At 29.4% G+C, this 142,822-nt stretch overlaps 8 protein-coding genes and 1 non-coding gene across 16 annotated transcripts in view; 3 read left to right on the top strand and 6 right to left on the bottom strand.

Annotated features, from left to right (window-relative positions):
* Positions 1 to 21,345: 21,345 nt before the first annotated feature.
* LOC119605500 lies at positions 21,346 to 66,221 on the top strand. The gene is made up of 6 exons (XM_037958654.1): positions 21,346 to 21,885; positions 61,591 to 61,890; positions 62,296 to 62,533; positions 63,387 to 63,815; positions 64,986 to 65,370; positions 65,442 to 66,221. The coding sequence occupies exons 2-6, from the start codon at positions 61,622 to 61,624 to the stop codon at positions 65,444 to 65,446; spliced, it is 1,326 nt and encodes a 441-aa protein (XP_037814582.1). The 5' UTR covers positions 21,346 to 21,885; positions 61,591 to 61,621; the 3' UTR covers positions 65,447 to 66,221.
* A 1,452-nt stretch (positions 66,222 to 67,673) lies between these two features.
* On the top strand, positions 67,674 to 92,302 carry LOC119605498 (microcephalin). 2 transcript variants are annotated; one of them, XM_037958651.1, is made up of 9 exons: positions 67,674 to 68,161; positions 68,563 to 68,833; positions 68,896 to 69,099; positions 69,185 to 69,377; positions 82,187 to 84,265; positions 87,686 to 87,904; positions 87,976 to 88,140; positions 91,626 to 91,844; positions 91,916 to 92,302. In XM_037958651.1, the coding sequence occupies exons 1-9, from the start codon at positions 67,807 to 67,809 to the stop codon at positions 92,258 to 92,260; spliced, it is 4,050 nt and encodes a 1,349-aa protein (XP_037814579.1). In that variant the 5' UTR covers positions 67,674 to 67,806; the 3' UTR covers positions 92,261 to 92,302. The 2 variants fall into 2 exon arrangements, with proteins under 2 accessions (XP_037814579.1, XP_037814580.1); XM_037958652.1 differs by lacking the exon at positions 67,674 to 68,161 and adding an exon at positions 68,168 to 68,562 and having other exon boundaries at positions 68,629 to 68,833.
* On the bottom strand, positions 75,003 to 79,439 carry LOC119605499 (zinc transporter ZIP11). The gene is made up of 2 exons (XM_037958653.1): positions 78,589 to 79,439; positions 75,003 to 76,418 (listed from the first exon to the last, which is right to left on the bottom strand). The coding sequence occupies exon 2, from the start codon at positions 76,271 to 76,273 to the stop codon at positions 75,236 to 75,238; it is 1,038 nt and encodes a 345-aa protein (XP_037814581.1). The 5' UTR covers positions 76,274 to 76,418; positions 78,589 to 79,439; the 3' UTR covers positions 75,003 to 75,235.
* Positions 92,303 to 94,665: 2,363 nt separating the features above from the next.
* On the bottom strand, positions 94,666 to 98,727 carry LOC119605497 (elongation factor 1-alpha 1). Its single transcript, XM_037958650.1, has 2 exons — positions 98,570 to 98,727; positions 94,666 to 96,619 (listed from the first exon to the last, which is right to left on the bottom strand). Exon 2 carries the CDS (start codon positions 96,598 to 96,600, stop codon positions 95,209 to 95,211), a length of 1,392 nt encoding a protein of 463 aa, XP_037814578.1. The 5' UTR covers positions 96,601 to 96,619; positions 98,570 to 98,727; the 3' UTR covers positions 94,666 to 95,208.
* Positions 97,193 to 97,273, bottom strand: LOC119605501. The gene has a single exon (XR_005231600.1). It is a non-coding gene; the product is annotated as a small nucleolar RNA snR61/Z1/Z11 (small nucleolar RNA).
* A 2,451-nt stretch (positions 98,728 to 101,178) lies between the features above and the next one.
* On the top strand, positions 101,179 to 103,827 carry LOC119605496 (probable lysine-specific demethylase 4A). The gene is made up of 3 exons (XM_037958649.1): positions 101,179 to 101,537; positions 101,795 to 102,655; positions 102,729 to 103,827. The coding sequence occupies exons 1-3, from the start codon at positions 101,299 to 101,301 to the stop codon at positions 103,174 to 103,176; spliced, it is 1,548 nt and encodes a 515-aa protein (XP_037814577.1). The 5' UTR covers positions 101,179 to 101,298; the 3' UTR covers positions 103,177 to 103,827.
* Positions 103,828 to 106,806: 2,979 nt separating this feature from the next.
* LOC119605495 (cullin homolog 1) lies at positions 106,807 to 111,851 on the bottom strand. 4 transcript variants are annotated; one of them, XM_037958644.1, is made up of 4 exons: positions 111,661 to 111,851; positions 108,683 to 109,817; positions 107,578 to 108,615; positions 106,807 to 107,474 (listed from the first exon to the last, which is right to left on the bottom strand). In XM_037958644.1, exons 2-4 carry the CDS (start codon positions 109,577 to 109,579, stop codon positions 107,073 to 107,075), a joined length of 2,337 nt encoding a protein of 778 aa, XP_037814572.1. In that variant the 5' UTR covers positions 109,580 to 109,817; positions 111,661 to 111,851; the 3' UTR covers positions 106,807 to 107,072. The 4 variants fall into 4 exon arrangements, with proteins under 4 accessions (XP_037814572.1, XP_037814575.1, XP_037814574.1 ...); XM_037958647.1 differs by having other exon boundaries at positions 111,653 to 111,818; XM_037958646.1 differs by lacking the exon at positions 111,661 to 111,851 and adding an exon at positions 111,290 to 111,439.
* A 2,593-nt stretch (positions 111,852 to 114,444) lies between these two features.
* LOC119605494 lies at positions 114,445 to 115,756 on the bottom strand. The gene is made up of 2 exons (XM_037958643.1): positions 115,063 to 115,756; positions 114,445 to 114,990 (listed from the first exon to the last, which is right to left on the bottom strand). The coding sequence occupies exons 1-2, from the start codon at positions 115,506 to 115,508 to the stop codon at positions 114,834 to 114,836; spliced, it is 603 nt and encodes a 200-aa protein (XP_037814571.1). The 5' UTR covers positions 115,509 to 115,756; the 3' UTR covers positions 114,445 to 114,833.
* Positions 115,757 to 119,022: 3,266 nt separating this feature from the next.
* Positions 119,023 to 142,822, bottom strand: part of LOC119605493 — a 135,531-nt gene continuing 111,731 nt past the window's right edge. For all 4 annotated transcript variants that reach the window (XM_037958639.1, XM_037958641.1, XM_037958640.1 and 1 more), the window contains one exon: positions 119,023 to 119,834. In XM_037958639.1, the coding sequence (XP_037814567.1) occupies positions 119,631 to 119,834 (204 nt within the window). In that variant the 3' untranslated portion in view covers positions 119,023 to 119,630. The remainder of the gene's footprint in view (positions 119,835 to 142,822) is intronic.

Here is a 142,822-nt window from a genome sequence, read left to right as displayed (position 1 = left end):
TATCTTTGTTTTTTGCTCTATCTCTATAGTTTTTCGAGAAAAACGCACTTTATGTGTCTTCAAAATCGTAGATTTTTGAATAGGGATCTTAGTAAGAGGGAGCACAGATTATCTTTGTTTTGCTCGATCTCTTATAGTTGTTCGAGAAAACGAACTTGATGTTTGCACTTAAAAAATTCGATTTCTATGGGGCTTAGAAGTGATCACAGATTATCTTTGTTTTGCTCCTATCTCTTATAGTTTTCGAGAAAACACGCACTTTTGTTTTCATCAAAATATCGATTTTTGATAGGATTTAGAAGTGATCACAGATTATCTTTGTTTTGTGCTCTATCTCTTATAGTTTTCGAGAAAAAACGCACTTTTATGTTTTCATCAAAAGTATAGATTTTAATGGGTCTTAGAATTGATCACAGATTATCTTTGTTTTTGCTCTATCTCTTATAGTTTTCGAGAAAACGCACTTTTATGTTTTCATTCAAAATATCGATTTTTGATGGGATTTAGAAGTGATCACAGATTATCTTTGTTTTTGCTCTATCTCTTATAGTTTTCGAGAAAAACGCACTTTTATGTTTTCATTCAAAATATAGATTTTTAATAGGATCTTAGAAGTGATCACAGATTATCTTTGTTTTTGCTCTATCTCTTATAGTTTTCGAGAAAAACGCACTTTTATGTTTTCATTCAAAATATCGATTTTTAATGGGTCTTAGAAGTGATCACAGATTATCTTTGTTTTTGCTCTATCTCTTATAGTTTTCGAGAAAACGCAGCTTTTATGTTTTCACTAAAAATATCGATTTTTAATGGGTCTTAGAAGTGATCACAAGATTATCTTTGTTTTTGCTCTATCTCTTATAGTTTTCGAGAAAAACGCACTTTTATGTTTTCATTCAAAATATCGATTTTTAATGGGTCTTAGAAGTGATCACAGATTATCTTTGTTTTTGCTCTATCTCTTATAGTTTTCGAGAAAAACGCACTTTTATGTTTTCATTCAAAATATCGATTTTTAATGGGTCTTAGAAGTGATCACAGATTATCTTTGTTTTTGCTCTATCTCTTATAGTTTTCGAGAAAAACGCACTTTTATGTTTTCATTCAAAATATCGATTTTTAATGGGTCTTAGAAGTGATCACAGATTATCTTTGTTTTTGCTCTATCTCTTATAGTTTTCGAGAAAAACGCACTTTTATGTTTTCATTCAAAATATAGATTTTTAATGGGTCTTAGAAGTGATCACAGATTATCTTTGTTTTTGCTCTATCTCTTATAGTTTTCGAGAAAAACGCACTTTTATGTTTTCATTCAAAATATCGATTTTTAATGGGTCTTAGAAGTGATCACAGATTATCTTTGTTTTTGCTCTATCTCTTATAGTTTTCGAGAAAAACGCACTTTATGTTTTCATTCAAAATATCGATTTTGATAGGATTTAGAAGTGATCACAGATTATCTTTGTTTTTGCTCTATCTCTTATAGTTTTCGAGAAAAACGAACTTTTATGTTTTCACTAAAAAATACGATTTTTAATGGGTCTTAGAAGTGATCACAGATTATCTTTGTTTTTGCTCTATCTCTTATAGTTTTCGAGAAAAACGCACTTTTATGTTTTCATTCAAAATATCGATTTTTAATGGGTCTTAGAAGTGATCACAGATTATCTTTGTTTTTGCTCTATCTCTTATAGTTTTTCGAGAAAAAACGCACTTTTATGTTTTCACTTCAAAAATATCGATTTTTGATAGGGTCTTAGAAGTGATCACAGATTATCTTTGTTTTTGCTCTATCTCTTATAGTTTTCGAGAAAAACGCACTTTTATGTTTTCATTCAAAATATCGATTTTTAATGGGTCTTAGAAGTGATCACAGATTATCTTTGTTTTTGCTCTATCTCTTATAGTTTTCGAGAAAAACGCACTTTTATGTTTTCATTCAAAATATCGATTTTAATGGGTCTTAGAAGTGATCACAGATTATCTTTGTTTTTGCTCTATCTCTTATAGTTTTCGAAGAAAAACGCACTTTATGTTTTCACTAAAAATATCGATTTTTAATGGGTTTAGAAGTGATCACAGATTATCTTTGTTTTTGCTCTATCTCTTATATTTTTCGAGAAAAACGCACTTTTATGTTTTCATTCAAAATATCGATTTTTGATAGGATTTAGAAGTGATCACAGATTATCTTTGTTTTTGCTCTATCTCTTATAGTTTTCGAAAAAAACGCACTTTTATGTTTTCATTCAAAATATCGATTTTTAATGGGTCTTAGAAGTGATCACAGATTATCTTTGTTTTTGCTCTATCTCTTATAGTTTTCGAGAAAAACGCACTTTTATGTTTTCACTAAAAAAATCGATTTTTAATGGGTCTTAGAAGTGATCACAGATTATCTTTGTTTTTGCTCTATCTCTTATAGTTTTCGAGAAAAACGCACTTTTATGTTTTCATTCAAAATATAGATTTTTAATGGGTCTTAGAAGTGATCACAGATTATCTTTGTTTTTGCTCTATCTCTTATAGTTTTCGAGAAAAACGCACTTTTATGTTTTCATTCAAAATATCGATTTTTAATGGGTCTTAGAAGTGATCACAGATTATCTTTGTTTTTGCTCTATCTCTTATAGTTTTCGAGAAAAACGCACTTTTATGTTTTCATTCAAAATATCGATTTTTGATAGGATTTAGAAGTGATCACAGATTATCTTTGTTTTTGCTCTATCTCTTATAGTTTTCGAGAAAAACGAACTTTTATGTTTTCACTAAAAAAATCGATTTTTAATGGGTCTTAGAAGTGATCACAGATTATCTTTGTTTTTGCTCTATCTCTTATAGTTTTCGAGAAAAACGCACTTTTATGTTTTCATTCAAAATATCGATTTTTGATAGGATTTAGAAGTGATCACAGATTATCTTGTTTTTGCTCTATCTCTTATAGTTTTCGAGGAAAAACGCACTTTTATGTTTTCATTCAAATATAGATTTTTAATGGGTCTTAGAATTGATCACAGATTATCTTTGTTTTTGCCCTATCTCTTATAGTTTTCGAGAAAAACGCACTTTTATGTTTTCATTCAAAATATTGATTTTTGATGGGATTTAGAAGTGATCACAGATTATCTTTGTTTTTGCTCTATCTCTTATAGTTTTCGAGAAAACGCACTTTTATGTTTTCATTCAAATATTGATTTTTGATAGGATTTAGAAGTGATCACAGATTATCTTTGTTTTTGCTCTATCTCTTATAGTTTTCGAGAAAAACGCACTTTTATGTTTTCATTCAAAATATCGATTTTTAATGGGTCTTAGAAGTGATCACAGATTATCTTTGTTTTTGCTCTATCTCTTATAGTTTTCGAGAAAAACGCACTTTTATGTTTTCACTAAAAAAATCGATTTTTAATGGGTCTTAGAAGTGATCACAGATTATCTTTGTTTTTGCTCTATCTCTTATAGTTTTCGAGAAAAACGCACTTTTATGTTTTCATTCAAAATATAGATTTTTAATGGGTCTTAGAAGTGATCACAGATATCTTTGTTTTTGCTCTATCTCTTATAGTTTTCGAGAAAAACGCACTTTTATGTTTTCATTCAAAATATCGATTTTTAATGGGTCTTAGAAGTGATCACAGATTATCTTTGTTTTTGCTCTATCTCTTATAGTTTTCGAGAAAAACGCACTTTTATGTTTTCATTCAAAATATCGATTTTTGATAGGATTTAGAAGTGATCACAGATTATCTTTGTTTTTGCTCTATCTCTTATAGTTTTCGAGAAAAACGAACTTTTATGTTTTCACTAAAAAAATCGATTTTTAATGGGTCTTAGAAGTGATCACAGATTATCTTTGTTTTTGCTCTATCTCTTATAGTTTTCGAGAAAAACGCACTTTTATGTTTTCATTCAAATATCGATTTTTGATAGGATTTAGAAGTGATCACAGATTATCTTTGTTTTTGCTCTATCTCTTATAGTTTTCGAGAAAAACGCACTTTTATGTTTTCATTCAAAATATAGATTTTTAATGGGTCTTAGAATTGATCACAGATTATCTTTGTTTTTGCCCTATCTCTTATAGTTTTCGAGAAAAACGCACTTTTATGTTTTCATTCAAAATATTGATTTTTGATGGGATTTAGAAGTGATCACAGATTATCTTTGTTTTTGCTCTATCTCTTATAGTTTTCGAGAAAAACGCACTTTTATGTTTTCATTCAAAATATTGATTTTTGATAGGATTTAGAAGTGATCACAGATTATCTTTGTTTTTGCTCTATCTCTTATAGTTTTCGAGAAAAACGCACTTTTATGTTTTCACTAAAAAAATCGATTTTTGATGGGATTTAGAAGTGATCACAGATTATCTTTGTTTTTGCTCTATCTCTTATAGTTTTCGAGAAAAACGCACTTTTATGTGTTTACTCAAAAAATGGATTTTTGATGGGATTTAGAAGTGATCACAGATTCTCATTGCTTTTGCTTTAAAATTCTCATTAAAAACCACTTTAGAGTAGAATATTTAAACATAAATCTGTCGCCAGTTGGCAATTACTGGAGTCTATTTAAAAAACATTTTTTAAATAGTTTCATGTTTTTTTTTTTTCTTTTTAATTTACATAATTATATGCAAATAATATGAAATAAAATGCACAAACTGTGCAAGTGTTACAACTAGAGCAAATAGTTAAAAAATAACAAGTTAACGAGTAAATTTTTTAAAACTGCAATCATTTAACAAAAAGAATCTTAAGAATTTATTGAAATTTATTAAAAGATAAAAGTATATTTGGCAAATTATAAGTTTACCCCCCATTTTGCACTTATTTAAACTGTTTTTGTTAAATGACTCATTGTCTAAAAATAAATATAATCTTTTCTCTGCTGTTGCCAACTATAAAATTTCTTTTTAAAATTATTAATTTCTTTGTCAAAAACAAAAAATAAGAAACTTTGGTGCCAAAGATTTTTTCAATTAAAAAAATAATCTTGTGGTCTTTTTAAATCTCCTAAGAATTAACACATTTAAAGTAAAGAACAAATTTTTATCAGACACATGGATCGCATTACAATAAAATAATAGAAAAATATATTATAGAATAAAAAAAGTACCAATCTAAAACTAAAACTCTATAAAACTCTTAATTTATTAGCAATGATTTGTTAATTTCACACAAAAATAGTTTTAAATAAAATTAAAAAAAATCAATTTATTTTTAACAATGTTATTTTTAAAAGCTGTTCAAAAAATGTATATTTAAATTAATAAAAATAAAGGTGGGTGTCATTTATATGGTCATAAACTAATTAATCAATTGATCTATAATAATTAATAAAATAACAAATCAAACACTCCACGTATGCATTCAGTCATTATTAAATAATACATTTTTTTGCTTAAAACTAAAATAGAAAAATTTCCTTATAAACAAATTTGCTTAACACTCCCGTTAAATTTGTATTTAATTGTTTAATTTTTGAAATGTTTAAACAAGTATTAAATTAATTTGTATTGGGGCTCGTTTAGACAGACAGACAGACAGACCGACACCCATGCAGTATTCTTTATAATTATTTGGAAATAAAATATAAAGTAAAAGAATAATCCAACCAATAAACCGTTCTTTTTTATTGGTTTGTTTGTCTATTGTTTATTAAAAAGTTATTAATTTTTTGAGATAATTATAATTACTTCCGTACATGTATAAAAAGTAACACTGATCATCATCAAATACTTTTTTCAGATATTATGTAATGCAGACGGTAAGATCAATTCTAGTTCAGTTCTAGTTCTGTTCTAGTTCAGTTCTAGTTCAGTTCTAGTTCAGTTCTAGTTCAGTTCTAGTTCAGTTCTAGTTCAGTTCTAGTTCAGTTCTAGTTCAGTTCTAGTTCAGTTCTAGTTCAGTTCTAGTTCAGTTCTAGTTCAGTTCTAGTTCAGTTCTAGTTCAGTTCTAGTTCTAGTTCAGTTCTAGTTCAGTTCAAGTTCAGTCTAGTTCTAGTTCAGTTCTAGTTCTAGTTCAGTTCTAGTTCAGTTCTAGTTCAGTCTAGTTCAGTTCTAGTTCAGTTCTAGTTCAGTTCTAGTTCAGTTCTAGTTCAGTTCTAGTTCAGTTCTAGTTCAGTTCTAGTTCAGTTCTAGTTCAGTTCTAGTTCAGTTCTAGTTCAGTTCTAGTTCAGTTCTAGTTCAGTTCTAGTTCAGTTCTAGTTCAGTTCTAGTTCAGTTCTAGTTCAGTTCTAGTTCAGTTCTAGTTCAGTTCTAGTTCAGTTCTAGTTCAGTTCTAGTTCAGTTCTAGTTCAGTTCTAGTTCAGTTCTAGTTCAGTTCTAGTTCAGTTCTAGTTCAGTTCTAGTTCAGTTCTAGTTCAGTTCTAGTTCAGTTCTAGTTCAGTTCTAGTTCAGTTCTAGTTCAGTTCTAGTTCAGTTCTAGTTCAGTTCTAGTTCAGTTCTAGTTCAGTTCTAGTTCAGTTCTAGTTCAGTTCTAGTTCAGTTCTAGTTCAGTTCTAGTTCAGTTCTAGTTCAGTTCTAGTTCAGTTCTAGTTCAGTTCTAGTTCAGTTCTAGTTCAGTTCTAGTTCAGTTCTAGTTCAGTTCTAGTTCAGTTCTAGTTCAGTTCTAGTTCAGTTCTAGTTCAGTTCTAGTTCAGTTCTAGTTCAGTTCTAGTTCAGTTCTAGTTCAGTTCTAGTTCAGTTCTAGTTCAGTTCTAGTTCAGTTCTAGTTCAGTTCTAGTTCAGTTCTAGTTCAGTTCTAGTTCAGTTCTAGTTCAGTTCTAGTTCAGTTCTAGTTCAGTTCTAGTTCAGTTCTAGTTCAGTTCTAGTTCAGTTCTAGTTCAGTTCTAGTTCAGTTCAGTTCAGTTCTAGTTCAGTTCTAGTTCAGTTCTAGTTCAGTTCTAGTTCAGTTCTAGTTCAGTTCTAGTTCAGTTCCTTAACAAAATATTTTTGTTAACCAGTGTAATCAACGATTAAACCCAACACTAAACACACACGCAAAATCTAAACCTATTAAAATTAAGCGTAGAAAAAAACAACATAAATTCATTCACAAAATCTAAAATTCCAAACAAATTAAAAACAAATCAATTCATATTGAAGTGTAAGTCATTTAACAAGTTAGAAATCATTAATAAATTACAAAAACTCATCAATCGATCATCATAGAAAAAGTTAAGCTTCCGATTCACGGCATTAGAAAAACTACTCCAAATAACTAAGAGATTTAACAATGAAAATAATACATTTTAATTGTGTTTAACTATTAAAAAAAATGATGATGATGATGAACTTTTAATAACATTTGTCTGACCATTGAACTCAGCTGCTAAATGTCTGGTTTGTTAGCGGTAGCTAAGGCCGGCGATCGAAAACAGTAGGCCTATTTAAGAAGTCTGTAATATATAAACAATATAAGAAAAGTGAAACTGTTTGAAGTGTTATATAAAGGGTGTATTCAAATGTATGCTAAATTTTCTTTGTTTCTGGTTTTACAAATAAAAATACTTGTTTTTATTTTAAAATTGCGTGAATTTTGCTGTACCCTTTGTGGTTTTTTTCTTAAGAGTATTTATTTACAATAATTATTTTGATTACTAATTTTAAGTACGTACTTGAAATGGATTAGATTCGGTTTTGAGTATTTTTTGTTTATTTTTAATTATTTTTTTTTATATAAAAAATCACGACGGATATTTTAATATAATCAAAGTGAAATAGACGATTGTCTCTAGCAGGAGAACATTCGCATTATAACATGTTGGTGTTTAATTCATTGCTTCTTTTTCAGCACTTCCAGGCTAATGATGTTACGTTAAAAACATTATGTTTAAGAACTTTTAATGAAACAAAAAATAGCAATAATTAAAATTAAATTGAAAATCTTTTTGCTAAATAATGAACTAAATCCTACAGCAGTTTAAAAAATCATTTCCAAACACACAAATTCAAACAGCAGTTTCATTAACATGTTACAGACATGTGAGAATTGTCTACCCGATTTTTAAATGTAAAACTAAAATTCAAATACTATCAAGAAATACCAAAACATAAAATAACTATTATTTATAATTTGAACAACAAAAAAACAACAAAAAATTATTGCAATATTTTTGTCAGTGAACGAACTAACGAACGTACAACTAAGAAAATGACCTTGTTTTTCACAAAACCAGCAAAAAAGTACTAAAAATAACACAAAATTAATTTGTAGCCACCCGAAAAACAACAACAAACAAACACAATGTATAACAAACAAATTTTTAAAGTTATACTTTAAAAAACAAAAACAAAATATTTAGCCAAAAAATCCAAAACAATTGCATTTATAATTACCACAAAGCAAAACAAAAAATTATAAACAAAAACAAATAAATAAGTGTATATTTTAGTCTATAAGAGTAATTTGTTTAAAATAAACAACAAACAACAACACGAATAAAACGTAATATTTCAAAAGTTCACCAAAATTAAAATTTAGATTCATATACAAAAAAAAAACAAAAACAACAACACACAGCAATTAAAATTAAAAAAACAACCTTTAAGTAAAAAACCCCAACAGCAAGTGAAGTGGTTGTTTTTGTGGACACTCACACACCCATACTCTGTGGAGTATATTGTTTGAAAATATGGGAGACTATGTAGTCTGGGGGTTACACTAGGTGTATACCTTACCCAGCAGTTCTGCAAGAAGTCAATTGCATTACACAAGTAATTTAGAATGTAGTCATGGAGTATAAGATAACTAGAACAGAACTAGAACAGAACTAGAACCGAACTAGAACAGAACTAGAACAGAACTAGAACAGAACTAGAACAGAACTAGAACAGAACTAGAACAGAACTAGAACAGAACTAGAACAGAACTAGAACAGAAACTAGAACAGAACTAGAACAGAACTAGAACAGAACTAGAACAGAACTAGAACTAGAACAGAACTAGAAACCCAGAACTAGAACAGAACTAAACAGAACTAGAACAGAAACTAGAACAGAACTAGGACGACTAGAACAGACTAGACAGAACTAGAACAGAACTAGAACAGAACTAGGACAAGAACTAGAACAGAACTAGAAACAGAACTAGAAAACGGAACTAGAACAGAACTAGAACAGAACTAGAACCGTAACTAGAACAGAACTAGAACAGAACTAGAACAGAACTAGAACAGAACTAGAACAGAACTAGACAGAACTAGACAGAAATAGAACAGAACTAGAAACGAACTAACACTGACAGACCTAGAAACAGAACTAGAACAGAACTAGGAACAGAACTAGAACAGAACTAGACATACTAGAACAAACTAGAAACAGACACTAGACACAGAACTAGAACAGAACTAGAACAGAACTAGAACAGAACTAGAACAGAACTAGAACAGAACTAGAACAGAACTAGAACAGAACTAGAACAGAACTAGAACAGAACTAGAAAGAACTAGAAACTAGAACAGAACTAGACAGAACTAACAGAACTAGAACAGAACTAGAACAGAACTAGAACAGAACTAGACAGAACTAGAACAGAACTAGAACAGAACTAGACAGACTAGAACAGAACTAGAACAGAACTAGAACAGAACTAGAAACAGAACTAGAACAGAACTAGAACAGAACTAGAACAGAACTAGAACAGAACAGAACTAGAACAGAACTAGAACAGAACTAGAACAGAACTAGAACAGAACTAGAACTAGAACTAGAACTAGAACAGAACTAGAACAGAACTAGAACAGAACTAGAACAGAACTAGAACAGAACTAGAACAGAACTAGAACAGAACTAGAACAGAACTAGAACAGAACTAGAACAGAACTAGAACAGAACTAGAACTAGAACAGAACTAGAACAGAACTAGAACAGAACTAGAACTAGAACAGAACTAGAACAGAACTAGAACAGAACTAGAACAGAACTAGAACAGAACTAGAACAGAACTAGAACAGAACTAGAACAGAACTAGAACAGAACTAGAACAGAACTAGAACAGACAGAACTAGAACAGAACTAGAACAGAACTAGAACAACTAGAACTAGAACAGAACTAGAACAGAACTAGAACAGAACAAGAACAGAACTAGAACAGAACTAGAACAGAACTAGAACAGAACTAGAACAGAACTAGAAAAGAACTAGAACTATTACAAAAACCTAAGTCTTTATCTAAATAAGGGAGTTCGTTGCCATTACCCAGTACTACAGGGTTTTGAAACTGTAAATTATTAATCACAACTTTACTCATACGTAAGTATTCATGTTTTTATAACAAACCGTTTTTGATGAGAAGAATCAAATTAATATTTAACTTTTAATAAATTTAAACAGAAATAAAATACAAACTCAACAAGTTCGTTCGTTATTTATGCATCAAGGGTCACGTTTATTTGTATGTCAGTCTAGCAGACAGACAAACAACAATAACAAGTGTCAAATTATGAACGAATTGACATTTACCGTTGTAATTGTAATAATGTCAATGCAAAATGAAAAAAAAAAGAAGGGAAACAAAAGAAACTGCATATAGCTTTGATGGATAAAGAAACATTTGGATGAGTCTTTAAGATAAACATTTTGCTGAAAGACAATATCGGTGTAAACGAAAAAGGGATTTGAAAAAAATATGTATCTAAAACAAATTAAAATGTAAATGGTTAATTTCAAAGAGTAACCTCCAAAGAATTTAACCATGTAAAATCTTTTTGACATAAAACCTGTTCTTTTACACGTATCAACTTTTATAATCAAATTTTATCTAGTAATTAAAACTAAAATTAGAACTAATTTAAAATTTTCACACCTTTTATACACTTTATTACAAAATTTTAAATTTTAAATTTAACGCTTACAATGTATGAAAAAAATACCATTAATTAATGTTTATATAATAAGTTTCTTATACAGAAGCTATCTGTAAATATGTATGTGCTAAAATAAAAATTCAAAACTAATCAAAAATCGAAAAAAAACTTTGGTAATAAAATAACATTATTACGCATAAATTTTGGACAATCAATAACAGACAACCGCAGCAGCAGCAATAGTAATAGCAGCAAACGTAAGCGGAAACTCTTAAAGGTCGTTCGAATAAAGGTTCATATTTATGATGTTGTTGCTGCTTTTAAAAAACGATTTACTAAAATGTTTAAAATACAACAGTGCATTTACTAAGATTTACATGAATGTACACAAGTCAGTAGCTGCGAAGCGAAGTAGTTTTATATGCCGGGAATTTTTAAGTAGATTTTGAAAAGAGTACCCTATATTAAGTAATTTGTATAATAATAAAATTTAGATATATAAAAGTACAGTTAAGGAGTACTCGTTAAGAAACCCCACCAAAAGGGGAATCTTCACAAATTTTAATTTTCTCTCGACTCAAGGGTATTTGAGATATTACAGTCAATTTAAAGTTCTTTCGTTGTTTTTTCGACATAAAAATGTGATTTCAGATTTTCAGACTTTAGTCCAGACTACAGTTAGTTCAGAATATATATTCTACGATTGTCCACAATATAGACTCGACGATAGTCCAAAATATAGCATAGACTAAAATAAGTATTAGACTTTAATCTACTTTAATCCAGACTATACTATAGTCCAGACTACAAACATAGAACTAGAATTGAACTAGAACTGAACTAGAACTGAACTAGAACTGAACTAGAACTGAACTAGAACTGAACTAGAACTGAACTAGAACTAACGAACTGAACTAGAACTGAACTAGAACTGAACTAGAACTGAACTAGAACTGAACTAGAACTGAACTAGAACTGAACTAGAACTGAACTAGAACTGAACTAGAACTGAACTAGAACTGAACTAGAACTGAACTAGAACTGAACTAGAACTGAACTAGAACTGAACTAGAACTGAACTAGAACTGAACTAGAACTGAACTAGAACTGAACTAGAACTGAACTAGAACTGAACTAGAACTGAACTAGAACTGAACTAGAACTGAACTAGAACTGAACTAGAACTGAACTAGAACTGAACTAGAAGAACTGAACTGAACTAGAACTGAACTAGAACTGAACTAGAACTGAACTAGAACTGAACTAGAACTGAACTAGAACTGAACTAGAACTGAACTAGAACTGAACTAGAACTGAACTAGAACTGAACTAGAACTGAACTAGAACTGAACTAGAACTGAACTAGAACTGAACTAGAACTGAACTAGAACTGAACTAGAACTGAACTAGAACTGAACTAGAACTGAACTAGAACTGAACTAGACTAGAACTGAACTAGAACTGAACTAGAACTGAACTAGAACTGAACTAGAACTGAACTAGAACTGAACTAGAACTGAACTAGAACTGACTAGACTGAACGAACTGAACTAGAACTGAACTAGAACTGAACTAGAACTGAACTAGAACTGACTAGAACTGAACTAGAACTGAACTAGAACTGAACTAGAACTGAACTAGAACTGAACTAGAACTGAACTAGAACTGAACTAGAACTGAACTAGAACTGAACTAGAACTGAACTAGAACTGAACTAGAACTGAACTAGAACTGAACTAGAACTGAACTAGAACTGAACTAGAACTGAACTAGAACTGAACTAGAACTGAACTAGAACTGAACTAGAACTGAACTAGAACTGAACTAGAACTGAACTAGAACTGAACTAGAAGAACTGAACTAGAACTGAACTAGAACTGAACTAGAACTGAACTAGAACTGACTAGAACTGAACTAGAACTGAACTAGAACTGAACTAGAACTGAACTAGAACTGAACTAGAACTGAACTAGAACTGAAGCTAGAACTGAACTAGAACTGAACTAGAACTGAACTAGAACTGAAGTAGAACTGAACTAGAACTGAACTGAACTGAACTAGAACTGAAGTAGAACTGAACTAGAACTGAACTAGAACTGAACTAGAACTGAACTAGAACTGAACTAGAACTGAACTAGAACTGAACTAGAACTGAACTAGAATGGAACTAGAACATTGAACTATAAACTGAACTAGAACTGAACTAGAACTGAACTAGAACGAACTAGAACTGAACTAGAACTGAACTAGAACTGAACTAGGAACTGAACTAGAACTGAACTAGAACTGAACTAGAACTGAAACTAGAACTGAACTAGAACTGAACTAGAACTGAACTAGAACTGAACTAGAACTGAACTAGAACTGAACTAGAATTGAACTAGAATTGAACTAGAACTGAACTAGAACTGAACTAGAATTGAAACTAGAACTGAACTAGAACTGAACTAGAACTGAACTAGAACTGAACTAGAACTGAACTAGAACTGAACTAGAACTGAACTAGAACTGAACTAGAACTGAACTAGAACTGAACTAGAACTGAACTAGAACTGAACTAGAACTGAACTAGAATTGAACTAGAACTGAACTAGAACTAATTAGAACTGAACTATTACAGCGTTATTGAAGGATCTACAGTTAATTGTAGCAGTTTGATAGTTTTATTTATTTTCTCGATTTGAGACTTATTTAGAACACTACAGCCAATGTTAGGATTTTCACTTTAAATTTCTCTTAAAGGGAAATATGAGTGATAGGTTTTCAAAAATTACAAAATTAAATTCTCTTTCAAAATACCCAAAACTTAAACAAAATTACTGTTATTCCCCTAGTCGTTATAAACTCAACAATTATATATTAATTTATAATTTACAAAACATAATGAAATTAACGTATGTATTTTTTTAGTACCAAATAAACCACACATATCAATATTAATGAGTATTTTTTTTAGTTTTTCTGTGGTCGCTGATTGTTATAAATATAAAAGACACATAAACAGACAAATTAAAATTATAACTTTATAAAAATGCTTAAAAATGTTTCATTGACAAGGTTCTTGTATTTAGTTGTTTATACTGTTTATAATACATTTATAAAACAAACGTTCATTGACTTTTTTGGCCACTGTTTTGTTTACGTTGAAAACACCCTCCAAAATCGAGAAAAAAACTTTGAATTGTTTCTTCTTAATTTCAACTAAACTTTTAATTTAAAATGAATGTTTATTTTTTCCCCAATTTATGACAAGTCATAGGGTATTTATTATGAAATTATTCTGAATCATTACCAAGCCGGTCTTAAGGGTCATTTTGATATCAAATAGTTTATTTGGTATTCAAAAGTTGACAAAAGCTTTAATAAACATTTAAAAATTCTTTAATTCAGGTTTTATTTACTGAATATCGAATGAAAATACCTCAACGTAATAAGAAATAATTAGGCATACAACCTATAAAGTTATTTGTTTAATGAATACAATTAGTCTAATTAAATCTGTTTGAAATTGATTTTTTATTATTTGAAAATATTTGTAGCCACTTCCGTAAGTTATTCTTATTATTATTACACAACAATAAAAATTAAGTAAATATGTTAAAAAAGAATTCAAAAAGAAGTAATTGACCCACCTATATAAAGAGACCTTAATAACGTTGTTTGTTTATTTAAAGGACAAAAGTAAAAGTTTAAAATATTTGATCTAAATAACCTTGTTTAATTTTTGTGTTATTTTTATAAAAGTATTACATCATGATTTTAAAATTTAATAATATTATAGTTTTGAGGTCAATATTAACATTAGTGGCAAAAAAAACTTTTCAAATATGTCAGATTGTGAAATAAAAGGAAGCCTAAAGGCTCGAGGAGCCTTAAATAAACTAGAAACTGAACTAAAAACTGAACGAGAAATGAACTAGAACTGAACCAGAAACTGAACTAGAACTGAACTAGAACTGACAAGGAACTGAACTCAGAACTGAACTAGAACTGGAACTTAAGAACTGAAGCTAGAACTTAGACTAACTAAGAACTGAACTAGAACTGAAACGAGAACTGAACGTAGAACTGAACTAGAACTGACTAGAACTGACGAGACTGGAACTAGAACTGTAACTAGAAACTGAACTAGAACATGAAACTAGGAACTGAACTAACTAGAACTGAACTAGAACTGACGAGAACTGAACTAGACTGAACAGAACTGAACTAGAACTGAACTAGAACTGAACTAAACTGAACTAGACTGAACTAGAACTGAACTAGAACTGAACTAGACTGACTAGAACTGAACTAGAACTGAACTAGAACTGAACTAGAAATGAACTAGAACTGACTAGAACTGAACTAGAACTGAACTAGAACTGAACTAGAACTGAACTAGACTGAACTAGAACTGAACTAGAACTGAACTAGAAACTGAACTAAGAACTGAACTAGAACTGAACTAGAACTGAACTAGAACTGAACTAGAACTGAACTAGAACGAACAGAACTGAACTAGAACTGAACTAGAACTGAACTAAGAACGGAACTGAACTGAACTAGAACTGAACTAGAACTGAACTAGAACTGAACTAGAACTGAACTAGAACTGAACTGAACTGAACTAGAACTGAACTAGAACTGAACTAACGGAACTAGAACTGAACTAAACTGAACTAGAACCTGGAACTAGAACTGAACTAGAACGAACTAGAACTGAACTAGAACTGAACTAAGAACTGAACTAGAAATGAACCTAGAACGAACTAGAACTGAACAGAACTGAACTAGAACTGAACTAGAACTGACTAGAACTGAACTAGAACTGAACTGACTAGAACTGACTAGAACTGATCGAACTGAACTAGAACTGAACTAGAACTGACTAGAACTGAACGAACTGAACTAGAAACTGAACTAGAACTGACTGAACTGACTAGAACTGAACTAGAACTGAACTAAAACTGAACTAGAACGGAACTAGAACTGAACTAGAACTGAACTAGAACGAACTAGAACGCACTATAACTGAACTAGAAATGAACTATAACTGAACTAGAACGACTAGAACTGAACTAAACTGACTAAAACTGAATTAAACGAACTAGAACTGACTAGAACTGAACTATAACCGACTAGAACTGACTAGAACTGAAGCTAAAACGAACTAAAACGACAAACTGAACTAAAACTGAACTAAAACTGACTACAACTGAACTAGACTGCACTATAACTGCGGTCAATCGTATCTTTGATCAAGAGTAGCGAATATATGTGACTTACCCTTAAACCGGGTGCAGATCTTTAAATGAAGCTAAGATCGCTTACATCACTACTAACATTCCACTAAGAATCGTCTATACTTAGATGAATCTGTTATTTAAAGCAAAAAACTCAATCTATTTTATATTTCTAAATTTAATTTCTTGAAACGTAAAGACACAATGGGGCGGCGTTTTACATAAAAGCATTATCTCTCTTTAGAGCACTTATATTAGAATATATTCAATTTGTCTATAAAAAGCGATACTAATTAAACATAACGGAATTTAATTTAAAAAAATATTTGGGTTTTTTCTAAAAACAACATTTGAAGATTTGAAACCCACTTTCCTTACACAATACACACCTACATCGACGAGTAGAAAACATGCAAAACTACTCTCGTCTACATAAAAAAATTAATTAAATTATGATTCATATTTAAACATTTAACATTATATTTGTTCATCTGCTTTCAATTAACTATTGTTAAGAATCATAAGTATGTGTTCTTCTCTAACAGTTTGTACCCGGCTTTCCCCGGGTAGCTTTCCTCGGTAGGTACTTTTAGTGCGAAAGAGTAAAAACAAAAAAACAAACAAACATACAATATCATTTATATAATTACAAGATTTTTAACATAATAAACATTTAAAGCTCGCTGTACTTAATGTTTAACCATTTAAATCTCTGTTAAGCCCTTTTAAACCATAATTTATGACTTTTGTTTTTATTTTGCTTTTCTTTCTTGTTTCTAAATTTATTTCCTACTTGTTTTACATGCTTAATTTACATAATATTATTATGATTTTTGCTCTAAGTTTTATCTTTAAAATGATAACATTTACAAACCGTAACAAAGTTTTAGCAATAATTGTGGGAAAATAATGAAATTTGTATAGACAACAAAACATAGACAACATGTGAACACACATTTTCATACAAAATGATTTGATTCTAATGAGATCCGCTTTAAAACACGGCCCATAAATGTTTGTTCTTTTAAGTTTGTTTTCGGTTTAGTTCTTGAATTCATTTAAATGAATTTTACGCATACAAAATTTATAATTATCTAAATGAAATCAGCAAAGAAGACTGTTTGTTATTCTTTTATTTAAATAACTACAATTTGGAATAATTCTCACACTTCTGTTTATATCAGACATTATAGTAATTTTGTTTGAAAAAAATTATCATTATAAGTTTGTCATTTTACTTATAATTTCTATTTTAACCAATTCTAAGATCACTTGAACTATAGTAAAGACTATAGAGTGATCTATTGCCCAGACTATAGATTTATCTACATATAGGCCAGATAGTTCTATAGTCCAGACTATAGATTGTTCTATAGTCCAGACTATAGATTGTTCTATAGTCCAGGCTATAGACAGTTCTATAGTCCAGGCTATAGACAGTTCTATCGTCCAGGCTATAGACAGTTCTATCATCCAGACTATAGACAGTTCTATCGTCCAGACTATAGACAGTTCTATCGTCCAGACTATAGACAGTTCTATCGTCCAGACTATAGACAGTTCTATCGTCCAGACTATAGACAGTTCTATCGTCCAGACTATAGACAGTTCTATCGTCCAGACTATAGACAGTTCTATCGTCCAGACTATAGACAGTTCTATCGTCCAGACTATAGACAGTTCTATCGTCCAGACTATAGACAGTTCTATCGTCCAGACTATAGACAGTTCTATCGTCCAGACTATAGACAGTTCTATAGTCCACACTATAGACAGTTCTATAGTCCACACTATAGACAGTTCTATAGTCCACACTATAGACATTTTTATAGTCCAGACTATAGACAGTTCTACAGTCCAGACTATAGACAGTTCTATCGTCCAGACTATAGACAGTTCTATCGTCCAGACAGTTCTATCGTCCAGACTATAGACAGTTCTATCGTCCAGACTATAGACAGTTCTATCGTCCAGACTATAGACGGTTCTATAGTCCACACTATAGACAGTTCTATCGTCCAGACTATAGACGGTTCTATAGTCCACACTATAGACAGTTCTGTCGTCAGACTATAGACAGTTCTATCGTCCAGACTATAGACAGTTCTATAGTCCACAGACTATAGACAGTTGTATAGTCCACACTGTAGACAGTTCCATAGTCCAGACTGTAGACAGTTCTATAGTCCAGACGATAGAAAGTTCTATAGTCCAGACTATAGACAGTTCTATAGTCCATACTGTGGACTGTTCCATAGCCCAGACTGTAGACAGTTCCATAGTCCAGAATATAGACAGTTCTATAGCCAAGTCTATAGACAGTTTTATAGTGCAGCCTATAGATTGTTCTATAGTTTTTTCTCGATTGAAACATAAATTTTGCATAAAACAAAATTCACACCCCCAATTAAATGAAGCTAAAAGAATACATGTATAAAGGCCAAATACTTTTAAACTAAATCATCCATTTAAAACAAAATAAAATAAACGTTTTTTTCATTAATTAATATCCCAACTGGAAAATCCACAACGGAGACCAACAACAAAATCGCTATAAAACTCTAGAAACTCTTAAAAAACTAAAACAAAGAAGTTTAAACAGAAAAGAGACACACAGTTTCATTTTAATGCCACAATTAGAATAGATCACAAAAAAAAAAGTTAACACTAAAACTTAGACAAAATGATGTAAGATCACAAATTTTCGGAGAGAATTTTAGAAATAGAAACACAAAAGAACTAGAAATGCGTCATCTTAAAATATGAATAAAACATGTTTAAATCTCAATAAATTTTGGACAAGTTTTAAAAGTGAATATTAAATATTAAATTTAAATAAAAACAACAACAAAAACATATATAAGAGCACATAAACAGATGACAAGCTAAAATGGTTTAAACTTTAAACCAAATAAGCTAAATTGTTATTTTGGCTAACAACTGAAAAAAAAGTTCTTTTTTGTTAGCACGTGAGCAAAAACACACACTCTAAAAATTAAATATCTATGCAAAATAAATGAGCAAATGAAAAAAGCTTTGCTCTCAATTGCATTTTAAATAAAAGTTTTATTTACTAAAGTCTTGTTTAAAATTTTAAACGGGGTTTTTGTTTAAAGAGATAGAGAGAAAGAGTTTAATTTTGACAAAAAATGTGAACAATTTAGCTGTTTTTACTAAGGGAAAGTTTTAAGGGAAACACATTTGATACATAATTCTAGGAAATAATCTAGTCTAGTGGGCTGAACAATGGACTAGTCTAGGTACCATTTCATGAAACAGTCTAGCAATCAGTCTAGGGATTAGTCTAGCGAATGCTCTATGGATCAGACTATTAACTAGCCTCTCGAATAATCTATGGCTTAATCCTTTTCTAGTCTATGGGATAGTCTATCGCTTTGTCTAAGTCTAGTTTAGTTCTAGTTCAGTTCTAGTTCAGTTCTAGTTCAGTTCTAGTTCAGTTCTAGTTCAGTTCTAGTTCAGTTCTAGTTCAGTTCTAGTTCAGTTCTAGTTCTAGTTCAGTTCTAGTTCAGTTCTAGTTCAGTTCTAGTTCAGTTCTAGTTCAGTTCTAGTTCTAGTTCAGTTCTAGTTCAGTTCTAGTCAGTTCTAGTTCAGTTCTAGTTCAGTTCTAGTTCATTTCTAGTTCATTCTAGTTCAGTTCTAGTTCAGTTCTAGTTCAGTTCTAGTTCAGTTCTAGTTCAGTTCTAGTTCAGTTCTAGTTCAGTTCTAGTTCAGTTCTAGTTCAGTTCCAGTTCAGTTCTAGTTCAGTTTCTAGTTCAGTTCTAGTTCAGTTCTAGTTCAGTTCTAGTTCAGTTCTAGTTCAGTTCTAGTTCAGTTCTAGTTCAGTTCTAGTTCAGTTCTAGTTCAGTTCTAGTTCAGTTCTAGTTCAGTTCTAGTTCAGTTCTAGTTCAGTTCTAGTCAGTTCTAGTTCAGTTCTAGTTCAGTTCTAGTTCAGTTCTAGTTCAGTTCTAGTTCAGTTCCAGTTCAGTTCAGTTCAGTTCTAGTTCAGTTCTAGTTCAGTTCTAGTTCAGTTCTAGTTCAGTTCTAGTTCAGTTCTAGTCAGTTCTAGTTCAGTTCTAGTTCAGTCCTAGTTCGTTCTAGTTCAGTTCTAGTTCAGTTCTAGTTCAGTTCTAGTTCAGTTCTGAGCTCACTTCTAGTTCAGCTTCTAGTTCAGTTCCAGTTCAGTCCTAGTCAGTTCTAGTTCAGTTCTAGTTCAGTTCTAGTTAAGTTCTAGCTCAGTTCTAGTTCAGTTCTAGTTCTAGTTCAGTTCTAGTTCAGTTCTAGTTCTAGTTCAGTTCTAGTTCTAGTTCAGTTCTAGCTCTAGTTCAGATTCTAGTTCTAGTTCAGTTCTAGTTCAGTTCTAGTTCAGTTCTAGTTCAGTTCTATGTTCTAGTTCCAGTTCTAGCTTCAGTTCAGTTCTAGTTCGGTTCTAGTTCAGTTCTAGTTCAGTTCTAGTTCAGTTAGTTCAGTTCTAGTTCAGTTCTAGTTCAGTTCTATTCAGTTCTAGTTCAGTTCTAGTTCAGTTCTAGTTCTAGTTCAGTTCTAGTTCAGTTCTAGTTCAGTTCTAGTTCAGTTCTAGTTCAGTTCTAGTTCAGTTCTAGTTCAGTCTATGGATTATACTATTGACTTGTCTAGGGACTAAAATATGGATTAGTCTAGCAACTATGGATTAATATAGGAACTACTTTAGGCACTAGCCTATGGAAAAGTTTATGGTCTAATTTATGGACTGGTATAGGGACTAGTTTATGAACATGATTATGAACTAGTCTAGGGCCTAGTAAATGGACAAATCTTTGAACTAGTATAGGGATTAGTACATGAACTAGTCTAGGGACAAATCTAAGGATTAGTGTATGGATTAGTCAAATAATTTCCAAACACTTTAAGACTCCAATCAATAAATAGTCTATCTACTAATCTAGTATTGACTCTCCTTTAGTTTCTCATTGATTTAATTTAGCTTACTCTCTGCAAAGTTTTATAATTTAATTGGTATATGTGAGCGTATGAGTATTTGTTATGCTTTGACTTAATAAACCGAAAAAATAAAGAAGAAGAAGAAAAATGCCATGGTCGTTTGTTAAAGTCTTGTTTTTTACTCCCTAATATTGTTATTGTTGTTGTTGAATTAAAGCTTAAAGTTCGGAAATTTTACAAACAAAAACACTTCGTTTTCAACGTTCGTTTATTCTTAGTAAAGTGCAAAAGTTTTGTTTGTTTTTGTAGCTGTCATTGTAGTTTGAAATATTTTGTTTTTATTGTTAGTGTTGGTGCAAGTGAGTGAGTGAGTGAATTTTTGGTGGTAACTTGTGGTGATCAACACCGTTACATGTTTAGTTTACTTTAGCACCTTAAGGCGAGCGGTTAACAAAGCACGCCAGACAGAGCACTGCCAAACAAATAAAAAAATTAATTTAGAAAAAAATTTAAAAAAGAAACGGTTTTAAAGTTTTAAAAGTAAAAAATATTAAATAAGTAAAAGAAAGCTTTTTCTAATAAGTGCAACGAAAAATAGTTAAATATATGAAAAACAAAGAAAATCTATAATGAAAAACAAAAGAAAAGTGTTCTCCATGTGATAAGAAAATTTTAAGTAATACAACTACAACAAACCCACAATAAAATTATCACAAGAAAATTTGATTAAATTATTAACACTAATTGATTGTGTGTTTGTTTATAACTAAAACTTATAATAATAAAAAAACTAACATTAAACAAATTAAGAAAATTTTATATTTTTCATAAAAAAAATCAAATTTTTTTTCTTAAACTACCAAAAAAGTGATTTTTTTCCAAGAAAAGAAAACTTCACTAACCCAGCAATTCAAATAAAAGGGATTTATTATTAAAATACTATTTTATACAAAAAAAGGTACGTTTTTTAATTATTTCGATTTAAAAAAAAATGTTTTATTTATAATTATGGCAACAACCTTGACTTTTAAATTTAACTGAGTTTTTCTTTTTCATTTTTGTATAATTAAATACAATTAATGTTTTTAAATTTGTCTTGAGTTTTGTTGTCTGTTTATAGCAATTAGCTGTTTTTTTTTTTTTTTTTTTGTTCTTCAATAACTGTTTAGAGTAAAAATATTTTAAAAATAAAAAGAATTAGTAATTTAATGCATATTTTTAAATGTTCAGTCTTTATGAATTTTAAATAGTTTTAGAAAAAATATAATTGTTTACAAAAAGTCATTAATTCAAAATTGACATTCTAAACTTTGAATGTAACTTCATAAAAATAAATTAAACAAATGTTTACATCACATGGGAAAAATGTTAATTAATTTATTTAATTAAATGTTTTTTTTAATTAAAAAAAATCTATTTTTTTTTAAATATGCTTCAAACAGAAATTATTTTGTAAAAGAACATAATTTTTAGAAAATTTAAAAAAATTAACGATATTTTTTTCTTTTCGAAATAGAAAATTTTTCTTTAAAAAGAAATTTCATTGAATTTTTATAAAAAAAAATCATTTTTTTAAATTAAATTAAATCTATCGAAATTTTACTATAAACCAAAAAAAAAATTTCTAAAAATATACAATTAATCGAACATTTCTATAAAAACAAAAAAAACTATCAAAATATAAAATTTATAAAAAATTTATTATTTTGTAAAAAATTATTTATGGAAAATTTCAAAAAAAGTATCGAAAATTTTTCTTCAAAAAGGAAAATTTTTCTTTAAAAATACATTTTATTGAATTTTTATATAAAAAACATTGAACATTTTTTACAAAAAAAAAAAATATTAATCGATTTTTTTATAAAAAGAAAATTTATTGAAAATTAATCGAACTACAACTGAACTAGAACTGAACTAGAACTGAACTAGAACTGAACTAGAACTGAACTAGAACTGAACTAGAACTGAACTAGAACTGAACTAGAACTGAACTAGAACTGAACTAGAACTGAACTAGAACTGAACTAGAACTGAAACTAGAACTGAACTAGAACTGAACTAGAACTGAACTAGAACTGAACTAGAACTGAACTAGAACTGAACTAGAACTGAACTAGAACTGAACTAGAACTGAACTAGAACTGAACTAGAACTGAACTAGAACTGAACTAGAACTGAACTAGAACTGAACTAGAACTGAACTAGAACTAGAACTGAACTAGAACTAGAACTGAACTAGAACTGAACTAAAATTAAAATTTCTACAAAAACCAAAATTTTTTCAAAAAATTATATATTTTTGAGAAAAAAATGTGTCAAAATTCAACATTTTAATAGCTCGTGTTAGGCCGTTTAATAAAATCAAAAAAGTTGAAAACATTTCTATAATAATTTTTTTATAAAAATCTCTTATTCTGTAACCTATTTTTAATTTTTTGAAATTTTTATAAATACAGTTATTAATGTTGTCTATATTTTATATAACAGGGTCAAGTGTCGGGAATTTTGTGTTATTCTGTCTTGTTTTTAATTGATTACTAACATGTTAATAAATTAGCTTAAGAACTTTTAAATTCTAATATGTTTTTATTTACGCTCTTTTGAAAAAATATTTTGTAAATTAAGAAAATCTTGTATACTTACAACTTTCTTTAAGGTTGCTGAAACCTAAAACGAAAAAAAAGAAAAAGTCAAAATTTTAAAAATATGCAAATTTAAAACAAACAAATAAAACTTAAAACTGAATATTTAATTTAGTTAAAAAAGTAAATTCAAAACTTAAGAATTAACTCCTGTAAATTGGTCGCCTTACAGAGAATTTTTTAAGTTATACAGAAAATACCTACTTAAGTGGTAAACTTTTGCAAAACAAATCTTTTCAAGACAGTATAAACAAAAGACTTAAAACACAAACTTTTCTAAACAAATCGCCATATTGAGCAAAAAGTGTAAATGAAGGATTAACTTTAAATAAATACTAAAACTATTTAAAAGACTCCATGTTAAATTTCATAAAATTTAAAAGAGCAAAAGTTTTTGGATTTTAATTTAAAACTAAAATTTTTATTGATCTTTTTTAATTTCCTACTTTATATTTTAAACGAAAATGTTAAAGTTCAAAGCAGCTTTTTTCTCAAACCAGTTTTTTTTTTCATAAATTTGAAATTTTAATAAAAATTGCTTTTTCAAATTAAAATTTATACAAAAATAATATCTAAATGGTTTAAACAAGTAATATATGATTCTTAATTAAAATTCGCAAAAACTTTCGTTTATGATTAAATCTAAATTTCCTATTTTAGAATGACCTAGAAATAAGATCAGGAAATACGTAGGTAAATATATAAAACATAAAACTCTCACTTTCTGTTTCTAAAATAAAATTTTAAAATAATTTTAAATTGTCACCAAAACAAATTTATCGAAAAATTTTCTATAAAAACTGAAAATTTATCGAAAATTTTAAATACCAGATTTTAATTTATAGAAAATTTTCTAAATTGTAACAAAAACTGAACTGGAACTGAACTAGATCTGAAGTAGAACTGAACTGAACCAGAACTGAAATAGAACTGAACTAGAACTGAAATAGAACTGAACTAGAACTGAACTAGAACTGAACTAGAACTGAACTAGAACTGAACTAGAACTGAACTAGAACTGAACTAGAACTGAACTAGAACTGAACTAGAACTGAACTAGAACTGAACTAGAACTGAACTAGAACTGAACTAGAACTGAACTAGAACTGAACTAGAACTGAACTAGAACTGAACTAGAACTGAACTAGAACTGAACTAGAACTGAACTAGAACTGAACTAGAACTGAACTAGAACTGAACTAGAACTGAAACTAGAACTGAACTAGAACTGAACTAGAACTGAACTAGAACTGACTAGAACTGAACTAGAACTGAACTAGAACTGAACTAGAACTGAACTAGAACTGAACTAGAACTGAACTAGAACTGAACTAGAACTGAACTAGAACTGAACTAGAACTGAACTAGAACTGAACTAGAACTGAACTAGAACTGAAACTAGAACTGAACTAGAACTAAACTAGAACTGAAACTAGAACTGAACTTGAACTGAAACTAGAATTGAACTAGAACTGAACTAGAACTGAAATAGAACTGAACTAGAACTGAACTAGAACTGAACTAGAACTGAACTAGAAGAACTAGAACTGAACTAGAACTGAACTAGAACTGAACTAGAACTGAACTAGAACTGAACTAGAACTGAACTAGAACTGAACTAGAACTGAACTAGAACTGAACTAGAACTGAACTAGAACTGAACTAGAACTGAACTAGAACTGAACTAGAACTGAACTAGAACTGAACTAGAACTGAACTAGAACTGAACTAGAACTGAAGAACTAGAACTGAACTAGAACTGAACTAGAACTGAACTAGAACTGAACTAGAACTGAACTAGAACTGAACTAGAACTGAACTAGAACTGAACTAGAACTGAACTAGAACTGAACTAGAACTGAACTACTGAACTAGAACTGAACTAGAACTGAACTAGAACTGAACTAGAACTGAACTAGAACTGAACTAGAACTGAACTAGAACTGAACTAGAACTGAACTAGAACTGAACTAGAACTGAACTAGAACTGAACTAGAACTGAACTAGAACTGAACTAGAACTGAACTAGAACTGAACTAGAACTGAACTAGAACTGAACTAGAACTGAACTAGAACTGAACTAGAACTGAACTAAACTGAGAACTGTAGAACTGAACTAGAACTGAACTAGAACTGAACTAGAACTGAACTAGAACTGAACTAGAACTGAACTAGAACTGAACTAGAACTGAACTAGAACTGAACTAGAACTGAACTAGAACTGAACTGGAACTGAACTAGATCTGAAGTAGAACTGAACTGAACTAGAACTGAAATAGAACTGAACTAGAACTGAAATAGAACTGAAATAGAACTGAACTAGAACTGAACTAGAACTGAACTAGAACTGAACTAGAACTGAACTAGAACTGAACTAGAACTAAACTAGAACTGCTAACTAGAACTGAACTAGAACTAAACTAGAACTGAACTAGAACTGAACTAGAACTGAACTAGAACTGAACTAGAACTGAACTAGAACTGAACTAGAACTGAACTAGAACTGAACTAGAACTGAACTAGAACTGAACTAGAACTGAACTAGAACTGAACTAGAACTGAACTAGAACTGAACTAGAACTGAACTAGAACTGAACTAGAACTGAACTAGAACTGAACTAGAACTGAACTAGAACTGAACTAGAACTGAACTAGAACTGAACTAGAACTGAACTAGAACTGAACTAGAACTGAACTAGAACTGAACTAGAACTGAACTAGAACTGAACTAGAACTGAACTAGAACTGAACTAGAACTGAACTAGAACTGAACTAGAACTGAACTAGAACTGAACTAGAACTGAACTAGAACTGAACTAGAACTGAACTAGAACTGAACTAGAACTGAACTAGAACTGAACCTAGAACTGAACTAGAACTGAACTAGAACTGAACTAGAACTGAACTAGAACTGAACTAGAACTGAACTAGAACTGAACTAGAACTGAACTAGAACTGAACTAGAACTGAACTAGAACTAGAACTGAACTAGAACTAGAACTAGAACTGAACTAGAACTAGAACTAGAACTGAACTAGAACTGAACTGAACTAGAACTGAACTAGAACTGAACTAGACTACTGAACTAGAACTGAACTAGAACTGAACTAGAACTGAACTAGAACTGAACTAGAACTGAACTAGAACTGAACTAGAACTGAACTAGAACTGAACTAGAACTGAACTAGAACTGAACTAGAACTGAACTAGAACTGAACTAGAACTGAACTAGAACTGAACTAGAACTGAACTAGATCTGAACTAGAACTGAACTAAAACTGAACTAGAACTGAACTAGAACTGAACTAGAACTGAACTAGAACTAAAAACTTTTTTTGAAAATTTTTTAAAAATAAAATTATGTAGAATTTTCTTTAAAAATATTAAATTCTATTAAAAATTATTTATAAAAAATTTGAATTTATTGAAAATTTTCTTAAAAAATAGAAAAATTTTGTAATTTTATAGAATTTTTTATTTAATTTTTGAAAATGTTAAGCAAAATCTTCTTTAAATAAAGACAGACTTCAACAAAGTCTCTCTCTTTATCTTAAATTTTCGATAAATTATTTAATACATAGATGTTTTTTTGACCTCATCATATATTGTTCAAAAAAAAAGTTAACTAACAAACAAACAAAAAAAGCAACCCTGAACTTTAGAAAAAAATATTTCCTCTTTTCATTAAATCATAACTTACAAACAAAAAGAAGTGAAGAATCGATCCAAAAAAAAACCTCATCAATACTCAATGAATTACAAATTTAACGAAAAAACCATTAATCTAAATAAAAATAACACACAAAATAGTTTAATCATTAAACAAAAATAAATATAACAATAGAATTGATTGATACAAATACAAATTTTTATTCTTTAAACATTTATTCCAGTTAAATCATTAATTTCTTTTAGAAAATTTGCAAATGATATGCGCTTTTTTGTTCAACGATTTAAACTTCAATTTATTTATTTAACGTAATCAAGCAGATGAAAAAGAAAATGTGTCATTCACTTGAAATTGGGTCAAAACTCAGTTTTGTTATTATTTAAATAACAAAATACTGTAAGAGAACAAATAAAAAACTTAAAAACCCCATAATGAAAAGAACTTAAATAAACAATTTTGTTTATGCTTTTTTAAATAGGACTATTGAAGTTATTAAAAAGAAATTTTAACAAAAAAAAAATATCAGAGGGGGCGTTTTAAAACGCTTGATTTTATACATTTTAAATTAATATTTATAGTTTAAAAGAAATGTTAAGAAATTTCTTTTTTTTTAATTTATGTTTCACGTTTGTCAATTAAGGTTCGATGTTGCTGATTTTGTAGAGAAATAAAAAACATTGGCTACCGTTTTAGTTTATTAGTTATTTATTTAACAAAATTTTTATGCTAGAAAATCCTATAGAGCAGAACTTTTTTTTTTTTGTGGTTTTAAAACTGAACAAATTACAAATTTCTGCCATGTCTTGCTTCAAAACATGTCTAATATCATTAATTTAATTATGTTTTTTTTTTGTTTTATTTTAGTTATTTAGTCATGTTTAAAATATCTGATAAATGTTTAAGAGTTAGAAACAAAAAAAAATCATGGGAATTTTTTTTTGGCCAACAAAATATGTTTAAGGAAATTGTTTTAGAAGTTTGTAACGACTAGAAACACGCTATACCAAGTTTGGGGAATTGACTTAGTAGAGTGACTAGTCTAATAACTAGTCCAGAGATTAGTGTATTGAATTGCACCCGACTAGTATAGTGTATAGACTTTAGTCAATACACTAGTCCACAAATTAGTCAATAGACTAGTCCATAGATTAATAAACTAGTCCATAAACTAAGCAATAGTATAGTCAAATAACTTATCCATAGACTAGTCATTAGTGTAGCCCATTAAGCATTTAATGGACTGAGCCATGGAGTAGTCATAGACTTAACCACAGACTATTTTCATAGACTAGTTCATGGACTAATCAATAGATAGGCTAATAGATTAGTCAACAGATTAGTTAATAGACTAGTCCATAAATTTGGCTATGGGCTAGTCCATGAACTTGTCTATGGATTAGTTTATTGACAAGAGTATTAAATAATCTTTTAACTAGTCTATTAGCTAGTTAAAAGATTATGACGTCTGTAGACTAGTCTATTGTCTAATCCATTGCCTAATTTACTTAATAGTCTATTGACTAGTTTTTGGACTTGTCTATAGACTAAGTCTAGCGACTAGTCTGGGATCTAACCTATTGGACTAGTTTTTTCTTTTTTCCTTTTATTTCTTCTTACTGACTTTTTGAATAGTTCGTGGATCAGTCTATAGATAGTCTTGTGTCTGTAGACTATTCTATGGACTAGTCCCTGGACTATTCTGTGGACTAGTCTGTATACTAGTCTTTGGGCTAATCTGTGGACTAGTTAAAAGGTGTAGATTTTTCTTTTAATTTCTTCTTACTGACTTATTGAATAGTGTTTGAATCAGTCTATTGGCTAGTCTTGTTATTAGTTTGTGGACTAGTCAATTGAATAGTATGTAAACTACTTTAATGACTAATCCGTCGACTAGTCTGTATACTATTCTGTGGACTATGGACTAGTCCGTGGGCTGGTTTAAAGGTTTTGATTTTGTCTTTTTATTTCTTCTTACAGACTAGTCCGTAGACTAGTAACTAGTCCTTATACTAGCCAATTGACTAGTATGTGAACTAGTTTATTGACTAGTCCGTGGACTATTCTATGGACTAGTCTGAACACTATTCCGTAGACTAGGTTCAATGTTTTGGTTTTTTCTTATTATTTCTTCTTATTGACCAGTCTGCAGACCGGTCTATTAGCTAGTCCAGTGACAATTTTGTGGACAAGTCAATTAACTAGTATGTGAAGTAGCTAATTGACTAGTCTGTGGACTATGGACTAGTCTGTGGACAATGGACTAGTCTGTGGACTGGTTTAAAGGTTTCAGCTTTTTCATTTTATTTGTTCTTACAGACTACTCTGTAGACTGGTCTATTGGATAATCTAGTAACTAGTCCTTATACTAGCCGATTGAATAGAATGTGAACTTGTTTATGGACTAGTCCGTCTGGACTACGTTCAATGTTTTGATTTTTTCTTTTTATTTCTTCTTACTGATCTGTCTGTAGACCGCTCTATTGGCTAGTCTAGTGACAAGTCTGAGGACTGGTTTAAAGGTTTCGTTTTTTTTTCATTTTATTTCTTCTTACTGACTAGTCTATTCACTGGAACAGTCAAGTCTAGTAACTAGTCCTTATACTAGCCAATTGACTGGTATGTGAACTAGTTTATCGACTATTCCGAGGACGAGTTTATTAAGTAGTCCTTGGACAATTCTATGGGCTAGTCTGTACATTATTCTGTGGACTAGGTTCGATGTTTCGATTTTTTCTTTTTATTTCATCTTACTGACCAGTCTGTAGACCGGTCTATTGGCTAGTCTGGTGCATGCTTGTGGACTAGACAATTAACTAGTATGTGCAGTAGTTTATTGACAAGTCTGAGGACTAGTCTATTTCCTATGGACTAGTCTGTCGACTTCGGATTATTCTGTGGACTAGTTAAAAGGTGTCGATTTTTTATTTTTATTTCTTCTTACTGACCAGTCTGTAGACCGGTCTATTGGCTAGTCTGGTAACAAGTTTGTAGACTAGTCAATTAACTAGTATGTGAAATAGTTTATTGAATAGTCTGAAGACTTTCCATTCTTTTTTCTTAAACCTTTTTAAATATTATTTTAAAAAATAACGTTATATTTCAAAACAAATTCAAAATTTCAAATGTATGACGTCTCTCAGAAATCTGGCGAACTCTTAGCTATAACATATTAACAACTTACTTTCACCAAATTAAAAAAATATATATAAAATGCATAAATTTCAACAGAATGTATTAGCATTCTTAAAAACCAAACTTGTAAACAAATGCTTGTTAACACCTCTTGTAGGGTATAGCAGTATTGTTTTAACATTTAAATTTTTTGTACGTTTTATTTCTTCTTATTTCAATTCTTAAATTTTCTGCTCAAACTAAGGCAAAGACCTCGTTAAACAGATATACAACACTTTGCCGCTTTTTCAACAGGTATTGTAAGCAAAAAAAAAAGAAAAAAAACGTGTGTGTTATTTAAATGTTAAACTTTAGCTCATATGTAAAAACCGTTTTGTTAACGCTTTAAATGAAAAATATAAATAAAGTGAGTGTGTCAGTGGTGTTATGGCTTTTATTTTGCCTTTCAATCTTTCTTTAGCATTATAGAGGTAATGTGTTAATCTGCTTAAATATCTGTTATGATTATGTTCTTCATATAAAAAGAAAAGGTTTTAGAACGGTTAAAAGAAAAAGGTTGGTTAAAATAAATAAATATTAATTATGATAAACATTTTCAACAAAAATTTTAATTAGTAGTTACTTATAAATGTTAATGTTATATTAAACAAATATTTAATAATTTAATTAATTTTTATATTTTTAATTATTTGTTTTAATTTCAAAAAAAAAAAAAAACTGGTCTGATTCTTGTTTTATTATAGATATTGTTTCATTTGTATACTTGTTAACCCTGAAACCATTTTAAGTTGTAATTTAATTAACAACTTTTTAATAAGAGTATTAAGTTTAAGTAAAAAGCTTAAATTACAAAACTAACAAAAGTGATGATTTTAAAAGAATAAAATTTTAAAATATATAATTAAAATTATATTAAAAAAACCTGAACTAATACCAAGCAGAAATCTTTTAACAAAAATTTTAATAAAAAAAATTCTCACAGTTCTAAACAAATTATAAAACAGAAATGATTTCATAATTTAAGAAAAACAAGAAGACCTTGTGGAGGTCTTTAAACTTTTTTCAAGCCATACATTTTAACGAAACTAATTAGTTTTTATAACACAAAATTTCTTTTATTTTTATTTTATAAAACTGCACATTATTACCTAATATTTTTTTATTATATAAACAAATTAAAATTAACTAAAAATAATAAAAATAGCCAAAACAACACCTTAAAGAAACTAGTGACAACTACCATAAATATAAAATAAAATTATTTATAAAGTGAATTTTTTACTTTTGCTTTTCTTTCTTTGTAAAACAACAAAGCGATCAGCAAAAAAATGCTTTAAAAAACTGCAATAACACGACCAAAACTTTTAAAAAAAGCAATTGCAAATATTGACATGTTCAACATCAAACAAATCCAGTCAGCCAAACAAATACCCATACAACTTCAACTCTAATAGTATAAGTATCAACTCGCTGAATTGCAACATTTTAGAAATATGAAAACCGAAATACGATAAATAAGTCAGTAAAATATTTTTGATGTAATAGTGAGTAAAATATAGTAATAAACGTAAAAATAATGAAAAAAAACAAAAACAAAAGCACATGTAAATTATGAAAATTATGTGGCATGAAATTCTCAAAAATCAAATAAGGAAAAAATTTATAAGTCTCTAGCTGGCTGGCTAGTAGAGTATATAAAAGCAAAAATAGCAAATTATAAACAAAACATTTAGGGACATAAATTTAGTGGAAGAAAAATCTAATTTTTTTATGTAAAAATTAAAAACAATTCCAAATTTATTCATTTAAACAAAAGATTTAAGACAAAAACTTTTAATGCCAACAAACTGTAGGGAAAAAGACTTAAGAAGCAAACTTACAACAAGTAATGAAGAAAGAAAGAGAGAGAAAAGCTAAGCTTTGAAAGGCAGATTTGAATAAACAAATACAAAAGACTTAAGACACAAACCATAGAATCTTAGGCGGCTGAAGCAAGTCTAGTCTATAGTATAGTCTATAGTCTAGTCTATAGTATAGTCTATAGTCTAGTCTATAGCATAGTCTATAGTCTAGTCTATAGTCCAGTCTATAGTATAGTCTAGTCTATAGTCTAGTCTATAGTCTAGTCTATAGTCTAGTCTAGTCTAGTCTATAGTCTAGTCTATAGTCTAGTCTATAGTCTAGTCTATAGTCTAGTCTATAGTCTAGTCTATAGTCTAGTCTATAGTCTAGTCTATAGTCTAGTCTAGTCTAGTCTAGTCTATAGTCTAGTCTATAGTCTAGTCTATAGTCTAGTCTATAGTCTAGTCTATAGTCTAGTCTATAGTCTAGTCTATAGTCTAGTCTATAGTCTAGTCTATAGTCTAGTCTATAGTCTAGTCTATAGTCTAGTCTATAGTCTAGTCTATAGTCTAGTCTATAGTCTAGTCTATAGTCTAGTCTATAGTCTAGTCTATAGTCTAGTCTATAGTCTAGTCTATAGTCTAGTCTATAGTCTAGTCTATAGTCTAGTCTATAGTCTAGTCTATAGTCTAGTCTATAGTCTAGTCTATAGTCTAGTCTATAGTCTAGTCTATAGTCTAGTCTATAGTCTAGTCTATAGTCTAGTCTATAGTCTAGTCTATAGTCTAGTCTATAGTCTAGTCTATAGTCTAGTCTATAGTCTAGTCTATAGTCTAGTCTATAGTCTAGTCTATAGTCTAGTCTATAGTCTAGTCTATAGTCTAGTCTATAGTCTAGTCTATAGTCTAGTCTATAGTCTAGTCTATAGTCTAGTCTATAGTCTAGTCTATAGTCTAGTCTATAGTCTAGTCTATAGTCTAGTCTATAGTCTAGTCTATAGTCTAGTCTATAGTCTAGTCTATAGTCTAGTCTATAGTCTAGTCTATAGTCTAGTCTATAGTCTAGTCTATAGTCTAGTCTATAGTCTAGTCTATAGTCTAGTCTATAGTCTAGTCTATAGTCTAGTCTATAGTCTAGTCTATAGTCTAGTCTATAGTCTAGTCTATAGTCTAGTCTATAGTCTAGTCTATAGTCTAGTCTATAGTCTAGTCTATAGTCTAGTCTATAGTCTAGTCTATAGTCTAGTCTATAGTCTAGTCTATAGTCTAGTCTATAGTCTAGTCTATAGTCTAGTCTATAGTCTAGTCTATAGTCTAGTCTATAGTCTAGTCTATAGTCTAGTCTATAGTCTAGTCTATAGTCTAGTCTATAGTCTAGTCTATAGTCTAGTCTATAGTCTAGTCTATAGTCTAGTCTATAGTCTAGTCTATAGTCTAGTCTATAGTCTAGTCTATAGTCTAGTCTATAGTCTAGTCTATAGTCTAGTCTATAGTCTAGTCTATAGTCTAGTCTATAGTCTAGTCTATAGTCTAGTCTATAGTCTAGTCTATAGTCTAGTCTATAGTCTAGTCTATAGTCTAGTCTATAGTCTAGTCTATAGTCTAGTCTATAGTCTAGTCTATAGTCTAGTCTATAGTCTAGTCTATAGTCTAGTCTATAGTCTAGTCTATAGTCTAGTCTATAGTCTAGTCTATAGTCTAGTCTATAGTCTAGTCTATAGTCTAGTCTATAGTCTAGTCTATAGTCTAGTCTATAGTCTAGTCTATAGTCTAGTCTATAGTCTAGTCTATAGTCTAGTCTATAGTCTAGTCTAGTCTAGTCTAGTCTATAGTCTAGTCAGTCTAGTCTATAGTCTAGTCTATAGTCTAGTCTATAGTCTAGTCTATAGTCTTGTCTATAGTCTAGTCTTTAGTCTAGTCTATAGTCTAGTCTTTAGTCTAGTCTATAGTCTAGTCTATAGTATAGTCTAAAATCTAGTCTAAAATCTAGTCTATAGCCTAGTCTATAGCCTAGTCTATAGACTAGTCTATAGTCTAGTCTATAGTCTAGTCTATAGTCTAGTATATAGCCTAGTCTGTAGCCTAGTCTATAATCTAGTCTACTCTACAGTCTAGTCTATTGTCTAGTCAATATTCTAGTCCGCAGTCTTATCTTTAGTCTAGTCGTATCTATAGTCTAATCCTTAGTCTACTCTAATCGATAGTCTTGTCTATAGTCTAATTTATAGTCTAGAATATAGTTAGTGCAGTCTATAGTCTAGTCTATAATCAAGTCGACAGTATAGTCTATAGTCTAGAATATAGTTAGTGCAGTCTATAGTCTAGTCTATAATCAAGTCGACTGTATAGTCTATAGTCTAGTAGTGCAGTCTTTAATCATTTCTATAGTCTTGTCTATAGTTTAGTCTATAATCTAGCCTTCTCTAGTTTTAGACTGCTATTATTTATATGTTGACTAGTGTAAGCTGCAATGCAGTTAATGTGATATTTTTTGCTTACTAGTGTAACATATAGTTATACAGCGACAGTCAGTGACAGTATTTTTCACTTTTTATTCATATGCATTTAATAAAGACACGTAGAAAAAAATCCACAATTAAAACATAGTTGAACGAACATGTTTGTATATGTAGGTAAACAGCAACAACAAGATACGTGTATGAAGTATAAGCAAGTGTCTTACCACTTGCCTAAACTTATAATTTATTTTTTGATTTTCTTTAACAAAAATTAATTAGTTCAAAAAAAGTAGGAATTGCAGCGCAACAAAAAAAGTTGTTGGCATATATTGGCAAAAATAGAAAAAAATACGTAAACGAAAAAAAAAATGCAAAAACACTTCCGCTTGAAAAAAGAAACTAACATATTTTCAGGTCTCAGAGTGTTTGGTTTTTTTCAGTTGTAATGAGTTTTTTACAAGAAAATTAATATTTCATTTTGAATTTTGTTTTATTATATTTTTTTTGTATAAATATTGGTTATTTTTTTTTTTTTGTCTATTTGTCTTGTAAATTTATTTCTTTATTGTTATTTTTTCTTCTCTGTTTTGTGTATGTTTAATAACAATTGACACTCACGCACTTGTGTTTAAATAAATACATTTGTATATAAACAATATTTGGTAGATAAATATTTGTTTGTAAATGTAAATGTGTGTGGTACTTTTTCAAAAGACAAGTTCATCAACACCGAACCCAGTTTGTTGGTTTTGTATCTAACTCATCTTTGTTATTAAACTTACAAGTGAGGAATTTAAATATAAACTTCAAAAAAAGTTTATATCATAAATAAATAATACATAAATAATCTTTATTTAAAGTTCAAATCTTTGCTAGAGATTCTTTTTGTTTTGTGGTATTTACATCAAAAAAAAAAAAAAAAAAAAAAATTAGTCATTTAATTTGGTTTTTCTTAGAGTTCTTTTGTTTTAATCTTCTGAAGAGGGGGATTTTTTCTGTTTTGTGGTTATAAGTGTTGTAGTAGCTGTTTCTTAATTGAAAATTAAAATATTTTGTGTAAAATTTATAACAATAAGTATTCTTAAATTTGATTATTGTAGCAATGCAAACAACAATAAAACATAAATAACAATAATAAAATACAAATAATACTTAAAGTGCATTAAAGAGGCTTTAAACAAGTGGTATTGGCAAACATCTGAAAAAGACTTTAAGATTATAAAGTTTAAATACTTCACTAAAGATTTCAAAAGTCAATGACTTTAAGTTTCATAAAAAGCTAAGAAAAATATATGAAACACTTTTAAAAGAATTCAATCATCCGAGCTTTGAAAGTTAAACTAAGCGCTTCGTTTTTTACTAACCGGGAAACAGTGTAGTCTAGTCTATAGTCTAATATATAGACTAGTCTATAGTCAAGTCTATAGTCTAGTCTATAGTCAAGTCTATGGTCTAGACTATAGTCTAGTCTATAGTCTAGTCTATAGTCTAGTCTATAGTCTAGTGTATAGTCTAGTCTATAGTCTAGTCTATAGTCTAGTCTATAGTCTAGTCTATAGTCTAGTGTATAGTCTAGTGTATAGTCTAGTGTATAGTCTAGTGTATAGTCTAGTGTATAGTCTAGTCTATAGTCTAGTCTATAGTCTAGTCTATAGTCTAGTCTATAGTCTAGTCTATAGTCTAGTCTATGGTCTAGTCTATAGTCTAGTCTACAGTCTAGTCTGTAGTCTGTTCTATAGTCTAGTCTATAGTCTAGTCTGTAGTCTAGTCTAGCCTAGACTAGAGGCTATAGTCTAAGCTATAGTCTAGTTTATAGTCTAGTCTATAGTCTAGTCTATAGTCTAGTCTATAGTCTAGTCTGTAGTCTAGTCTGTAGTCTAGTATATAGTCTAGTATATAGTCTAGTCTATAGTCTAGTATATAGTCTAGTCTATAGTCTAGTCTATAGTCTAGTCTATAGTCTAGTCTATAGTCTAGTCTATAGTCTAGTCTATGGTGTAGTCTATAGTCTAGTCTATAGTCTAGTCTATAGTCTAGTCTGTAGTCTGTTCTATAGTCTAGTCTATAGTGTAGACTATAGTCTAGACTATAGTCTAGTCTATACTCCAATGTATACTCATACTCCAGTCTATAGTCTAGTCTATAGTTTAGTCTATAGTCTAATTTAAATATTGCTTAACAAAACTGTTTAAAACTAAGCTTTTAAAATAATGTTAGCAACATGTTGCTGGCAACATAATCAAATCAGTTTAAAAACATATTAAGCAATGTTTCTCTTTCGCAAAAATGCCTAAATGATTTAACAAAATTAAAATTGAACATAACTAAACATTACATTTAAATGTTCAATCAATAACTCCAAATATTTGTTACACTTTAGTTGCAATTACAAGTACGTACATACATATGTATATAAACAACATACCTGTTTCTAGTGATATGTATATAAATGACAGCAACTTATTATCTAATCATTGAAAAATTTGTGTTCATAACAAATTTTTAGCCTAGTTTTTATTATGTTGACTATAAATCAAAAGAAAAACTTGAATTTACTTAACGCTACCAAATAAAAATAAAATTTATCAAAACTAAGCTTATTATAACCACCAATAACTCTATGCTTTTTTACACTTTGTAATTAAAACATCACAATATAATAAAAATCTAACTAATAATAATGAAAAGATACATAAACTTTATCACATATAGGAAATCATAAATGATGATGTGCAGCCCACAAAAAAATACACACTCTCTCACTATTAATTGTAGAAAAAAAAACTTAAATTAAATTAACTTAATTTATGGTTAATTATAACATTTTAAAATGTTATTAAAGAAAACGATTTGAAATTTTAGTTTGTTTTTTTGTTTTGTACGTTTACACACTTTTTTAAATTTTTTAAGAAAAATTTAAAAAAATATACAAATAAATATTTAACAACCTTATAAACCATAATTAAATAATAATTAAGTTTTTTTTTTGTTACTGCACGCCATCGTTTGTTATAAAGAAATTTCGCATTGCTTTAATACCTTTTTTACAATGAAGAAAATTTTAAGTTATTGTATTTGTTTTTAAATTTATTTTACAACTTATTTAATTAAAAATCAATAAAATAAAAACGATAAAAAATTGATTTGTGAGGAAGACTACTCACTTTAAAAACAAAGGCATTTTAAGTTTAAATCAAAATTTTCAGTTTCTAATTGTTTTTTGTTGCATTTCCTCTTTATACAGAAATAAAATAAAATTAAAATTTGTTTTGTTAAATGTTGCAATTATTGCTTGAATTGCAGTGAATTCTGTCTACAGCTGCTGCACATTGTTTTTTGGCTGCTGCAGCTTAACTGACAAAAAACCATGACTAATTTGTTTAAATTTAGTCAGAGCTTAAATGTTGAAGTGTTGTGTACACTTTGATTGAGCAATAATGCAAACAATATAAATCAAGCTTAACAAAGTTAACTGCTCCATTGGAGAAAAACAGAGACAGCTAACGAAGAATCAGTTAAGAATATTGCATATGAATTGTTCTAAAATGTTTGCGAAAGAGAAATATTGTTTTATTTGTTTTAAAACAAGTTTTGATAATGTTGCCAGCAACATGTTGCTGACGTTATTTTAAAAACTTAATTTTAAACAGACTAGACTATAGACTATACTATGGGCTGGACTATAGATTAGACTAGACTATAGACTAGACTATGGACTACACTATATACTAAAATATATACTAAACTATAGACTAGGCTATAGACTAGACTACAGGCTATACTACAGACTACACAATAGACTAGACTATGGACTACACTATCGACTAAACGATTGACTAAACTATAGACTAGACTATAAACTAGACTGTAAGCTATATTATATACTAGACTACAGACTAGACTATAGACTGGACTATAGACTAGACTATATGCTAGACTGTAGACTATACTACAATCTAGGCTATTGACTACACTATAGAGAAGACTATAGACTACATTATAGACCAGACTATGGACGTCACTATAGACTATAAGCTATACTGTAGACTTGACTATAGACTAGACTATAGACTAAACTATGGACTACACTACAGACTAAACTATAGACTAGACAAGACTAGACTATAAACTAGACTGTACTATATAATACTGTACTGTACTATATTATAGACTAGACTACAGACTATAATGTAGATTGGACTTTAGACTAGACTGCAGACTATACTATAGACTAGACTATAAAGTAGACTATAGACTAGACTATGGACAACACTATAGACTAAACTATAGACTAGACTATATACTAAACTATAAACTAGACTGTAGATTATATTATAGACTAGACTGTAGGCTAGACTATAGACTGAATTATAGACTAGACTATAGGCAAGACACTATAAAATAGTCTATAGACTAGACTATAGACTAGACTATGGACGTCACTATAGACTATAAACTATACTATAAACTTGATTATAGACTAGAGTATAGACCAGACTATAACCTACACTATAGATTAGACTATAGACTAGACTATAGACTAGACTAGAGACTAGACTAGAGACTAGACTAAAGACTAGACTAGAGACTAGACTAGACACTAGAATATAGACTAAACTACAGACTAAACTACAGACTAAGCTATAGGCTAGACTGTAGACTAGACTAGACTATGGACTACACTATAAACTAAACTGTATACTCGACTATAAACTAGACTATAGTTAGACTAGACTGGACTATAAACAACAGACTATAGATCTATAAACTAGAAACTATATTGATTTTCATTAAAAATTTGACAATAAGCTGGACAGCAAAATTTAAATAATGTTTCCAGCAACATGTTGCGTTAATTGATTATTTTGAAAACAATAACTTTTCGTACATATTTTAAAAAGTTGCTATCAACATTTTAATGTAATGATGACAAGAAACTGACTATAAAAACCACTTACTTTGTTATAGCTGACCTTTATATTACCAGCAACATGTTGCTTTAACAATTCTTACGTTGACATTGTTAAAAACATGTATTGGTAGTTTAAAAATAATTACTTAATAATGATTAATAGTTAGATTTGATTTTTATTTCTTTAAATATAATGATGGTTTCAATTAAAACATCATAAAAATTGTTTAATCTTCTGGCAAATGAAAAACAAATTGTTGAAATTTTATAAAATTAAAGTATATAAAAAGTTAAACGATTATTGGTTTTAGATAAAAATCTTTGGGTTGCATTAAAATGCGCAGAAATGTGCATTTAATTGCGCATTAAAATTTAAAGCAACTTGTGCAAATGTTTTGAAATATTTAAGAAATTTTTGTGTTAACAAAATAAAAAAATATGTAAACAACATGTATCTGCAACATTAAAAAAACTCAGTAATATAGCAAAACAAACTAATCCTATTAAAAATTGTTTGTAAGGAATCTTCTTTTTATTTTATCAACTGATTCCGCCTTCTTTTAACACCTTCAGAAACTTTTGAGATTAAGCAACATGAGTCTGCAACATTCTAGGAATTGATTTTAATTTAAAATAAGAAGCTGCATTTATAAATCAAAAGAAATTTGCTAATAAAACTTATTACTTTTTTTCAGTTTAGCAATTTAGCAACATTTTAAAACTTCACATAAACCTTTGAGTTGAAGCAACATTTGTTTGCAACATTTTACTTTTTGCTATGTTTCTTAACATTCCCATTACTTTATTTTGCTTATATTTAACCTAATTTAACCACTTTTAAGATAACAACTATTATTTATCTTTTGCTATATTTGAAACATGTTGCAGCAACAAGTTGCTTTAAAATTACTCTTTTGTATTTTTTTCATTCCAAAAAAATGCTGTAAAATTCTTTAAAAAAAAATCTTAATACAATTGTTGATGTTATTTCCTGAGTTGTAAATTAAAATTTTATACAAAATTTTAATCTTAATTCGATCATAAAAATTAAACCATAAATTACATGGTTTTTTAAACATAAAATTCTCTTAAAATAAATAATAATTTCTGAGAAGAAACAAGTGAACAAAGAACAGCAAATAATCATAGTTTTATAACCAAAAACTAACAAAGAACATGATGATTTCAAAAAAATAAATAAAATTAGTAAAAAAAATTAATATTTAAGAACTAGCAAAAAAAAAACACGTCACTTAAAATTATAGCATGATTTAAAAAAAACGACATTACCATCATGTCATTCAGTACGTCTGTCCGTCCGTCACTCACTCATTCTCAACGACTGTCATTTATGTATATTTTTCTCTTAATAACACATAGTTTCAAGTTATTTTTTTGGAAGCTGGATTTTTTTAAATCTAAAAAATTTTGGTAAATTTTTTGCTGTTGCCAAACAAAAAACTCCAACACACAGAATATCAAAAAAACCAGACTTTTTTTTAAATTTAACTTAGAATATGAGTCGCATAAGTTGATGCTGCTGCTGATGATGATGATCACATCTTTTTTTATATATTTTTTTAAGTTTTAATATACATTAAATTTAATTAACTTGTTGGCCTTATCTTAGATTTTTGTTTAGCAATTTTTTTTCGGATTTTTTGTTTAAAATAAAATTCTTGTGTTTTTATTTATTATATACATTGAGTAGTTGAAGAACTGGTTAAGGTGTGTGTATTACTAATAGTAAACTTTAAATTCAATTTATAATATTATTAAAATATGATACATATGAATATATTTTACAATAAATTTTTATGATTTATTAATGTTGAAATAACGCTAATAGAAGATGTCAAAGACCAGGCTCTTAGCCTTAATAAAACAAGAATTAATATGTTTAAAGAAATTGCTAAGTCATTATGTTTTCTAATAATTTTACAATTTAATGTTTCTAAAACAAGTTTATGAAACATGTTGCTTCTTATTATTATTAAAGTTAATATTTCCTAAGAAACTTGTTAAAGGAAGTATTAATGATTAGGACGTTTAAATTTATAACTTTCCTACGATTCCACATCTTCACAATTTGTATAAAAACATTTTATATAAGCAACATGAACCTGCAACATATCTATAGCAACATGTCATATTGCTATTCAATTTTATTAGAAATAGTTTAGAGAAAAAATTAGTCTATAAGGAACATGTATTCTCAACATTTATAAAACAGCAACATTTAGTAAAACAATTCTATTGCAAAACAGTTCTAAGAAAACTTTCAGCAACCGCAAGAAACTTTTAAGACTAGGCAACATGAGTCAGCAACATTTTAAGAATCAAATTTAACACAAACTAAAAAGAAAACGTCTAAAATCTGCTAAAACAATAATTTTAAAACTGTTAGATAACTTAGCAACATTTGTTAGCAGCATTTAATAACAACATAAGTCTGCAACATTTAAAATAGGTTTGTTGTAAAGCAACACAAAGAAATTTTATTAATAAACATGTCTAAATAAACATCTTATTAATCAACCAACTGATCCCACAATGTTTAAGACTACCAGAAACATTTCAGTTTAAGCAATATAAGTCTGCAACATTTTCAGAATAGATTTCACTACGAAATAAAAGGCAACAATTGGAAGACAATAGAAATCTGCAAATGAAACTTATAATTTCATTCCCTCAACTAATCCCGCAAACATTTTAAAACTTAAAGAAACATTTTCGAATTACTCTGCAACATTTGAAGAATTGAGTATAACATAAAATAAAAAGCAGTGTTTATAGGAAAATATTTTAATTTTAACAAAAATTTTAGTCACCAAATGATCAAACAACACTTCAAAACATTTCTGTACAAGCAACATGTGTCTGCAACATTTTAAGAATACATTTTAACGCCTAGTAAAAAGTAGCGTTAATAGAAAAACAAAAACTTTGGTAAAGATTTTAAAGCTTTTTCAACTGTTCAAGCAACATTTTAACAATTACCGAAACGCTTGAGCATTACCAACATGAGTCTGCAACATTTTTAAAATTGATTTGAATTGAAAATAAATGGCAACGTTTGTAAGACAAGAGAAATCTGCTAATGAAACTTACAATTTTATTCAACCAACTAATACAACAACATTTAAAAATCTCAAGGAACATAAGCAACATTAGTCTGCAACATTTTAGAATTATTTTCAATACAAAATAGAAGGCAGTGATAAAAAAACTTCTAAAATTTGCAAAAAGTTATTCATAATTATTCAGCCGCCTCAGAGAGAAACGTTTAAAACCTCAAGAAACACTTGAGAATAAGCAACATGTGTCGGCAACATTATAAAAATTAAGTATATAACCAAACAAACAATAACATGTATAAGAAAACATCTCAAATTTCCAAAAAGTAATGATAATTATTCAGACAACTCAACTAGCAACTTTCTAACCCTTTAAGAAACATGGGAGGAAAAGCAACATGTGGCGGCAACATTTGAAGAATAGATTTAAACAGAAAACATCTCAAAATATATAGATAATTATTTGGACTAATCAACCGCCCACTTTTTATCCCTTTACGAAACATGTGAGAATAAGCAACATGTGTCGGCAACATTTTAAGAATAGATTTAAAGACAATTTAAAATCAACTAAAATCCTAAATATTTAAAAATGTTCGAACATAAGCAACATGAGTCTGCAACATGGTTGGCTTTTCCACATAAATAAACCACATGTTTATGATTTCATTTATGAACTCTTAACCTTTAAAGACCTTTTAATCTTTAAGTTTTTTAAAATTACAGTTCAACATTTAAAAAAACAAGTTTTCAACTTAAGTTTTTTGTTGTTGATCTCCCTATTTTTACGATTTTTTGTATATTTTTTCTTTTTATTTCTTTTTACCAACATTTAACTGTCAATATTTATTTAAAATAAATATACAAACAACATATTTAGTTATAGTTTTTACACCTGTTGACAAATAATAATAATAGTCTTAATACTGATTACAAAAAAAATATTTGCATATCAATATTAATACAATAATATAACAGCAGTAACAGGTATCAAGTGTTAATTATGCGGCAGCACAAAAACATTAATAATTTTATAAAACAAAAAATATTAGTAGGTGTTTCTAACTAAATAATGAAATTAAAAGATTTTTAATCAAAATTATCAATGTTAGTTTAGAGTAATTTTTATGACATTAAATTATAACTACAAAAAACTTAAATAAATATTTAGTAGCTTCCATTGTAAATATTGTCTATATATTTGTTGTTGTTGCTGTTGTTTGGAAGAAAAAACAAAAAAAAATCTATAAGAGCCTGTTTAAATCTTCCGCAATCCATTGCAATGAAGCATGAAGTGGTTTCACTTCTAAATATTCGTAGTCGTACGTGTTGCTGAAAGATAACAACGACGCAAAATAAAAACACAACTACAAAACGCAAGAATATATTCGTGCAAAATGGCAAGTTTGGAGTATAATATACGAGGTTCTGATGAAAAGTGTATTTCAATCATTTTTAATCGAATTCTCTTTATATATAGTGTAGGCAACATGTTGCCTTGTATAGTCAACATGTTGCTAACAAAAAGTAGTTTATGCAACCTCTTATTCAACATTATAAAGCATAATAAACAATTCTATGTTTTCTTTCTAAACATTAATTTCTTCATTAGATTCTTTCTATAGATTTTAAAACAACATGTTGCTAGCAACAATGTTATTAATAAAAATATTGAATAACTTACATGTTGCTAAAGGAAATTATCACTTTTGAATGTCATGTGTTTCATAATTTGAAGGAATTTTATTTTTACATTCTTTATGCAACATGTTGCTCGCACTATATTTAACACCGTTTAAAGACAACATGTTGCTGGCCACGGAATTTCACTTACAAAATTGTAACGAACAAAAAACCAATGCCAAATTTACTTTCCAAGTTTTAAAATCTCAGCAATATTCTTTCCATTTAAAGCATTAAATTGCTAGCAACAATGTTCCTAAAGATAGCTAACTTGTTGCTAAAAGACTGTCTCATATTAAACGCTTTTGGTTGACAAGTGCTTGATAATTTAGGGAATATCTTCCTACATAATGTTTGTATGTTGCTGGGAACATTTACTTATGCATAATCACATACAAAATTGGAAAGAAATGTAAATAACTTTATATTTTATAAAGTTTAAAAATACGGCAATGTTTTTTATAGATTTTAAGCAATATGTTGCCAGCTACATTGTTCCTATAAATAACTAACATGTTGCTAAAAGAGAGGTGCGAAGTTTTAACTTTAACCTGATATGTGTTTGACAAATTAATAGATTCTTTTTTCTAAATTCTTAACGCAACATGTTTCTTACAACATTTTCATATTATTTCAAAAGCAACATGTTGCTGTGAATATAATATATGTATATTCAAGTACGAAATAGGAATAAATCTAAATAATTGCAAAATTTACTTCAAAAACTTTAAAATCGCGACAATATTTTTCCTATAGATTCAAAACAATATGTTGCTAGCAACAATGTTTCCACCGATAGCTAACATGTTGCTATAGGGGTGTCGCAAAGTTTTAACGTTAGTGTGATTTTTGTTTGACAATTTCATAGATTATTCATTGTATATTCTTAACGCAACATGTTTCTTACAACATTTATCATAAAAGCAACATGTTGCTAGGAATACAATTTATGCAAATTCACGTACAAATCTAAATAATTTCAAAATTTTCTTCATAAATGTTTTTTAATAGATTCTTCTTTCTACATTCTTTACGCAACCTGTTTCTCAAAATATTTTCAATCTATTTAAAAGCAACATGTTGCTGGAAACTCCAATTATCTCAACTCATTAGAAAAAAATCTAAATAATAACAAAATTTACTATTCCTAGAAGTATTTTTTTCTTTATAGAAAAATATGTTGCTGGCAACATGTTGTTTTAAAAATGCCGCCAAATTTTTAATTTTAAACATTTTCAGAATATCCCTCGTACATTTTTGAAAACGTGCTAATGTTAACACAGAATTTATAATATTATTTTATTTCTACAACCCTTTAAGAAGCTGGTTTTTGGCTTAAAATAATATTTTAGTCGTATTTTTTCTGTAAAAATGTAGTTTATTCAATAAGTAATGTATTGTACAAGTTAGTACAAGTCTTAAAGAAGCAAAAAAAAACTTAAGCAATTTTATATGTATTGTATAAATTATATTGTAGCATTATTATTTTACATTTTGTAGTTGTTTTTGTTTCATTATTGCAATTACTTATATAAGTTTGTATCAGTTGTAGTCACAGCCAACAAGTCTTTCAAGGTCATTTGTATAAAAATAAATGAATTTACAATCAAAATCCCCTTTAAAACCCAGTAGTAACTACTACTAGTCAATCATTGAGTAAATTAGTTGTTGCTTTTATACGATAAAAACTAGTATATAACATTTTTAACAAAAACCAGAGAGTTTCAGTTGGTGTTTGCAAAAAACACAGAAAGAAGCTTGCACAAAGGTATCAATACCTCAAGACAACAACATTTATACTTTAGTACTTATATAGAGTAAATTACGGTATTGGTTGTGTTTTGTTCGTTAACTGTCTGTCGGTTCAATATATATATTGCTATAACAACAACGCACCAAGTATGGCAAGGTCGTTTGGTGGTCATTAAATGTAAGGTGTATATAACTACTACTAAAGTGTGTGCGTGCTTTTCTTTCTATATTTGTTTATAGAAGAGAAAAAAAGTCTTATAAATAGTTTTACCAAAAATGTTTTACACAACATTTTGCAATTAATTTTAGTCATACAATACACAATATATTGTTTTTATTTGGAGGTTTGGAGTTCAAGGACCCAATAGCTTGAAAAATTAATAAAACAAACATGTTTAAAAAAAGAAAAACTTGGCAGATTTTTTAAAATTTGTGGTGAAATTAATTAAACATTTAAAAAGCAACATTTAAGGTTAAGCAACATGAGTCTGCAACATGTTGAGTATGGATTTTTCAAGAAGAGATAATGCTGAGTTAATAAGGAAACAATGGAAATCTGAAAACAATTAAAAACAGCCAAAGACTTTTATAATTATAAAGCCAAACTAACTAGCAAAATTTGTCTGCAACATGAGTCTGTAATACTTACAATTTTTTTTGTAATATAGCACAAAACAAAACAACTTTATAAAGAAAATAATTCTAAACAAACTTCTAATGATTCTACTATCTGATTTAAAAACTTTTTAAAACCTCCAGATACATTTGAGTATAAGCAACATGAGTCTGCAACATTTTTAGACATGATTTTAATGTAAAATAAAAAGCAAAGTTTGTAAGATAACTGAAATCTACAACTGAAATTTTTAATTTTATTCAACAACTAATCCAGCAATATTTTAACAACTCCAGAAAATTTTGAGAATAACATGAAACATTAGTCTGCAACATTTTAAGAATTAAGTTTAACATGAAATAAAAACCAGTTTTTAAAACGAAATTATATTCAATTTACATCAAGCAACTAATTCAGCATCATTTTATAACCTTCTGAAACATTTTAGTAAAAGTCTAAACATTAGTCTGCAACAACTTTTTAATTGTTCCTTTATTTTAAGAATTTGTTTCTTTATGAGATTTTCCTCCTTTCTGCAACATGTTGCTATAGGCATGACTTTCATCCAGTATTTTATTGGACCTTTAAAATTACTAATTTCCAGCTACATATTGCTTTAGTTTTAGAACTTTCTTAGAAACTTTATTACTCAGCAACATGTTGATAATGTTGTAAATTTCCTATAGGTTTATATTAAGCTTCATTATAAAACCAATAATTCGCCACGTATTGCTTTCAACATGATTCCTATTCTATTATTAAATATACTGCAAAATAATTTTTTATGTTTATAACTTATCGGCAACATGTTGCTTTAAAAAGAATCTAATTGAAAAAGCCAAATAATGTTTAAATTTTTATTTATTTCTTTTTCGAGTTTATAATATAAGATACATATAATTATGATAGTAAGGCGAAGTTTGCAACATGTTGTTATCAACATTTCCTTTTAGTTAGTTACTTAGTTCAAGTCAAATCCATAGAAACACATTTGAGCCTTCAACAAGTCTGTGGTGCGTTCCTTTATCAGTGATTCTAGTGGGAATCGAGCCCAATTAGTTAATTTTTATGTGTTTTTTCTTTTTATTACTTTTTCAACGCATACTTACAGTTGTTGTTTTATTATTAAAACTTCCTTTAAAATCCTTTTTTATTGTTGCATAGTTTTGCAACATGTTGCTAGTAACATTTCTTCCTATGTTATGAATTTTTAGTATTTTTTTCTTTTTATTTCTTTTTCATATTTGTTACAAAATTTATCACTAACATTTGGTTTTGTTGCTAGAACTATCCGAAAAACGTTGTTATCAACAAGTTGATAGTGTTGCTAGCAACACGTTTTGTGTTTTTTTATATAATAACTTTATGAATATATTTCATTTTCATTGATTTGAAATTTTTTCTTTTTATTACTTTTTATGTTTATTAAATTAGTTTGATGCTATGATAAAGTTTCGCAACATGTTGCTAGCAGGATTTTATCCTATTTAATTATTTGTTAAGTCTTTTCTTTTTATTTCTTCTTAATTTTTATGCATTTTTTATTAAAACTTTCTGATAATATATTTTATGTTTATTAATTTATTTAATTATTTGTTAAGTTTTTTCTTTATATTTCTTCTTAATTTTTATGCATGTTTTCAGCAAAATATAGTTTTTTTATTAAAACTTTCAGAGAATACAACTACATGTTGGTAGTGTGGCCATGTTTCGCAACATGTTGCTAGTGACATTATTTGTATTTAATATTATAAACCTTAATATGTTATTTAAATTGTTTTCTTTTTCGTGCTTTCCTACAGTTTTTATAGTATAGCGAAGTTTTGCAACATGTTGCTAGCAACATTTCATGCTATTTGGCAAAATTTTATGTTTTTTTTTTCTTTTTATTTCTTTTTCTTTACATATTTTTGATAGTATGACGAAGTTTTACAACATGTTGCTAACATTAGTATTTGTATTTATATAAAAATATTTCATATTTAAAATTTTCTTTTTAACTAATTAATGTTTATATTTTTTTCTTTTTTTCATGTTTCTGCCGTCATTATTTATGCCATTTTGTTATTAAAATAACTATCTAGGTAAGCATTTAACAATTTACAAATAACATTTTCATGTAGTTAGAACAAAAACGAAAGTTTCTATTTTGATTCATAATTTATGATTGATTGATTGTTTGAATTAGAAGTCACAGACATATAAAACTTATTATACATGAATGTTAGAACCAACCTTATAAATTAAGTTTGTTTTCATCTTTTAAGTCTACATCCCGTTTAGAATTGAAATGTATTTATTCAGACAATTACTCAATAACAATTATATGGTTAATGTTTTGCTGACATACTTTCAAAAATTAACAAAACATTAAATAAAAACGGATTTAACAAGCAAACATAACTAACATGAATCATAATAATTTTAATTTAAATATTTAAAACAAAAATCGATTAGATTTTGAGGTAGTGCGATATGAAAATTTAATATTTAAAATTTGCCTTTTTAATGATATGTTTTAAACACAAATTCTGTATGTGTCTCATATTTCCTTAAAGCTAAAATTTGAAAAATATAAAAAATTTTAATAATAATAAAGTTATTATATGGTCATTTAGAGGTAGTGCCAAACTACAAGTAAAATGGTGTTAATGTTTTTTTGTTTAGATTTTAAGAAAAATAATACTAAAACCTAAACACAAATAAAAAAACAATCTGGTTTTCTGACAACCAACAACCTTGAAAGTACGCTAAAATTATAAAAAAATATATATGAAGGTATAAATGTATATTTAAATGTATGTTTATTATTATTAATAATAATAATATTATGTTTAAACTAAACTAAAATGTTAAAAGTTCTTTAAGCGTTTACTCTCGAGTGTAAAAGATTTGTTATGACAAACTGCTAAGAAAGAGTACAATGAGTGACTGAGAGTATAACTTGACAATTAAGTTTAGTCAAGTTAGACAGGTATGGAAAATTTAAATTCTGAATTCTTATAGCAAAGAGTACTTTTTAGGTTTTAAAGTACTAAACTAATTTTCCGCAAGACTATAGACTAGGCCATAAACTGGACTATAGACTAGACTAAAGATTGTAGACTATACTATAAACTATACTGTAGACTATACTATAGACTAGACTATAGACTAGACTATAGACTAGACTATAGACTAGACTATAGACTAGACTATAGACTAGACTATAGACTAGACTATAGACTAGACTAGACTATAGACTAGACTATAGACTAGACTATAGACTAGACTATAGACTAGACTATAGACTAGACTATAGACTAGACTATAGACTAGACTATAGACTAGACTATAGACTAGACTATAGACTAGACTATAGACTAGACTATAGACTAGACTATAGACTAGACTATAGACTAGACTATAGACTAGACTATAGACTAGACTATAGACTAGACTATAGACTAGACTATAGACTAGACTATAGACTAGACTATAGACTAGACTATAGACTAGACTATAGACTAGACTATAGACTACACTATAGACTACACTATAGACTAGACTATAGACTACACTATAGACTACACTATAGACTATAATATAGACTAGACTATAGACTAGACTATAGACTAGACTATAGACTACACTATAGACTAGACTATAGACTGGACTACAGGCTAGACTATAGACTAGACTATAGACTACACTATAGACTACACTATAGACTACACTATAGACTACACTATAGACTATAATATAGACTAGACTATAGACTAGACTATAGACTAGACTATAGACTACACTATAGACTAGACTATAGACTGGACTACAGGATAGACTATAGACTAGACTACAGGCTAGAGTATATGTAGATTAGAATATTGAGTACACTATAACCTAGAGGCAAGTTTATTGACTACTTTGTGGACTATTTATCAAAAGTTTATAAATTAGAAAAAGTATTGAAATGGATACCGCTACATTTTTCGATACCAAAAAGTACCAGAAAAAGTACTAAAGTACAGAATTTTCCAATCCTGCTTTAAAATCTACAAATGCTGCCGCTGCTGCAAAATTTGTTTGCAAATACCAGCAACTTACTTACAGTTGCTACCTGTAGTATTATAAATTGTTTGTTATTCTATCAGTTGTTAAATGTTTTGAATTTGAAAATTATTTAAACAACCATAAAAAGAAACTGGTTTAAGAAAAAAACAACAAACAAGCCCAAAAACCACAAAAAAATCTATATATAAAATCTAAATCCGGTTAAAGTAATTTAAATTAAACAAAGTATTTAAATTCATTGAATTTGTTTAAATATATACTCAAATTTTAAATATTTTTTAAAATTTTTGCTAAAATATTTCATAATTATAATAATTATTCAATTATTTTTACAAATCATCTAGCAACTATTAAAATGAGTGTTAACGTTTTTTTTCAATTTCCTTCAAGTATATTTTACATAGAAATCATAAAAAATAATTTAATTTAAAAAAAATTTCATTACTAAATTTTTTTAGCTGATTTTGCATTTAATATTTTATAGTGTGATTTATGTTTTGTAAAGTAATAACAGTTAATATATATCTTTTTTATCATATAATCTGTCAAGTCATCTTCTTCAAAATGTCATAATAAAGTAAAGTGAAATGCATAAAAAACGAACGCACCTTTCATAGTCAATCGCCTCAAACAGATCGTAACAGTTGAAGTGATGTACATTAAAATAGGAGGTGGGGGAAATGATATAATCAAAACAAAACCAGTAGTTAATGTAAAAACTAAACTTTTATGCGGAAAGTAATTGCAATTGGCACGATAAAAGACGAAGTCTGATTTGGTTATAATTACAAACAATATTGATCAACTGAAGATCACTTTGGGCTGAGCCATATGCCATAAAAGTCCATCTGGTTTAAATTTCTATGCTATTAAAGAGTTAAAACCTTGCGAAGCTGATAAGAAGACTTAAAACTCTAGAGACTAAATCGGTGAACTGCAACAAGAATCCTAAAAACCTGTTAATAGAGATCGAAAGAGCTGAGAACCGATCAAACGTCTAGAACAAGAAGGGTTGCAAACGTTTTCACCGCTATGCTAAGTAGTATGAGATCCAGGAGCTTTTATTGCCAGAGAAAAGGTTATAGAAGTACCAAGCAATGCTGACTTTAAATGGAGTCCAGCCAAGTCTAGACGAAGCAATGATTAAAAGTCATAATTTGGTGGCCATTTTAGCCCTTTTTAGACCATTTTAGCCCTTTTTTTGTAGCAAATAAGATCAAAAATTTTAAAGGAACTGTTTGGGATTTTCTTAAACCGATGGTCAGTGGCAGCTATCCAAATAACCTGAAAACGAATCACGTGTCTGAAGACGAAAAGCTTGATATTATTAACCGGTCCATCGTCATAGTTAATCTGATGTTAAATTTAATACGAATAGAAAAATGTTTTTGCGAAGATGATGGCAAGAGAATGCGGATTAGTTGTCGAACTCGATTATTCTCTCAATGATTAAAGAATGTCGCAATCAGAAGTTTATAGGCTTACTTATAAGACGGAACATAGTTACTCTTCTGCAGATAAGGAACCGTTTGAAAGAGACTAGTAGTATAGAGACTTAGATCAGATAGTTGGACGACTGCGAGCTAGAGAATAATAAACTAAGATTCAAATTGCTTTGCAATCGGAATCTACACTCATGCTATCGTTCGAAAAGATAAAGCTTCATCAGAAAAACAACTTCAATTCTGAAAGCTCTAAGCTTTTTTGAAACTGCAACTACAAAACTATAGTAAACCTAAAGCTAATAAATCGTTTAAGATTGTCGCTAGTTGAAGAACTCGAAGATGATTTTTTATTATATTCATTGATTAAAGAATGCGATAACATTCCCGAACGACTTAATCAGAAGTTCATATGTTGTAAAAGCTGCTTAAAAGAAGTTAGGAAACTCTTAACCTAACTAATGAAGAGAATCTTCTCTACAGATCAAGAACTATAAGAAAGAAATTGAGAGTATAGAAACTTATAGGGAATTCGAAAACTGTGAAGTTTATATTGAAGAGCTCAGGATTGACTTGGTTGGAAATAACACATTTTTAAAAGACGCTTTAGACAAGTTGGGAAAGTTAGGGAACTCTGACGCAACTCAAGATGAAAATCTTCTCTGAAGATCAAGAACTATTAGAAAGAGATTGAAAGTATAGAAACTAAGAATGGGGAATTAGAGGACTGTGAGGGAGATATTAAAGAACTCTGAATTGAGTTGGTTGGATACACAATATCGTTTGAAAAGACTGAATTCTCGTGATTAAAATAGAAACGTCCTTGAGAGTCGATTCTACAGCAATTCAAAGATTATCAGGCGATAAACGAATGAAGCATTAGACAGAACGATAGTAAGAGTGAAAACACAGAGATGAGAACAGAATGATTGTGAGGGAAATGCTGAATATCTTTGAATTGATCTTGTTCAAAATAGGAAGGAACCGCAAAGACCTGAGTTTCGTCTAATTCAGTCTGCAGAGAAACGACATTGAAATTGTAGGTTCCATCTGCGATTTGAAGAAAAAAACTATATGATTAAATGGGGATGTACATGAGAGGAGAGACCGGTATTTGGTTTGACTCAGAATTTTTCGAAATCTGTGAGGTATCTAAACATGTTGTATTAATATGCAACACTTCCAAACATCAACGGCTAACTTTCGTCATTGTTATCAAGATCAAATCTTGTTGATCAATCCAATCCATTACTGATCACTACATACATCACCACAGAAAATTCTCCTAGTGTAAAGTATATTTTCCTACTTGTTTGAAGTTCAGTTTACAATCACAACCATTATCAAAACTGTTTGTGGTTTTCTCATGCTTTTTTCAACTAATTTCAATTTATAAACTTTATGCAGATTTTGCAAACTTTATAAATAAAAAATAAAGTTGTAAATTTAAATAAATTTGTCAAAACTTTGTAACAAAAACATCGGTATTATTATAACAATCAAAGAAAACTGGATTTTAACATTTTATTGGCAAATAATGTTTATAAATTATAAAATTATGAATAGTTTTACAAAAAAAAAAACTATGAATGATTGAATGTTTTAAAATTTATTGTTTATTTTCTCATTGTAAAAAAACTAATAATACTAAGGAGGAGTTAAAAACAATAGGGGTATTATAATAAAGTAATTAAAGAACTAGTAAGAGAAAGATGATATCAACATTTAGTTAAAGCAAACAGAGACATAGTTGTCAAGAAGATGTTACTAATATTAGATATTAGAAAATTAATAATTTTATAAAATTTTTAATCAATTTGTAATGAATCTAAAGCAAAGAATTAGTTTATTAGAATTAGAATTGATTTCAATATGTTACTTAATATGAAAAATCCGCTTAATTTTGACAAATCTTCAACTTTAACTTGATTTTACTTGATATTTCAAAACTAATAGGATTAAAATATTTTTGAAACATGAGTAATTCTAGTGATTTAACAAAAAACATAAACTTTTATAATTAAAATTTTTATGCAAAAAATATATTTTATTTAAAGAAAAAAACCGGAAAATTTGACTTTAAACAATAATAAGAAAAAGACAAAAATTGTATAAATTAACTAAAAACAGACAAAATAAACTTGTTCTAATTTACGTCACGATATATTAGCTTAAAATTTGAATTAAAATAACTAAAATTAACCAGTTTTTAAACAAAAAAAACTTAATAGAACTTGTTCTTAAAATGGCAAGATTTAAAAGCTATTTAATAAACATAATTCAGACAAACATGTGTTAAAAGTAAAAGTTGGTTGGCAGATATAATCAATATAACTACAAGTGTAATTAATTTAATTAATAGTTTTATCATTTAAAATTGAATTAAAACTAAGGGTAGATTAATTATATATAGCAAAAAGCAACATAAAGATGTTGTTTTTCTTAAATGAAATCATTAGTAATTCCCAACGTTAACAAAAATATACAAATTGTAGTCCATATATTATTTTAATGCTCTATAAAATTTGATTACCAAAAAAACAAAAGCTTTCTAGTTTAGAATAAATATTGATGATGTTATATGGTCTATAGAAAAAAAAAACAACTCTAGAAATCTTTTAAGCAAATAAATCTTTAAAAGAAATCTTTTTAAAACAAAATCAAAACAACTTTAGCTTAAGAACTTACTAAACGACTTTAAAAAGCCACTACACTTTCTCAATGAAATATAACATAAAAAAAACCTTCTTCTCAAATGCTACAAATGACTATTATAAGTCAGAGTATGTGTAATGTCCATTGTTAGACAAAAAACCCAATATCAAATGAAATAATTAAAATAGCAATAGCAATAGAAGAAACAAAAACAACCAAAAAAAAATAATAAAAAATTCAAACTATATAAACGAAAATCAATGTCACATTAACCTGAGGTGCATACCAAATACAACAAATATAGTACGAGTAATATATGACAATGATAATAATATTATTGTTGCTGCTACTTATTGCTGTTTCTGATGACGACGATGATGATTATGATGATGTGCAAACAAAATAATGACAAACTAATTCATTGTACATGCAGTCATACATACATTGGTTTACAGCCGTAGACAGCTAATTAGAAACATCTTTAAAATATAATGACAAATATGTATTTGTTTATATCTTAGGTCTTTCAAAAGACCCCAGTTCGTAAAAGACTGTTCCCACATGTGAATACTTTAGGTCCTAATGTGTTACATGAAAATATGACCGCTATAGGCGTTGAAGTTTTAGAGCCTTATTCCAAATGAGATAATCCCCAATTTATAAACAGTTATTCAAGGCTTCTTGCATATACAAATATCAAATTTACAATGTCCAGTGGCGACAACTATCAAGTTGCTAAGGGAGAGTACTTTATTGTCTGGTGTTATGCCGCGATAACGTAATATAATATTGGTGAAATCTTTCTGAATATAGGGCAAGAGTATTTCTCCAACTGGCCTGAAAAACTTAGAAATCTACATTACAGATCAAGAAGCAATTGGAAGAGAGCAGAGAACTGAACTACTGTTAAGAGAGAGATTATAGATCCAGATCCCAATATCCAATTGGTTTGGAATCGCAATCTACTTACATCCATACTATCATTTGAAAATGCTTGGAAATGTAGGCTTAACCTTCGGTAAATCTTCTCTATAAATCAAGAACCATTTGCAAGAGATTGTGGAAAAAGAGACTTCTGAGCAAAGAACTGGACTACTGTGAAGAGTGAGAGATTAGAGATCTCAGAATCAGTATTGGTTTGGAATCGAAATCTACTGACACCCACAGTATTATTTCAAAAACTTAAGCTTAACTTCGGAAAATTCTAAAACCAGATAAACAACTTTGAGATTTGAAAGTTCTAAGATTTCTTAATAGCATCGGCGAACTCTGGGAAGAAATTGCCTATCTTGATCAAGACCGTTGCATAACAACAGAAGAGTGATAGATTACAATCAGGAGAATACCTTTGCCAGTTCGCCAGATCTAATGCCCGATATTTCAGCCTGAAGAGGATCGTATTCAGGATTGACTCTGATCTTTTAGAATCCTCTGCATAAACGGAGAAACCACGTTCCAACGACTACTGGACGGTCTCCACTAGGAATAAACCAATTTCTAATCGGCACAAGATTGTTAGCTCAGTAACTGTTGTATAAACCAGGCGTTTTATCTCGGGATAGAGTTTCCGACAGAGCAATTGTTACAACAACAATGGGGAGACTATATGAGGAGAGAGACTCTTCTTTAGTAAGAAAATTTTCGAGATTATGAAACCTATGTTTCTTTGAGAGTCCAGAAAAGAGTGAATAAATTCTCAGCAGTACACAGGCTTGTACGTAAAGTCTATGCGAATACAGACCGATTCACTCTGCTCCTTTAGAACTCTTCGTATAAACGAACAAACCACGTTCTAGCGACAATTGAATGATCTTCACTCCGGAACAAAACAATTCCTAATCAAGATAGAACTAAAGACACCGAAACTGTTACAACAACAAGAAGACTTTATGGAGAAAGAGACTCTTCTTTGTATCTTCTTTAGACTCTTCTTAAGTAGATTATGAAACCAAAGCTTCTTTAAGTCGATTTGGGAGTCCAGAAAAATATGAATACATCTTTAGTAGTACACTGTCTTAGACGTAGAGTCCATGTGTACATAAGGCGACAGCAATTAGTCTGATTTCCGTATTTATTGCTCATAAGGTGATCATCAGGTCTGTCCAAATCCACGTAAGAATAATGAAGAAGCAACTTTTTTGGAGTCGTTCTCAAAGATTCTACTGAGGATTGCTTCTTAATACACTTGAAATACTTCGTAAATATTTCTTCAAGGAAAAGCATCCAACAGCGAAACTATTAGCTATGGAGAGAGACTCTTCTCTAGTCTCGAAATTTTGGTGTTTACAAAACCAAAGTTTCTTTAAAAACATGATTTTGGAGGTACAGAAAGCAATATTATTCCGAGTATTAAATAGTTTCTCAGTTACGCTGACATGTGCGTAGAGTCTAAGCGACCATAATCCGATTGCATTTAGTTTGAATGATATCCGTGGCCATCAGGTCTGTTGGAATCGTTCCAAATGATCCTGCTATTAGAACTAACGTTAGTAAGCATTCTCAAAGAGTATTCTTCTTAATAGCATTATGTCAAGAAGTGTGTAATTTGAATTTATATTCAATGCTTTCCTGCTTTCCTAGGTATTATTCCCCATCTTGTGACCATAAAGAGTTTCTATGATGAGACCTAGGTTTTCGACCTATTCGAAAGTGAGAGTTCGATTCTATTCATTCTCGACAGTGTGAAAGATTGGATGTTATATTTCCTAGAGAATAGTACAAGTTCAGTATTGATCAGATTTACTTTCAATTCACTATCGATACTATAACGGCTTAATGTAATCTAAGTTATTCTTGGAGTCTGTCTATGAGCAAAATTGGTCCATAAAGACATGCGATATGTTTAAAAAAAGAAAACTATATTGATTCCTGGGCATATTTTCAATAAGAAGACAATGTGTAACTTAAATGAAAGACATTTTGAAATCTTTAACATGACATCAAAATACCTCCATTACTAATTAGCTGATACCAGCTGTCGATTTGAAAATTGTCTATGAAAATTAGCCAAGTACTTGTTTAGTATTATAAGGTTTTTTTTATGACTTTTTTTGAGCTTTGTCTAGCAACAGCGACAGCAACAATATTGAAATATAATAAAACAAACAAAAACAACAACAAAAAGTGCCGTGATTTGAATTTATCACCAACATTCAATTGAAATACAAACAAGCTAGTAGTTAGTACTGCTGTAAAACAAAAAAACATAAAAACTAAAACAAACCAAAAAATATTGTAAATAAAATATTCAAAACCGTAACTTAGTCATACACTTTGCCTCCGTCATATATGTGTCAAGAGTGAAAATTCAAAATTCTAAAAGAAATAGAAATATTTACAACTTTAAGACGTCATAAAAATAAACTCGTGCAACTTTGTTATAGTTAAATCAAATAAATTGAACTAAATCATGTAAGAATGTAATGTTTTAATTTCAATTAAATGAGAGCTATTAGAAAACTATTCGTAGTATTCAATATGAGATGCATGACAATTCAATTGATTTTATTTGATTAAGTTTTTATATTTTCTTTAAAAAGAAAAACGTGTTGAAATGTTAAACATTTTTTTGGGTTTTATTTAAAAGGGAAATAAAAAGTGTTTCTGTAAAGAAAATTTTTTACTTTCTTTTTCTATTAAAATTGTTTTTGTGGTATTTAAATTAAAGAACCTGAGGAATGTGTAAATTTGTTTCGAAAGTAATTTTTGGGTGTAAAGTTTATTTACATTATACATTTTTACATTTTGTTAACTTTAATACTAAACATTGTGCTCTATTTCTAACGTGAAATTTTAATTTAATTTACAAACTTAGTTTATGGATTAATGCAGAAAAATCCAATTCTATTAAATGATTCAATATTTCAAACTCTATATTTTTTTAATTTAACAAAATTTGCTTTTGTTTTATCTCTTCTTTCTTAGTGGGTTGTATTTTTAGACTGGTTTCTCTATTTAGATTTTCTGTTTTTTGGTTACAATTAAAAAACCAAATACAAAACTCATTTAATTAAATTAATGTCAAGCGGTTTTATTTGCTATTACCAAAAATGGTCCACAAAACTACTGATTAATATTCCAATTTTGGGTTAATGACCAGCACCAATGTTTGTTTAAAAAAAAAAGTGTTTTATTTTAAAAAATATTTTGGGTTTTTTTGAAATATATAATTAAAAAAGCCGTATAAACTAAAGAGAAATTAATGCGACATAAAAAAAATAATTAACAATTGAAACAAAAAAGTTAAAGTGCAACAATTTTTTTGAAACATTTTTGTTGAAAGTCAGGGACAAATTTTTTGGGGAGAATTTTATTGTAAACTTGTTTAGTGGAGTTTTATTTCATAAAAATATTTTAGAGAACTTAATTACTAAAACAAAATTCGGGCAAATATCATCCGTTTGAAATGTTGTTAATAATGACAGACTTTTTCTAAAAAAAGTATTGACTAGACTAGACTATAGACTAGACTATAGACTAGACTATAGACTAGACTATAGACTAGACTATAGACTAGACTATAGACTAGACTATAGACTAGACTATAGACTAGACTATACTATAGACTAGACTATAGACTAGACTATAGACTAGACTATAGACTAGACTATAGACTAGACTATAGACTAGACTATAGACTAGACTATAGACTAGACTATAGACTAGACTATAGACTAGACTATAGACTAGACTATAGACTAGACTATAGACTAGACTATAGACTAGACTATAGACTAGACTATAGACTAGACTATAGACTAGACTATAGACTAGACTATAGACTAGACTATAGACTAGACTAGACTAGACTATAGACTAGACTATAGACTAGACTATAGACTAGACTATAGACTAGACTATAGACTGGACTATAGACTAAACTATAGACTGGACTAGACTGTAGACTAGACTATAGACTGGACTAGACTATAGATTGGACTGGACTATAGACTGGACTATAGACTAGACTAGACTATAGACCAGAGTATACACTAGACTATAGACTAGACTATAAACTGGACTATAGACTGGACTATAGACTAGACTATAGACTGGACTATAGACTAGTCTATAGACTAGACTATAGACTAGACTGTAGACTAGACTATAGACTGGACTAGACTATAGATTGGACTGGACTATAGACTGGGCTCGACTATAGACTGGACTAGACTATAGACTGGACTAGACTATAGACTAGACTGTAGACTAGACTATAGACTAGACAAGGCTACAGACTAGACAAGACTACAGACTAGACTAGGCTATAGACTAGACTATACTAGACAATACTAGACTAAAGACTAGACTATAGACAATGGACTAATCCACGAACTAGGACTAGTCTATTGGCTATGCGCTAGACTTTGAACTAGTCTATTGACTAGTTTTTGGTCTAGTCTATTAACAAGTCTATGAGCTAGACAATGCACTAATCTACGAACTAGACTATTGACTAGTCTATGAACCAGACTATGGACTAGTCTGTAGATTAGTCTATTCACTCTATTCTAGTCAATAGACTAGTTTATGGACAAGTCTATTGATTGTCTATAACTAATCGAACTAGACTATGGACTAGTCTATGAACTAGTTCATTGTAAGCCACTAAGGGCTAGTTTATTGCCTAGTCTATGAACTTTTCTATAGACTAGTACATTACTTGTTTAAAAATGCAAAAAACTATGTCACAATTAAAGGCATATGTGCAATTATGTTAATAATCAATTGCCTCAACGGCAATTTAAAAGATTATTTTTGACTAAAAAATAAAAACACTTAACAATTATCAATAATATCTTTAACTAATTCTGTTGCAAAACCAATCTAGCAAAAGCATAAATCCCATAACTTTATAATTTTTAAGAGAAAAATATGAGACTTTCAAATAAATTTGGGTGTAACTTCAAAATTTTTTTTAAAGAATTCGCTCCTATTACGTGTTTAAAATTATAAATAATACAAAACCCCAAAATAAACATTTAAAATGCATATGAATTATTTAACAAAATTTAAAAAACCATAATTCTTAAAAGTTAACCAAAAATTGCATACAAAATTAAACAAAAACTAAAGAAATTGTTAAAAATCTTTAAAAAAAATATGTTTATATATTTTATGACTAACCTAAACTTACAACAATAAGCGTTAAATTAATAATATATTACCACCAGAAACAGATTACCACAAAAAGAAGAAGAAAAAGAACTATTACTTTACATACACAAAACATGTAATGAATTTTAAATTACAGCGCTAAAGCTTTTTAGTTCAACTTCAAGCAAAAGTTTGTTTCAACAAAAAATTATTTTATTTATTAATCTTAAGCAAGAATTTAAACTTTAAATTAAGAATTTAGTTTTCAAAAATACAAAAAGTCATTCGCCTTTATATCTGTTAATAATTTTGTTTTCCTGCTTATTATTTATACTGCTCAAGTTAGATTTTTTTTCGAAAAACCTAGTAAAATGTTGGCAGACTATAATTATCTATTATTTTCTTATCTAGCTTGTCTCAAAGCTTGAAATTTTTAATTTAAAATAGATTTTTTTTAATAATAATTACTGCAAAATTAAGTATAATATGCAAAAGAATTAGTCGGTTGTTGTAAGAAAGAAAAAAAAAGTCAAAAACCTTTACAATATTTAACTAATAAAGAAATAATTTATTTAAATTTTAAACCTAACACAACTAATTTGTTTATTTTTAATTTATTTCCTTTCATTTTAGCTAAATAAATTAAAAAAAAAACAAAACAAATATGATTTCACGTCGCAAAATCATTTCACGTTCTTTGGATAATTTGGATGCCATTGGTCCCAATACCGAAGAAGAGGAGGATGTTTGGTATGACAAAGAGAAATTATTTCGTGATCATTTAGAGGAGGTCATGGCAAAATGGGAACAAATTGATGATGAAATTTGGGCGAAAATTATTGTTTTCGAAAAGAATCGTCGTGTCGCCAAAGCTTATGCCAGATCATCGGTTATATCGATAAATGGTTCGAAACAGGGTTTTGATGGTGTAAGGTAAGTTGAAGAAGTTTATTTTAAAAATTAAAATTCTTTTTTTAAATTCGAAATTGAAATTTAGAAATTAATTTCGAATAAAACAATTTCCGAACATAATTTCGAATTTTTGAACATTTCTTAAAAATGTTATAAAACTATTTTTTAAATTTTTAGTTCAAAATCGAAAAATTAAAGTAAATTAGTCTCCAGACTAAAATCAATTTTTTGTTTCAATTTTCTTGATACTACTTTGAAAACGTTTAAAACATTTATGAAAATCTTAAATTTTTTTAAAAAATTTTTAATTTCGAATTTGCAAAATTTCTCAGAAGGGACTTAGAACAAGTTCTTATAAAATTTCCAACAAAATTCCCTTGTTATTTATAACATTTCTAATATTTTTTCTTTTAATTCTATTTACAGAATTGGTTTAAATGGTTTCGATAATCCTATGCGAGATTCTGAAATAAAAGTCATTAAAAAATCCATTGGCGATGGTTTCAAAATCAAAATGGATGATATTGGTAATATATTTGTAAAGCGTTATGGTAAAAGTGGTGTCTTTGTACACAATACAAGTCAAACGAATGAGGAAACAGTTATTGGCGGAGATATTTTACAGTTACCCAATATGGCGTTGACAACTGGCACATCGGCAAAGGTAAGTGGATAGACAAATTAATAAGTGAATACTATCACAGTTCAAATATGTAGTAAAAAGTCTTTGGAACTAGTCTATTCACAAGTTTATTGACTCTTTTAAGGACTTGTATACTAACTAGTCCTCGAAGAAGGCTGTTGATTAATCTATGGGATAGTCTATTCACAAGTTTATTGACTCTTTTAAGGACTTGTATACTAACTAGTCCTCGAATAAGGCTGTTGATTAATCTATGGGCTAGTCTATTAACTAGTTTACTGTCTAGTTTATTAACTAATCTGTGAAATAGACTATTGTATGGATTAGTCTATGGACTTGTCTATTGAGTAGTCCATTGACTAGTCCATTAACTAGTCTATTGATTAGTATATGAAATAGACTAATGTGTTGACAGTCTTTTAACTATTCTATTGTCTAGTCTTTGGACTAGTCTATTGAGTATTCTTTAGGCAAATCTAGTAAATGTCCAACCGAAAGCACTGCATGCATTAAGTTAACTATCTATCAATGTTTTGTGTTGACCTACCTCAAAGATTAAAAGCAATTTTGACGAATGATATTCATCTTCAAAGGACAATATAAAACGGTATCTTATTTTACGATACACACACAGATGAAGGAACACAATAACAAATCGACAGAAGGAAACATAATCAACATTTCTATAGACATTATTAGCAACGACAAATCGACAGAAGGAAACATAATCAACATTTCTATAGACATTATTAGCAACGGCATAGTTTCATTCCACAAAATTGTATTATATTAAAAAAAAAAGCAATTTAACCACTTACCTTGCACTTTCACAGAAGACATCAACTAAATCACAAATTTCTCTTCTTTTTTTTAGCTTTTCGATATGCGTAAATTTACAACGAATATAAATCGCGAATTTTCCCGCACTTATCCCGAGAGTTCACGTCTCGAGGGACAGTGTTTGTCGGCCATATCGCTGGTTAAAACGAATAACAATTTACTCAATTGTCCGCTTTGGATAATGGTCATAAATGTCGTAGCCATTGATATGTACAAGAATCGTTTGCAGTCGTTGCCAAAATCTCTAGATGCCATGGGTACACGTTTGCCATTAAGTGCAGTAGGCGGTCATGTTGCAGGCAGTGAGGATCCCTATTCAACGATTGAAAGTCAAGTTGGTTTAATCTATCCAACACCAGCCGCCTCAGATGATTCGAATAATTCGTCGAATTCATCGAGTAAAGGAAGACGCAGTGTTTATAATATGCAAAATTATATAGAAGAGAGTCCGTATATGCCAAAGGTAAGGATATTTTTTTAAAATTATTTAATTAATCACTCGCGTAAAGAAGTAACACGAACACGAGAAGACGATGTTTTAAAAATTGGCGCGAATTGTAGTAGTAAATGTCAATTAGTAACAGGGATGCATTTTATTGTCTTTTCGGAGACTTTAACTATGAGTTGCAAAATTTAGTAGTTTTTTAGTGTAAACATTATTACAGTTACTTTTTATACCCACCATCAAAAAAGATGGGGGTATATTGATTTTGTCATTCCGTTTGTAACACATCGAAATATTGGTCATAGACCCACATAAGTATATATATTCTGGGTCCTCATTAAATTCTAAGACGATCTAGCCATGTCTGTCCGTCTGTCCGTCCGTCCGTCTGTCTGTCTGTCTGTCTGTTGAAAGCACGATAGAGTCCGAATGGAAAGAGCTAGAGGGTTGAAATTTCACATAAGTATTTCTTATAGGTAAGGTTTGCTTGGTATTGAAAATGGGCAATATCGGTCCACGTTTTCGGATAGCCCCCATACAAGTGGCCCCTCGAAAAGCAGCTTTAACAGCCATAACTTGTTTAAAAATACGAATATAGCGATGAAATTCGACGTAAGTAAGTTTCTTGTGATCCAAAATCACTGTGCAAAATTTTATGAGGATCGGTCCATAATTGACCCTACCCCCCATATAAGGTCCCCTTCAGAAAATGACTTTAACGCTCATTACTGGCTTAAAAATTCTAGTATATAGATGAAATTCGACATAAGTAAGTTTCATACGAGTCAAAATCTATCTAAAAAATTTTATGTTGATCGGTCCATGATATAAGGTCCCCTTCAGAAAATGACTGCAACGCTCATTAATGACTTAAAAATACGAGTGTAGCGATGAAATTCGACACAAATAAATTTAATACGAACCAAATTCTGTCTACAAAATTTTATGAGGATCGACCCATAATTGACCCTACCCCCCTATATAATGTCCCCTTCAGAAAATTACTTTAATGCTTATAACTGGCCTAAAAATACGAATATATAGATGAAATTCGACATAAGTAAGTTTCATTCGAGTCAAACGAGGTTTGATGGTGGGTATATAAGATTCGGCATAGCCGAATATAACACTCTTACTTGTTTTAATTTGTAATCCGTTAATGTAACATTATTTTTTCTCTTTTTTCAGCCTGATTATGATATTTACAATCAAGCTGTACCCATGTTGACCAGTAAAAAGAATAAATCTTCACAAAATCGCAAAAAACAAGATGATCCTTACTATTGTGGTCTTTTGGCACGTATACCGAATTTCATTAAGACCTCTAAGCCCAGTGACAGTAATAAGAAAATGAGTAAAAAAGAGGCAAAAATTGCACGTAAAATTTCAGCATCACAACAACAATTATTGCAAGTGCCACCACAACCAGCCCATCCCATACCTATAGCCACATTTCATCAGCAATATCAACCCTTTCATGCCTATTATCCCTATAAATTGTACTCACAAAATCATCGTCTATCACAATCGCAATTATCACTATGGGATGCCCGTAGTTTAATAAGTGCCCATGGTTAGTAATAACGAAATATAATTTAAATAAAACTTCTTTTAATTGTGTAATTTTCCTCTTTTTCTTTGCAGAATAAGCAAAATAACTTTTTTCCACAAGTGTTTTGGTTTCCTGGCCAACTTTTGACTTATTTATTAACTTTATTTTGTGTTATTTATATTAATTATAAACAAAATTTTATTTTAAATTTCTTTCCTTTTTTGTAATTTTTATTTTATAAATGAAATTTTTATTATTTCTTATGAAAAAAAAGAAAAGTTGTTTTAGCGCAGCTTTTTTTAATTTATGTGATTTTATTTCTTCTATTAAGGAGTTTGAAATGTGTCAAACTAAAAACCTTAATTCCCGCCCTTTAAAGAGTGCGCTTTCCTTAAATTTTTATAAATGCAATATTTTTTATTATAATTACTTAAAAATCGAAATAAAAAAATACTCGTCATTATTATTATATTTTATTAAATATAAATTTTTATAAGTCATTTAAATATGTATTTTAAGAAAATTTTCTATTTTGCCATAGATATTTTTCGTATATAATTAATTTTTTAAGACTGAAACATGTCCTTTTTTTCTAATATACACACGAGCAAAATGTGAGAAAAATTAATAAAATAGTTAATAAAAATAAAACTAATTTAATGATAATTTGTTATACTAGCCTTTTTTGTTTTATGTGTAAATATTTAAAAGAAAAGTAAATGTCAATGTAAATGTAAATAGTTTAAGTATGAGCTAGTTATGATTTATATAAAGAAAAATATACTTAAAATTTTTATATGTGTTAATTTAAGATACATTCGATACATTTATTATATATAATTTATAATGAAAATAAAATATACTGAAAAAAATAAAACGATTTCTTTTTTTTTTCACTAAAAGTAACGTTTTTGCCCGGATTTTAAAAGATAAGGCAGTTTTATGGGTAATATTGTTTAGAAAACTGCATTACCAGTAATAATATAGCGAAAGCAGCGATTTTGCTGCACTACAGTAAAAATCGTTTTTTATATGAGTTTTTCAGCTAGGGTTCTATAGTTGAAACAAAAGTCGACTTTTTGTATAGTTGAAAAGTTGATTTTTCGATTTCCGATTTATGAAAAGTCGTCTTTTCGAACTTCTTTCGACTTACTTCGGCTCTTTCCGAAAGGAAATAAATATTTTTAAGGTAATTTCACAACCAAACCGTATAGTGTAACACAGAAAATTGTAAAGAAAGTGAATAAAAAGAAAATTTCATCTTCGATTTTTTTCGACTTTTCGACTTTTATTTGCAAAATCGATTCTTCAACTTTTTTTTTATAGGATAGTCGACTTTTTGACTTTGTTGGGACAAAAAAGTCGACTTCGACTTTTTGTAGTTCGACTTTTAGTATTTTATAAATAGTCGACTTTTCCGAAATTTTTCGACTTTTTTCAAATTTTCGACTTTTTTCGAATATTTTTTCACTTTTTTCGAGTTTTTCCGACTATTTTAGAGTTTTTGCTTTTTTCTACTATTTTCGAGTTTTCGACTTTTTTGACTATCTCCGACTTTTTTAGACTTTTCTCGACTTTTTTCCGACTATGTATATCCGTCCGTAACAAAATGTTTGTTTTTTCTAATAATTTTTAATAACGAACTTTTCATTTTTCAGTTGTTTATTTATTTCAACAATTTGTCGGATATGCCCTTTATTTTTAGCATAAACATTTTAAAACTGTTAAACTCGGGATATCTACTTTTCAAATATTGCTCAAAGTCAAAAAGTCGAGCGTAGAAAAAATGAGATTTCAAGATTTGTTTAAATTATATACGTTTTACAATATTTATTAATTTTTTCGACTTTTCGACTCATTCCGATCTACATATTTCGAATTTTATTTACCAATAAAAATTTCTACGAGATATTTAACGACTTTTTTTTGACAAAAAGTCGATTGTTCAAAGTATATTAATAGAACCGTATAATAGCAGAGCTTAGATACGTTGTAGCGCTTTTTATAAATATACCAATTAATTGGCAACACTAATGACTACACACTACATAATTGCTTTAAATGGTAGTAATTAGTTAAAGCGAAAAATTATATTTTCTATTAAAAATATAACACAATTATTAAATTTGAGACAAATCTACCTATATTTTTCATAACCAATCATAAAAAATTACCTTCAGCACATACAGGTAGTTGAAAAACTAATTAACTTAAACCCTAAAGGGAAAACCCTAAACCCTACTACTATTTTTAGCAACACAGAGAGACGCACAATTATTTTCCCGGCGAATTCCATACAATTCGCTTTGATTATTTTCAAATATTTTTTTTCATTCGACTGACAAACGTTCTTTCATCTTCAGCAATTTACAATTTCTTGTGTTTAATTTGTGAAAATAAGTGAAAAATTAATGAAATTTATTTAACAATTAAATTTGTTTATTTTATTAAACAAAAATGGATCGTTTTGTTACGCGCACACCCACATGGAAAACTTTAAATTATTCTTCTGTGGTGGCGGCACAAAAAACTCTACCGCTTACGAAAAAGACACCCGGTGATAACAAAAAGAAGCCTTTGCAGCCGAAACAATTAAGTGAAGTCTCAGTGCAGTCATATGATTTTGATAAACGCCTAGTGGATTTATTGCCTGGAACAGAACCAGCAAATGCTGAGAATTTCAATGGCAACAGCAATGACAGTGGCTTAAGCAGTGCTTCTAGTATATCACCACAACAGGCAGAAGACTATGTTCCCGTTTACCAGCCCAGTCCCTACAAAAAGCTACTTACACCCACAAAAAAGCCAATGGGTAGGTTTAAAGGTTAAGAGAAATTGTGTCTAAACAATATATGAAATTTCCTTCATTTGTTTCAAGAAAATTGTTTTGTTTACTTTTGCAAAAAGTTTGTTTTTTGTTTAAATTCTATTTGTTTTAAATTATGTGTACAAAATTTGTTGTTTTTACGGGTGGGTATTAATAATAATAAATGGCAACATTTCTTTATCTGCTGAGGCAATGCCTTTTTGTTATAAAGAGAGCAGACCACATGAATGTCATAACAAAAAGGGAGAATAATAAAGTTGAGCTGTCACTTTTACTTATTCCAAAGCAAATTTCATTTTATTTCTTTTGTTTTTTTCTTTCTATAAAAAAATAAACAAATTATTAAAGGCGCAAATATTTATTGGTATTTATTTTGTAAAAATTAGGTAAATTAGCTGATTATATTGATTGTCCTGTTGAAAAGGAAAATGATACATATATGACAATAACAGGCTCACCAAAAACGCACAATAAAGTAGTGGAAACTGGCCTCCAACATAAAAAGACCTTGGAAGCGAATAAAGTACTAACACAGCAAGTTCAAGGAACTCCAGAGAGGCCAGCAATAGCCGCCAACAGTATGTTAATGGCACGTATACAAAGGGATCTGAATAGTCCCTCTGCTGCGGCTAGAATGAAAGCTTTAAAGGCCATGAAGTGAGTTACAATTTTATACTTGACATTACATATTGTGTAATATTTTTTCTGGAAATTTCTAGATCTCCCACTAAATCTGCTTATAATCATTTTGACATTCCCGAGGCCGAACAAAGTCTTCATATACCCGAGCCTCCTAGTCTAGAGGAAATTATGCGCAATATTGTCGTTTATGTTGAGGTGCGTTCTGGAGAAGATAACCGCTCAGCTGGTGTACGTAAAGTTATTGAAGCGCTGGGCGCTCGTGTTAATTTAAGTTTAAATCGGTAAGTTTTCTAAAGATCTTTATTTTTTATTTATTTATTGTGATTTTTAGTATTGTTTATGTATGTTTTTTTTTTTTAATTCTAGTGATACTACCCATGTAATTTTTAAAGATGGCCTAATGTCTACCTTTAAAAAAGCTAAACAAATGAACATACCCATCGTTTCAATTCTATGGATTGAAGCTTGTAAGAATCAACGTCGTATATGTGATCCCAAAGATTATCCCATTTCAAATTTGGATCGTTATGAAAATCCAGAGTTGTATACTAAAATGAAGGTGAGTTTTCTTTCTTGAATTCTTTATTTTTGCCCAAAAAAGGGAAAGTGAAATTGTATAAAAACTAGTAAGAAAGTAAATAATTCTGAACTGAAATTTTGAACTAAATCTGAAATGGAATGGAATTAGAACTGAACAAGAGCTTAACTAGAACTGAACTGGAACTGAACAAGAACTGAACTAGAACTGAACAAGAACGGAACTAGAACTGAATTAAAACTGAACTAGAACTGAACTAGAACTGAACTAGAATTGAACTAGAACTGAACTAGAACTGAACTAGAACTGAACTAGAACTGAACTAGAACTGAACTAGAACTGAACTAGAACTGAACTTGAACTGAACTAGAACTGAACTAGAACTGAACTAGAACTGAACTAGAACGGAACTAGAACTGAACTAGAACTGAACTAGAACTGAACTAGAACTGAAGTAGAAGTGAACTAGAATTGAACTAGAACTGAACTAGAACTAAATTAGAACTGAACTAGAACTGAACTAGAATTGACTTGAACTGACTTGAACTGAACTAGAACTGAACTAGAACTGAACTAGAACGAACTAGAACTGAACTAGAACTGAACTAGAACTGAACTAGACTGAATGAACTAGAACTGAACTAGAACTGAACTAGAACTGAACTAGAACTGAACTAGAACTGAACTAGAACTGAACTAGAACTGAACTAGAACTGAACTAGAACTGAACTAGAACTGAACTAGAACTGAACTAGAACTGAACTACTGAACTAGAACTGAACTTGTACTGAACTAGAACTGAATTAGAACTGAATTATAACTGAACTAGAACTGAACTAGAACTGAACTAGAACTGAACTAGAACTGAACTAGAACTGAACTAGAACTGAACTAGAACTGAACTAGAACTAGAACTGAACTAGAACTGAACTAGAACTGAACTAGAACTGAACTAGAACTGAACTAGAACTGAACTAGAACTGAACTAGAACTGAACTAGAACTGAACTAGAACTGAACTAGAACTGAACTTGAACTGAACTACAACTGAACTAGAACTGAACTTGAACTGAACTTGAACTGAACTTGAACTGAACTTGAACTGAACTAGAACTAAACTAGAACTGAACTGCAACTGAACTTCTTCATAATTTTAAAAGTGTTTTCAAATTTTGTATGTTCGAAGTCTGTTCAAATTAACTTTAATAAATTAAAATAATGTTTTTTTATGAATAGACACGATTTAGAGATAATTTCGACTTTTTGAACTTAATTCAAGTTTATTATTAAAAAATATTGAAAATATTTGGTTTTTTTAATTATTTTCAAAATTGGTAATGTGTGGAAATTGACCTCAAAATTAATTAAAATTATATTTTTATAAATCCCCAACAGTTTTTAAAATTTGTTCGAAGACAAGTTCAAATTTTCGAACTTCATTAAAAAATATTTTATTTTATTTAGCGCTACCGCAATATGAAAACGTAAATCGAGGTATAAGTGTAATATTAAACACAGATTTTCCTCTCTGATTAACTGCAAAATTTAAACAGCAATAATCTTTCAAGGTCGTTTAAAATTTAACATTTCAAGTACTTATTATAAGATTTACATCTTCTACATTTAAGACAACTCATTCATTCACATTCTACGTTTTAATGTACAAAAGATTACACCTGTCTTGCCTAACAAAACACATAACTTTCTTACAAAAAAATATGAAAACCAAAAATTCTACTGATAACAATTTAAAAATCTAGACCCAGTTACAAAGCAAGTGCAAATTTATTTTGATATGAAAGTAAATTTATAGTTTTATTACAGCGAAATCTTTAATAAGACAGTTTTCAAAAAGTCTTATAATAAATTTTATTTCTTATTTTTAATTCATTTAAAAGTAATTTTTAAATATTGTCTAAGATTTGAAATAAGTACATATTTAAGTGGCTATCAAAAAAGTTTTTGTTCAAAAAGTTAACAGTTAAATAAATGGCGATAAAAATGGCAACCAACAAAAACACTCAAGATAAGCAAAGGTGTAGGCCGCACAACACCAATGATTTCTTTTTTGAAAGTTATCTATATTAAAACAAAAAAATTAGAATGTCAGTTTTATTTTAAACCATTTATAAATTTTCTTACTCATTTATTAAGTGATGAGTAAGTAAACAAAATGTTTTCTTTAACAATGTTAATTTCAATGACCATAAACATTCCTTGAGTTTTTGTTAGTTAAAAAAGCATAAATTTTTCTTGAAAACATGTTAAAGGCTTAATCCTTTATTCTATTTTATATGAGTGTTATTTGCAAATTTTACTTTTTAAGGTAAACACAGTCCATAATAATATGTCTTGATTTGCACGTAGTCTTTTTATCACTTTGTAGACGCGCTCTACCTTAACGTGTTTGTTGATAAATTTTCATTTAGATTTCTTTATCAGAAAAAAATTAATGTGTAATGAAATGTATTTGATTTAATTTTGTTTATCACTAGCTAAATGCACACATTTTTTCTTTAAAGTTTTTGTTGTTCTTGTTTATATACTTAGGTAATATTTACAAAACAAAAACAATTTGTAGCGGGCATGGAAAATTAAGTACTATTGTTAATTCATAAGTGCATATATTGGATCAATAAAACTGAACTAAAACAGAACTAGAACTGAAGTAGAACTGAAGTAGAACTGAACTAGAACAGAACTAGAACTGAACTTGAACTGAACTAGAACTGAACTAGAACTGAACTAGAACTGAACTAGAACTGAACGAACTGAACTAGAGCTGAACTAGAACTGAACTAGAACTGAACTAGAACTGAACTAGAACTGAACTAGAACTGAACTAGAACTGAACTAGAACTGAACTAGAACTGAACTAGAACTGAACTAGAACTGAACTAGAACTGAACTAGAACTGAACTAGAACTGAACTAGAACTGAACTAGAACTGAACTAGAACTGAACTAGAACTGAACTAGAACTGAACTAGAACTGAACTAGAACTGAACTAGAACTGAACTAGAACTGAACTAGAACTGAACTAGAACTGAACTAGAACTGATCTAGAACTGAACTAGAACTGAACTAGAACTGAACTAGAACTGAACTAGAACTGAACTAGAACTGAACTAGAACTGAACTAGAACTGAACTAGAACTGAACTAGAACTGAACTAGAACTGAACTAGAACTGAACTAGAACTGAACTAGAACTGAACTAGAACTGAACTAGAACTGAACTAGAACTGAACTAGAACTGAACTAGAACTGAACTAGAACTGAACTAGAACTGAACTAGAACTGAACTAGAACTGAACTAGAACTGAACTAGAACTGAACTAGAACTGAACTAGAACTGAACTAGAACTGAACTAGAACTGAACTAGAACTGAACTAGAACTGAACTAGAACTGAACTAGAACTGAACTAGAACTGAACTAGAACTGAACTAGAACTGAACTAGAACTGAACTAGAACTGAACTAGAACTGAACTAGAACTGAACTAGAACTGAACTAGAACTGAACTAGAACTGAACTAGAACTGAACTAGAACTGAACTAGAACTGAACTAGAACTGAACTAGAACTGAACTAGAACTGAACTAGAACTGAACTAGAACTGAACTAGAACTGAACTAGAACTGAACTAGAACTGAACTAGAACTGAACTAGAACTGAACTAGAACTGAACTAGAACTGAACTAGAACTGAACTAGAACTGAACTAGAACTGAACTAGAACTGAACTAGAACTGAACTAGAACTGAACTAGAACTGAACTAGAACTGAACTAGAACTGAACTAGAACTGAACTAGAACTGAACAAGAACTGAACTAGAACTGAACTAGAACTGAACTAGAACTGAACTAGAACTGAACTAGAACTGAACTAGAACTGAACTAGAACTGAACTAGAACTGAACTAGAACTGAACTAAAAGTGATCTAGAACTGAGCTAGTCAAGAGACTTCATACAATAATCCATAGTCACTAAACTAATCCTCATATTACTAGAATAGACTAGAATATAGATCAGACCAAAATTTATACGAAACATAGAAAAGCTAAAAAGTTATTTAATTTAACACTTAAATTTTCCATTCCTGACTTGTACATTACTTTACAGTACTAAAAGGGTTGATGATAATAACTTGCAACGAACCATCCATTATAGTTTTTTTTTTTTTATTAGTTAAAAATATGATTGAATGAGTGTATGAATCAGTGTGTGTGTTCACTGGTAGCAATTTTGTTTTCCTAATTGTTTTTACATTCTCTTCTTAATTTCATTATTAATTTGAACAACATGATAAGATTTCAAAAAGTAATTTGTTTTTACTGCGTGTGTTTATTAATGGCGTTTACTTTAACTTTTCAAAAATTTTCATTTGCGGAAGTTTAGTAATGAAGTTCAAGTTCATTTCATAAATTATACCACCTTTACTTTTTTGACTGCATTAATTGCAGGTTTTCCTTAAAAATATAGATTTGTTTTTTTATTTTTTTTTAATCTTAACTTATGCAGATTTTATAAATCTTTGTGGTTTATGTTTTATTATTTGCTTTAAATTGTTTTTAACTATATATTTACACATGATTTAAATAGTACAATTAAACAATTATTTTTTTTTTTTTGTGTTGTTTCTTTCATTTTTAAACTAAATACTTAAAAATATAGCTTTTTTTAAGCAAAATCATTAAGATAAATGAAAATGTTTGAGATTTTTTTTTTATAAGTGCTGATGAAAATTTACTATTTCTTAAATTTTATATAAAAAACAGATAAAATTTAAATGCTTTTTCTTTTATAGTTTTTAAACAAATATTTTGTTAGTTAGTGTTTAAGTACATAAATACTAAAATTTGAACTTTTTGTAAAAAAATTTGTGTAAAAAGCTGTTTAAAAAATAGGTTTGTATTTTAAATAAGTTTAAAATTTGTAGATATAACTCTATAATTAAATAGTTAGTAATGATTGTAGTAAAATAATTTTGAAAATCAGTTAATATTTGTGTTTAGAAGCAGATTTTATGTTGAAATAATTTAAAAATTATGACAATTTTTAAGTGGGAAGTTGAAAAATGTAAAAATTGACCTTAAATAACACTAAAATTAATTTTTTATGAATCTCCTTAATTTAAAAATAATTTTAAGAGCTTTAAAAATTTTTCGAAATTAATTTCGAATTTTCGAAATTAAGTTCGAGTTTTCGAAATTAAGTTCGAATTTTCGAACTTCGCTTAAATAGTTTATATTTTGAAAATACTTTAAAATTAAATGAAAATTTTAAAATTTTTAGGTACAAATATGCAAATAGAATCAGAAATTCATATCAAATTAAGAAATTTTCCAACAAATTTATTAAATATTTTTTTAAAATAAAAAGATAAATCTTCAAATTTGTTATATTATTATTAAATATTTACAATTTATTAATAATTTTTATTTTTTTGCAAAAATGTTTAAACAATAACAATTTTAGTCATAAAACTTTAAATTTAAACACAAATATTAACTGTTCTCATATTGATTATCTGTTTTCAAATCTGATTAACAATTCGATTTTCGTCTTTTTTAATTTCAAAACTCAAAATGATTTTAAACATGTTCTTCTCATCATGCTATCACAAACAATTTTTACTTGCAATATAGTTTTCTTGATTTTCTTTATATTATCACCTCAATATCATTAAAGTTTACATCATATACACATACAAACTACAATTTTAAATTAAAATTCTACTACTACATATATAACTGGAAAAGTTTTCGATAATAAAAACTTTTCTAGGAATGGCTAAGTAGCTTAAAGCGGCGGCACATTCTTTGTTAAAAAACTTAATTAAAACGTTCGCATAACAAATGCTTAGTAGTAATAAACATCACGATAGTGTTACCTCTAAACACATCATTATTAGGAAACCAGCTATGGTACCCCAAGTAGCAATGGTACCATTACCACTGGCATGAGCCTCGGGTAATATATCATCGGCTACTATGTAAATCATGGCGCCAGCAGCAAATGACAAAGCATAGGGTAAAATAAGACTGGCAAATGTTACTGCTACAGCGCCCAGAATACCAAATATAGGCTCTACCATACCCGATAATTGGCCATACCACAAGGATCTCATGACACTGAAACCGGCTGCATGTAGAGGCAAACTAACGGCTAGACCTTCAGGAAAATTTTGTATGCCAATGCCTATAGCTAAATTACGCGCAGATTCAAAGGTGGAAGAGTTAGAAGAACCGACCGCACCAAAACTTACACCCACTGCCAAACCTTCGGGTATATTGTGCACCGTAATGGCCACCACTAACAACATAATACGTTTCCATTGAGCCACGGCACTTTCAGCCTTTGTTCTCTCCTCTTCGGTAGCCACATAGGTATGATTGGTACGTTCAACATCTATATTAGGCTTCTTACGTCTCCTAGGTTCATTATGACTATGCTGGGCACTTAAACAATCAGAAAAACTATCCATACTTTTGGCAGCATCCATAACACCCACACTGTTCTGACTATGTTTCATATCATCCATGGCAATATCCGCTTTATCTTTATTACTCTGCGTCATTTGTATCATCATATTTGAAGAGTTTAAACCCAAATAAGACATTAGTTTATCACAGCCATAAACAAATATGGCACCCAATAGAAAACCTCCAGAGACGGGTAGAAAAGCATAAACGCCATATAAATGGGAATTTTCAGCCATTTCAATGGCCGGCGATAAAAGCGACCAAAAGGAGGCGGCTATCATTACACCAGCCGCAAAACCCAAAGCGGCATCTAAAGATTTGCGTTGATTGCCTCGCAGAAATATAACACAAGCGGCTCCAGCCGCTGTTAGGCCCCATGTTAGCAGAGTGCCCAATAAAGCTTGAGTAACAGGACCATAACCCGCAATCATTCTGTGTAATTTTGTTTTTCTTTTTATTACTATTGTCTGTCTTCTTAAAGTTTTTGTTGATAAACGTCTTTTATCTGAGTTTATTGTTTTCTTGTTCTTTTTTTTATTAATATTGTTTGCAAAATGATGACAATTTAAAGTTTATCTGAAATGTAATAATATTAAAACACTTTTTTAATCACACTATCAAAAAGTGATGTGTTTTCTTTTTACAAGTTATTTAAAAGAATGCTTTAAGTACTTATTACCTTAGCTTGGCTTCCTTGTATGCTTCATTTAAAGGATAATTTAAAATTAACAAATTGCTACAACAACTTTATACTTTGCTCTTTTATTGTGTAGTGCATTTTAATTGTAAATTTTTAAATCGTTTTAAACTTCAGCAACTTGTTTATGCCTTCAATACCGTTGCCAATTACTTTTGACTTAAATTATATACATTTTCAATGGAAAAATTGCTTAAAGGAATCCCCTTGCATTAATCCATTACATTTAAATATATAAAAATATAAAATTAAACGTTTTTATTTAATGTTCTTAGAATAATTAAACAAATTTAACAATCACGCGTTTTTTTAGATTACGACTGATAATATTTTATAAATATAAAGATGATTTTTAAAGATTAATTTAATTGTTAATCATTAATATATTATGTAAATATTTAATTATTTAAAAAAACACGTGGTTAAACTTAATGCAAAATGTAATTTTACAAAATGGTAATGTAATTGTGGAAATAGGAAGTTATCTAAAAATGAACTAGAACTAGAATTGTAGAAACGCTGAACTAGAACAAAACTAGAACTAAAACTCAACTAGAACTGAACTAGAACTAAACTAGAATTGAACTAGAACTGAACTAGAACTAAACTAGAACTGAACTAGAACTGAACTAGAACTGAACTAGAACTGAACTAGAACTGAACTAGAACTGAACTAGAACTGAACTAGAACTGAACTAGAACTGAACTAGAACTGAACTAGAACCGAACTAGAACTGAACTAGAACTGAACTAGAACTGAACTAGAACTGAACTAGAACTGAACTAGAACTAGAACTGAACTAGAACTGAACTAGAACTGAACTAGAACTGAACTAGAACTAAACTAGAACTGAACTAGAACTGAACTAGAACTGAACTAGAACTGAACCAGAACTGAACCAGAACTAAAATAAAACTAAACTATAACGAAAATATTGCTGAACTAGTACTAGCACTGAAATAGTATTGAGCTAAAACTAAACTAGAACTGAATAAAAGATATTTAAAAATTTTCAAGTCAGACTTTTATTTGACAATTTATCGTTTTAAGAAATAATGGTTAAAACTGATAAAAATAAAATCGCAAATATTTTTGCGATTATTATTCAGCTTAAGTATTTTTAATTTAATTTTCATAAAAAGACAGACATTTGACTGTAATTAATTATTAAAAAACCCAATATGAATAAATTATATTAAGCACTTTTAAACAGAAAAGGGAATTCAAATTAAATAAAATTACAGTTCTATTAAACAGAAAACAAAAAATACAAAATACGGGCAATTGCTAGAAAGAAAACTTAAAGAGATAATTAAAAAATATACTTGAATATTAACTAGAGTAAATGAGTTGATTATTTTACATTTCTAAATAATTTTCTCTAAATTTATTAACTAAACTTTAAATAATAACAAATATTTTAAGTATGTTACTAAGTAAAAAACTCAATTCTGAATGCGGAATTACTTTTTCTTAATTTTTGTGGATAATAAAAACTAAATAATTTAAATTTATTTGCAATTTAAGTCGCCTATCGCAGGCATATCTGTGCATTCAGATATTTACTTTCATTTTTAATTGAGAAATAGGGTTTCAATTAAGATCATGCAATTTAAAATTGATTAAATTGTAAACAATTGCAATAAAAACGAAAGACAACGTCATTGCCCTTAAAATAATTAAAAAACTGTAAACGACAATCCATACTAATTTATCTCAAATTATAATGAAATTCTGTTTTTATTATAAAATAAACAAAACTGATAAAAATTTTACATATTAAATAAATAAAAACGTTTCTATGTGGTCACTTGAGGAGGGAAATGCGATAATATTGTTTATGCCGGACATATTCTCGTTCTTTCTCTTTTTCTTCTTTCTATATTCAAATCTTTCTATGCTATTTTTAACGCCCTTTGACTACATTGTCAAGGGAGCCAGCCAGCAACAATTTAAAGCAGCACATTTTAAAGCATTATTTTCAATAACTTGTTTAAATGCCAGTTGACTTTATGTACTTAGCTTTTGTTTTTTTGTTCAATATTTACCTTTAATGTGTTGGCTGGAAGCAGATGAAATTGCCACGTTCCTAATCTTGATAATATTTAGTCAAATTGTTGACTAAACACCATAAATAATGAATGAGATAATAACGAGTGTATGATCTCAATAGGAATAACAATGTTTATATTTTTAGTATAGAAGACGACACTACTTTACAACAGCTATAATAACAATTAAATGAAGAGAACTGACTCCCACTTGGCTGCGCAACAAAATAAATGTTTTCTTTTTTTCTTCTTCAATATAATTTACAAAACCAGCTGCTATTCTTTAATTTAAAACAAAATAGCAGATTTATTTATTTTATTTTATATTTTTAAGTTAATAACGCCCTTTTGGTTAACTTTCTTAATGTATTTGTTTTGTTATTAAGCACAAAATATTTCATTTATTGTTAATATTTTTTCGTATTGTTTTTATTTAGTTGTTTTGTTTTTTTTTTGTACACCACGAATTCTTTATATTCGTCTCATCTTTTCATTCTTTTCTGACTTCGTCACGATTTACTAAATTATAAAAAACTTTTTTTAAAGAAGTAAATTGAATGATTCTTTTTTTATTATAATTATTTATTTGTAATTTTCTTAACACCACCACCGTTTAACCATTCACTCCACAACTAATTCTCTACTCAACTAACGACGACATTGAATTGTTAATACTGTCAGAAGTTTCGCTTTGCTTGTCTTGCTCTTTTATACGTTATTTTTCAGTTGAGTTTTACTTTTAATTTATGTTCTTTTTATTTCTATTTATTTTACTCTCTTATTCACTTGTTTTTATAGTATTTTATTTCTATATATGCTTTCCCAACCAAAACTCTGAGGGCAATTATTTGGTTGTTATCATTAAAACGTATCTGCAGCTGCCAGTTCTCTTAGCTTTTGTATTTTAAAGTTTTCTTTTTTCAAAACAGCGCTACCAGAGTGTGTGGTTATGAGATACATGTTGAGGAGTTTTTTGTACAACTTAAGTGTAATTAAACTAAACAAGAACTGAACTAGAAATGAACTTAATGAAATGAAAACGTGTGTAGAACAGCGTAGAACAGAACTAGAACTGAACTAGAACAACTAGAAAGAACTAGAGACAGTAATGAACTAGAACCTGATGAACTAGACTGAACTAGAACTGAACTAGAAACTAGAACTGACTAGATGAACTATAACTGAACAGAATGAAACATAGAACTTAGAACTGACTAGAGACAACTGAACTAGAACTGAGAACACTAGACTGAACTAGAACTGAACTAAAACTGAGAACTGGAACTGAACTAGAACTGAACTAGAACTGAACTAGAAAAATAGACTATGAACTGAACTAGAACTGAATAGAACGAACTAGAACTAGACTGAACTAGAAATGAACTAGAAGAATAGAATGAACTAGAACTGAACTAGAACTGAACTAGAACTGAACTAGAACTGAACTAGAACTGAACTAGAACTGAACTAGAACTGAACTAGAACTGAACTAGAACTGAACAAGAACTGAACAAGAACTGAACTAGAACTGAACTAGAACTGAACTAGAACTGAACTAGAACTGAACTAGAACTGAACTAGAACTGAACTAGAACTGAACTAGAACTGAACTAGAACTGAACTAGAACTGAACTAGAACTGAACTAGAACTGAACTAGAACTGAACTAGAACTGAACTAGAACTGAACTAGAACTGAACTAGAACTGAACTAGAACTGAATTAGAACTGAATTAGAACTGAACTAGAACTGAACTAGAACTGAACTAGAACTGAACTAGAACTGAACTAGAACTGAACTAGAACTGAACTAGAACTGAACTAGAAATGAACTAGAACTGAACTAGAACTGAACTAGAACTGAACTAGAACTGAACTAGAACTGAACTAGAACTGAACTAGAACTGAACTAGAACTGAACTAGAACTGAACTAGAACTGAACTAGAACTGAACTAGAACTGAACTGAACTGAACTGGAAGAACTGAACTAGAACTAGAACTAGAACTGAACTGAACTGAACTGAACTAGAACTGAACTGAACTAGAACTGAACTGAACTAGAACTGAACTAGAACTGAACTAGAACTGAACTAGAACTGAACTAGAACTGAACTAGAACTGAACTTGAACTGAACTAGAACTGAACTAGAACTGAACTATAACTGAACTAGAACTGAACTAGAACTGAACTAGAACTGAACTAGAACTGAACTAGAACTGAACTAGAACTGAACTAGAACTGAACTAGAACTGAACTAGAACTGAACTAGAACTGAACTAGAACTGAACTAGAACTGAACTAGAACTGAACTAGAACTGAACTAGAACTGAACTAGAACTGAACTAGAACTGAACTAGAACTGAACTAGAACTGAACTAGAACTTAACTAGAACTGAACTAGAACTGAACTAGAACTGAACTAGAACTGAACTAGAACTGAACTAGAACTGAACTAGAACTGAACTAGAACTGAACTAGAACTGAACTAGAACTGAACTAGAACTGAACTAGAACTGAACTAGAACTGAACTAGAACTGAACTAGAACTGAACTAGAACTGAATTAGAACTGAACTAGAACTGAACTAGAACTAGAACTGAACTAGAACTGAACTAGAACTAGCACTCAACTAGAACTGAACTAGAACTAGCACTCAACTAGAAATAAAATAGGACTGATCTAGAACTGAACCTGAACTACAACTCAACTAGTGTAAAACTTTTACCTTTTATTACATTATTAAAAATTTCAGTGCAGTCTTCTGGGTATATTCCGGCACTTCAGAAATTAAAATATTACCAACTTGAAACCATAAAAAATCTACTACTTACCAAGTAGCTTTCTTTATTTATTTAAGCATTATTTATGATATAATTAGTTATAATTTTGTCTCTGAATACATTTGCAAAATGAATTCAGTAAAAATTTTGTAAAATAAATCATTTCCCAACAACAAAAATATTTTATCTCAGACAAAAAGAAGCTGTTAAATTTTTTCAAGTGTAGGCTGAAATATTTGAATAATTTTATAGAGAGTAGTTATTTTAGTTTTTATACGCTAGCGTCATCAAAGTAAACAAATACGAAACGCAATACTAAAACAAACGTAACGATTAATTGGGCACGTAGTGTCAGTGTAAACATTTCATCAGTTGGATACACTCTACCTTTTGCTTGTTTTAAATATCTATGTATACTTTGAATAAAGATGACTTGACACTATACTTTTAGGGATTTACATATATTTATACAGACTTATATGTTATAAGATTAGATATGTTGAATTATTTTGGTTTTGATTTAATAAGTACTTTTATTCAAAGAAAAGTAATTATGTCAAAATGTTTTAAGATATTAAAGCAAGGATATAAATTAAGTTTGTTATATGTATAGAATTTATAATCGGGATCTCTTGAGAGATATTATGAAAAGTTGATCCGTAAAAAAGGTACCTTTTGAGGGAAATAAAGGTAACTTTATAACTTTCAAAATGTACTTTTTAAGAAGAAATTAGCTTGAAACTATTGCATGAAAAGCTCCCCTTTATTGTATTGAATACTACAGTAAAATTTCAATTTTTCATTTTCAATTTCAGCGCGTTAAATCTATGCAACCAGACTCCGAGTGCAATAAGCGTATACGTGCCAAAGCTGGTGGCGGTGGCACACCTAAAGACACCACACCCAACCAAAAGACTGGTAATCTCAAGAAGACCTCCACACTTATCGGTGGCACACCAACTAGTTCAACAAACAAAAAGAAGACTGATATAAGCCAATTCTTTAAGAAATTGGAAAGAGCAACACCAACATCTACTTCCAAAGTAAATGCAGGTGGCGACATCACAACAATACCAGAATCACCAGCAACACAATTATTAAATCGCATTCATTCCGAATGTTATACACCCTTAACGGAATTGAAAAAGAAAACCACATCCTCTAAAGAAAATAATAATAACAACGATATAGAAAACAGTAACGAAGACAAACTCGAGGAAAATGATGACAATTCCTCTAATATAAGATTGGGAGTAAAGAAGGCTTTAAATTTCCTACCGGGTGATACAGTTGAGGCAAGTTTCAGTGCCAATGTTACGACAAGACGTAGAAGTAATAGTGTAGTGGTGCAACAAAAATCTACCGTAGACATTAAGTGTGTAAATGAGGAGTCATCGCCCTTACCCCAGGGACGAGGGAGAACTAGAAGACATAGTCTAATGCCAAACCATGAAATAGAAGCTACCACTAATTCATTGGTGACAATGGCTATATCGGCTACACCCAGTAAATCTACTAGACGTCGTAGTTCCATACACACACCCAAAGACATGTCAATGGTGATCAGCGAAACCCCCAATAAAATGAATAATATAGAACCCATATTGGAGGAAACTAATGAAATGGAAAAGGAACCAGTACAACAAACCAAATCTGTTACAAAAAGACGAACATTATATGCGGCCAAGACAATGGAGCAAACCGAGTTATTACAAAATGAAACACACAAAGATGTAGAGATAAACAGTACAAAAACCACACGTAGACGCACTTTATATGCCCACAAAACAATGGAAACATCGGAAATTAATGAAGTGGTAGACAAAGTATTAAGTAATGTTTCCACCAGGCGTAGAACTTGTTTAAATCTTAAATCTTTAGAACAAACGGAAATTAAGGAAGTAATGGATACAACAAATACACCGGACAAAAGAACCCCTCTAGTGAATAGCAAAATTTTGGAATTAAGCAACGAAGTGGAAATGAAAACGCCACCCACAACCAAAGCGGCGGATAAAACCATAAGTAGACGTAGAACTTTATATGGAGCACAAGCCTTTAGTCCCAATGTTACTGCCGGCAGCAGCATTTGTATAACACCCACTAACTTCCAAACGGGTAAAGTAGCCAGCTCTACTCTTTTGGAAGATAGTGGCAATAGAAGCAAATTGGTGGCAACACCACCGGCTGATGCCACAACTGGTAAACTATTGGAAGAGACCGAACAATGTGCCACACCATTGATATTTAGTTCTACACGACAGCCCACCAATAAAAGACGCACACTCTTCGATGTGTCAATGGATATTATAACACAACGTTTGCAATGTATTAATCAATCAGCCAGACGTTCGCTGGCACCTCCTACTCCCTCAGCCGAGGTAGCCGTATCCACTCCTTTAGATACGCGTAAAACTAATCATTCTTCAACTGAGACTTTAAATGAATGTACAAATAGTAATGATGGCTTGACTAGCTTAAGCACACCCGAGGCAAATACCTTGAAAAAGAAACGTAAATTGTTTATGCCCGAAATGTTGGTTACACCGCCACCGGCAGTTTCTAGTGAAACAGCTAAGGAAACGGAAACATTAGTCAACACTGCAAACAAAACTGCCAACACAAATTCTGTTACTAAGCGTCGTAGAACCTTGATGCCTATATCTCAACCACAACCTACCACAAGTGTTACGCTTAAAGAATCAACTAGTAGCTTGGAACGTACTCCCAATGCCCGGAAACGACGCAGTACTTTAGATTTTGAACAAATCAAAAATATTAAAACAAACAAGGAAGCCTCTACGTCAAGCAGCCAGGAATCTGTTAAAGCTAAAAAACAACCCGTTTTAGTTTATACAAATATGCATCAACAGCAAATCGATGTCATACGTGAGGTTGGTACCACAACTCCTACACCTAATAAACACTAGAGCATGTTACTCCTTAAACAGTTCCTAGCAAAATTTATTACACACATACAAAAAAAAAACATAATTATGTTTTAATATTAATTACAAATCTACAAACAATCCCCCTTAACAACAAAATCCTTACTATAACTATCACTCTAGTTAAAAATATGTATATAGTTTTGTTTATTGCTATTATATTTTGTTCACTTTTGAATTCTAGTTGAAGTTAATTTGTTTAATTTGCAATTTAATTAAGTTGTTTTTAAAAATTTTATTTTCATTTCCTTTCATTATTAGTTCTTGTTCCAAATATTATTGTTCGATACTTTTTTTTAACTTTTTTTTTTGGCTCATAATTCATAACAAATAATTGTATTAAAAAGTTTTAACAAAACTTCTTTTTTATAAAATGCTATGAATAAAATGCCTTTTTACTATTGATTGAAATCATTTTAAATTGTTTAAGCTTAATAAATTTGAATAAAAACATAATAGAAATTTGTAAAGAATTCATTTCATTCATTTGTTTATTTCATATGTAGAATGTAATTTTTTTATATTTTTGAGCTTTTTTTCGTATTTCAATAAAATATTTACAAGATATTTTGGTGTTGCAATTATTTTCTTTTTATTTAATGTTTACAATAAACTTTGAAACATTAACAAAAGCATAATTTGTAAAATTAGTTAGTAGATTTGTTGTAGTAATTTGAATACTTTGATCATCACCCTAATTAGAAAATTTGTCCCAAAGCTTTATAAAAAAAATTCTTTCAAACTCACGCTTTCATTAAAAATATAACGTATTTGATCATAAACTTGTTTATTTTTTATAAAGTTTGAAAAATTCGTATTTGGAATTATGTTTTATGCGAAAATAATATGTTTAGAAAAATGGAAAATTTCTTTAGATGAAATAAAACGTTTTTTTAGATTTTGAATTTTTAGTGAATGAAAAATGAAAATTAAATTTTGAGAGTTTTTAGAAAATTTGAAAATTTATTTTTTTGTGAAAATTTAGATTTTTAGTGAAAAATCGAATAAAATGTTGAATGGAAATAAGATTTTTACAGAAAACTTTTGATTTTTAGTGAAAGTTTTGGTTTTATTAAAAAATTATATTTTTAGTGAAAAAAATTGGAATGTTAATAAAAAATTAGATTTTTTGTCAAAATTTTTATTTTTGTTAAAATGATGGGAAATAGAATTTTTACGAAAAATTTTGAATTTTTAGTGAAAACATCAGATTTTTAGTGAAATTTTTGTATTTAATTTAGATTAGACTAGCCCATAGACTATAGACTAGCCTATAGACTATAGACTAGCCTATAGACTAGCCTATAGACTAGCCTATAGACTAGCCTATAGACTAGTCTATAGAGTAGACTATAGACTAGACTAGACTATAAACTAGACTACAGACTAGACTATGAACTAGACTATAGATTAGACTATATACTATATTATAGACTAGACTATAGACTAGACTATAGACTAGACTATAGACTAGACTATAGACTAGACTAGACTAGACTAGACTATAGACTAGACTATAGACTAGACTATAGACTAGACTATAGACTAGACTATAGACTAGACTAGACTAGACTAGACTATAGACTAGACTATAGACTAGACTATAGACTAGACTATAGACTAGACTATAGACTAGACTATAGACTAGACTATAGACTAGACTATAGACTAGACTATAGACTAGACTATAGACTAGACTATAGACAAGACTAGACTATAGACTAGACTATAGACAGACTATAGATAGACTATACTAGACTAGACTATATTAGACTATAGACTAGACTATAGACTAGACTATAGACTAGACTATAGACTAGACTATAGACTAGACTATAGACAAGACTAGACTATAGACTATAGACTAGACTATAGATTAGACTATAGACTAGACTATAGACTAGACTATAGACTAGACTATAGACTAGACTATAGACTAGACTAGACTATAGACTAGACTATAGACTAGACTATAGACTAGACTATAGACTAGACTAGACTATAGACTAGACTAGACTATAGACTAGACTATAGACTAGACTATAGACTAGACTATAGACTAGACTATAGACTAGACTATAGACTAGACTAGACTATAGACTAGACTATAGACTAGACTATAGACTAGACTATAGACTAGACTATAGACTAGACTATAGACTAGACTATAGACTAGACTATAGACTAGACTATAGACTAGACTATAGACTAGACTATAGACTAGACTATAGACTAGACTATAGACTAGACTATAGACTAGACTATAGACTAGACTATAGACTAGACTATAGACTAGACTATAGACTAGACTATAGACTAGACTATAGACTAGACTATAGACTAGACTATAGACTAGACTATAGACTAGACTATAGACTAGACTATAGACTAGACTATAGACTAGACTATAGACTAGACTATAGACTAGACAATAGACTAGACAATAGACTAGACAATAGACTAGACTAGACTATAACCTAGACTAGACTATAGACTAGACTATTGAGTAGACTATAGACTAGACTATAGACTAGACTATAGACTAGACTATAGACTAGACTATAGACTAGACTATAGACTAGACTATAGACTAGACTATAGACTAGACTAGACTAGACTATAGACTAGACTAGACTATAGACTAGACTAGACTATAGACTAGACTAGACTAGACTATAGACTAGACTAGACTAGACTATAGACTAGACTAGACTAGACTATAGACTAGACTATAGACTAGACTATAGACTAGACTATAGACTAGACTAGACTAGACTATAGACTAGACTAGACTATAGACTAGACTATAGACTAGACTAGACTATAGACTAGACTGGACTATAGACTAGACTAGACTATAGACTAGACTATAGACTAGACTAGACTATAGACTAGACTATAGACTAGAATATAGACTAGAATATAGACTAGAATATAGACTAGAATATAGACTAGACTAGACTAGACTGTAGACTAGACTATAGACTTGACTATAGACTAGACTATAAACAGGACTTTAATTGTTAGTTTTCAGTATCAAAAAATTAAAATTTACCTTAAACTGCAAAATAACGTTTACTTGCTTACATTACAATAGTTTATTATCTATAGGTAATAGATAGATTATTTGCGTGCCTAAAAGTATACTTTATTTGTTAATGTTTTTTATTTTTATTGCTGATCTTTTATATTTGCTTTAGCGGCAGGTTTATATCTAATTGCTAGTAGAAACAGTTTTATTACAAAACTTACAATAAACACTCACAACATTCCTTTAATTTATTTTTATTTATGTTAATCATATTCAGAAATTGATTATTTCTTATTAATTTATTTATTATTTCTTTATTTTCCAACTTTTTTAAGGCCATTAACAAACTGGGTGTTTTTACCCTTGAAAGTACGGTAACTGATACCACCACTCATCTAGTAAGTTTAGAGCCAAGAAGAACTTTAAATCTGCTAAGAGCTTTAACGCGTGGTCTATGGATTTTGGAATATTCTTGGATATTAGATTCACTAAAGGCCGGACATTGGTTAGCAGAAGAACCACATGAACTAAAAGACTTTTCCAGAGGCATAGAGGTACATAAATATTGAGAAAAATAAACAAAATGAAATATAAAACTTCTTAATTGACCCCTCCTTACTTTCAGATTTGTCGCTCAGAACGCCAAGCTTTTGGTAACAACTATAAATGTGACCTTTTTCACAAATTTGGTGCCTTTTATATATCCTCACAATGCTGCCCGATTAGTAAGGAAAATATGTGTGAACTAATAAAGTTATGCGGTGGTCGTGTGGTTAATGCCCGCCAAAAGGCACGTTACATTATTGGTGATGCCAATAGAACATTGGAGGATAAATTCTATTTAACCCCATATTGGGTTTTAGATAGTATAACACAAATGCAATTGATGAAGATACAAAAATACATGTATCCTTTACCAGATGCTACAAACAATCCCCCTTAACAACAAAATCCTTACTATAACTATCACTCTAGTTAAAAATATGTATATAGTTTTGTTTATTGCTATTATATTTTGTTCACTTTTGAATTCTAGTTGAAGTTAATTTGTTTAATTTGCAATTTAATTAAGTTGTTTTTAAAAATTTTATTTTCATTTCCTTTCATTATTAGTTCTTGTTCCAAATATTATTGTTCGATACTTTTTTTTAACTTTTTTTTTTGGCTCATAATTCATAACAAATAATTGTATTAAAAAGTTTTAACAAAACTTCTTTTTTATAAAATGCTATGAATAAAATGCCTTTTTACTATTGATTGAAATCATTTTAAATTGTTTAAGCTTAATAAATTTGAATAAAAACATAATAGAAATTTGTAAAGAATTCATTTCATTCATTTGTTTATTTCATATGTAGAATGTAATTTTTTTATATTTTTGAGCTTTTTTTCGTATTTCAATAAAATATTTACAAGATATTTTGGTGTTGCAATTATTTTCTTTTTATTTAATGTTTACAATAAACTTTGAAACATTAACAAAAGCATAATTTGTAAAATTAGTTAGTAGATTTGTTGTAGTAATTTGAATACTTTGATCATCACCCTAATTAGAAAATTTGTCCCAAAGCTTTATAAAAAAATTCTTTCAAACTCACGCTTTCATTAAAAATATAACGTATTTGATCATAAACTTGTTTATTTTTTATAAAGTTTGAAAAATTCGTATTTGGAATTATGTTTTATGCGAAAATAATATGTTTAGAAAAATGGAAAATTTCTTTAGATGAAATAAAACGTTTTTTTAGATTTTGAATTTTTAGTGAATGAAAAATGAAAATTAAATTTTGAGAGTTTTTAGAAAATTTGAAAATTTATTTTTTTGTGAAAATTTAGATTTTTAGTGAAAAATCGAATAAAATGTTGAATGGAAATAAGATTTTTACAGAAAACTTTTGATTTTTAGTGAAAGTTTTGGTTTTATTAAAAAATTATATTTTTAGTGAAAAAAATTGGAATGTTAATAAAAAATTAGATTTTTTGTCAAAATTTTTATTTTTGTTAAAATGATGGGAAATAGAATTTTTACGAAAAATTTTGAATTTTTAGTGAAAACATCAGATTTTTAGTGAAATTTTTGTATTTAATTTAGATTAGACTAGCCCATAGACTATAGACTAGCCTATAGACTATAGACTAGCCTATAGACTAGCCTATAGACTAGCCTATAGACTAGTCTATAGAGTAGACTATAGACTAGACTATAAACTAGACTACAGACTAGACTATGAACTAGACTATAGATTAGACTATATACTATATTATAGACTAGACTATAGACTAGACTATAGACTAGACTATAGACTAGACTATAGACTAGACTAGACTATAGACTAGACTATAGACTAGACTATAGACTAGACTATAGACTAGACTATAGACTAGACTATAGACTAGACTAGACTATAGACTAGACTATAGACTAGACTATAGACTAGACTATAGACTAGACTATAGACTAGACTATAGACTAGACTATAGACTAGACTATAGACTAGACTATAGACTAGACTATAGACTAGACTATAGACTAGACTATAGACAAGACTAGACTATAGACTAGACTATAGACTAGACTATAGATTAGACTATAGACTAGACTATAGACTAGACTATAGACTAGACTATAGACTAGACTATAGACTAGACTATAGACTAGACTATAGACTAGACTATAGACAAGACTAGACTATAGACTAGACTATAGACTAGACTATAGATAGACTATAGACTAGACTATAGACTAGACTATAGACTAGACTATAGACTAGACTATAGACTAGACTATAGACTAGACCTATAGACTAGACTATAGACTAGACTAGACTAGACTAGACTATAGACTAGACTATAGACTAGACTAGACTAGACTAGACTAGACTAGACTAGACTATAGACTAGACTATAGACTAGACTATAGACTAGACTATAGACTAGACTATAGACTAGACTATAGACTAGACTATAGACTAGACTATAGACTAGACTATAGACTAGACTATAGACTAGACTATAGACTAGACTATAGACGAGACTATAGACTAGACTATAGACTAGACTATAGACTAGACTATAGACTAGACTATAGACTAGACTATAGACTAGACTATAGACTAGACTATAGACTAGACTATAGACTAGACTATAGACTAGACTATAGACTAGACTATAGACTAGACTATAGACTAGACTATAGACTAGACTATAGACTAGACTATAGACTAGACTATAGACTAGACTATAGACTAGACTATAGACTAGACTATAGACTAGACTATAGACTAGACTATAGACTAGACTATAGACTAGACTATAGACTAGACTATAGACTAGACTATAGACTAGACTATAGACTAGACTATAGACTAGACTATAGACTAGACTATAGACTAGACTATAGACTAGACTATAGACTAGACTATAGACTAGACTATAGACTAGACTATAGACTAGACTATAGACTAGACTAGACTAGACTATAGACTAGACTAGACTAGACTATAGACTAGACTATAGACTAGACTAGACTAGACTATAGACTAGACTAGACTAGACTATAGACTAGACTAGACTAGACTAGACTAGACTAGACTAGACTAGACTAGACTAGACTAGACTATAGACTAGACTAGACTAGACTATAGACTAGACTAGACTATAGACTAGACTAGACTAGACTATAGACTAGACTAGACTATAGACTAGACTATAGACTAGACTAGACTATAGACTAGACTGGACTATAGACTAGACTAGACTATAGACTAGACTATAGACTAGACTAGACTATAGACTAGACTATAGACTAGAATATAGACTAGAATATAGACTAGAATATAGACTAGAATATAGACTAGACTAGACTAGACTGTAGACTAGACTATAGACTATAGACTTGACTATAGACTAGACTATAAACAGGACTTTAATTGTTAGTTTTCAGTATCAAAAAATTAAAATTTACCTTAAACTGCAAAATAACGTTTACTTGCTTACATTACAATAGTTTATTATCTATAGGTAATAGATAGATTATTTGCGTGCCTAAAAGTATACTTTATTTGTTAATGTTTTTTATTTTTATTGCTGATCTTTTATATTTGCTTTAGCGGCAGGTTTATATCTAATTGCTAGTAGAAACAGTTTTATTACAAAACTTACAATAAACACTCACAACATTCCTTTAATTTATTTTTATTTATGTTAATCATATTCAGAAATTGATTATTTCTTATTAATTTATTTATTATTTCTTTATTTTCCAACTTTTTTAAGGCCATTAACAAACTGGGTGTTTTTACCCTTGAAAGTACGGTAACTGATACCACCACTCATCTAGTAAGTTTAGAGCCAAGAAGAACTTTAAATCTGCTAAGAGCTTTAACGCGTGGTCTATGGATTTTGGAATATTCTTGGATATTAGATTCACTAAAGGCCGGACATTGGTTAGCAGAAGAACCACATGAACTAAAAGACTTTTCCAGAGGCATAGAGGTACATAAATATTGAGAAAAATAAACAAAATGAAATATAAAACTTCTTAATTGACCCCTCCTTACTTTCAGATTTGTCGCTCAGAACGCCAAGCTTTTGGTAACAACTATAAATGTGACCTTTTTCACAAATTTGGTGCCTTTTATATATCCTCACAATGCTGCCCGATTAGTAAGGAAAATATGTGTGAACTAATAAAGTTATGCGGTGGTCGTGTGGTTAATGCCCGCCAAAAGGCACGTTACATTATTGGTGATGCCAATAGAACATTGGAGGATAAATTCTATTTAACCCCATATTGGGTTTTAGATAGTATAACACAAATGCAATTGATGAAGATACAAAAATACATGTATCCTTTACCAGATGCTAGATCCGCAGCATCTCAACCACTGCCAGTGGAAAGAAATAATTAGTTGAAGTTTTATAAAAGATTTTATTCCTGTTCAGTTAAACTGTTTATTTTTTTTTTTTAGTTTATTTTATAATTTGTTTCTTTTTTCTTATATTTTTGTATTAAAATTTAATTAATTTACTAAAATACATAGTAAAATTTTACATTGTGTAATAATATTGTAATAATTTTCTTTAAATGTTTTTATTCTTATGTGCTTAGACATCTATCTATATATTTAAAGACAAGTTGGAGAAATTATCTCAGTTATTTTAAATTAAAATCTATAAATTGTAATAAAGCTCTATTGCTTTGTTTTAAAACATCATAATAATTCTAAATAATATTGAAATTATATTTTTTAAATAAAACGTTTTAAATCTTTATATGTTTATTATTGATTTTTTTAAGTGACAAATTTTAGATTTTTAGTGAAGAATCTATAGTTTTGTTTATAATCTAGTCTATATATAGTAAGACTATAGTATAGTAAAGACTATAGTTTAGTCTATCTATAGCCTATTATATAGTATAGTCTATAAAATAGTCTAAAAGTGGTCTTTTTGTTATAAGTTAATACTATTTTTAAATTCCAATTTTCCAGTCTTGATCGAATAAGCTTTCGTTTGGAAAAAACTTTTAGAGGACTTGCATCGAATTTTTAATGAAAAATTTAATTTTTAATTAAACTATTTTTTAGTGAAAAATAAAATTCTTAAAAGAAATTTGGATTTTTAATGAAAATCGTATTTTCGTAAAATCTGGGATATTTTATTTGATCTGTGCAGGTTCAAGTGCTTTCAATGCAACTGTTCAAGGCTGCTAAAGAGTCACTAGAGAAAGTTTAGTCGGTGCAAGACTCGAAGCAAGATTCCCGCTGTACCTTTGTGACCCAAAGAACATACATACAATTCTCCAGGTCGATAGCCCCAGGTACCCACACAGAGCTGAAAAGAAGCTAGTATTACTAAAGACTGTTGCTTCGGAAAACGCAGTAGGTGTTTTATAGATTTGGAACTATCTTCTACCAAACGTGCCAAGTGATCAGTGACGACGAGGCTGCTCATTCATTTAGGCAAAGACAATCATTTAGTCTTTGAAGACGACCTTTTAGGTACCCAGGTACCCACACAGAGCTGAAAAGAAGCTAGTATTACTAAAGACTGTTGCTTCGGAAAACGCAGTAGGTGTTTCATAAATTTGGAACTATCTTCTACCAAACGTGCCAAGTGATCAGTGACGACGAGGCTGCTCATTCATTTAGGCAAAGACAATCATTTAGTCTTTGAAGACGACCTTTTAGGGAACCGACAACTGTAAGGAACTTTGGAATATTCCGACCGAATGTGGAATTATTTTCGTATTTTGCTTTTTCAGAAAAACAAAGACGAATATTTCTTTCGTAATGAAATCAAAGTGGGTTTTAAAATGGAACTGAAATTTAGAGAAGCTAAACCCAATAAGAATGTAGACAACACCAATGGTACAGACATAAACATTGCTGAATGTTTACTGTGTATTTCGATTCGAAAGCAAGAGATTACCAAATGTACTTAAATCCAAATTATAGCAATTTTTTTCCAACATGCATATCGATTTTAAAACTTACCCATACTGTCTCCCCCATAACCTTCTAACTCCAATTCAAACAAACAAAAATTTCCATTTTATAGTATTTCATTTTGCATCTTTATTGACACGGTTTCAATAGTAAATACATGTTTTTTTTTTTAATTTAATTCTGTTTATTTTCATTGTTTAAATTTGTAAATAGTGAACTGTTGTAGTATGTTGTGTTGTTTTAGCTTCTATCTATGCTGAAATGTAATGTTATTAACGCGGTGAGTGTTAAAAAATCTAATAAAATTTTTAAAAACATTAGATAAAATGTCGGCATTTTGTACTTCAGTTTGTTTGTATAGTTTAGTTTTGTTGTTGTTGGTTTAGTTTTCCTGTAAATAATTCGGGGGAATATATATTTGTACTCTCGTAAATGATGGTAGGGGATCGGATCGATGATCATCGTCCAGCCATCCAACCATTGCATAAATGCAAGTTCTGTTTAAAAGACACAACTCAAAATAAAGCAAATCAGATAAAACTAAGCCAAAAAAAGAAACAAACTTAAGAAATGATTCAACCAAATTAAAAAAAAAAAACTAAATAGCAACTAGAAAACAAAATAATTATTCCTTTCCTACTACTCTGCTCACTGCTGCTGTTTCAGCTCTTCTCCATCTATTTAACTTTTTCAATGAATTCCAATGCAACAAAATATTTTTTTTTTTTTTAGAAAAGTATAAATAGTGAAAAATGTATTTAAATTTTTAATGTTTTTTTTTCAACACATTTATATTTATATGTGCATATATTTAAGATCTTTAAGGTTTCTTTGTTTTTTTTATAGTTAAATTATAAATGTAGAAGTTAAAAGTAGTAAATTGTTTTTTATATTTTTTTTTTGTTTTATTTACGAGTAGTAGAGATGGAATGGATTCCAACATAAGATAATTTATAAAAAAGTAATCACTACAAATAATAATTAAATCATATAGGAGTAATTAAATACAAATTAAAAAAGTGAACAAACTTAAATGCTTGAAGCTGTTGTGCTTAGTTAAAATAGAATGGATGAAAAGTTCTGAGCATCCTCCTCAAAGAACGCGCTGCGCTAGATGAGACACGATGGTTTCTGCTTCTGCTTCAGAATAGTAGAAGAGAGGACAACAGCATTCGTTTCCTGCGAAACTCTTTGCGATGAAAGCAGTTAAACTTTTCTTTAACCGTTAAAATTAGCTTATGCTGGAACATCTTTACATTGTTGTTGGTAGTAGTAGATGTGGTACGTCTATTATAATTGTTGTTGATGTTGATATTGCTGCTACTGGTTGTTGGTAGTAGAGGTTCAGTGGAAAAGATGCAATTTACTGATTGATTTTGTGTTAATTGTTGTTCTTTAGAGTAAAGCAGCTACTTCTTGCCCTTGGTGGCTTTTTCGGCGGCCTTGGTGACCTTACCGCTTGAGGGGTCCTTGAAGTTGACGCTCTTGATGACACCGACGGCGACGGTTTGTCTCATATCACGGACAGCGAAACGACCCAATGGGGGGAATTCTTGGAAGGCTTCAACGCACAAAGGCTTGGAGGGGACCAAGTTGACGATGGCGGCATCACCAGACTTGATGAATTTGGGTTGATCTTCAGTGGTCTTACCGGAACGACGATCGACCTTCTCCTTGATTTCGGCGAATTTGCAAGCAATGTGAGCGGTGTGACAATCCAAAACGGGGGTGTAACCGTTGGAGATTTGACCAGGGTGGTTCAAGACGATGACTTGAGCGGTGAAGTCAGCGGCGCCCTTGGGGGGGTTGGCCTTGGAGTCACCAGCGACGTAACCACGACGCAATTCCTTGACGGAGACGTTCTTTACGTTGAAACCAACGTTGTCACCGGGGACGGCTTCAACGAGAGCTTCGTGGTGCATTTCAACGGACTTGACTTCAGTGGTGATGTTAGCGGGAGCGAAGACAACAACGGTACCGGGCTTCAAGACACCAGTTTCGACACGACCGACGGGTACTGTGCCGATACCACCGATTTTGTAAACATCTTGCAAGGGCAAACGCAAGGGCTTCTCGGTGGGACGGGTTGGGGGCAAGATAGCGTCCAAAGCGTCGATGAGGGTCTTACCGTCAGCGTTACCTTCCTTACGTTCGATCTTCCATCCCTTGAACCAGGGCATGTTGGTGGAAGCTTCCAACATGTTATCACCGTGCCAGCCGGAGATGGGGACGAAGGCAACAGCAGCGGGGTTGTAACCGATCTTCTTGATGTAAGAGGAGACTTCCTTCTTGATTTCCTCATAACGAGCCTCACTGTATGGGGGTTCGGAGGAATCCATCTTGTTGACACCGACAATCAATTGCTTGACACCCAAGGTGAAGGCCAACAAGGCGTGTTCACGGGTTTGACCGTTCTTGGAGATACCGGCTTCGAATTCACCAGTACCGGCGGCAACGATCAAGACAGCACAATCAGCTTGGGAGGTACCAGTGATCATGTTCTTGATGAAATCTCTGTGACCGGGGGCATCAATGATGGTAACATAGTATTTGGAGGTTTCGAACTTCCACAAAGCAATATCGATGGTGATACCACGTTCACGTTCGGCCTTCAATTTATCCAAAACCCAGGCGTACTTGAAGGAACCCTTACCCATTTCTTGGGCTTCCTTTTCGAACTTTTCAATGGTACGCTTGTCGATACCACCGCACTTGTAGATCAAGTGACCGGTGGTGGTGGACTTGCCAGAATCGACGTGACCAATGACGACAATGTTAATATGAGTCTTTTCCTTACCCATGGCTGTATTGGTTTAAGAGCTGTTTTTTTTTCGGTTTGGTGGGTAATGTGTAGGAGGTAGTGTGTATAACATGGTGGGAGGTAATTTTTTTTTTTTTTGGATAGAAACAAGCAGGTTGTTTGATTGATTTGGTGGCAAACACAAAAATAAACATGAAATGGAAAAAAATGGTAGGAAAAACAAATTTGTTAGCATTTTTGTAAAGGATATAAATTAAGGGGTTTTAACTTTTAATTAAATACAAATATTTCTTTTAAATTTTGGAAAAATTTTATTGATTTTTATTTTTTCAATGTATTTGGAGGGTGGTTCAACAAAACAAAATCAAGCTATGTTGAGTTAACATAAAACAGAATACATAACCTCAAAAAAAAAAGTTGATTTGAAGAAAACGTGTGCAAAAAAAACACGTTTTTAAGGGGTTACAAAAATAAAACTGTCGAGGAATTTTAAAATGTATAGGAAACATTTTATGAATGTGTTTGTAAAAAATATATAAAATTAAAAAAAGAAAACACATGCAATTTTTAATAAAAGAAAAAATTTTTCCAGTTTTCAAAAAAAATATTTAACAAATTTTCTTCATTTTTTTATTTCAGTGAATTGGTATTTGGTTTTCCTCATAAATTGGTATAGTCAGTAGCAGAACTAGACAAATTGGTCATCATGTAAAAAAAATATGAAGAAAATTTGCTAATTGAAATTAATTAAAAAAATTGAGCAATTTTTTTTTATAACAAGTGAGAAACAAATAAATAATTTAGGTTATAAAAGACGTGAGGTGGTGGTACCAAGGGGGTCCAACACATCAACTAGTCATTGTAATAATAGATGAGTAAGCTAAAATTGTTGAAAGAAATTTCCAGAACTTGTGAAATTCAATACTACAAAGAAAATTTTAAATTTTCCAATACGTGGGGTGCAGTTTGCGGAATAAATACAAAATATTTTATGACGTTGACAATAAAAGAAATGACCTATTTTTTTATATATAAATGTGAATCCACAAAGAAATTACTTTAGCGGAAGTATAGTATACAGAAAAAATGTGTACCGGCTTTTAAAACACGAGAGAAAAATGCTATAAAAATGGCGTTCGTTTCACTGTTCGTAAAATAGCAAACACGATCGTTAATTTTTTTTCGTAACACCTAGAAACACGATGCGGCCAAAGAAAAAAAAAAAAAAAAAAACGACGCCATCTTGAAAATATAAAACGTGTTCTCAAGTGAAAGGAGAAAGAAATTTATAAGGCATCTTATACCAGGCTGTTGCCAAGTGGGCAAAAGCAAAACTTTTAAGCTTTTAATAGTAAAATGTAACCAAAAACTTTCTTTTCTTTCGCTTTAAACAAAGAAACACAAAAACTTTTTTTCAATTCCCACAATGCAACTATTTTTAATTGACCTATGACGCCATTTTGTATAAATGTATGTATACGCTGAAAATTTTGTTCTTCTGAAGTTGTTCTTTATTTTATAGCTTTTCCAACTTATTAAATCACTTGGTAATTAGTTCTGGTATATTCTTTCAATTAATTTCAACACCATATTGTTCAAAAAACTTTTTAAGGCAGCAATATGTTTCAAAAAACACAAAGTGGGCGTGGCTTTAACATGTTAAGTTAATATTTTAAATACATTTCTTTTTTATTTGTTCATTTAAAACATTATTTTTACGTTTTTCTTTTAATATTTAAAGTCTTTTCTTTATAAATTGCCACGTGCTTTTAAGAAACCTTTTCTAAAAAATTCATTCATTTTGTCAATGATTACTATTTCCACTGCACTTTGCATCTTTTTTCCACATATTTTTGTTTTTTATTGCCGCTGTTTTTTTAACATTTAATAAATTTATTTTTTCTTCAATATTAAATGCATTTTTATTTGTTTACTTCACTTTTTTAATAGTTTATTTATTAATTGCCAATTTTTTTTATCTTTTTTGCACTTTTACACTTGGAACTTACTTTTCAATAAATTGGACCGAGAAATCAAAAGTCTATGCTAATCCGGCAAAAGACCTGAACAAAGTGAAAGAGAAGCTATTCGACAGCGAACGATTAACCTCGGCAAGAAGGGAGCCACGTTGTCTTTTTTCATTAGTAGTGTAAAAACGCCCCAAGCATGGCAGCCAACCTTAAAAAAGTTTCCGCTTTTTTTATATTTCAATATTGGTCGTACTGTGTAAATGCAACCCTTTTTGTTAAATACATCCCTGTTGGAGTAATAGCATTTTATGTACACTTTGCAAGATAAATAGTTTTATTTTTTTTATATTTTAATAAAAAACTAAATATTATTAATAAAGTATTAGTATTTTATATCATTGTAATTAATGATATATACTTTTTAAAGAAAACATTCAGTATCTACGCCCCCCCATATTCTTTATAATGAACCAAATTTATTGAAATTAATCAAAAGTTCACAAAACACATACTCATATTCTTTATAATGAACCAAATTTATTGAAATTAATCAAAAGTTCACAAAACACAATTTCAATACGCTTTTTATATTTTATTTAAATTTTTTTTTAATTTTATAATAATATTTGCATGATTTTTTTAATTTATTAATTTGAAAAATGAAATAATACAATTTATTTATTTACTTTCTCAATTTACAATTTATTTATTTACTTTCTCCAAAATTTTCAAATTATTGAACCAAATTAAATGAATTTTTTATTAAGAGAAGAACTAAATACATAACAATTTTTAAAGATTAATTTAAAAAATAATTAAGTACAATTGTAATATATTAAAGAAATCAATACGCTAAATACATTAATGCTTTCGCGGAAGTATTTAAAATATATTTTTTATTTAATTTTTGTAAAGCAAAGAGAACTTTTTTTTTAAATATCAAAATATAATTCAATAAAAAAAATAAATGTTTTTTTTTTCAAATTATAATTTTTTTTATTTTACTAAAAAGTCAAAAAATACAATAACGAAATTTCAAAGTAAAAATTTTAATACAAAAAATAAATAATAAAAAATATTGTTTAATTTTTCTTTTCTTATAAATAAAATAAATTTTATTTTTTACAAAATTAATTTAATAAAAAAAATTAATTTAAAAAATTCTCGAGTTCTAATTTAATATATAAATATAATATATTTTTAATATAATATAATTTTTTTTATTATGCTTTATTATATACTGAACACCGTTGAGACGTTCCAAAATATTTGCCCAATTCACAATCGGCATTGTATCATTGTGTGTCGTATTTTTTTATTCGTAAAATGAAATTATACATAAAATACATAATTTTATTTTTATAAAATTTTAATATTTTTACCACAACATTTTTACCATAGTAAAATTAATTCCTTGCTTGTAACTTCTTAATATGCCATGTTGTGTTGTTTCAATTCCAATTTGTTTATTAACTAAAGTTTAAAATTTAAAAAATAACTTTTACATTTTTAGAAAATTTTAAATTTATGAAAATTTTAAAAACTTAAAAAATTGTCATAAAAATATAATATAAATTTTTATAATTTTTATTTTAAGATTTTCCTGCTTTTAATTAGCAAACTTTTCGAAAGTACAAATGTCTGAGAGTGTAAATTTGGATCTCAAAGATATCTGAAATTTTAGAAGGCTGATTCGAACATACATTCATACGAACAGACTGACATCGCTAAATCGACTACGCTTTCTACAAGGATTCATAATATATACATGTCACAAAATCAACATGAAAGGTTTAAAATAAGATAGTGTCTAACCAGGGGGCCCAGAATGTTGTAGTTTGGAAAAGAAAGTTAAAATAAAGTAAACATTTTACGGGGTCTAAAAGGAAAGTTGAATTCTCCATCAGGAATATTTAGTTTTTAGACTACCAGTCCAAAGAAAGAGCAATGTAAGAGGAAAATTAATATTTCCAAAATATTATCTGTTGATTAATAAATTTAAAAAATCAGTCCGTCAGGAACAAAGTTTTTTAATAGACTATATATTTTCGTTTGTAATTAGGTTATCTACATAATAAGGAAAGAAAATATTAATTGCCTAAATAAAATGAGGCATTTAGTTTTAACATTTCACCTTTAAAGTGATCATTTTAATAATTAAAACAACGTGGTGACACCAACTACAAAATTGTTTAATAAAACAACAAGCGATAAGTATATTCATGCAAGTTAAAGACATTTAAACAACTGATTGTGTTTTTTACAAGAAAATCTATTCTCATACTGTCAAACTTCATATATGTCACGCAACCTACGCTGTCAAACTTCATATAGAAAAAACAATACATTCGCCAATAACTTCACCCACAATAGATTTGCCTTGTGGTTTAACAAGACTGTGACACCAAAACAAAATGTTTGTTGTAAAGTTATCGTGCTACCAAACTATTTTTTGGCTTAACGATATCAATAAACTATTTAGCTAATAAATAAATTATCATTAAATGTTGTTATTGCAACATGTAATAAAATGAATTATTGTTATTAACTAATAAGTTATTAAAAAAAATCTAAAATAATGGATTTTTTTTAATTCTCATTTTATCATTTTCTCTTCATCAACAAAATTAAAACATTGGCAACTCTTTTTATGACAGAGATGTCAAACAATTTATAATACAATAAAAATATTTTATTTTTTTGTAAAAAAAAATAGACGGGGGAAAATTATAAAAATAACCAAAGATTAATTAAATTATTGTTGAAAAATGTCTGATAATTCAGAAGATGATCGTAATAAAATACCCCGCATTATGACATTTCGACCCAGTTATGAAGAATTTAAAGATTTCTCCAGCTACATAGACTACATAGAATCGAGGGGAGCACATTTGGCTGGGTTGGTGAAAATAATACCACCCCCTGAATGGCAACCAAGGAAATCGGGTTATGATATCGATGAAATAAATATGACAATACCTGCACCAATATGTCAGGTCGTTTCGGGGTATGTATAACGGTAATGTAAATGTATGGAAACTAAAATGGGTTAAGGGCAAGAATACTAGATAAAATAAAAAACAAGTCAGAAACCTTAGTCGAAAATTACCAAATGGTTATGAATGTAATGTTAATTTTCGAACATTTAGACGGACTAGATAGATATATTGATAAAAAGTTAGATATACAGCAATAATTTAGGAAGTAATTACGAATCAAATGATCTAAAGAGATTTTTTAATCTCATTCTTCTATTTCCAAAAGAAAACAAGGTGAATATCAACAAATCAATGTCATGAAACGTTCTATGACACTGCGCCAGTTCAAAGAGCTGGCCGAATCTGAGCGCTATCAAACGCCTAAACACTTTGACTATGATGATTTAGAAAGGAAATATTGGAAGAATGTAACCTATATAGCACCCCTCTATGCAGCCGATGTCAAGGGCTCTTTAAGTGACAGTGATTTAGATGTGTGGAACATTGATAGACTCGATACTATATTGAATTTTGTTAACAAAGACTATGGCATAGAGATAGATGGTGTTAATACTGCCTATCTATATTTTGGAATGTGGAAGAGTTCTTTTGCCTGGCATACTGAAGATATGGACCTATATTCCATTAATTATTTACACTTTGGAGCGCCGAAAACCTGGTATGCCATACCGCCTGCTTATGGGCGTAGACTGGAGAAGTTGGCCAATCGTATTTTCTATGAAAATTATCAGAATTGTAATGCCCATTTACGGCATAAGATGACTCTAATAAGTCCACATGTTTTGCGTCAAAATAAAATACCATTCAATCGTATTACCCAAGAGGCGGGCGAAATAATGATTACCTTTCCCTATGGCTATCATGCTGGTTTTAATCATGGTTTCAATGGGGCTGAATCGACTAATTTTGCTTCGAAACGTTGGATTGAGTACGGGAAGAGGGCATCGATATGTCATTGTCACAAGGATATGGTGAAAATCTCAATGGAAACTTTTGTTAGACGTTTTCAGCCGGAACGCTATGAACATTGGCTAAGAGGTGTAGATTACGGTTGTCATCCCGAAGAGCCGGATAAAATATGTGCAGCACCACCGCCTACCATTAATAAATATACTTATTTGAAAAGGTTAGTAGAAAGAAAATGAGTAGAAAAGTAACTTCTAATAGTTAAATGTAAATGTTTATATTCTTTACCCTAGAAAAATCTCCCATGATTCGGATATTTCACAGCATTCAACTAATCAACAGCAACAATCCGATATCAAAAACCACAAATCGTCTGCTACTTGCCATCAAAAACGTGGTTGTTCATCTCTTGTGGTAAGAGATGAAACAACCATCAACCATCAAATGGATCAAACAACATCAGCAAACTTACCCGCCAACAATAACACTGCAGCCAGTACAACAAATAATCTAACATTGAAGAAAATACCAACAATTAAACTGCATAAAATTGATAATCATCATAATACACAACAAAAACATTTCGATTATAATGCAACAGCAGTGATAAAGCTGAAACGTTTGTGGCAGGAATTGCCTTGTCCGAAACAGGGTAAAAATCTTCTTACCAATGGTATTATAAAAAATACTAAACGTATGCGTTTTCAAACGAAAACCATTATTTTGGATGATGAAGACTGAAGCGGATGTTCAATAATATATTTTGGTTTTTTTCTTAATACTATTTTTTTTTTATAAGAGTCACACTCTTTAGTTTTAATTTATCTTAAACCTAATAATGCCTCTGTTTTTCTTTAATATGTATTTCTTAAACCTTTTTAATTTTAGAGTTTTATTATTTTAAAATACTTTCCTTGCTTTCCTTCTCTAAAGCCTATTTCGATCTCATATACTCTTGAGTATATTATAAACCAAATTTTTAGTTTAATTTTATTTACCTTATTTTTTTTATAAAAAAATCACTATTCAATGGTGTTTACTGAATAATTCTATGTATTCATACATATTTTGTTACAAATTTAAGATTTTTGAAATTTTACATTTAATGCAATATTGTCAAGAATGAGTTTGTTTATTAAATGTTTTTTTTTAATAATTTAGTTATAACTTTAGGCAATTTAAAATTTGTTGTATTTCATTTTAGACATTGTATAACTTTATTACAAGAATTTATTCTGTTCCAGAATTACAATTTACTGTAAAACCTGCAAATCTTCGAAGTCTAGAACAAATCAAAAATTTGTTTTGTAAAACATTTTCATATATTTTTTGCCATTATTATGAAATATTTAAATTTTTTGAATGATATAAAATAAATATTTATATACATATTTACAAAGTTCTTGTGTGATTATTTATCAATAACTAGATTTATGGAATCTATCACCCTTTATAAGCTGATTATGATTCGTAGTACGATTTTTGTACATATGACAGGTAATAGCTTTAAAATGTATCTCAATAACATATCGAAAATAATGCTCATATGGAATTTCTTTTTAGACAATAGATTTGACTTTATATTGCAGTATAACCAGACCATAGACTGTCGACTTAACCATAGACCAGATTAGAATATAAGCTACACTTTGTATTATAGACTAGACTATGGACTTGACTATAGACTAGATTATAGACTCGACTATTCTAGTCTATAGACTAGACTAAATTATAGATTTCACTATAAACTAGGCTATAGGCAAGACTATAGACCAGACTTTTGACTAGACTTCTGACTAGACTATAGACTAGATTATCCACTAAACTATGGCCTAGTCTAAAGACTAGGTTATGGACTAGTCTATAGACTAGAATATGGATTAGACTATAGACAAGACTATAGACTAGACTATAGACTAAACTATAGACTGGACTATAGACTAGACTATAGACTAGACTATAGACTAGACTAGACTATAGACTAGACTATAGATTAGACTATAGACTAGAATATAGACTAGAATATAGACTAGACTATAGAATAGGCTATAGAATAGACTATAGACTAGACTATATGCTAGACTAGACTATAGTCTCGACTATAGACTAGACTATGGACTAGACTATAGACTAGACTATGGACTATACTATGGACTAGACTATTGACTAGACTATAGACTATGGACTATACTATAGACTATATTATCCACTAAACAATTGACTAGACTATGAACTAGTCTATATACTAGACTATGGACTAGACTATAGACTACACTATAGTCTAGACTATGGATTAGACTATAGACTGGACCATAGAGTTGACTATATACTAGACTATGTATGGATTAGACTATAGTGAAGGCTATAGAGTTGAATATAGACTAGACTATATACTGGACTTTAGACTAGACTATAGACTAGACAACTGACTAGACTATGGACTTGACTATAGACTAGATTATTCACTATATACACTAAAATTATACACTAAACTATTGACTAGACTATCTATAGACTAGATTATATACTAAACTATTGAGTAGACTATAGTCTAGGCTATGGACTAGAATATGGACTAGACAATAGGCTAGACTATGGACTAGACTATGGACTATACTATAGACTAGACTATATTATCCACTAAACAATTGACTAGACTAGTCTATATACTAGACTATAGACTACACTATAGTCTAGACTATGGATTAGACTATAGACTGGACCATTGAGTTGACTATAGACTATGTATGGACTAGACTATAGTTAAGACTATAGACTAGACTATAGACTGGACTTTAGACTAGACTATGGACTTGACTATAGACTAAATTATTCACTAGACTAGGTTTTGGACTAGACTATAGACAAGACTATATACACTAAATTATACACTAAACTATTGACTACACTATCTATAGACTATATTATATACTAAACTATTGAGTAGACTATAGTCTAGGCTATAGACTAGACTATAGACTAGACTATGGACTAGACTATAAAGTTGACTATAGACTGGACTATGGACTAAACTATAATCTATGGACTTTGTAGACCTGACTACAGACTAGACTATAGATAAGTCTAAAGACTAGTCTATAGACCAAACTAAATACTAGACTATACACTGGACTAAAGACTAGCCTATAGATTAGACTATGGACTATAGATTGTATTATAGACTGGACTATTGACTTGACTATGGACTATACGATAGACTAATGGACTATAGATTAAACTATAGACTATACCATGATAAAAAATATTAGATTTTTTATACCATGAACTAGACTAAAGACTAGATTATATACTAAAGATCTTAACTTGGATCGTAGAGCTCGGTGCCTTCTTAATCTACCAATAGACTAGAGAATATTTCAAAAATTTCTGCCTAACCTGGTTTACTGCCAAATAAAACATATTTCTGTTTTTTTTTTTTTAATTTTTATAATGAGTTTTATTTATATATATTATATATATTTTGTTTTTTATTACGATTTTAATGCATATTTTTATTCTATGCTATAGATCTGTTTTATGTGTTTTTTTTTTTGTATGTATTTATATGTAAAAGGGATTCAAAATTTCTTATTTTCTCGATTGTTGTGTTCTTAAGTGTACAAATTAATTTGTTTGAAATTAATAAACAAATAAAAAAATTTAAATGAAAAATTGCATGCAATATAGAAATTAATCAGCCGAAATTGGAATTGAAATTTTCAATTATTACTTTTTTTGTTTTATTTATTTAAATTAACTTAAATGTAAAAAAATATAATAGTAAAATATTGTTTTCCAGTTTTTTTTTTAAAGCTACAGGATAATAATGAAATATTTTCGTTAAAAAATACAAAAATTAAAAAAAAAAAAAACAATTTTTTTTTATTATGACAAAGGACGTTAGAAAAAGAGCTAGAGAGTGTGGAGATGAAGAAGTTATACATACATATTAAGTGAATTGGTGTGGCGTGATATAAAATCTGTGTGGTTTTAGTTAAAAAAGAGAAAGAATATTACAATTTAATGACAAAATGTTAGTTTAAAACTATAAATGGTTGTATAAATCTGATTATCTAATGTTTTGTTGAAATTTAAGGTGAAATTTTGAAATCTAATTTTGCAGCTTATATTGAGTTTTTTAGAATATATAAAATATATTCGTCATTAACTTTACCTTTGCTTTAACATACGGACTAACCCTTTAGATTAAGGGTTTTTTTTAATTTTCCTAGATTTATACACAACAAATAAACAACTAATTTCAAGACAACAAATTAAGAAGGAAAAGAAAATGAAACAAAACTAAACTAAAGAAAAACAAACAAGAGAAGAAAGCTGGATGTATGAAAAATAATCAATCAAAGAAGATTGTTCAAAATGATAATAATTCTATAATCATAATAAAAATATGTAATATAAAATGTTTATATAAGATAAGAACAAAACATTAAGATCTGTTTACTTTCTTCGTTTCTTTCCTCACATTCACAAAAGCGGTGGCATTGGCGACAAAATAAAAAAAAATATATGAAAAAAATACACAATTAAAAATAACGCGCATTATGTTCAAAGTAAAAAAAAAAAACAAGAATTTTTCTGAATTTTCCATCCCATTACTTTTTTTTTTTTTTTTGAATTTACGCCAAATAACTGTATGTATCCTTTTGTCCCTCCATTCTCTCTAGATATTCTTTTTCGATTAAGATGTCGATGCATTTTTTAATCACCGGTACTTTGGGTTTGAAACGCGATGACAATTGATTGAGTACTTCGGTGATGAGTTGAGTATGATTTAACCTTCGGCGCATTTTCATGATGCGTACGATGGCAGCTTGTATGAGTAGCTTGCGATCTTCCTCAATGTTTTTATGTACGGCCTCCTGTTCGACCTTAAGTTCAGTCTTCAAAGGTTGATTGATGTTGATGCGTAACTTTTTGTTTTTGTAGTTAAGATATAATTCCATAATGGAATTGGGCGTCAGGGAGTTTTCATCATCGGTGCAGGTTAAAAGTTTAGCTTTGAGCAAAATTTGTAAAACCTAAAAGGAATATAATATGAATTAGAAAATTGTATAAGCAATTCATGAGATATATGGACTTGGGAAAATTTTGGTCCGATTCTTCTATCTATCTATCTATTACCTGTTTCAGATGTTCCTGCTCGATTTGTGTATTTTCCAACAACTGTTTCACTGAATAATGCGTCTGATCGTTGAATTGCAATAATACAGCCATTTGGAAGGTACTGGCCTGCAGTGTGTATTTGTTGAGGAAACAATTCGTTGACAATTCACCTTTGCACATATGATACAGCCAATTAAGCTTGCGTCCCGAGTGGCGAGTTGAATAGAACGTATTGAAATGTTGTACGGCTTTCTCCAATTCCGAGGGCAAGGAAAAGTTACTGCTCTGATTGAAAGGCCAAGAGCCGGAAGATAAAACCTCAATGCTGAAGTCAATTTCCATGCGTGTGTTGTTGGTCTGCAAGTGCTGTTTGAAATTGTTATTCAAATCCTTTGACAGACCAATATCCTGGAACATGCGCTGCAATTTGATGGTGTATTCGTAGCCACATGTCTGCTTAAGTTTTGATATCATAACAGCCTCGGCATCATCGGAGGCTGAGGTGTGATTGACCAAACGTTTGGCCAGCATTTTCGAATAGAATTTCTGGAAGACGTCTTTGTCTTCAATGTACTTGAAGACGACCATTACTTGATTTAGATTGTCTTCCAATTCCTTTTCCTCGGGATTCTTGGATGATTTCTTAAGCAGTATGTCACAATATTTGGCTAACAATTCGGGCGATTTACTGGCACTGTTAACCTGTGTAACGACATTCGAGTTAATGAATTTACCGCAGGCCTTGTCAAGAGCTGAGACGAAGCCGTTGTCATTGTTGAATGCGGTCAAGACAAGGGCATTGTATTTCTTGTGTACTTCCAATATGGTCTGAACATAGATCTTGGGATCGTTAGCGGCTGCTGTATTGCCACATTTTTCAATGGCCTGAGAGCCTTGTTGTAGTATGTGTTCCTCCAGTATGGTCTTCAGCTCGTTGAGATTGCGTGGTGTGCGGGCCACTAAAGTGTACATACGTTTTAAATCGGCATTTTTGTCGGCATTTAAAAGATTTTGGAATTCGGAGCGGAATACATCTAAATGTTTTTCAATCAGAACCTAAAAAAAAACAATTTACAATTAATTTCCTCTTTTTAACATAAATGCATTCGGTTATAATACTAACCACTTCACAGGTTTCCACCAATTTATCCAAAGTGCTGACATGCAAATAGGAGGTGAGTACGGAATCAAAATCTAAACCATTTACACGTTTACGCTCCTCGTCCAAACGTTTCTCTACATGTTTCATGTACTCGGCCACAGTATTACTACTGAGAAATGTTTCCGATTCGTGTTTATAGAATGCCGCCGTTTCAGCCAAGAATTTCTTTTCAAAATGATCCCGATACACAGACAATTTCTGTTTCTTATGATCTTTATTGTCCATTTCATCCTCTTCGTCGAAACCCAACTCAACATAGCAGTTGATAACATCACGTATCAATGAACGTTTAATGGTTTTGCCCTTTCTTTCCTCATCAATGGATTTGAGTACGGCATTTGTTACGGGTTCATTGAGAACCTTAAATAACTGTTCCTTCCAGGTGACCAAAGCCAGACGATAGATTTCATAAATACCCTTTTGACCCTCCTCATATTCCCGCTTTACCCAATGTCTATTCAAATAGGAACAAATGCCATTTAAGACAGTGCTGGAAAACTGATACAGAACCCATTGTTTGGTGTAGTGATCTAAGAGGACCTCTTCACCTTTAATGGCTATAAAATTGTTTAACAAATCACTCAAGTAGTCCTTGAGAAAGTCCTTAAGACGTTCGTACAATTTCTTGCCCACCAATTGAGCACCGCCCAGTTTGTTCGAACGACTACTGTTGTTCTGCATAGTATTGACACTGGTACAATAGTTGTAGACATACGTATACAGTTGCATATAACGTTCCGTTGTTAATGATTGTTCCTGCTGGAATACTTGCTTAATGCCCTGCTCTAAATCTGTCCATATTTCATCGAGATTTGTGTGTTTCTGTGCCGACGTTCCATGGGAACCTTGACGTTGCATTTTTTGTTTGGAATTTGTTGCAATTTTAGAGGTGCTCGACAATGATGTTGTATGGTATTTTTTCGTTTGTGCTAACGTCTTATGTTCTTGTAATGACTGCGTTGATGTTGTAGGAGTTAGTTGCTCCTTTGACGGTTCAAGTGACGACGGCAACGACGGCGGCGGTGGTGATTTTGCTCGTAATCTTTTCAATGCTCTTGTGGTCCGTATTTTTAAAGATTTATTCAATTTAATTTTTCTATGGAAAAGGCAAATAAGTTGGTGTATAGTTTTTTATAAAAAAAAAATAAAAAAGATTTAATTAGAAAATCTTTTGATCACTATTAAACTAACATTTGCCCATATTGACTAAATGCTAATCGATAGTCTAGTCTAAAGTCTAGTATATAGTCTAGTCTACACTAGTATATAGTCAAGTTTATAATCTAGTTTATAGTCTAGTTTTTAGTCCATTTTAGTGTATATTCTATAGTCTACCTTAAAGTCCATTCTGTAGTCTCGTCTATAGTCTAGTTTATATTTTAGTCTATTGCCTAGTTTATTGTCTAGACTATAGTATCGTATACAGTCTAGGATATAGTCTATTCTATAGTCGAGTTTATAGTCTAGTCTATAGCATACTATATAATCTAGTTAATAGTCTAATCTAGTAAATATTTTAATTATTGTCTATTTTTTACTTTATAGTCTAGTGAATATTACAAATGTGAGTATCGGTCCATTATTTGAACATGCCTCAGGGTATCATACTGAGAAACATGTGGGATTGAATTGCTAAAATTTTGTTATACATTTGTAATTGTTTTATTTTTAAATATAATTAAATTATTTAAGAATAATGCATAACTACTCATATTATTAATAACGGAATACATGACTAATATATGACAATTGCAAAATACTGAAAAAATCACGTACGAGGTATAAAAAGAAACAAAATCATAAGTTCATTAAACAATTAATTTAAAGTAAATAAACTCCAAAATTGAAATTAAAAAAAGTGAAGGTTATTTATCTTTGTTTCTTAAGTACATACTTTATGTACCAATATATACATACATATGTACATAAATATGTAAATATGTATTTAATAATTACAGTAACAACAATGGGAAAGACCCTGATAACTAAATCAAAGAAAACGAAACGAAAATAAACTCCATTTTTTGGCAAAATACAAAAACAATTTTACACTAGCAGTTTACAGTTATACATCTTGCATACATTTGTATGTAAATTAAAACATATGTTGTTTTAATAAAAAATCTACAACAAAGTTGAAAATTAAGACAAAAAACTTAATTTGCAAAAGAAATTTGAGAAAGTTTTTTTTGTGTTTTCCTCAATATATATTTCACAACAAACATTAAAAAAAAAAAACAGCAGCATTTAAAATACACACGCAAAATAAGAAGCAGGAAGTTAATAAAAAAAATTATAAATAATGTACCAGAAATATTTACATACCCTCTAAATACAAGTTTATCTATAAACAAATTTCGTTAATATTACACTATTAAATTTTAAAAATTTTCTAGAAATAAATTTCATTAAGTTTTATTTTAAATATAAAGAAAAATTTAACAAAATTAAACCTCAACAAATTAAAGTTTGTCTTTTCGTTTTTTTTTTGTTTTAATTTTACTGACATTTGTATTTAACCTTGTTTTATCCTATAGTTTGCCTTGTCTAGCATAGGGTAATACATACGGTACAATTTAAAAATACAGTGTGCTGCTCTTTTACTCTTGCAGCATCAAAGCTAAAGAAAATTAAATTGTCTCTGATTTCTCAATATATATTTTCATTTATTTTTCTTTTTGCACAATCATATTTTTTATAGTTTAACAATTTCCTTTATTTTATATATTTTATTTATGTTTAGTTTACTTTTTTAATTTTAACTTATTCTGATGTAAATTTAAATTTTATCTAGTTTTCTTTGTCCTTTTAAACACTTTGTGTTAAAGAAAAAAAATATACATTGACACATAACCACAAACTAGCAGGAAATTTTTAGGTGTATTGACAAATTTTTTTCATTTGTTTTTTTTATGCTTTAAATTTGCGTACATTTTTACCTTTTTCAATATATTGTTTAACTAATAAACTAAAAATTTTGTTTTTATTATATTTGTTGTTATTTTAAGCCGTTTATTTTAGTTATTTTAATTATAAAATCGCAATAAAATCTTCTTCAAGTGGTAGAGTTATTTTTTCACTGATAAACTACCAGATTTTTTGTAATCAATGTGACAGCTGTCAATGCAAAAAGCAATTCCAAAACAGAGACGGGCATTTAAATTATATATATATACATTAAAAAGCAGTTTAAATAAAAGAGAAGAAATTTAAAAAAGGATTTATGGGACATAATATGAACTGTCGACTTTATCCAATTATTTGCTTTATTTCATTTATTTTTGAATTAATATTTTAAGTCATATATTTTGAATTAATTTTGTTATTCCGTACATTTGTTCTAATAACGTTATTTTTCCCTACCAAACAAATGTAGGTTTCAAATTTATTCTTAAAATCAATTTTTTGTCTTTATTTCGAGATTTTGACTTTTATTACTTTTTCGACTTTTTCTACTTTTACTTACAAAGTTGACTTTATCCTAGAATATAGTCGATATTTGCACAAAAAGTCAATCGTTCGATTGTGAATTTCTTTTTTAAACTTTTCTTTCCAAAATCACGTATCTCACTATTTTCTTATAAGATAGTCAATTTATCAGCTTTGTTGTAGGGTTCTATAGTTGAAACGAAAAGTCGACTTTTCGACTTTTTTCATTTAGTTAAAAGTCGACTTTTCGACTTTTTGCATTTTATGAAAAGTCGATTTTTCGACTTTTTGACTTTTTTCATTTAAATAAAAGTCGACTTTTAGACTTTTCGACTATAAGTATTTTATAAATAGTCGACTTTTCGACTTTTTCCGACTTTTTTCGACTTTTCGACTTTTTTCGACTTTTCGACTTTTTCGACTTTTCGACTTTTTCCGGCTTTTTTCGACTTTTTCGACTTTTTGACTATTTTCGACTTCCTTCTACTTTTTTCCAACTATTTTTTGACTTTTTTCAAGTTTTTCCGACTATTTTAGAGTTTTTGGCTTTTTTTCCACTTTTTTAAAATTTTTGACTATTTTTGACTTGTTTCTACAATTTACGACTTTTTCCGACTTTTCGACTTTTTCCGACTTTTTTCGACTTTTTCCGACTTTTCGACTTTTTACGACTTTTCGACTTTCTTCGACTTTTTTCGACTTTATTCGACTTTTTTCGACTTATCGACTTTTTTCGACTTTCAGACTTTTCGACTTTTCGACTTTTTTCGACTTTTATTCACAAAGTCGACTTTTCGACTTTTTTCACAGACGATAGTCGAGTTATCGACTTTTTTGGAACAAAATAGTCGACTTCGACTTTTTTCGACAAAAAGTCGATTGTTCGATTATTCGAAAGTCGATTTATAGAACCCTACTTTGTTGGGACAACATAATCGACTTCGACTTTTTCCGATAAAAATTCTATGGATCGATATTTTGATTCAATTTACGAAAAATCGATTATTCGAGTTTTTTTTATATCGATTTTTTGCTATTTTTTTGAGTTTTCGATAGTTTGACTTTTTTCGACTTTTCCGATTTAATTCGACTTTTTTCGATTTTTTATTTATACAGTCGACTTTTCTTCATCTTTGCTAGGACAAAACAGTTGACTTCGACTTTACGACAAAGAGTTCAAAATTCAATTTATAGAACCCTATGGAGTAGCAATTTGTTATTTAATTTTAAATTTCACCATTGCCGTTAATATACAAATTTAAAACTTACACCCTGTTATTGCAAATTTTTTTTTCATTTCCGCTTGCAAAATATTATTTCCCTTCCTTACACCCTGTGTGTAGTGTTCACAATTTCTTTGACATTCTGTCAAAAGTAAGAAGAAGAATTCGCTTGCATTTAGTTTATTTCCCGCGTATCGCGTTCTAATTGGAGAAAATTTTTTAATTGTTAAAAAAATAGTTTTAAAATTAAAAAAATAATGTTAAATGTTTTTCAAAATAGTGCTTAAAAGTGCAATAAGTGATATAAAAGAGAAAAAAGTTTAGTTTTTAAAAAATAAAGTCAAAAAAGCTCGAGTTTTTGAAGGCTTGGAAAAAAGTGAAAAAAAATTAAGAAAAAAAAGTTTAATAAAATAAATTCCTTTATAAATTTTAAGCAATTTTCATTAGGAAAAAAGGTAAGTGAGATTTTCTTAAGTTTTCAATGTTAAAATAACAATTTTATCATGTAATATAATTTGTCTAATCTGCAGTGCCTTAAGTGTTAGATTAGGATGTAGTCTAGTCTATAGTGTTATAGCCTATTCCGTAGTCTAGTCCAGTACAGTCTGTAGTCTATAGTCTTGTCTTAGATTGGTGCAAAGTCGGTTTATATTGTCCAATCTACAGTGTAGTCTATAGTCTACTTGTTGTTGTTGTAACAGTTCGACTGTGGCCGATAGTTCTTCCTTGAGAAAAAAACTTTCGGTTGATACAGCTGTCGCTGAAGTTGCACCTCAAAAAGTGTTTGATCGTCATCATCACTATGACCATCTTCAATGGAAATGGATAGTGGTGTTAGTTCCTGGGTGAAACGGTCTCCCGGAACACCATATTTATGTTCAGCGACTCGGGTCGTTTCGGAGCGAAAATACAATTGTCATGGGAATGGTTTATGTAGTTTAGTTTGTGGCATATAGGTTACAGTCTTGCTTATAGTTCAGTCTATAATCCGGTCTTTTGTCTAGTTTAGTATCTAGGCTATCTGCTATTAGTCTAGTCTAACACACATTTTAACATTTAAACTACACACAATTTTATTAGTATCACAAACATTTATTTAGTTTAGATTAATAACAAGAATTCTTGGGTTTTATATTTGGCAAGCATAAAATTATAAAAAAAAACGAAAAAAAATTATTACTTTTCTTCTATATAATTGTTACAATGTAAACAAAACAGAAAAATGTTTATAGGAAAATTTGCATAACTTATAACTTAACAAGAAAAAAATATAAATATTATACAATAAACGCACATTTAAACATAATCGTTTCCTCATGTGCCAATCTATATATAGAGAGACCGCATGTTAATTTTTTAAGGCAACATTTACAAAAATATTGAATATTTTCTTTTGTTTTAGTAGGAATTTATAAAAATTTCGTTAGAAAAGTTTTTTACAATAAACAGCCTTAAAAAGCTCATAATATTCTAATATTTTGACGTTGCACCTCAAAAAGTGTTTGATCTTCATCATCACTATGACCATCTTCAATGGAAATGGGTAGTGGTGTTAGCTCCTGGGTGGAACGGTCTCCCTGAACACCATATTTACGTTCAGCTCGTGATAAACGCAGTCTGGTAAAAGGTAATTTGAAAGTAATCATAAATAAAAAGAATTTGTAAGGTTTTTTTTTTTACTAAACATACCTGTAAATTTTAAATACTATAAATACAATAGCTCCCGAGCTTAGGATTAAAAAGAAATAGAAACCAGTTTTCAATGAATCTGAAATATCATCGGGATCATTTAACGTAAATTCTTCATCCACTGGATGTTGCGGCGGCTGTTGTTCGAATGCTTTACCAGAGGTTTCTATAACCGATTTCTCATCTATAATGACCAGTTTTTCGGTATGATCATCTGGTTCCTGGGGCGTTGTTATCTGTTCAATGGCCGCGTCTGTTATATTAATTTTGAGCTCTTTTTTAACAGTTTTTTGTTCGGCTACTGTGCTAGCCGGTGTTTTATTAACAACCGTCAGATTCTTTGGTGTTTCGCTGGTTTCTGTTTTTACGTTTCCCAGAAACGTAATTGCTAGAACCAGTAGCACGTAGTTTAATTTGTGTGTTTGGGATAAGGAGAATAACAGCATTTTTTAACTTTCGGCTTTGGATTTATAACTTTTAGCATTTAATTATGTAGTTTTGTAAGAATTATAAAATTTTTTTCTAGTTTTTTTGGTTTTTCGTTTTCGCTTTGTTGTTAATTTATAATTTCTTTTTTAATATTTTTGTTTTAATGCAAATTCACATTCGTCATCTGTTTGTTTTTTTCATAAACTTCTCTACTATAGTGGGGAAGGTATATTGAGTTCATACAAATGCTTGTGAAGTATAGAAACATCCACCTTAAAATGTACCAAACTATTCAGAAATAAATGTCTATACAAAGATCATAAGACTTTCGCATGTAAAAACCTTATATAACAAACTCTTGTTAATAATTAGTTCCTAATCTTATTTCTTCCGAAAATTACTTTGTAATGTTATAGGGTGTTACACTACCCAGCCTGACCAATTATATTAAATTTCAGATTAGTTTTTTTTTCTTGTATGAAAATGATGTTTTGTAAACAAACATGTTGAGTTAAAATGTCAAATTGTACTAAATAAAGATATTAATTCCCTGTGAATAGCAGTTGTCAATTGCTGTAAACATTTGACGTATTTACGCAATATATTGGTTTATGTCTATGCTTGAGTGTAGCAAAGACGTTAACCATTAAAAAGTAAGAGTTTTGTTTTTAGAACAATAATATATTTATAACATCAGGGACTATAAAGTGGACGACACTAAATGTATACTCGACTATAGATTGGTCTATACATTGTTGTTAGAAAAATTTTGACTCATGTCCCTGATCTTAGGCTGGAAGTCCTCAAAAAATTCCCATTTTTAAATTGAAACAAATTCCCATTTTTAAATTGAGACATGTCTCACAAACTGCGTCATCTCACTACTATGAGTAAAATTAAACCAATAAAAAGTGTCTTTGATAAGTGTACGTTTAATTAGTTAATGAAACATAGATGGCGCCATATAACATAATATTGTCAAAAACATAAATTGTAAGCAGAGACTAGACTATAGACTAGACTATAGACTAGACTATAGACTAGACTATAGACTAGACAATAGACTAGACTATAGACTAGACTATAGACTAGACTATAGACTAGACTATAGACTAGACTATAGACTAGACTATAGACTAGACTATAGACTAGACTATAGACTAGACTATAGACTAGACTATAGACTAGACTATAGACTAGACTATAGACTAGACTATAGACTAGACTATAGACTAGACTATAGACTAGACTATAGACTAGACTATAGACTAGACTATAGACTAGACTATAGACTAGACTATAGACTAGACTATAGACTAGACTATAGACTAGACTATAGACTAGACTATAGACTAGACTATAGACTAGACTAGACTAGACTATAGACTAGACTATAGACTAGACTAGACTAGACTAGACTATAGACTAGACTAGACTATAGACTAGACTATAGACTAGACTATAGACTAGACTATAGACTAGACTATAGACTAGACTATAGACTAGACTATAGACTAGACTATAGACTAGACTATAGACTAGACTATAGACTAGACTATAGACTAGACTATAGACTAGACTATAGACTAGACTATAGACTAGACTATAGACTAGACTATAGACTAGACTATAGACTAGACTATAGACTAGACTATAGACTAGACTATAGACTAGACTATAGACTAGACTATAGACTAGACTATATACTAGACTATAGACTAGACTATAGACTAGACTATAGACTAGACTATAGACTAGACTATAGACTAGACTATAGACTAGACTATAGACTAGACTATAGACTAGACTATAGACTAGACTATAGACTAGACTATAGACTAGACTATAGACTAGACTATAGACTAGACTATAGACTAGACTATAGACTATAGACTAGACTATAGACTAGACTATAGACTAGACTATATACTAGACTATAGACTAGACTATAGACTAGACTATAGACTAGACTATAGACTATAGACTAGACTATAGACTAGACTATAGACTAGACTATAGACTAGACTATAGACTAGACTATAGACTAGACTATAGACTAGACTATAGACTAGACTATAGACTAGACTATAGACTAGACTATAGACTAGACTATAGACTAGACTATAGACTAGACTATAGACTAGACTATAGACTAGCTAGATAGACTATAGACTAGACTATAGACTAGACTATAGACTAGACTATATACTAGACTATAGACTAGACTATAGACTAGACTATGACTAGACTATAGACTAGACATAATGACTAGACTATAGACTAGAATATATACTATAGACTAGCTAGAATAATATACTAGACTATAGATTAGACTATAGACTAGATTATAGACTAGACTATAGACTAACTATAGACTGGACTAGACTATAGACTAGACTATGGACTTGACTATAGACTAGATTATAGACTAGACTATAGACTAGACTATAGACTAGACTATAGACTAGACTATAGACTAGACTATAGACTAGACTATAGACTAGACATAACTAGACTATAGACTAGACTATAGACTAGACTATAGACTAGACTATAGACTAGACTATAGACTAGACTATAGACTAGACTATAGACTAGACTATAGACTAGACTATAGACTAGACTATAGACTAGACTATAGACTAGACTATAGACTAGACTATAGACTAGACTATAGACTAGACTATAGACTAGACTATAGACTAGACTATAGACTAGACTATAGACTAGACTATAGACTAGACTATAGACTAGCCTATAGACTAGACTATAGACTAGACTATAGACTATATAGACTAGACTATAGACTAGACTATAGACTAGACTATAGACTAGACTAGACTATAGACTATACTATGGACTTGACTATAGACTAGACTATAGACTATACTATAGACTTGACTATAGACTAGACTATGGACTTGACTATTTACTAGATTATGGACATGTCTATTTACTAGATTATTCACTAAACTATTGACTAGACTATGGACTAGACTATAGACTAGACTATAGACTAGACTATAGACTAGACTATAGACTAGACTATAGACTATACTATAGACTAGACTATAGACTAGACTATAGACTAGACTATAGACTAGACTATAGACTAGACTATAGACTAGACTATAGACTAGACTATAGACTAGACTATAGACTAGACTATAGACTAGACTATAGACTAGACTATAGACTAGACTATAGACTAGACTATAGACTAGACTATAGACTAGACTATAGACTAGACTATAGACTAGACTATAGACTAGACTATAGACTAGACTATAGACTAGACTATAGACTAGACTATAGACTAGACTATAGACTAGACTATAGACTAGACTATAGACTAGACTATAGACTAGACTATAGACTAGACTATAGACTAGACTATAGACTAGACTATAGACTAGACTATAGACTAGACTATAGACTAGACTATATACATTAGACTTTTCATTGCTATTCATAACATATTTATAAGTTCTTTTGTTGTTAATAAAACTCTGTTGTTTTTGTTTTCTAAAATATTATTTTTTTATTTATTTTGTATAAAGACTATATAATTTTTTTAGTTAAATTTACTGGTATTAATGATTATAATAAACACTAAAGAAATATAATTAATATTTATACAAACATACAGACATAATTTGTTACATACAAACACATTTATATTCTCACAGGAGTAATATTTACAGAAGAATATTTTTTTAAACATATTTTCATTAAACAATTACAAAACATGCCTATTTTTTTCTTTAAATTATTTTATAAAATGTTTAATTAATTTTATTTAGACTTAAAAACTAAGATCACAAAATAATTTATTAACAATACTGCTGCCATTATAAACATTTTACTAAAAGTTTATAAGCAATTATTTTCGTTTTTTTTTTACAATTAAATATATTTATTTTGCATGTTTTTACAAACATACAATATTATTAAATATTATTGTTATTTTAAATTTGAAAAAAATAACAATTAATTACGGCACTTGTTCTAATTAAAAAAAAAGAAAAATTCTTAAAAGAAATCAAAAATTACACTAATTTATAAAAGAAATATTAAAATATTTTAGTAAAAAAAAAGAATTGTGAGGCCCGCCCCTTTTATATAGGCAGGGTTTCATCTTAAATCATACTACCAAACATACGTTTACCACGTGTTAGGACCAGACTAACGACCATAACGGTCAATAGAAAGAAGACTAAACTTAAAAATGTTGTTATAACACGACATCTTTGGCGGAATTTCTTTTCTTTTTCCATTTTTATGCGCAATTGTTCGGCACGGGGCAGATCTAAGGTAAAATCGGATTCGGGACGTGAAGAGGGCTAAAAAGATAACAAAAAATATATATGTTATTAAAATTATATAATTAAAAAAAATTTATTAATATTATAGCTGCTTATGTTTACATTGACATTGATGATGTTTGTCAAAGTTCATCATAACGTTTCTCTCTATATTTTTTTTTATATAGGTCTTTTTATATTGCGTTTTATATGGTTTATTATTATTAATTAATGTAAATTTATTTTATAAAACTGAACTTGAATTTTTAGTTAATAGATTTGTTTTGCCCATTTCTGTGGGTTTTTTTTTCTTTGGGGACTTGCTGCATTATTTATATAATATTTGACAGAGGGCCAATAAAAAAATTAATTTTGATATATTGTTTTAAATGCTTTTCGCTAGACATTTCGGTTAATTTCTTGAATTTTATAAATATTTATTAAGTATTTGAAAACTACCTTGGTTTAAGCAGTCATTAACGGTTTAGTTCTAATTAATTTTACAGTTGCGAGCGGAAGAAATGAAACTCTTGATCAAATGACTTTATATACTAGAGTATAGGCTAGATTTGAATGAATTGACTATGGACTAGACTATAGACTAGACTATAGACTAGACTATAGACTAGACTATAGGCTAGACTATGACTAGACTATAGACTAGACTATAGACTAGACTATAGACTAGACTATAGACTAGACTATAGACTAGACTATAGACTAGACTATAGACTAGACTATAAGACTAGACTATAGACTAGACTATAGACTAGACTATAGACTAGACTATAGGCTAGACTATGACTAGACTATAGACTAGACTATAGACTAGACTATAGACTAGACTATAGACTAGACTATGACTAGACTATAGACTAGACTATAGACTAGACTATAGACTAGACTATAGACTAGACTATAGACTAGACTATAGACTAGACTATAGACTAGACTATAGACTAGACTATAGACTAGACTATAGACTAGACTATAGACTAGACTATAGACTAGACTATAGACTAGACTATAGACTAGACTATAGACTAGACTATAGACTAGACTATAGACTAGACTATAGACTAGACTATAGACTAGACTATAGACTAGACTATAGACTAGACTATAGACTAGACTATAGACTAGACTATAGACTAGACTATAGACTAGACTATAGACTAGACTATAGACTAGACTATAGACTAGACTATAGACTAGACTATAGACTAGACTATAGACTAGACTATAGACTAGACTATAGACTAGACTATAGACTAGACTAGACTCGACTATAGACTAGACTATAGACTAGACTATAGACTAGACTATAGACTAGACTATAGACTAGACTATAGACTAGACTATAGACTAGACTATATACTAGACTATAGACTTGACTATAGACTAGACTATAGACTTGACTATAGACTAGACTATCGACTAGACTATAGACTTGACTATAGACTAGACTATTGACTAGACTATAGATTAGACTATAGACTAGACTATAGACTAGAATATAGGCTAGACTATAGACTAGACTATAGACTAGACTATAGACTAGACTATAGGCTAGACTATAGACTAGACTATAGACTAGACTATAGACTAGACTATAGACTAGACTATAGACTAGACTATAGACTAGACTATAGACTAGGCTATAGACTAGACTATAGACTAGACTATAGACTAGACTATAGACTAGACTATAGACTAGACTATAGACTAGACTATAGACTAGACTAGACTAGACTATAGTGTAGACTATTGACTAGATTATAAACTTGACTATAGACTACATTATAGATTAGATTATAAACTAGACTATAGACTACAAAAAACTTAATAAATATTAACAAAATTCACTACAATTATTAAAATTTTTGCCTATTTGCAAAACATCAAAACTTTAACCCCCAGCTGTGTTGAGAGAAAAAAACCCAAAGTAGTTAAAGAATCTTACGAGTACTTTAAACCCATTAGACGTATAGTAATTCATTACTTCAACTTTAATTAACTTTAATAATAAAAGAAATAATAATTCATATGTTATTAATGAAAACATAAATCATATTTAAAAATTATAACATAGTTTATTAAGTGAACAATGTACCGAAACATTGACCATCAAGAAATTTACATATAAATGAACTGATAATTCTATTAAGAGGTGTTTTAAAAGATCTATACATACTATGTACAATAAAACAATATGTAAATTATTTGAAAGCGAAAGTCAAAACTTAAGCCCAATATAATTTGACTATTAAATAATATTGTTTATTTTTTTCAATGAATACAATTGCTAAGATCTTTAAGAGTTTTTAAGAAAGAAGGCGTAACTGTTATAGTTTCTTAGATTAATATACTTATAACATTTTCAAGTTTATTTATTAAGTCAATATAAACTTTATTAAATTCGTTATTAAGACGTTTATTTAGATCCACACATTCCTAAATAGTACAATTTGCATTTGTTGGCATTTAAATGGTCCCATTTTCAATCGTCGGCCTATCAATAGTCCCAATTTCAATCGTTGACCTTTGAATAGTTGCATTTTCTATCACTAGTACTTTAAATACATACATATGTACATTTCTATTAGTTTCTGGTACTTTAAATAGTTCCATTTTCAATCGCCGGCCTTTCAACAGTCCCATTTTTAATCATCGGCCATTTAATAGTCTCATTTTCAATTATTGACCTTTAAATAGTTCCACTTTCTATCGCTGGTACTTAGAATAGATCTATTTTCAATCGTCGGCCTTCTAATAGTCCCATTTTCTATCGCTGGAACTTTAAATATATTAATTTTCAGGAGTCGGACTTTGAATAATCCCATTTTCAATCGTTGACCTTTAAATTGTACTATTTCTACCGCTGGTTCTTTAAATAGATCCATTTTCAATCGCCGACCTTTAAATAGTTCCAGTAAGATCTTATACGGTTCAAAATTTTGTTTTTTCTTTGTAGGGTATCATATAGGCGATCTTAACCGTCTATGACCCTTTAAAATAATTGCAATACAAGTAAATTATTGTTGAAAATACACAATAATAAAACAATTACACGGTGTACCTGACCTACTCCTCATTTTTAGATGGCGAACCCATAAATATTCCGTAAATATTAAAAAACAACAACAAAAAATAAAATATTGCCTCTTAATTCATTCATTCATATGTTTTTTTTAACTGGCAACGGACAGTAAACTTCAGCAAAATTAAAACAATTTAATGTTTTTGTTATTGTTGTTATTCCTCTTTTAAGGTGTTCATTATTTTTATCACATTCGTCACTGTTGTGCGTTTTTTTTTTGTTTTGTTTTTACCATAACCTTGAAAATTGTTTTACTCCAAAAAAAAAACAAAAATAAAAACAAAACAACTTTGTTATCGCCAACATATCATTATCAACACCTTGTTGTTGTTGTAGAGGAGTTTATGTTGATCTTTTTGTTGTCATTTGGAAGCACTCCCCCCAAATGCAGTTGTTTTGTTTTTGTTATTATTTGCTTACCTTTAATTCAAACACTTCTTCTATGTTATTGTTGTTGTTGTTATTGTTTATTACATTTATTACGGTTTTCTCTGTAAACATTGTTGTCTGTTGGATGGATCTTTTTAACTCTTTTTTTCTTTTGTTTTAATTTTGCTTTTAATTGATTTTCTTTTTTATCGTATTTTTTTGTTTTCTGTTTAGTTTGGAAGTTAGTTAAACTAGTATTTTCACTTTCTATTTTAAGTTGTTTAAAGACAAATAAAGAAAAGAAAATAACAATAACATTACAAAATGTTTTAAATCTTAAGTGTTACCGACTGTCCGTGTACATTTAAAAGAAAACTATGTGTCAGGGATGGAAAATTCAGTACTATAGTACCTTTGCAACTCCCATGACATATTTGGTACTTTTTCTATCTTATAATAATGTTAAATAGTCGCATAGTCTAAATTCTAGTCTATAGTGTAATCTAGTATATATTCTAGCCTAGTCCATAGGTCTAGTGTAGAGTGTATTCTAAAGCCTAGTCTATAGTCTAGAGATAGTTTAGTCTATAGTCTAGTTTATAGTCTAGTCTATAATATAGTCAATAGTATAGTCTATAGAGTAGTCTATAGCGTAGTCTAGTCTATAGTCTAGTCTATAGGCTAGTCTATAGTCTAGTCTATAGTCTAGTCTATAGTCTAGTCTATAGTCTAGTCTATAGTCTAGTCTATAGTCTAGTCTATAGTCTAGTCTATAGTCTAGTCTATAGTCTAGTCTATAGTCTAGTCTATAGTCTAGTCTATAGTCTAGTCTATAGTCTAGTCTATAGTCTAGTCTATAGTCTAGTCTATAGTCTAGTCTATAGTCTAGTCTATAGTCTAGTCTATAGTCTAGTCTATAGTCTAGTCTATAGTCTAGTCTATAGTCTAGTCTATAGTCTAGTCTATAGTCTAGTCTATAGTCTAGTCTATAGTCTAGTCTATAGTCTAGTCTATAGTCTAGTCTATAGTCTAGTCTATAGTCTAGTCTAGTCTAGTCTATAGTCTAGTCTAGTCTAGTCTATAGTCTAGTCTATAGTCTAGTCTAGTCTAGTCTAGTCTAGTCTATAGTCTAGTCTATAGTCTAGTCTAGTCTATAGTCTAGTCTATAGTCTAGTCTATAGTCTAGTCTATAGTCTAGTCTATAGTCTAGTCTATAGTCTAGTCTATAGTCTAGTCTATAGTCTAGTCTATAGTCTAGTCTATAGTCTAGTCTATAGTCTAGTCTATAGTCTAGTCTATAGTCTAGTCTATAGTCTAGTCTATAGTCTAGTCTATAGTCTAGTCTATAGTCTAGTCTATAGTCTAGTCTATAGTCTAGTCTATAGTCTAGTCTATAGTCTAGTCTATAGTCTAGTCTATAGTCTAGTCTATAGTCTAGTCTATAGTCTAGTCTATAGTCTAGTCTATAGTCTAGTCTATAGTCTAGTCTATAGTCTAGTCTATAGTCTAGTCTATAGTCTAGTCTATAGTCTAGTCTATAGTCTAGTCTATAGTCTAGTCTATAGTCTAGTCTATAGTCTAGTCTATAGTCTAGTCTATAGTCTAGTCTATAGTCTAGTCTATAGTCTAGTCTATAGTCTAGTCTATAGTCTAGTCTATAGTCTAGTCTATAGTCTAGTCTATAGTCTAGTCTATAGTCTAGTCTATAGTCTAGTCTATAGTCTAGTCTATAGTCTAGTCTATAGTCTAGTCTATAGTCTAGTCTATAGTCTAGTCTATAGTCTAGTCTATAGTCTAGTCTATAGTCTACTCTATAGTCTAGTCTATAGTCTATAGTCTAGTCTATAGTCTAGTCTATAGTCTATCTATAGTCTAATCTATAGTCTAGTCTATAGTCTAGTCTATAGTCTAGTCTATAGTCTAGTCTATAGTATAGTCTATAGTCTAGTTTATAGTCTAGTCTAGTCTATAGTCTAGTCTATAGTATAGTCTATAGTCTAGTCTATATTATAGTAGTCTATACTGTAGTCTTTTGGGAAAATCAATTTAGTGCTTTTTATTCTCAAAAGTACCATTTATGGTATAAGTTTGTATTATTTCCAAATTTCAATTTTCCATCTCTGTTATGTGTCATTTCTTTGGTTTTAAAATTCCTCTTTCCCGCTCAATTGTTGTAATAATGAAGCAGTAAATATTTAACTGGTTTGTTATAGAAGTTTGAAGAGGCAGGTTTGAAAGCAACATGTTGTAACACATGTTAAGTTGCTGTTGTAAATCAATTATCACTTTTATTGAACTTAGTTATGTTTTCTGTTATTGTACTCTATCCAAAATACCTATTTAAAGTTACATTGGCATAATATTTGACGAATTCCGTAAAACCTGATTATATGTATGCTTGAGTCGCTTTCAATATAGTGGGAGTTATTAAGTGTTTGTACAGAGGATAAGAATTTTAAAATTCAATGGAATTCGAAAATTAAAAGAATTTAAAACCCTCTAGATCTTTCCAGACTATTAGACATGGATAGATCGTCTTAGAATCGTAGGCCTACGGTCAATATTTCTACAATGGATATTAAAAGTGAAAAGAATCTGAAATTGTTTTATTCATTTCATGAATTCCTCAAAATTTATGCATATTTTCGAGAATATTAAACTGCATAAATAAATTTTTAAAAAATCTAGATTATTATTTTTTATCAACAAAATATTGCTTTATTAAAAACCCATCATCGATTTCAAGTGATTTATCTTTTTCTGCATAAAATTTGCATTTAAATTTAAAAATAGCAAAAGGCAAAAAGAAAAAAAAAACACAATAATTTTGCATTGTTTTGCGATCATTGAACGTGAATAGTTTTATGAAAAGCATAAAAAATGAAACATTAAATCAAGTCAAACTTTAGATTATGCAAAAGCAAAACAATCAATAACATACAAAATACGTCATTAAAAAGTGTGAAGTTTAGAAAGAATCATAAATATTTATAAAGTTAAAAAAAAAAATACATAAAATTATGCAAAATATTTGAAAGGAACTTGAAATGAACAGACGAAAAGAGTAAACAAAACACCCCCCCGTCTGAATTGTTGATTTTATTTTAAGAAACAAAATTATAGTGTGAAAATTATTTTAAAAAAATCAGTAGTTTATATATTAGATCTGGGACCAAATTAGCGCATAAGTAAAGTTATTGTATGTGTTTTTGCGTGAATTTTAAAATTTTAATTTCGAAAATAGTCTATAGTCTAGTCTATAGTTTAGTCTATTGTCTAGTCTATAGTCTAGTCTATAGTCTAGTATATAGTCTAGTATATAGTCTAGTCTATAGTGTAGTCTATAGTCTAGTCTATTGTCTAGTCTATAGTCTAGTCTATAGTCTAGTCTATAGTCTAGTCTATAGTCTAGTCTATAGTCTAGTCTATAGTCTAGTCTATAGTCTAGTCTATAGTCTAGTCTATAGTCTAGTCTATAGTCTAGTCTATAGTCTAGTCTATAGTCTAGTCTATAGTCTAGTCTATAGTCTAGTCTATAGTCTAGTCTATAGTCTAGTCAATAGTCTAGTCTATAGTCTAGTCTATAGTCTAGTCTATAGTCTAGTCTATAGTCTAGTCTATAGTATAGTCTATAGTCTAGTCTATAGTCTAGTCTATAGTCTAGTCTATAGTCTAGTCTATAGTCTAGTCTATAGTCTAGTCTATAGTCTAGTCTATAGTCTAGTCTATAGTCTAGTCTATAGTTAAGTCTATAGTCTAGTCTATAGTCTAGTCTATAGTCTAGTCTAGTCTAGTCTATAGTCTAGTCTATAGTCTAGTCTATAGTCTAGTCTATAGTCTAGTCTTATAAGTCTAGTCTATAGTCTAGTCTATAGTCTAGTGATAGTCTAGTCTATAGTCTAGTCTATAAGTCTATTCTATCGTCTAGTCTATAGTCTAGTCTATAGTCTAGTCTATAGTCTAGTCTATAGTCTAGGTCTATAGTTTTCTAGTCTATAGTCTAGTCTATAGTCTAGTCTATAGTCTAGTCTATAGTCTAGTCTATAGTCTAGTCTATAAGGTTCAGTCTATTAGTCTAGTCTATAGTCTAGTGCTATAGTCTAGTCTATAGTCTAGTCTATAGTCTAGTATAGTCTAGTCTATAGTCTAGTCTATAGGTCTAGTCTATAGTCTAGTCTATAGTCTAGTCTATAGTCTAGTCTATAGTTTAGTCTAGTCTATAGTCTAGTCTATAGTCTAGTCTATAGTCTAGTCTATAGTCTAGTCTATAGTCTAGTCTATAGTCTAGTCTATAGTTAGTCTATAGTCTAGTCATATAGTCTAAGTCTATGAGTCTAGTCTATAGTCTAGTCTATCGTCTAGTCTCTTAAGTCTAGTCTATAGTCTAGTCTATAGTCTAGTCTAGTAGTCTAGTCTATAGTCTAGTCTATAGTCTAGTCTATAGTCTAGTCTATAGTCTAGTCTATAGTCTAGTCTATAGTCTAGTCTATAGTCTAGTCTATAGTCTAGTCTATAGTCTAGTCTATAGTCTAGTCTATAGTCTAGTCTATAGTCTAGTCTATAGTCTAGTCTATAGTCTAGTCTATAGTCTAGTCTATAATCTAGTCTATAGTCTAGTCGATAGTCTAGTCTATAGTCTAGTCTATAGTCTAGTCTAGTCTATAGTCTAGTCTAGTCTAGTCTAGTCTAGTCTAGTCTAGTCTAGTCTAGTCTAGTCTAGTCTAGTCTAGTCTAGTCTAGTCTAGTCTAGTCTAGTCTAGTCTAGTCTAGTCTAGTCTAGTCTAGTCTAGTCTATAGTCTAGTCTATAGTCTAGTCTAGTCTATAGTCTAGTCTATAGTCTAGTCTATAGTCTAGTCTATAGTATAGTCTATAGTCTAGTCTATAGTCTAGTCTATAGTCTAGTCTGTAGTCTAGTCTATAGTCTAGTCTATAGTCTAGTCTATAGTCTAGTCTATAGTCTAGTCTATAGTCTAGTCTATAGTCTAGTCTATAGTCTAGTCTATAGTCTAGTCTATAGTCTAGTCTATAGTCTAGTCTATAGTCTAGTCTATAGTCTAGTGTATAGTCTAGTCTATAGTCTAGTCTATAGTATAGTCTATAGTCTAGTCTATAGTCTAGTCTATAGTCTAGTCTATAGTCTAGTCTATAGTCTAGTCTATAGTCTAGTCTATAGTCTAGTCTATAGTCTAGTCTATAGTCTAGTCTATAGTCTAGTCTATAGTCTAGTCTATAGTCTATAGTCTAGTCTATAGAAACGTATTTTAGTAGAAAAAATAAAAGTACAAGATTAGTTGAATTTTGAAACATTTGTAATAAATCTGCGCCCTTGAATTCTATGAAAAACCATTAAATTTCACAAAAATTACTTAAAATGCAACACCCTATTATTTGAAATAAAAAAACGTCATTTGTAGGCATAATTTGCAATGACATCTTTATTCCATTAAAAGAAACCCCTTGGCTTTTTATCATTGATTGTACATTTTCGCTTTTTTTTTTATTTAAAAAGCATTTAAACGTTCGTTAAAATGCTTTAAAAAGTGTTGAATTTACTAATGTATTATTGATCTTTTATTTAATTTCGATTATCACATGCTTGTCACATAATCATGGGTAAGGTTTTTCAATATGATTGTATTTATTATTATTTATTTTTTTTTTGTTTTTTTTTTTTTTTGGCAACATTAAAATTATTTACTGACCTTGATTATTATGCAAAAATAAAAAAAAACTAAAATAAAATTTTATATAAATTTCACGTTCATGTCAATATGAAAACAAAATTGCAAAATATTTAGCAACAACAAACTAAGAAAAATGTCTACCTAAAGCTTCTTCAATTAAAGTTAGTGTTTCTTATTATCATAGTAATAATTAAAAAATAATATTAAAATGTATAAGAGATTCGAAAAAAAAAATCTTTTTGATATCATTTAACATACACATTAAATTACAACATTTAACACCTTTTATTTTTTCTCATTTGTTGTTTGAATATTTGGGTTTGTTGACTTTACGCACAAGTTTGTGCTAAATAAAGTTTATTTATCAACAAGACATTGACATTTAAACGCTTGTCGGTCGGTGTGAAAAAGGCAACAAATTGTATTCCGCAAGTGATTAATTTCATCAATGATTGCGTAGGTTCTAATTAATTTTAGCAACTATGGAAATAAGATATTTTGAAACTAATTTGTAATTGAAATTTATTTTGTTAATGCAAAAACTGTAATTAGATCATAAATAATGAATAATGTGTGAAGTAATAATAACTACAGCAATAGTTTTTGATTTTAGAAATTTTCGAATTATTTTAAAAAGTTTAAGTTTCGATAATTCACAATTTTTTATAGTATTTAGAGAATTGTAATAATCCGACTTTTTGTTGTAAATTAAAAATCTGATTTTATATTAGAAATTCGAACCTGAACTGCAACTGAACTAGAACTGAACTAGAACTGAACTAGAACTGAACTAGAACTGAACTAGAACTGAAATAGAACTGAACTAGAACTGAACTAGAACTGAACTAGAACTGAACTAGAACTAGAACTGAACTAGAACTGAACTAGAACTGAACTAGAACTGAACTAGAACTGAACTAGAACTGAACTAGAACTGAACTAGAACTGAACTAGAACTGAACTAGAACTGAACTAGAACTGAACTAACTGAACTAGAACTGAACTAGAACTGAACTAGAACTGAACTAGAACTGAACTAGAACTGAACTAGAACTGAACTAGAACTGAACTAGAACTGAACTAGAACTGAACTAGAACTGAACTAGAACTGAACTAGAACTGAACTAGAACTGAACTAGAACTGAACTAGAACTGAACTAGAACTGAACTAGAACTGAACTAGAACTGAACTAGAACTGAACTAGAACTGAACTAGAACTGAACTAGAACTGAACTAGAACTGAACTAGAACTGAACTAGAACTGAACTAGAACTGAACTAGAACTGAACTAGAACTGAACTAGAACTGAACTAGAACTGAACTAGAACTGAACTAGAACTGAACTAGAACTGAACTAGAACTGAACTAGAACTGAACTAGAACTGAACTAGAACTGAACTAGAACTGAACTAGAACTGAACTAGAACTGAACTAGAACTGAACTAGAACTGAACTAGAACTGAACTAGAACTGAACTAGAACTGAACTAGAACTGAACTAGAACTGAACTAGAACTGAACTAGAACTGAACTAGAACTGAACTAGAACTGAACTAGAACTGAACTAGAACTGAACTAGAACTGAACTAGAACTGAACTGGAACTGAACTAGAACTAAAACTGTTTTTGAAGGAATTTTTAATCGGGTATTCGATTAACTTCTTTCACAGTCATGAAAAAAATCTGTATTATAAAAGTACTTTTTTTGTGTACACTTCGGTACCATTTTCAAATTTGCAGCTACAGAAAGGTATTAAAATAACGACATAAATCGTTTTTCAATATTTTATACATTAATCATTAGGTATTTATATTATGCTTTATAATTATGACAATAATGCCGCCAACTATAATGGTATATTTTTGTCGGCATTTATTAAGATTTCAAGTACTTTATTAAAATAATAGTACTTTATGTCAAAAAAAAAAAAAAAATAAATGTAAGATTTTCAATAAAATATTTAAATTGTTTTGTTATGAGAGCAATTTTGACAAGTGTTAAAATGTCATAATTATAGCAATAAAATATTTAAATAATACATAATGACAGCAAAAATAAACAAATGTACACATGGATACATACAACAACAACAACTGCCTATTAAATGGCTTTTTAAAAGCTTACAAATTGTATATGTATTTTTTAACAAAAGCTTTACATTGAAGTTTGTTTTATTAAAAATATTTCTAAAATTTCCTTTAAACTCACCATTCTCTCACTTCACTTTAATTTACTTCTATTTTTCTTGACACAATTTCAAATTAATCCTTTCCTTACCACCATAAAACACTAACTAAATTTTGTAGTTTTCCTTAACCAATTTAAGACTCGTAAAACCGCCACCACCCTTTTTTTTTTCCTAATACTCTGTAAATAGTCTACACTTTTAGAAAAAAATCTTATTTATTGTTATTATTGTCTTTATTGTTATTGTAAACAATTTTTATTCCTTTTCATCTCCAGCACAATATTATTAAAATAACAAAAATATGCAAATTTATCTTGATAGTTTTGCAAAATGAAAAAAAGAAACAAATAAATAAATAGCCAAAGTGTGGCAATAATTTTGGACAAAAAAGAAAAATTGCAAATTGTATTGATTGTTTATTTTGCTTTTGTTGTTTTATTTACTCTATTAGAAGGGTACATAGTTTACACAAATTTATAAAATAGTTTTGGTTTTGGCCATGTGCTGATAATGATTTGGACATTTGCAAACTTAGTCAACCAACCACCACCCACTTTTTTAAAGTGTATTAGTTGGTTATGTTAGTAGTTGTTAGTATAATCTATGTTTTAAATAATAAAACTCTAGGATTACAAATAGATTATTGTGGAAATGTATAGAAATAACAAATTTAATATGTTTTTTTTATGAGTTAAAAGGAGTTGAATTAAGTTAAGTAGCTATAACGTGGGTAGTTTTAAAATTAAATAAAAATAAAGTAATAAACATTTTTAAAATTATTGCGAATAATCGATTTAAAAGCCTTAGAAGTAGAACAGAACTAGAACATATCTAGAAAAGAACTAAAACAGAACTAGATCAGAGCTGGAACTAGAACAGAACTAGAATACAACTAGAAAAACACTAGAACAGAACTAGAATAGAACTAGGACAGAACTAGAACAGAGCTAGAACAGAACTAGAATAGAACTAGAACAGAACTAGAACAGAACTAGAACAGAACTAGAACAGAACTAGAACAGAACTAGAACAGAACTAGAATAGAACTAGAACTGAAATAGAACAGAAATAGAATAGAACTAGAACAGAACTAGATCAGAACTAGAACAGAGCTAGAACAGAGCTAGAACAGAGCTAGAACAGAACTAGAACAGAACTAGAACAGAACTAGAACAGAACTAGAATAGAACTAGAACAGAACTAGAACAGAACTAGAACAGAACTAGAACAGAACTAGAACAGAACTAGAACAGAACTAGAACAGAACTAGAACAGAACTAGAACAGAACTAGAACAGAACTAGAACAGAACTAGAACAGAACTAGAACAGAACTAGAACAGAACTAGAACAGAACTAGAACAGAACTAGAACAGAACTAGAACAGAACTAGAACAGAACTAGAACAGAACTAGAATAGAACTAGAACAGAACTAGAACAGAACTAGAACAGAACTAGAACAGAACTAGAACAGAACTAGAACAGAACTAGAACAGAACTAGAACAGAACTAGAATAGAACTAGAACAGAAATAAACAGAAATAGAACAGAAATAGAACAGAACTAGAACAGAACTAGAACAGAACTAGAACAGAACTAGAACAGAACTAGAACAGAACTAGAACAGAACTAGAACAGAACTAGAATAGAACTAGAACAGAACTAGAACAGAACTAGAACAGAACTAGAACAGAACTAGAATAGAACTAGAACAGAAATAAAACAGAAATAGAACAGAACTAGAACAGAACTAGAACAGAACTAGAATAGAACTAGAACAGAAATAAAACAGAACTAGAACAGAACTAGAACAGAACTAGAACAGAACTAGAACTAGAACAGAACTAGAACAGAACTAGAACAGAACTAGAACAGAACTAAAACAGAACTAGAACAGAACTAGAACAGAACTAGAACAGAACTAGAACAGAACTAGAACAGAACTAGAACAGAACTAGAACAGAACTAGAACAGAACTAGAACAGAACTAGAACAGAACTAGAACAGAACTAGAACAGAACTAGAACAGAACTAGAACAGAACTAGAACAGAACTAGAACAGAACTAGAACAGAACAGAACTAGAGCTGCGCTGGAACTGGATTGGATTTTGGGAAAAATAAAAAAAAAATATTTTAAGAAAAAAAATTTTTTATTTTCGAATCGAATTTTTAGTAAAAATTAAAATTTTTAAATGTTTTCTCTAAAAATATTATTATTCAATAATATTAACTAATTGTAAAAAAACGATGCTAATTTGTTTCTTTTTTATTAAAAAGTAAATTAATTTTCTTTGTTTTTGTGTAAAAATTCACTAAAGATAATAGAAATTAAAAAAACCAAAACGCAACTGAGGCGGATTTTATTATGTAATTAAAGATAAAACTCAATAAGAAAATTTAAAAAAATAATAAAAAGAAAAACTGTATGTGAACAATTTTCAATGGAGTAAGTCTGTCAGCTTAAATTTTCTTTTAATTTTTTTTCGTGGTTTTCTTTATTTACTAATACAAAAAAAGTAAATAACAATAACCACAACACAACTGAAATGTTGTTTGCGGTTTGCAATTAATAATTTTGTGGCATTAAAGCAAAAATAGCTTAAGTTAGAAATAAGATTCTCGCGAAAAAATTTGTTTTATAAGCTTTATTGTTTTAAGCAATAACTTTTCAACATTTTGTGGAAAAGTCTTGCTTTAAACGACTTAGGTGGTTTAAGTTTTGATACCATAGTGTTATTATTGTCTACAGTGCAGCTATTTGTTGTTAACAATATTTGTAGTTTTTTTGTGAAAAAATGCGTTTAAGATTCATTCATGCATCAATAGAAAATTGTTTTTTATTTTACATCTTCTCTTTTATTTGGTGTTTTTTTGTTTTAATACATAATTGAAAAAAAGAAGAAAAATATTAAATATGAAAGAAAATAACATTAACTACAGCACATTGTCATGGCGGGAAATATAACACGTTTTCAAAGTATAAGATGGACTTTTCTGGGGATTGGTATTATGTTTAGGGTGTTCCAAAAAAAAAATTTACACATTTTACTTTTCAAGAAAAACTAACTTTTTGTAAAATTTAAATTGATTAACCGAATAATTTTATTCGAATAATCGAATAATTTTATTCGAATAAACGAATAATTTTATTCGAATAAACTAATAATTTTATTCGATATAGATTATTCAATTGTTTAATCTATTTTTCGTTAAATTTTATTAAATTATTCGATTAATTTCAACGGTTATGCGAATCAGTTTACTTCATAAGACCAAATTTTTAATCGTTTTGTGTAAAAATTTTAAAATTAGTAAAAAAAATTAAATTAAATATTCGAATAATTTTAATCGATTAATCGAATATTTTTGGATTTTCTAACCAAGTCTTATCTGTTATATTTTTATCGATTAATTGAATGCTTTTGTATATACATACATAATATTGATTTAGTTTGTACTTTCTAAGCCATTACTAATTGTATTCGATTAATTTTAATTTTAATCGATTAACTTTAATCGACAAATCAAATATTCGAGAGATTATTTATAAATTAATCATATATTTTCAACGGTTATGCCAATCAGTTCTGTTGATGAAACCAAATTTTAGCAAAAAAAAAAAAAACAAATCTAATCGATTATTCGAATAATTTTAATCGATTAATCGAAATTTTTGAACAGGATTACAAACAATATTTTTGCTTTAACATTTTAAGACAAGTCTAATTTATTACATGTAAAACTTAAAACGATTAATCGAATAATTTTAATCGATTAACCGAATAATCACATTGTTTTGCAAATAATTTGTATTCATAAATTCTTTTATCTTTTAACGCTATAATTGATAGCTTAGTAGTTTAATATTATACGATTAATCGATTAATTTTAATGGATTATTCGAATAAATATAATCGTTTCAAAAATTATGTATCGATTAATCGGGAAATTTTAATCGATTAACCGAATAATAATTTTTATTCATAATTTTTTGATCTTTCAATGTTATTATTAATCGCTTAGTTGTTTAATATTATTCGAATAATCGGTTAATTTTAATTGATAAATTTAATCGTTTCGAAATTTAATCGAATGTTTTGAACGGGTTAACAACTAATTTGTTCTAATTTGATCTTTTGAAGCAAATCTAATCTATTAGACGTAAAATTTTTATCGATTAATCGAGTAATTTTATTCGATTCGTATTGTTTTGCAAATAATTTTTATTGATAAATTTTAGATCATTTAAAGCTAATTTTAATCGATAATTTTCCATGAATCGGTTAATTTTAATCGATTATTCGAATAAATTTATTCGCTTAATCGAAAAATTAAAACAGTTGTAAATAAAACAATTGTAAATAATTTTATTTGAATATTTAAACACTTAACAATTTTTATTAGATTAATCTAATAATCTTAATCGATTAAAATAATATTTTTGGTTAATTTGAATCGTTAAACTTTTATATAATTTAATCGATTAAATAAAATAATTTTAATAGATTATACGAATTTTAATCGAATAATCTAAAACGATTATTCGAATAAATTAAAAACTTTATAGATTAGAGGATTTTCAAATCGTTTTATGGCATAATTTTTATTTTTTCGAATATTGGAATAATTTTATGCGATTATTCGAATAATTTTATTCGAAGAATATTATTCAAATTATTAAGTTTGCTTAATTTCATTGCAATAAATAAAAACTTTTATCGACTAGAGAATTTTTAGATCGATTAATTTTATTCGATTATTCGAATAACTTTATTCGATTAATTTTTTTTCATTAGATTTCATTTTTGAATATTCGAAAAATTTTATTCGATTATTCGGATAATTTTATTCGAATAATTTTTTCTTCGATTATTCGCTAAAAATTTCACTAAAACTTAAATTTTTTTACAATTTTACAATATAACTATTATTTCAACATTTTTCAATGAATAATTCCACTTGTATTGAGAATAACATTTTCTTCTACTTCTCCGCTTACCCTAATTCGTATAATGGATGAACAGCATTAAGATTTATTATACATTTGTGTTAAATATTTATGTGTTCGTACATTTGTAATACAAATACTTTTAATGACAACAAAAAACCCCAGATTTTTTTCTACATGTGGTTTATATTTGTTTTTTTTCCAACTTTTTTTGTGTTAATTTAATGTTGAACAAAGTTTAAACAAAATAATATACAAAAACAATACACATAAAAATACAAAATAACTTTGTTTAAAAAACTTTTTTTATTTTGTGTAATAATGTTGCTGTTTTCAAACATAAATATTCAACAAAAATATCAGTCAGTAGGTAGTAGAGTCAGAGTTATGCCTGACATTTCAGATATTTGTATTAGAGATTTTTTTCCTATTTGCAAAAGAAAAAAAAAAAAAAAAAAAAAAACTGAACAACATAAGACTAACTCTCATCTCAAAATTTGTTTCGCATGTACGTGCCTGCGTATGCATGCTTGTTAGTCTGTCTGTTGTTACTTCTTTTAGCCACATTTTTGCGGTTTTCTAAAGTTAATTACTTCATTATGAATTTTGTGCAAATTTTGCAACATTTCTCTTCACTTTTCATTTACATATATACCATTTCTATGGTCACACTGTAAAAACAACTAAGTCGTCTAAAGAACACCTTCTGTAATAAATGCTTTCATATTTCACTCTCTAAAGATATTTTTTTCGTAGTCACAATTTGCGACTTAGTCTTTTATTGCTTGTGTTTACAACAATTATTCATTCATATATTCGTCATCATAATTTTTGAGGTTTTGTTTTTTTTTTTATTGTAAGTTGCATCATATTAGTAGGAACAGAGTAATTGTTCATTAGTTAAAAGTTTTGCAAAAACATTTTATTAACAAAATAATTTTTTTTTCTGTTAAAAATTATGATTGTTTTATTACTTTCGGCAAATATGACAATTTGGGTAAATGTTGGAGTTTTTCTTAACCCAGAAACCCCAAAGCTTAATTAAGAAGTTTATGTTTGATAAATAATTAAATTTTTAATTGGTTAAAAGGGATATTCAGACAAATATGAAATAATTGAACAGTTAAATCTAGGGAGAGTGTAGTCTGCTTAGTATATAGTCAAGACATTAAATCAGTCTATAGATGAAACTGCAGATTAGTCTATAGATGCGACTATAGATCAGTGTATAGATCACTCTATAGACCAGACTATAGATCAGTCTATAGACTGACTATAGATTCGTTTATAGACTAGACTACAGATTAGTCTATAGACTAGACTATAGATCAGTCTATAGACTAGACTATAGACTACACTATAGATTAGACTATACACTAAAGTAGACTATAGATCAGTCTATAGACTGGACTATAGATCAGTCTATTTTGAAACTATAGTTCAGTCTATAAAGGAGGCCATACATCAGTCTATAGTGTAGACTATAGATCAGTCTATAGTCGAGACTATAGATCAGTCTATAATGTAGACTATAGATCAGTTTATAGCCGAGACTACAGATAAGTCTATAGTGGAGACAATAGATCAGTCTATAAAGGAAACCATACATCAGTCTATAGTGTAGACTATAGCTCAGTCTATAGTCGAGACTGTAGACCAGTCTATAATGGAGACTATAGATCAGTCAATAGTCGAGACTATAGATCAGTCGATAGTCGAGACTATAGATCAGTCTATAGTCGAGACTATAGATCAGTCTATAGTCGAGACTATAGTTAAGTCTATAGTCGAGACTATAGATCAGTCTATAGTCGAGACTATAGATCAGTCTATAGTCGAGACTATAGATCAGTCTATAGTCGAAACTATAGATCAGTCTATAGTCAAGACTATAGATCAGTCTATAGTCGAGACTATAGATCAGTCTATTGTCGAAACTATAGATCAGTCTATAGTCGAGACTATAGATCAGTCTATAGTCGAGACTATAGATCAGTCTATAGTCAAGACTATAGATCAGTCTATAGTCAAGAATATAGATCAGTCTATAGTCAAGACTATAGATCAGTCTATAGTCAAGACTATAGATCAGTCTATAGTCAAGACTATAGATCAGTCTGTAGTCAAGACTATAGATCAGTCTATAGTCAAGACTATAGATCAGTCTATAGTCAAGACTATAGATCAGTCTATAATGGACACTATAGATCAGTTTATAGCCGAGACTACAGATAAGTCTAATAAAGAAGACCATACATCAATCTATAGTGGAGACTAAAGATCAGTTTATAGTCGAGACCATACATCAATCTATAGTGGAGACTAAAGATCAGTTTATAGTCGAGACTATAGATCAGTTTATAGACGAGACTATAGATAAGTCTGTAGTGGAGACTATAGATCAGTCTATATAGGAGACCATACATCAGTCTATAGTGGAGACTATTGACCAGTTTATAGTCGAGACTATAGCATAGTCAGTTTATAGTCAAGACTATAAACAAATTTCGTCGAAATTTATTTTCCTAACATAATAAATAATTGAAATAATTATTCGAATTTTTATTAACGGTTATTCTTAAAAAAAATATAGTTTTTAAAAAATACCCACTAAAGAAAACAAAACTTGTTTTGGCTCCTGTTATAATATGATTTTGCTTTTAGGATAAGTGACTTGTTTATGTTTGTTTGTTGTTGTTATTATGATTTCAGTCAATGTAATTGAACGTCCTTAAAGGTCATTTCTTAAAACGCAACATCAACGTCATTATTATCTCAAATACCTTTTGCAAAAAAAACATGTGGCACTGGTTTCAAAATAACATTAAAATGTTTGTTGTCATTCTTTAAGATAAAAACAAGTATGAAAGTATAGTCGAGCAAAAACGACTATATGATTCCATACAGCAGCTACAACGATTTCTACAAACATTATAAATACAAATATTATGAGCTTTTGGTATAATTATTAATATTAGATTGCTCATAAAAGCCGAGACCTATAGTTTGATTAATAGCGGGCTTAATCAGCAAAGGATTCTAAACCATTTGTTACACTACAAAGTGGGTGTGAGACAAACATCAGCTGAATCTTATAATACCCTCCCAATGTTAGTGTTTTAGGGAAAGAATGTAGTTTAAAAATTTACCAGTTTTATAGCTTGCCACATAGCTGCAACATACAGTCACTTCTAAAAAGTAGTCTAGTATCTCTTTAACACCATCTTTTAATTAAAAATTAAATAACTGGAGGTTAAATAAAGAATGAATTGTAGGTTTATTTTTTGTTTCTGCCACTTTTGGCAAACATGTTTTTTTCTGTAGGAATTTTTCTTTAAATTTAGTTATTTGTCTCAAGTATCAGGTTGCATTTTGTATTTTTTGGAATTTTGTTTTTCCTTTTGTTTTATCTTTATTTTTTTTTGCTCTGAACATGTCTCAAATTCTTGTTTGAGTAAACATATCTGAATTTTACTTATCATGTTTGTTGTTTTTTCTTTCTTTGTAACTGGTACTTGGTCATATCGGTCGGTATGTTAAGGTCATAGTATTTTTGTTAAGATTTGTTTTTTTTTTCCATAAAAAACATTAATTAAACAAAAGCTAAATACTTTTTTAAGTTATTTAGAATATTGTGTAATACCATGAGTTAAGTATGTATCTTGAAATAAGGAAAATTTGAAATGTAATTATTGGTGATTGAAATACCACAATTAAATTTGTGTTTTTTTTTCAAATTTAATTAATGTTATAAAAATATAGCATTCTTATGTTCATGTCCATTATATCCATTACAGACTAATCAGTACATTCTGCTTTAGACTGTTATATAATCTTCTTGAATATATACTGATCGTTATTATGGACTGTAGACTGATCTATAATCTCAACCATAGCCTGATCTGTAGTATCAGTTGCAGACTGTTGTGTAATATCGTCTATGGACTGATTATAATATCCAATATAGACTGATCTATAGCCTAGCTTATAATTTACTGTAGATCAGTCTATAGTCTCGACTATAGATCAGTCTACAGTCGAGACTATACATCAGTCTATAGTCCAGACTATAGATCTGTCTATAGTCCAGACTATAGATCAGTCTGTAGTCCAGACTATAGATCATTCAATAGTCCAGACTATAGATCATTCAATAGTCCAGACTATAGATCATTCAATAGTCCAGACTATAGATCAGTCTATAGTCCAGACTACAGATCAGTCTATAGTCCTGGACTGTAGACTGATCTATAATCTCAACCATAGCCTGATCTGTAGTATCAGTTGCAGACTGTTGTGTAATATCGTCTATGGACTGATTATAATATCCAATATAGACTGATCTATAGCCTAGCTTATAATTTACTGTAGATCAGTCTATAGTCTCGACTATAGATCAGTCTACAGTCGAGACTATACATCAGTCTATAGTCCAGACTATAGATCTGTCTATAGTCCAGACTATAGATCAGTCTGTAGTCCAGACTATAGATCATTCAATAGTCCAGACTATAGATCATTCAATAGTCCAGACTATAGATCATTCAATAGTCCAGACTATAGATCAGTCTATAGTCCAGACTACAGATCAGTCTATAGTCCTGACAATAGATCAGTCTATAATCCAGATTATAGATCAGTATATAGTCCAGACTATAGATCAGTCTATAGTCCAGACTATAGATCAGTCTATAGTCCAGATTATAGATCAGTCTATAGTCCAGACTATAGATAAGTCTATAGTCCAGACTATAGATCAGTCTATAGTCCAGACTATAGATCAGTCTATAGTCCAGACTATAGATCAGTCTATAGTCCAGACTATAGATCAGTCTATAGTCGAGACTATAGATCAGTCTATAGTCGAGACTATAGATCAGTCTATAGTCGAGACTATAGATCAGTCTATAGTCGAGACTATAGATCAGTCTATAGTCGAGACTATAGATCAGTCTATAGTCGAGACTATTGATGAGTCTATAGATCAGTCTATAGTCCAGACTATAGATCAGTCTATAGTCCAGACTATAGATCAGTCTATAGTCCAGACTATAGATCAGTCTATAGTCCAGACTATAGATCAGTCTATAGTCCAGACTATAGATCAGTCTATAGTCGAGACTATAGATCAGTCTATAGTCCAGACTATAGATTAGTCTCGACTATAGACTGATCATTAGTCTCGACTATAGATCAGTCTATAGTCCAGACTATAGATCAATCTATAGTCCAGACTATAGATCAGTCTATAGTCCAGACTATAGATCAGTCTATAGTCCAGACTATAGATCAGTCTATAGTCCAAACTATAGATCAGTCTATAGTCCAGACTATAGATCAGTCTATAGTCCAGACTATAGATCAGTCTATAGTCCAGACTATAGATCAGTCTATAGTCCAGACTATAGATCAGTCTATAGTCCAGACTATAGATCAGTCTATAGTCCAGACTATAGATCAGTCTATAGTCCAGACTATAGATCAGTCTATAGTCCAGACTATAGATCAGTCTATAGTCCAGACTATAGATCTGTCTATAGTCCAGACTATAGATCTGTCTATAGTCCAGACTATAGGCCAGTCTATAGTCCAGATCTATAGTCTGGACTATAGATCAGTCTATAGTCGAGACTATAGATCAGTCTATAGTCGAGACTATATTTCAGCCTAAATATGAAGTATATAGATTAGTCTATAGTCGAGACTATAGATTAGTCTATAGTCGAGACTATAGATTAGTCTAAAGTCGAGACTATAGATTAGTCTATAGTCGAGACTATAGATTAGTCTATAGATTAGTCGATATTATGGATCAGGCCATAGACTATTGAGACTATAGATCAGTCTATAGTCCTTACTATAAAAATGTCTACAGTTTAGACTGTAGATCGGTCTATAAGCGTGACTATATTCGAGATTATAGATATGGATTAGTATAATTTAGTGAAAAATTCGATTTTTTAGTGAAATAAGGAATTTTTAATGAAAAATATGATTTTTAGTGAAAAATAGAGTTTTTTGTGAAAAATTGGACTTATGAATTCAAAACAATTTCGGTACAAAATTTTCCGCCTAGTGTTTGTATTAATTTTCCAAATCTTGACAATTCTTTCATTGACTACCAGATTACCTCGAAATTATTTGTTTTAGAAAATGTATACCCATAAATTTTGAATTTGAAACTGTTTTTTTTCAAAACATTCTTCTTAATGTTAATTTTTTTTTGGTTTGTTAAAAAATTGTTTTCAATTAAATAAAATTCTGACTTTATGTAGATGACGATAATGATAATGATGATGTTGTTGTTGGTTGCTTTTTGCAGCTCGGATGATGATGATGATGAAATAAACAAGTTACAAGGCAAAATGTTCAAATAAATACGAACGGACCGACAGACAGTTTGATACACATGTTTGTATGGTTAATAAAACAAAGTAGTAATTCTTGCACTACTTGTAACTAGCAAAAGTTGCATACAACAACTACCTTGTTTTTGTCGTTTTTTTTAAACAATATTTCAGAATTTACACAAATAAAGACAAAACTTTGCACAAAAAAGAAGAAAAAAAAAACTTTTTGAAAACTGGGTTACTTTTGTGCAGATTTATGGTATTTTGCTTCCAGTTACGCTTTGTGCGTGTATATCTCTTACTGTAGTTGTTGCTGTTGTTGAGGTACTTTTATGTGCAATGTGCTTCATCAGCCTGTTGCCTGCCACCGGTATTTTATGTGGTGC

The sequence above is a fragment of the Lucilia sericata genome, unplaced genomic scaffold (assembly GCF_015586225.1).
Source record: "Lucilia sericata isolate MDLA Ls3-8-SP2 unplaced genomic scaffold, ASM1558622v1 Contig000491F_arrow, whole genome shotgun sequence".
In the NCBI taxonomy this organism is placed as follows: Eukaryota; Metazoa; Arthropoda; class Insecta; order Diptera; family Calliphoridae; genus Lucilia; species Lucilia sericata.
Note: the sequence above shows the minus strand (reverse complement) of the source record. Positions and strands in the feature narration are given on the sequence as shown.

What these genes read in the sequence shown, in the direction of transcription:
- LOC119605500 (XM_037958654.1), top strand. Translation starts at nt 61,622, where the DNA reads ATGATTTCACGTCGCAAAATCATTTCACGTTCTTTGGATAATTTGGAT. An exon ending in CAGGGTTTTGATGGTGTAAG is followed by an intron (nt 61,891 to 62,295) that starts GTAAGTTGAAGA and finishes TTCTATTTACAG; the next exon opens with AATTGGTTTAAATGGTTTCG. An exon ending in CAACTGGCACATCGGCAAAG is followed by an intron (nt 62,534 to 63,386) that starts GTAAGTGGATAG and finishes TCTTTTTTTTAG; the next exon opens with CTTTTCGATATGCGTAAATT.
- LOC119605498 (XM_037958651.1), top strand. Translation starts at nt 67,807, where the DNA reads ATGGATCGTTTTGTTACGCGCACACCCACATGGAAAACTTTAAATTAT. An exon ending in GTTAATTTAAGTTTAAATCG is followed by an intron (nt 69,100 to 69,184) that starts GTAAGTTTTCTA and finishes TTTTAATTCTAG; the next exon opens with TGATACTACCCATGTAATTT. An exon ending in ACTTTTCCAGAGGCATAGAG is followed by an intron (nt 87,905 to 87,975) that starts GTACATAAATAT and finishes CCTTACTTTCAG; the next exon opens with ATTTGTCGCTCAGAACGCCA.
- LOC119605499 (XM_037958653.1), bottom strand. Translation starts at nt 76,273, where the DNA reads ATGATTGCGGGTTATGGTCCTGTTACTCAAGCTTTATTGGGCACTCTG.
- LOC119605497 (XM_037958650.1), bottom strand. Translation starts at nt 96,600, where the DNA reads ATGGGTAAGGAAAAGACTCATATTAACATTGTCGTCATTGGTCACGTC.
- LOC119605496 (XM_037958649.1), top strand. Translation starts at nt 101,299, where the DNA reads ATGTCTGATAATTCAGAAGATGATCGTAATAAAATACCCCGCATTATG. An exon ending in ATATGTCAGGTCGTTTCGGG is followed by an intron (nt 101,538 to 101,794) that starts GTATGTATAACG and finishes TATTTCCAAAAG; the next exon opens with AAAACAAGGTGAATATCAAC. An exon ending in AAATATACTTATTTGAAAAG is followed by an intron (nt 102,656 to 102,728) that starts GTTAGTAGAAAG and finishes TCTTTACCCTAG; the next exon opens with AAAAATCTCCCATGATTCGG.
- LOC119605495 (XM_037958644.1), bottom strand. Translation starts at nt 109,579, where the DNA reads ATGCAACGTCAAGGTTCCCATGGAACGTCGGCACAGAAACACACAAAT. An exon ending in TGGTGGAAACCTGTGAAGTG is followed by an intron (nt 108,616 to 108,682) that starts GTTAGTATTATA and finishes GTTTTTTTTTAG; the next exon opens with GTTCTGATTGAAAAACATTT. An exon ending in AGCAGGAACATCTGAAACAG is followed by an intron (nt 107,475 to 107,577) that starts GTAATAGATAGA and finishes TATTCCTTTTAG; the next exon opens with GTTTTACAAATTTTGCTCAA.
- LOC119605494 (XM_037958643.1), bottom strand. Translation starts at nt 115,508, where the DNA reads ATGCTGTTATTCTCCTTATCCCAAACACACAAATTAAACTACGTGCTA. An exon ending in ATAGTATTTAAAATTTACAG is followed by an intron (nt 114,991 to 115,062) that starts GTATGTTTAGTA and finishes ACCTTTTACCAG; the next exon opens with ACTGCGTTTATCACGAGCTG.